Source organism: Oncorhynchus mykiss, chromosome 14, assembly GCF_013265735.2.
Source record: "Oncorhynchus mykiss isolate Arlee chromosome 14, USDA_OmykA_1.1, whole genome shotgun sequence".
Classification (NCBI taxonomy): Eukaryota; Metazoa; Chordata; class Actinopteri; order Salmoniformes; family Salmonidae; genus Oncorhynchus; species Oncorhynchus mykiss.
The window spans coordinates 40,750,339-40,856,918 of NC_048578.1; the positions used below are offsets into that span (position 1 = coordinate 40,750,339).

The 106,580-nt window shown below is 40.1% G+C and overlaps 3 protein-coding genes across 5 annotated transcripts; 1 reads left to right on the forward strand and 2 right to left on the reverse strand.

Moving 5' to 3' along the window:
* The first annotated feature begins 1,542 nt into the window (after positions 1-1,542).
* On the forward strand, positions 1,543-3,726 carry LOC110489244 (protein atonal homolog 1-like). The gene has a single exon (XM_021561883.2). The coding sequence runs from the start codon at positions 1,834-1,836 to the stop codon at positions 2,695-2,697; it is 864 nt and encodes a 287-aa protein (XP_021417558.1). The 5' UTR covers positions 1,543-1,833; the 3' UTR covers positions 2,698-3,726.
* On the reverse strand, positions 3,718-63,106 carry dok3 (docking protein 3). Its single transcript, XM_036943547.1, has 6 exons — positions 62,180-63,106; positions 61,789-61,993; positions 57,075-57,175; positions 53,764-53,860; positions 47,778-47,947; positions 3,718-6,572 (listed from the first exon to the last, which is right to left on the reverse strand). The coding sequence occupies exons 1-6, from the start codon at positions 62,234-62,236 to the stop codon at positions 5,538-5,540; spliced, it is 1,665 nt and encodes a 554-aa protein (XP_036799442.1). The 5' UTR covers positions 62,237-63,106; the 3' UTR covers positions 3,718-5,537.
* A 39-nt stretch (positions 63,107-63,145) lies between these two features.
* LOC110489243 (probable ATP-dependent RNA helicase DDX41) lies at positions 63,146-100,141 on the reverse strand. Of its 3 annotated transcripts, none has more exons than XR_005035998.1 (18): positions 99,109-100,136; positions 98,670-98,768; positions 98,301-98,451; positions 98,019-98,093; positions 97,373-97,433; positions 96,220-96,356; positions 95,792-95,864; positions 94,908-95,061; positions 92,890-93,026; positions 91,700-91,862; positions 85,306-85,437; positions 80,863-80,934; positions 69,888-69,984; positions 69,336-69,485; positions 66,607-66,678; positions 65,743-65,853; positions 63,473-63,773; positions 63,146-63,357 (listed from the first exon to the last, which is right to left on the reverse strand). XR_005035998.1 is itself a non-coding variant. In XM_036943546.1 (17 exons), exons 1-17 carry the CDS (start codon positions 99,133-99,135, stop codon positions 63,637-63,639), a joined length of 1,848 nt encoding a protein of 615 aa, XP_036799441.1. In that variant the 5' UTR covers positions 99,136-100,141; the 3' UTR covers positions 63,146-63,636. The 3 variants fall into 3 exon arrangements, 1 of the variants encoding a protein (XP_036799441.1); XR_005035999.1 differs by having other exon boundaries at positions 63,511-63,773; positions 99,109-100,135; XM_036943546.1 differs by having other exon boundaries at positions 63,146-63,773; positions 99,109-100,141.
* Positions 100,142-106,580: the final 6,439 nt, after the last annotated feature.

A 106,580-nucleotide genomic window follows, 5' to 3' on the forward strand; every position in this document is an offset into this window, starting at 1 on the left:
ATAGCTGTGGTTATACCTACCAGCCCTGTATTGACTCATATAACTACTAAATAATTCATAGCTGTGTTTATACCTACCAGCCCTGTAGTGACTCCTATAACTACTAAATGATACATAGCTGTGGTTATACCTACCAGCCCTGTATTGACTCCTATAACTACTAAATGATTCATAGCTGTGGTTATACCTACCAGCCCTGTAGTGACTCCTATAACTACTAAATGATACATAGCTGTGGTTATACCTACCAGCCCTGTATTGACTCCTATAACTACTAAATGATTCATAGCTGTGGTTATACCTACCAGCCCTGTAGTGACTCCTATAACTACTAAATGATACATAGCTGTGGTTATACCTACCAGCCCTGTATTGACTCCTATAACTACTAAATGATTCATAGCTGTGGTTATACCTACCAGCCCTGTAGTGACTCCTATAACTACTAAATGATACATAGCTGTGGTTATACCTACCAGCCCTGTATTGACTCCTATAACTACTAAATGATTCATAGCTGTGGTTATACCTACCAGCCCTGTATTGACTCCTATAACTACTAAATTATTCATAGCTGTGGTTATACCTACCAGCCCTGTATTGACTCCTATAACTACTAAATGATTCATAGCTGTGGTTATACCTACCAGCCCTGTATTGACTCCTATAACTACTGAATGATTTAGCCCTGTAGTCAGACATATCTGTTATCAGTTATCCGGTCCGTGACGGAGACAGGTGTGTCCATCTCTCTGCCTACCACCTGGCCACTTTTATTACGCAAATAATCCACAGAGATTGTCAGTTTTTACTGTTTATTTGAGAACAAAACTACAACATATATTATTACTCTGTTATGTATGCCAGTTTTCCGTCCCTCTATGAGTCTGCTTCTCCCGAGCCAATTCCGTTGCTTATCTGCGCTAAATTATATTGTTAAGGGATAAGGAAGTTTTTAACTGATGTTGGCAGCAACACAAACTAGAGGAAGATCAATATTCAGATGAAGTATGAGGAGATGACAAGACGAGTACTCCACCCTCACGGAGTTACGGAGTGTACTGGTTATACTGTTCATGTGAATAATTCATATGTTTATAGGTGAAACTGACAAGACTCCAAAAAGTAGCGCTTAGGAAAATGTGTATTCGATCAAAATAAATAATTTGTTTATTTTTCACGACACCTAAAAGTCCCCCAGTATTTTCTCGAATCGAATAAACACAAATACACTAGTCGTGAGAGTTAATTCGTTGAAAACAAACTATTTGAAAATGAAAAATGAAAAATAAAACGATTTCCTCCCAAGACATAAACGAAACGTCTTCAGCATAATAAATGACCTCGGATGCCAAGTGAAGACAAATATCAACAACATCGGGGTTGAGTTACAATGCACAACATTTGCAGGAAAAAAAAGTTGAGATTGACAGCAAATTGTTTTCTTTTGTTGGGAAGAGGCAACCCACGCCATTGGCTGTGCCATCCAAACCTGTGTGCCTCCTTGGGCGGGGTTGGGTGGACGGGGATATAGTAGTGAAGGATCCGCCAGGATCCAGAGGTGACAGACAGGAGATTGCGTCACAAGTGAGTCAACTGTTAGTGCGGTCCTTGGTCATTGAAGATAGACACATTTGCAGCGCTGTCCAAACCTGGTTTTGGTGGATTTTTTTATTTTTAAAGTTCACTTTTTTTTCCCCCCTCTGATACTCCTCCTAACTCTTCAACCGACTCTTACCGCTGAATATTCAAGACACGTTCCAGTGCTTTCCAAATATTGGTTATCTAAGAAGTAGCAAAATAACTCACCACACCTCTCCAACCAAGTCGTGGATGTCTGTAGCCGTCATGACAGCGAAAACAGAACTGTCCGGCTGGCCAGACTACACAGGCGAGGACTTCCCCCTGATGGAACAGTCTAAACTGGAGCCTCTCGCATCCAGAACCAGGGTACCATCTCCTAGAGGGCAGTCTCTATACTCAACCAGAGATACGGGCCATTACGCGCACAGCGGCTCCATGGATATCTCACTGGAGAAACTCATGTCGGTGAGTAAACTAACGGACAGTGGTGTCACGATGGAGATGGACATGGATACAGTACCTGGGGACCAGGGAGAGGGAGGAAACGGTACGCAGCAGGGCCACCACCCGGGCCCGCAGAAACACCGGCGAGTCGCGGCTAACGCCCGGGAGAGACGGAGGATGCACGGGCTGAACAAGGCGTTTGACACGTTGCGGAGTGTGATCCCGTCCGATAATAATAAATTGTCCAAGTATGACACTCTCCAGATGGCTCAGATCTACATCCAGGAGCTGTCGGAGCTGCTCATCGGGGTGGTGAAGCCAGAGAGCCGGGGAGGGTCGCGGAGTGGATGCGCCTCACCAGACATAGACCACCTCATCCCGGATAGGAGGAACCTTCTGGGGTCTCTCTCTCCAGAGCCCTTGCGGGGTGGCGGCGGGATGACTGGGATCAGCAACACCCTGCAGGACTCCCCCTCCCCGCAGCCTCAGAACAAGAGACTGGTCGGAGAACAGGAGAACAATGGCCCCGTCGGTCACCTCATCATTCTGTCTGCGCCTAAATCTGATCTAGGATCGGGGAATAAGAGGGTGTCTAACACTTCTAACGGGAGTGATGGAGAGTCGTCGCATTACAGTGACTTTGAGGACGGACAGGCCGGTAGACGGTGACCATTTAGAGTGACAACAGGAACTCTTTGAGGAGAGGTTTTCATACGGATCCTTTAATATTTTATATAAACTGTCTGTGTTTTAGAAGACAATAACGGACACCAAAATAGAACCACGTAGCCCACCTTGAAATGTTGAATGATATTCTGGTTCAGATTGAGACGGTAGTCTAGGCCTACTCTCAGCTACATTTAGACAAGAACACTTGTCTCATCATGCCATATTTATTTATTATAAATGGACACCAGGGTTGGGGTCAATTTAATTTTGAATTCAGGAAGTAATTCCAATTCGGTAAGCAGCAGGGCAACATTGGGAAACATTGGCATCAGAATTTGGTTTACTTTCCTTCCCGAATTGACTGTAATTGAAATGTTCCCCAAACTCTGTTTGGAGCTCATCTTGAAACGTTTAATAACGTTCTGGGTTAGATTAAAACGGTAGTCTAGCCGACATTTAGTCAAGACCACGAATATCCCCGTGAACACAAGACGTTGAAAATGTTGTATTTTCAACAAGGTTTTACTCATAGGGAGGGATGTTTCATCATACCATATGTATTTATTAGATATCAACACTGTAAAATAAAAAGAGCTAGCCTACTGTGTGATATTGAAGACTTCATTGTGTGTTTAAACAAGGCCTGATAATATGACTTCTCATCGGGACTTCACTTCCTTCTTCACTTCCTTCTTCACTTCCTTCCTTTTTAGCACTTTATTGACTAAATGCATCTGGAACACTTGGTTTCGCGGTTTGATGGCATGCATATCTAATAATAATTAAAAAATATATATATAAACAAAAATACTTTGATATTAATCTATTGTTATTTGTTTTCTTCCAAGAATAGTTTTTGATTGAGAAAAAAACAACGTTTTTTTATTTGGTAGATAAATATTTAGAACGGTTTTTTTTCCTACATTTTCCAGAGTAATTCACTCTGTCTGATTTAATTTCAACAGCTTCAACACTGTATATTCCAAGGACTTTATTGGCATGGGAAATAAATGTATCACCTTCTTTTAGTCAACTCAATATGTTGTTTCAATATATTTTAATTTAATGCAAGAGATACATCCATAATATGTAAATGTTGAAATAAAAATGCAATTTACAAATGCACACACAACACTTTTGATGGAATCCTATATTTTGAATAATGCTGGTTGGTTTCCTTCTCTCGTAGCATGTCTTGTGAACAGACTACATAACTTACATGATATTGTTCTGGGTAGATGAGATTAGGTAGGGATAGAGTCCTAGTAGTGATAATTACAGCCACTGTATTTTTGGCTTCACTGGGACCAGGGGGTGTAGAGAGGTTGGGGGGATTTCTAGGCTAAATGCTGAAATAAATGCAATTTACAAATGCACACAATTACACTTTTGATTAAATTGTGCACTTTTAATACTGGCAGTTCTTCAGGCACTCAAAGTCACCTCCCCATGTCTTCTAGTTCTGATAGAGCTGGTATAACAGTCACAAGTCACCTTCCCATGTCTTCTAGTTCTGATAGAGCTGGTATAACAGTCACAAGTCACCTTCCCATGTCTTCTAGTTCTGATAGAGCTGGTATAACAGTCACAAGTCACCTTCCCATGTCTTCTAGTTCTGATAGAGCTGGTATAACAGTCACAAGTCCCCTCCCCATGTCTTCTAGTTCTGATAGAGCTGGTATAACAGTCACAAGTCACCTCCCCATGTCTTCTAGTTCTGATAGAGCTGGTTTAACAGTCCCCTCCCCATGTCTTCGAGTTCTGATAGAGCTGATAGAGCTGGTATAACAGTCACAAGTCACCTCCCCATGTCTTCTAGTTCTGATAGAGCTGGTATAACAGTCCCCTCCCCGTGTCTTCTAGTTCTGATAGAGCTGGTATAACAGTCCCCTCCCCATGTCTTCTAGTTCTGATAGAGCTAGTATAACAGTCCCCTCCCCATGTCTTCTAGTTCTGATAGAGCTGGTTTAACAGTCACCTCCCCATGTCTTCTAGTTCTGATAGAGCTGGTATAACAGTCCCCTCCCCATGTCTTCTAGTTCTGATAGAGCTGGTATAACAGTCCCCTCCCCATGTCTTCTAGTTCTGATAGAGCTGGTATAACAGTCCCCTCCCCATGTCTTCTAGTTCTGATAGAGCTGATAGAGCTGATATAACAGTCACAAGTCACCTCCCCATGTCTTCTAGTTCTGATAGAGCTGGTATAACAGTCACCTCCCCATGTATTCTAGTTCTGATAGAGCTGATAGAGCTGGTATAACAGTCACAAGTCACCTCCCCATGTCTTCTAGTTCTGATAGAGCTGGTTTAACAGTCCCCTCCCCATGTCTTCTAGTTCTGATAGAGCTGATAGAGCTGGCATAACAGTCCCCTCCCCATGTCTTCTAGTTCTGATAGAGCTGGTATAACAGTCCCCTCCCCATGTCTTCTAGTTCTGATAGAGCTGATAGAGCTGGCATAACAGTCCCCTCCCCATGTCTTCTAGTTCTGATAGAGCTGGTATAACAGTCCCCTCCCCATGTCTTCTAGTTCTGATAGAGCTGATAGAGCTGATATAACAGTCACAAGTCACCTCCCCATGTCTTCTAGTTCTGATAGAGCTGGTATAACAGTCACCTCCCCATGTCTTCTAGTTCTGATAGAGCTGATAGAGCTGGTATAACAGTCACAAGTCACCTCCCCATGTCTTCTAGTTCTGATAGAGCTGGTTTAACAGTCCCCTCCCCATGTCTTCTAGTTCTGATAGAGCTGATAGAGCTGGCATAACAGTCCCCTCCCCATGTCTTCTAGTTCTGATAGAGCTGGTATAACAGTCACAAGTCTTTTAGTAACGGTAGACATTAGTATTCACTGCCTCTTGGTGTCACTGTGGCCAGGGGGGGTAGGGGCTGCTGGAACTTAGCCAGATCCTTACCCAGGATGTCAGAGAGCTTCTGTTTAAAGCTGATAGGGTCCTGGTTGGGGGTGATGGAGCCCCCCGAGCCCATCTCTTCTTCCCCCTGTAGCTGGGCCTGGGCCTGCAGGCGGGAGAGGTTTGGCATAGACCGGGACTGGGTTTGGGGTTGAGGCAGGGACCAGGCCATAGACAGTGGTTGGGTCTCAGAGGGCTTGTTCACTAAAGCATAGATACACTGTGAGCTACCCACCATACTCTCCCTCTCCTCCTCCTCCTCCTCCTCTGTCCTCCCAGTAATACCCCTTCTCAGGTTGTAATAAGGAGACCCCTCTCCCAGCCCCATCCCCAGCCTCAGTTTGTTCAGGTCGACGGTATCCAGGGAGTGACACCTCTCCTCCTCCTCTTCCTCCTCATAGAGATGCAGGCTGTGCTGCATCCTGAGTGGGGCTGGCGGGTGCTTCATTCTGGGGAGGAGGTGGTCCTCTATAGTGGCATACAGATCACAATCAGAGTCAGCCATTGGCTCAGACCCCGGAACCTGTTCAGTAACAGGAGATATGATTGGAGGGCTGTGTAAGAGGTTGTTTCTCATTGGTAGAGGAGGGGCAGTGGGTCTGTCTGATAGGTCGGTGCGGGTGTGGACTCTGTGTTTGATAGGAGGGTGAGTAGAGGTGGAAGAATGAGGAAGTTGAGGAGACGATGAGTTATGTGGAGGTTGAGTGGAGGTGGAAGAATGAGGAAGTTGAGGAGACGATGAGTTATGTGGAGGGTGAGTGGAGGTGGAAGAATGAGGAAGTTGAGGAGACGATGAGTTGCTAGGAGGCTGGATAGAGGTCTTGGTGTCTTCATTCTCCATCTCGCTGTGCAGAGTAAGAGCATCTTCCATTGCTTTGTAGATCTGAGGAGCGTGCTTAGACATGAAGGTGAATTGACCCTCTCCCGAGCTACAGCGACGACCCGCCTCGATGCTGAAGCCCCCCTGTCAATCACACACACACAACACAAGGTTACTCAGTCCCTCCAGGATGGACCAATCACAGTCAAATCATCACAATATTATTGGAGAAAATTGACCGATCACTGCACTAAAAAAAGAGGGAAAACAATTTCAACCAATCACCACACATTTACCACATAATATGGATCAGTAATGCCTAAAGGCAACAAGCTCTGTTCCTTCGGCAGCACATTTTTGTGACAAATTGGACTAAATCACTGATTATGATACAACACAACTCTGATGATTATGATAGATACAACACAACTCTGATGATTATGATAGATACAACACAACTCTGATGATTATAATAGATACAACACAACTCTGATGATTATGATAGATACAACACAACACTGATGATTATGATAGATACAACACAACTCTGATGATTATGATAGATACAACACAACTCTAATGATTATGATAGATACAACACAACACTGATGATTATGATAGATACAACACAACTCTGATGATTATGATAGATACAACACAACTCTGATGATTATGATAGACACAACACAACTCTGATGATTATAATAGATACAACACAACTCTGATGATTATGATAGATACAACACAACTCTGATGATTATGATAGATACAACACAACACTGATGATTATGATAGATACAACACAACTCTGATGATTATAATAGATACAACACAACTCTGATGATTATAATAGATACAACACAACACAACTCTGATGATTATGATAGATACAACACAACTCTGATGATTATGATAGATACAACACAACTCTGATGATTATGATAGATACAACACAACTCTGATGATTATAATAGATACAACACAGCACAACTCTGATGATTATGATAGATACAACACAACTCTGATGATTATAATAGATACAACACAACTCTGATGATTATAATAGATACAACACAGCACAACTCTGATGATTATGATAGATACAACACAACTCTGATGATTATAATAGATACAACACAACTCTGATGATTATAATAGATACAACACAACACAACTCTGATGATTATGATAGATACAACACAACTCTGATGATTATGATAGATACAACACAACTCTGATGATTATAATAGATACAAAACAACTCTGATGATTATGATAGATACAACACAACACTGATGATTATAATAGATACAACACAACTCTGATGATTATGATAGATACAACACAACACTGATGATTATAATAGATACAACACAACTCTGATGATTATGATAGATACAACACAACTCTGATGATTATGACAGATACAACACAACTCTGATGATTATGATAGATACAACACAACTCTGATGATTATAATAGATACAACACAACTCTGATGATTATGATAGATACAACACAACTCTGATGATTATAATAGATACAACACAGCACAACTCTGATGATTATGATAGATACAACACAACTCTGATGATTATAATAGATACAACACAACACTGATGATTATGATAGATACAACACAACTCTGATGATTATGATAGATACAACACAACTCTAATGATTATAATAGATACAACACAACTCTGATGATTATGATAGATACAACACAGCACAACTCTGATGATTATGATAGATACAACACAACTCTGATGATTATAATAGATACAACACAACACTGATGATTATGATAGATACAACACAACTCTGATGATTATAATAGATACAACACAACTCTGATGATTATGATAGATACAACACAACTCTGATGATTATAATAGATACAACACAACTCTGATGATTATAATAGATACAACACAGCACAACTCTGATGATTATGATAGATACAACACAACTCTGATGATTATAATAGATACAACACAACACTGATGATTATGATAGATACAACACAACTCTGATGATTATAATATATACAACACAGCACAACACTGATGATTATGATAGATACAACACAACTCTAATGATTATGATAGATACAACACAACTCTGATGATTATGATAGATACAACACAACTCTGATGATTATAATAGATACAACACAACTCTGATTATTATAATAGATACAACACAACTCTGATGATTATGATAGATACAGCACAACTCTGATGATTATGATAGATACAACACAACTCTGATGATTATGATAGATACAACACAACTCTGATGATTATGATAGATACAACACAACTCTGATGATTATGATAGATACAACACAACTCTGATGATTATGATAGATACAACACAACTCTGATGATTATGATAGATACAACACAACTCTGATTATTATAATAGATACAACACAACTCTGATTATTATAATAGATACAACACAACTCTGATTATTATGATAGATACAACACAACTCTGATGATTATAATAGATACAACACAGCACAACTCTGATGATTATGATAGATACAACACAACTCTGATTATTATGATAGATACAACACAACTCTGATGATTATAATAGATACAACACAGCACAACTCTGATGATTATGATAGATACAACACAACTCTGATGATTATAATAGATACAACACAACTCTGATTATTATGATAGATACAACACAACTCTGATGATTATGATAGATACAACACAACACAACTCTGATGATTATGATAGATACAACACAACTCTGATGATTATGATAGATACAACACAACTCTGATGATTATAATAGATACAACACAACTCTGATGATTATGATAGATACAACACAACTCTGATGATTATGATAGATACAACACAACTCTGATGATTATGATAGATACAACACAACTCTGATGATTATAATAGATACAACACAACTCTGATGATTATGATAGATACAACACAACTCTGATGATTATGATAGATACAACACAACACAACTCTGATGATTATGATAGATACAACACAACTCTGATGATTATGATAGATACAACACAACTCTGATGATTATGATAGATACAACACAACTCTGATGATTATGATAGATACAACACAACTCTGATGATTATGATAGATACAACACAACTCTGATGATTATGATAGATACAACACAACTCTGATGATTATAATAGATACAACACAACTCTGATGATTATGATAGATACAACACAACTCTGATGATTATGATAGATACAACACAACTCTGATGATTATAATAGATACAACACAACTCTGATGATTATGATAGATACAACACAACTCTGATGATTATAATAGATACAACACAGCACTACTCTGATGATTATAATAGATGCAACACAACACAACTCTGATGATTATGATAGATACAACTCTGATGATTATGATAGATACAACACAACTCTGATGATTATAATAGATACAACACAACTCTGATTATTACGATAGATACAGCACAACTCTGATGATTATGATAGATACAACACAACTCTGATGATTATGATAGATACAACACAACTCTGATGATTATGATAGATACAACACAACTCTGATGATTATAATAGATACAACACAGCACAACTCTGATGATTATGATAGATACAACACAACTCTGATTATTATGATAGATACAACACAACTCTGATGATTATAATAGATACAACACAGCACAACTCTGATGATTATGATAGATACAACACAACTCTGATTATTATGATAGATACAACACAACTCTGATGATTATAATAGATACAACACAGCACAACTCTGATGATTATGATAGATACAACACAACTCTGATGATTATAATAGATACAACACAACTCTGATGATTATGATAGATACAACACAACTCTGATGATTATAATAGATACAAAACAACTCTGATGATTATGATAGATACAACACAACACTGATGATTATAATAGATACAACACAACTCTGATGATTATGATAGATACAACACAACTCTGATGATTATGATAGATACAACACAACTCTGATGATTATAATAGATACAACACAACTCTGATGATTATGATAGATACAACACAACTCTGATGATTATAATAGATACAAAACAACTCTGATGATTATGATAGATACAACACAACACTGATGATTATAATAGATACAACACAACTCTGATGATTATGATAGATACAACACAACACTGATGATTATAATAGATACAACACAACTCTGATGATTATGATAGATACAACACAACTCTGATGATTATGACAGATACAACACAACTCTGATGATTATGATAGATACAACACAACTCTGATGATTATAATAGATACAACACAACTCTGATGATTATGATAGATACAACACAACTCTGATGATTATAATAGATACAACACAGCACAACTCTGATGATTATGATAGATACAACACAACTCTGATGATTATAATAGATACAACACAACACTGATGATTATGATAGATACAACACAACTCTGATGATTATGATAGATACAACACAACTCTAATGATTATAATAGATACAACACAACTCTGATGATTATGATAGATACAACACAGCACAACTCTGATGATTATGATAGATACAACACAACTCTGATGATTATAATAGATACAACACAACACTGATGATTATGATAGATACAACACAACTCTGATGATTATAATAGATACAACACAACTCTGATGATTATGATAGATACAACACAACTCTGATGATTATAATAGATACAACACAACTCTGATGATTATAATAGATACAACACAGCACAACTCTGATGATTATGATAGATACAACACAACTCTGATGATTATAATAGATACAACACAACACTGATGATTATGATAGATACAACACAACTCTGATGATTATAATATATACAACACAGCACAACACTGATGATTATGATAGATACAACACAACTCTAATGATTATGATAGATACAACACAACTCTGATGATTATGATAGATACAACACAACTCTGATGATTATAATAGATACAACACAACTCTGATTATTATAATAGATACAACACAACTCTGATGATTATAATAGATACAGCACAACTCTGATGATTATGATAGATACAACACAACTCTGATGATTATGATATATACAACACAACTCTGATGATTATGATAGATACAACACAACTCTGATTATTATAATAGATACAACACAACTCTGATTATTATAATAGATACAACACAACTCTGATTATTATGATAGATACAACACAACTCTGATGATTATAATAGATACAACACAGCACAACTCTGATGATTATGATAGATACAACACAACTCTGATTATTATGATAGATACAACACAACTCTGATGATTATAATAGATACAACACAGCACAACTCTGATGATTATGATAGATACAACACAACTCTGATGATTATAATAGATACAACACAACTCTGATTATTATGATAGATACAACACAACTCTGATGATTATGATAGATACAACACAACACAACTCTGATGATTATGATAGATACAACACAACTCTGATGATTATGATAGATACAACACAACTCTGATGATTATAATAGATACAACACAACTCTGATGATTATGATAGATACAACACAACTCTGATGATTATGATAGATACAACACAACTCTGATGATTATAATAGATACAACACAACTCTGATTATTATGATAGATACAACACAACTCTGATGATTATGATAGATACAACACAACACAACTCTGATGATTATGATAGATACAACACAACTCTGATGATTATGATAGATACAACACAACTCTGATGATTATAATAGATACAACACAACTCTGATGATTATGATAGATACAACACAACTCTGATGATTATGATAGATACAACACAACTCTGATGATTATGATAGATACAACACAACTCTGATGATTATAATAGATACAACACAACTCTGATGATTATGATAGATACAACACAACTCTGATGATTATGATAGATACAACACAACACAACTCTGATGATTATGATAGATACAACACAACTCTGATGATTATGATAGATACAACACAACTCTGATGATTATGATAGATACAACACAACTCTGATGATTATGATAGATACAACACAACTCTGATGATTATGATAGATACAACACAACTCTGATGATTATGATAGATACAACACAACTCTGATGATTATAATAGATACAACACAACTCTGATGATTATGATAGATACAACACAACTCTGATGATTATGATAGATACAACACAACTCTGATGATTATAATAGATACAACACAACTCTGATGATTATGATAGATACAACACAACTCTGATGATTATAATAGATACAACACAGCACTACTCTGATGATTATAATAGATGCAACACAACACAACTCTGATGATTATGATAGATACAACTCTGATGATTATGATAGATACAACACAACTCTGATGATTATGATAGATACAACACAACTCTGATGATTATGATAGATACAACACAACTCTGATGATTATGATAGATACAACACAACTCTGATGATTATGATAGATACAGCACAACTCTGATGATTATGATAGATACAACACAACTCTGATGATTATGATAGATACAACACAACTCTGATGATTATGATAGATACAACACAACTCTGATTATTATAATAGATACAACACAACTCTGATTATTATAATAGATACAACACAACTCTGATTATTATGATAGATACAACACAACTCTGATGATTATAATAGATACAACACAGCACAACTCTGATGATTATGATAGATACAACACAACTCTGATTATTATGATAGATACAACACAACTCTGATGATTATAATAGATACAACACAGCACAACTCTGATGATTATGATAGATACAACACAACTCTGATGATTATAATAGATACAACACAACTCTGATGATTATGATAGATACAACACAACTCTGATGATTATAATAGATACAAAACAACTCTGATGATTATGATAGATACAACACAACACTGATGATTATAATAGATACAACACAACTCTGATGATTATGATAGATACAACACAACTCTGATGATTATGATAGATACAACACAACTCTGATGATTATAATAGATACAACACAACTCTGATGATTATGATAGATACAACACAACTCTGATGATTATAATAGATACAAAACAACTCTGATGATTATGATAGATACAACACAACACTGATGATTATAATAGATACAACACAACTCTGATGATTATGATAGATACAACACAACACTGATGATTATAATAGATACAACACAACTCTGATGATTATGATAGATACAACACAACTCTGATGATTATGACAGATACAACACAACTCTGATGATTATGATAGATACAACACAACTCTGATGATTATAATAGATACAACACAACTCTGATGATTATGATAGATACAACACAACTCTGATGATTATAATAGATACAACACAGCACAACTCTGATGATTATGATAGATACAACACAACTCTGATGATTATAATAGATACAACACAACACTGATGATTATGATAGATACAACACAACTCTGATGATTATGATAGATACAACACAACTCTAATGATTATAATAGATACAACACAACTCTGATGATTATGATAGATACAACACAGCACAACTCTGATGATTATGATAGATACAACACAACTCTGATGATTATAATAGATACAACACAACACTGATGATTATGATAGATACAACACAACTCTGATGATTATAATAGATACAACACAACTCTGATGATTATGATAGATACAACACAACTCTGATGATTATAATAGATACAACACAACTCTGATGATTATAATAGATACAACACAGCACAACTCTGATGATTATGATAGATACAACACAACTCTGATGATTATAATAGATACAACACAACACTGATGATTATGATAGATACAACACAACTCTGATGATTATAATATATACAACACAGCACAACACTGATGATTATGATAGATACAACACAACTCTAATGATTATGATAGATACAACACAACTCTGATGATTATGATAGATACAACACAACTCTGATGATTATAATAGATACAACACAACTCTGATTATTATAATAGATACAACACAACTCTGATGATTATAATAGATACAGCACAACTCTGATGATTATGATAGATACAACACAACTCTGATGATTATGATAGATACAACACAACTCTGATGATTATGATAGATACAACACAACTCTGATTATTATAATAGATACAACACAACTCTGATTATTATAATAGATACAACACAACTCTGATTATTATGATAGATACAACACAACTCTGATGATTATAATAGATACAACACAGCACAACTCTGATGATTATGATAGATACAACACAACTCTGATTATTATGATAGATACAACACAACTCTGATGATTATAATAGATACAACACAGCACAACTCTGATGATTATGATAGATACAACACAACTCTGATGATTATAATAGATACAACACAACTCTGATTATTATGATAGATACAACACAACTCTGATGATTATGATAGATACAACACAACACAACTCTGATGATTATGATAGATACAACACAACTCTGATGATTATGATAGATACAACACAACTCTGATGATTATAATAGATACAACACAACTCTGATGATTATGATAGATACAACACAACTCTGATGATTATGATAGATACAACACAACTCTGATGATTATGATAGATACAACACAACTCTGATGATTATAATAGATACAACACAACTCTGATGATTATGATAGATACAACACAACTCTGATGATTATGATAGATACAACACAACACAACTCTGATGATTATGATAGATACAACACAACTCTGATGATTATGATAGATACAACACAACTCTGATGATTATGATAGATACAACACAACTCTGATGATTATGATAGATACAACACAACTCTGATGATTATGATAGATACAACACAACTCTAATGATTATGATAGATACAACACAACTCTGATGATTATAATAGATACAACACAACTCTGATGATTATGATAGATACAACACAACTCTGATGATTATGATAGATACAACACAACTCTGATGATTATAATAGATACAACACAACTCTGATGATTATGATAGATACAACACAACTCTGATGATTATAATAGATACAACACAGCACAACTCTGATGATTATAATAGATACAACACAACACAACTCTGATGATTATGATAGATACAACTCTGATGATTATGATAGATACAACACAACTCTGATGATTATAATAGATACAACACAACTCTGATTATTACGATAGATACAGCACAACTCTGATGATTATGATAGATACAACACAACTCTGATGATTATGATAGATACAACACAACTCTGATGATTATGATAGATACAACACAACTCTGATTATTATAATAGATACAACACAACTCTGATTATTATAATAGATACAACACAACTCTGATTATTATGATAGATACAACACAACTCTGATGATTATAATAGATACAACACAGCACAACTCTGATGATTATGATAGATACAACACAACTCTGATTATTATGATAGATACAACACAACTCTGATGATTATAATAGATACAACACAGCACAACTCTGATGATTATGATAGATACAACACAACTCTGATGATTATAATAGATACAACACAACTCTGATGATTATGATAGATACAACACAACACTGATGATTATAATAGATACAACACAACTCTGATGATTATGATAGATACAACACAACTCTGATGATTATGATAGATACAACACAACTCTGATGATTATGATAGATACAACACAACTCTGATGATTATAATAGATACAACACAACTCTGATGATTATGATAGATACAACACAACTCTGATGATTATGATAGATACAACACAACACAACTCTGATGATTATGATAGATACAACACAACTCTGATGATTATGATAGATACAACACAACTCTGATGATTATGATAGATACAACACAACTCTGATGATTATGATAGATACAACACAACTCTGATGATTATGATAGATACAACACAACTCTGATGATTATAATAGATACAACACAACTCTGATGATTATGATAGATACAACACAACTCTGATGATTATGATAGATACAACACAACTCTGATGATTATAATAGATACAACACAACTCTGATGATTATGATAGATACAACACAACTCTGATGATTATAATAGATACAACACAGCACAACTCTGATGATTATAATAGATACAACACAACACAACTCTGATGATTATGATAGATACAACTCTGATGATTATGATAGATACAACACAACTCTGATGATTATAATAGATACAACACAACTCTGATTATTACGATAGATACAGCACAACTCTGATGATTATGATAGATACAACACAACTCTGATGATTATGATAGATACAACACAACTCTGATGATTATGATAGATACAACACAACTCTGATTATTATAATAGATACAACACAACTCTGATTATTATAATAGATACAACACAACTCTGATTATTATGATAGATACAACACAACTCTGATGATTATAATAGATACAACACAGCACAACTCTGATGATTATGATAGATACAACACAACTCTGATTATTATGATAGATACAACACAACTCTGATGATTATAATAGATACAACACAGCACAACTCTGATGATTATGATAGATACAACACAACTCTGATGATTATAATAGATACAACACAACTCTGATTATTATGATAGATACAACACAACTCTGATGATTATGATAGATACAACACAACACAACTCTGATGATTATGATAGATACAACACAACTCTGATGATTATGATAGATACAACACAACTCTGATGATTTTAATAGATACAACACAACTCTGATGATTATGATAGATACAACACAACTCTGATGATTATGATAGATACAACACAACTCTGATGATTATGATAGATACAACACAACTCTGATGATTATAATAGATACAACACAACTCTGATGATTATGATAGATACAACACAACTCTGATGATTATGATAGATACAACACAACACAACTCTGATGATTATGATAGATACAACACAACTCTGATGATTATGATAGATACAACACAACTCTGATGATTATGATAGATACAACACAACTCTGATGATTATGATAGATACAACACAACTCTGATGATTATGATAGATACAACACAACTCTGATGATTATAATAGATACAACACAACTCTGATGATTATGATAGATACAACACAACTCTGATGATTATGATAGATACAACACAACTCTGATGATTATAATAGATACAACACAACTCTGATGATTATGATAGATACAACACAACTCTGATGATTATAATAGATACAACACAGCACAACTCTGATGATTATAATAGATACAACACAACACAACTCTGATGATTATGATAGATACAACTCTGATGATTATGATAGATACAACACAACTCTGATGATTATAATAGATACAACACAACTCTGATTATTACGATAGATACAACACAACTCTGATGATTATGATAGATACAACACAACTCTGATGATTATGATAGATACAACACAACACTGATGATTATGATAGATACAACACAACTCTGATGATCATAATAGATACAACACAACACAACTCTGATGATTATGATAGATACAACTCTGATGATTATGATAGATACAACACAACTCTGATGATTATAATAGATACAACACAACTCTGATTATTACGATAGATACAACACAACTCTGATGATTATGATAGATACAACACAACTCTGATGATTATGATAGATACAACACAACTCTGATGATTATGATAGATACAACACAACTCTGATGACTATGATAGATACAACACAACTCTGATGATTATGATAGATACAACACAACTCTGATGATTATAATAGATACAACACAACTCTGATTATTATAATAGATACAACACAACTCTGATGATTATAATAGATACAGCACAACTCTGATGATTATGATAGATACAACACAACTCTGATGATTATGATAGATACAACACAACTCTGATGATTATGATAGATACAACACAACTCTGATTATTATAATAGATACAACACAACTCTGATTATTATAATAGATACAACACAACTCTGATTATTATGATAGATACAACACAACTCTGATGATTATAATAGATACAACACAGCACAACTCTGATGATTATGATAGATACAACACAACTCTGATTATTATGATAGATACAACACAACTCTGATGATTATAATAGATACAACACAGCACAACTCTGATGATTATGATAGATACAACACAACTCTGATGATTATAATAGATACAACACAACTCTGATGATTATAATAGATACAACACAACTCTGATGATTATGATAGATACAACACAACACAACTCTGATGATTATGATAGATACAACACAACTCTGATGATTATGATAGATACAACACAACTCTGATGATTATAATAGATACAACACAACTCTGATGATTATGATAGATACAACACAACTCTGATGATTATGATAGATACAACACAACTCTGATGATTATGATAGATACAACACAACTCTGATGATTATAATAGATACAACACAACTCTGATGATTATGATAGATACAACACAACACAACTCTGATGATTATGATAGATACAACACAACTCTGATGATTATGATAGATACAACACAACTCTGATGATTATGATAGATACAACACAACTCTGATGATTATGATAGATACAACACAACTCTGATGATTATGATAGATACAACACAACTCTGATGATTATGATAGATACAACACAACTCTGATGATTATAATAGATACAACACAACTCTGATGATTATGATAGATACAACACAACTCTGATGATTATGATAGATACAACACAACTCTGATGATTATAATAGATACAACACAACTCTGATGATTATGATAGATACAACACAACTCTGATGATTATAATAGATACAACACAGCACAACTCTGATGATTATAATAGATACAACACAACACAACTCTGATGATTATGATAGATACAACTCTGATGATTATGATAGATACAACACAACTCTGATGATTATAATAGATACAACACAACTCTGATGATTATGATAGATACAACACAACTCTGATGATTATGATAGATACAACACAACTCTGATGATTATGATAGATACAACACAACACTGATGATTATGATAGATACAACACAACTCTGATGATTATAATAGATACAACACAACACAACTCTGATGATTATGATAGATACAACTCTGATGATTATGATAGATACAACACAACTCTGATGATTATAATAGATACAACACAACTCTGATTATTACGATAGATACAACACAACTCTGATGATTATGATAGATACAACACAACTCTGATGATTATGATAGATACAACACAACTCTGATGATTATGATAGATACAACACAACTCTGATGATTATGATAGATACAACACAACTCTGATGATTATGATAGATACAACACAACTCTGATGATTATAATAGATACAACACAACTCTGATGATTATGATAGATACAACACAACTCTGATGATTATGATAGATACAACACAACTCTGATGATTATGATAGATACAACACAACTCTGATGATTATGATAGATACAACACAACTCTGATGATTATGATAGATACAACACAACTCTGATGATTATGATAGATACAACACAACTCTGATGATTATGATAGATACAACACAACTCTGATGATTATAATAGATACAACACAACTCTGATGATTATGATAGATACAACACAACTCTGATGATTATGATAGATACAACACAGCACAACTCTGATGATTATAATAGATACAACACAACTCTGATGATTATAATAGATACAACACAACACAACTCTGATGATTATGATAGATACAACTCTGATGATTATGATAGATACAACACAACTCTGATGATTATGATAGATACAACACAACTCTGATGATTATGACAGATACAACACAACTCTGAGGATTATAATACATACAACACAACACAACTCTGATGATTATAATAGATACAACACAACTCTGATGATTATAATAGATACAACACAACTCTGATGATTATGATAGATACAACACAACTCTGATGATTATGATAGATACAACACAACTCTGATGATTATAATAGATACAACACAACTCTGATTATTATAATAGATACAACACAACTCTGATGATTATAATAGATACAGCACAACTCTGATGATTATGATAGATACAACACAACTCTGATGATTATAATAGATACAACACAACTCTGATTATTATAATAGATACAACACAACTCTGATTATTATGATAGATACAACACAACTCTGATGATTATAATAGATACAACACAGCACAACTCTGATGATTATGATAGATACAACACAACTCTGATTATTATGATAGATACAACACAACTCTGATGATTATAATAGATACAACACAGCACAACTCTGATGATTATGATAGATACAACACAACTCTGATGATTATAATAGATACAACACAACTCTGATTATTATGATAGATACAACACAACTCTGATGATTATGATAGATGCAACACAACTCTGATGATTATGATAGATACAACACAACTCTGATGATTATGATAGATACAACACAACTCTGATGATTATAATAGATACAACACAACTCTGATGATTATGATAGATACAACACAACTCTGATGATTATAATAGATACAACACAGCACAACTCTGATGATTATGATAGATACAACACAACTCTGATTATTATGATAGATACAACACAACTCTGATGATTATAATAGATACAACACAGCACAACTCTGATGATTATGATAGATACAACACAACTCTGATGATTATAATAGATACAACACAACTCTGATTATTATGATAGATACAACACAACTCTGATGATTATGATAGATACAACACAACACAACTCTGATGATTATGATAGATACAACACAACTCTGATGATTATGATAGATACAACACAACTCTGATGATTATAATAGATACAACACAACTCTGATGATTATGATAGATACAACACAACTCTGATGATTATGATAGATACAACACAACTCTGATGATTATGATAGATACAACACAACTCTGATGATTATAATAGATACAACACAACTCTGATGATTATGATAGATACAACACAACTCTGATGATTATGATAGATACAACACAACACAACTCTGATGATTATGATAGATACAACACAACTCTGATGATTATGATAGATACAACACAACTCTGATGATTATGATAGATACAACACAACTCTGATGATTATGATAGATACAACACAACTCTGATGATTATGATAGATACAACACAACTCTGATGATTATGATAGATACAACACAACTCTGATGATTATAATAGATACAACACAACTCTGATGATTATGATAGATACAACACAACTCTGATGATTATGATAGATACAACACAACTCTGATGATTATAATAGATACAACACAACTCTGATGATTATGATAGATACAACACAACTCTGATGATTATAATAGATACAACACAGCACAACTCTGATGATTATAATAGATACAACACAACACAACTCTGATGATTATGATAGATACAACTCTGATGATTATGATAGATACAACACAACTCTGATGATTATAATAGATACAACACAACTCTGATTATTACGATAGATACAGCACAACTCTGATGATTATGATAGATACAACACAACTCTGATGATTATGATAGATACAACACAACTCTGATGATTATGATAGATACAACACAACTCTGATTATTATAATAGATACAACACAACTCTGATTATTATAATAGATACAACACAACTCTGATTATTATGATAGATACAACACAACTCTGATGATTATAATAGATACAACACAGCACAACTCTGATGATTATGATAGATACAACACAACTCTGATTATTATGATAGATACAACACAACTCTGATGATTATAATAGATACAACACAGCACAACTCTGATGATTATGATAGATACAACACAACTCTGATGATTATAATAGATACAACACAACTCTGATGATTATGATAGATACAACACAACACTGATGATTATAATAGATACAACACAACTCTGATGATTATGATAGATACAACACAACTCTGATGATTATGATAGATACAACACAACTCTGATGATTATGATAGATACAACACAACTCTGATGATTATAATAGATACAACACAACTCTGATGATTATGATAGATACAACACAACTCTGATGATTATGATAGATACAACACAACACAACTCTGATGATTATGATAGATACAACACAACTCTGATGATTATGATAGATACAACACAACTCTGATGATTATGATAGATACAACACAACTCTGATGATTATGATAGATACAACACAACTCTGATGATTATGATAGATACAACACAACTCTGATGATTATGATAGATACAACACAACTCTGATGATTATAATAGATACAACACAACTCTGATGATTATGATAGATACAACACAACTCTGATGATTATGATAGATACAACACAACTCTGATGATTATAATAGATACAACACAACTCTGATGATTATGATAGATACAACACAACTCTGATGATTATAATAGATACAACACAGCACAACTCTGATGATTATAATAGATACAACACAACACAACTCTGATGATTATGATAGATACAACTCTGATGATTATGATAGATACAACACAACTCTGATGATTATAATAGATACAACACAACTCTGATTATTACGATAGATACAGCACAACTCTGATGATTATGATAGATACAACACAACTCTGATGATTATGATAGATACAACACAACTCTGATGATTATGATAGATACAACACAACTCTGATTATTATAATAGATACAACACAACTCTGATTATTATAATAGATACAACACAACTCTGATTATTATGATAGATACAACACAACTCTGATGATTATAATAGATACAACACAGCACAACTCTGATGATTATGATAGATACAACACAACTCTGATTATTATGATAGATACAACACAACTCTGATGATTATAATAGATACAACACAGCACAACTCTGATGATTATGATAGATACAACACAACTCTGATGATTATAATAGATACAACACAACTCTGATTATTATGATAGATACAACACAACTCTGATGATTATGATAGATACAACACAACACAACTCTGATGATTATGATAGATACAACACAACTCTGATGATTATGATAGATACAACACAACTCTGATGATTATAATAGATACAACACAACTCTGATGATTATGATAGATACAACACAACTCTGATGATTATGATAGATACAACACAACTCTGATGATTATGATAGATACAACACAACTCTGATGATTATAATAGATACAACACAACTCTGATGATTATGATAGATACAACACAACTCTGATGATTATGATAGATACAACACAACACAACTCTGATGATTATGATAGATACAACACAACTCTGATGATTATGATAGATACAACACAACTCTGATGATTATGATAGATACAACACAACTCTGATGATTATGATAGATACAACACAACTCTGATGATTATGATAGATACAACACAACTCTGATGATTATGATAGATACAACACAACTCTGATGATTATAATAGATACAACACAACTCTGATGATTATGATAGATACAACACAACTCTGATGATTATGATAGATACAACACAACTCTGATGATTATAATAGATACAACACAACTCTGATGATTATGATAGATACAACACAACTCTGATGATTATAATAGATACAACACAGCACAACTCTGATGATTATAATAGATACAACACAACACAACTCTGATGATTATGATAGATACAACTCTGATGATTATGATAGATACAACACAACTCTGATGATTATAATAGATACAACACAACTCTGATTATTACGATAGATACAACACAACTCTGATGATTATGATAGATACAACACAACTCTGATGATTATGATAGATACAACACAACACTGATGATTATGATAGATACAACACAACTCTGATGATCATAATAGATACAACACAACACAACTCTGATGATTATGATAGATACAACTCTGATGATTATGATAGATACAACACAACTCTGATGATTATAATAGATACAACACAACTCTGATTATTACGATAGATACAACACAACTCTGATGATTATGATAGATACAACACAACTCTGATGATTATGATAGATACAACACAACTCTGATGATTATGATAGATACAACACAACTCTGATGACTATGATAGATACAACACAACTCTGATGATTATGATAGATACAACACAACTCTGATGATTATAATAGATACAACACAACTCTGATTATTATAATAGATACAACACAACTCTGATGATTATAATAGATACAGCACAACTCTGATGATTATGATAGATACAACACAACTCTGATGATTATGATAGATACAACACAACTCTGATGATTATGATAGATACAACACAACTCTGATTATTATAATAGATACAACACAACTCTGATTATTATAATAGATACAACACAACTCTGATTATTATGATAGATACAACACAACTCTGATGATTATAATAGATACAACACAGCACAACTCTGATGATTATGATAGATACAACACAACTCTGATTATTATGATAGATACAACACAACTCTGATGATTATAATAGATACAACACAGCACAACTCTGATGATTATGATAGATACAACACAACTCTGATGATTATAATAGATACAACACAACTCTGATTATTATGATAGATACAACACAACTCTGATGATTATGATAGATACAACACAACACAACTCTGATGATTATGATAGATACAACACAACTCTGATGATTATGATAGATACAACACAACTCTGATGATTATAATAGATACAACACAACTCTGATGATTATGATAGATACAACACAACTCTGATGATTATGATAGATACAACACAACTCTGATGATTATGATAGATACAACACAACTCTGATGATTATAATAGATACAACACAACTCTGATGATTATGATAGATACAACACAACACAACTCTGATGATTATGATAGATACAACACAACTCTGATGATTATGATAGATACAACACAACTCTGATGATTATGATAGATACAACACAACTCTGATGATTATGATAGATACAACACAACTCTGATGATTATGATAGATACAACACAACTCTGATGATTATGATAGATACAACACAACTCTGATGATTATAATAGATACAACACAACTCTGATGATTATGATAGATACAACACAACTCTGATGATTATGATAGATACAACACAACTCTGATGATTATAATAGATACAACACAACTCTGATGATTATGATAGATACAACACAACTCTGATGATTATAATAGATACAACACAGCACAACTCTGATGATTATAATAGATACAACACAACACAACTCTGATGATTATGATAGATACAACTCTGATGATTATGATAGATACAACACAACTCTGATGATTATAATAGATACAACACAACTCTGATGATTATGATAGATACAACACAACTCTGATGATTATGATAGATACAACACAACTCTGATGATTATGATAGATACAACACAACACTGATGATTATGATAGATACAACACAACTCTGATGATTATAATAGATACAACACAACACAACTCTGATGATTATGATAGATACAACTCTGATGATTATGATAGATACAACACAACTCTGATGATTATAATAGATACAACACAACTCTGATTATTACGATAGATACAACACAACTCTGATGATTATGATAGATACAACACAACTCTGATGATTATGATAGATACAACACAACTCTGATGATTATGATAGATACAACACAACTCTGATGATTATGATAGATACAACACAACTCTGATGATTATGATAGATACAACACAACTCTGATGATTATAATAGATACAACACAACTCTGATGATTATGATAGATACAACACAACTCTGATGATTATGATAGATACAACACAACTCTGATGATTATGATAGATACAACACAACTCTGATGATTATGATAGATACAACACAACTCTGATGATTATGATAGATACAACACAACTCTGATGATTATGATAGATACAACACAACTCTGATGATTATGATAGATACAACACAACTCTGATGATTATAATAGATACAACACAACTCTGATGATTATGATAGATACAACACAACTCTGATGATTATGATAGATACAACACAGCACAACTCTGATGATTATAATAGATACAACACAACTCTGATGATTATAATAGATACAACACAACACAACTCTGATGATTATGATAGATACAACTCTGATGATTATGATAGATACAACACAACTCTGATGATTATGATAGATACAACACAACTCTGATGATTATGACAGATACAACACAACTCTGATGATTATAATAGATACAACACAACACAACTCTGATGATTATAATAGATACAACACAACTCTGATGATTATAATAGATACAACACAACTCTGATGATTATGATAGATACAACACAACTCTGATGATTATGATAGATACAACACAACTCTGATGATTATAATAGATACAACACAACTCTGATTATTATAATAGATACAACACAACTCTGATGATTATAATAGATACAGCACAACTCTGATGATTATGATAGATACAACACAACTCTGATGATTATAATAGATACAACACAACTCTGATTATTATAATAGATACAACACAACTCTGATTATTATGATAGATACAACACAACTCTGATGATTATAATAGATACAACACAGCACAACTCTGATGATTATGATAGATACAACACAACTCTGATTATTATGATAGATACAACACAACTCTGATGATTATAATAGATACAACACAGCACAACTCTGATGATTATGATAGATACAACACAACTCTGATGATTATAATAGATACAACACAACTCTGATTATTATGATAGATACAACACAACTCTGATGATTATGATAGATGCAACACAACTCTGATGATTATGATAGATACAACACAACTCTGATGATTATGATAGATACAACACAACTCTGATGATTATAATAGATACAACACAACTCTGATGATTATGATAGATACAACACAACTCTGATGATTATGATAGATACAACACAACTCTGATGATTATGATAGATACAACACAACTCTGATGATTATAATAGATACAACACAACTCTGATGATTATGATAGATACAACACAACTCTGATGATTATGATAGATACAACACAACACAACTCTGATGATTATGATAGATACAACACAACTCTGATTATTATGATAGATACAACACAACTCTGATGATTATGATAGATACAACACAACTCTGATGATTATGATAGATACAACACAACTCTGATGATTATGATAGATACAACACAACTCTGATGATTATGATAGATACAACACAACTCTGATGATTATAATAGATACAACACAACTCTGATGATTATGATAGATACAACACAACTCTGATGATTATGATAGATACAACACAACTCTGATGATTATAATAGATACAACACAACTCTGATGATTATGATAGATACAACACAACTCTGATGATTATAATAGATACAACACAGCACAACTCTGATGATTATAATAGATACAACACAACACAACTCTGATGATTATGATAGATACAACTCTGATGATTATGATAGATACAACACAACTCTGATGATTATAATAGATACAACACAACTCTGATTATTACGATAGATACAACACAACTCTGATGATTATGATAGATACAACACAACTCTGATGATTATGATAGATACAACACAACACTGATGATTATGATAGATACAACACAACTCTTATGATTATAATAGATACAACACAACACAACTCTGATGATTATGATAGATACAACTCTGATGATTATGATAGATACAACACAACTCTGATGATTATAATAGATACAACACAACTCTGATTATTACGATAGATACAACACAACTCTGATGATTATGATAGATACAACACAACTCTGATGATTATGATAGATACAACACAACTCTGATGATTATGATAGATACAACATAACTCTGATGATTATGATAGATACAACACAACTCTGATGATTATGATAGATACAACACAACTCTGATGATTATGATAGATACAACACAACTCTGATGATTATGATAGATACAACACAACTCTGATGATTATGATAGATACAACACAACTCTGATGATTATGATAGATACAACACAACTCTGATGATTATGATAGATACAACACAACTCTGATGATTATGATAGATACAACACAACTCTGATGATTATGATAGATACAACACAACTCTGATGATTATAATAGATACAACACAACTCTGATGATTATGATAGATACAACACAACTCTGATGATTATAATAGATACAACACAACTCTGATGATTATGATAGATACAACACAACTCTGATGATTATGATAGATACAACACAGCACAACTCTGATGATTATAATAGATACAACACAACTCTGATGATTATAATAGATACAACACAACACAACTCTGATGATTATGATAGATACAACTCTGATGATTATGATAGATACAACACAACTCTGATGATTATGATAGATACAACACAACTCTGATGATTATGATAGATACAACACAACTCTGATGATTATAATAGATACAACACAACTCTGATGATTATGATAGATACAACACAACTCTGATGATTATGATAGATACAACACAACTCTGATGATTATAATAGATACAACACAACTCTGATGATTATGATAGATACAACACAACTCTGATGATTATAATAGATACAACACAACTCTGATGATTATGATAGATACAACACAACTCTGATGATTATGATAGATACAACACAGCACAACTCTGATGATTATAATAGATACAACACAACTCTGATGATTATAATAGATACAACACAACACAACTCTGATGATTATGATAGATACAACTCTGATGATTATGATAGATACAACACAACTCTGATGATTATGATAGATACAACACAACTCTGATGATTATGACAGATACAACACAACTCTGATGATTATAATAGATACAACACAACTCTGATGATTATAATAGATACAACACAACTCTGATGATTATAATAGATACAACACAACTCTGATGATTATGATAGATACAACACAACTCTGATGATTATGATAGATACAACACAACTCTGATGATTATGACAGATACAACACAACTCTGATGATTATAATAGATACAACACAACTCTGATGATTATAATAGATACAACACAACTCTGATTATTATGATAGATACAACACAACTCTGATTATTATGATAGATACAACACAACTCTGATGATTATGATAGATACAACACAACTCTGATGATTATGATAGATACAACACAACACAACTCTGATGATTATAATAGATACAACACAACTCTGATGATTATAATAGATACAACACAACTCTGATGATTATGATAGATACAACACAACTCTGATGATTACGATAGATACAACACAACTCTGATGATTATAATAGATACAACACAACTCTGATAATTATGATAGATACAACACAACTCTGATGATTATAATAGATACAACACAACTCTGATGATTATAATAGATACAACACAACTCTGATGATTATAATAGATACAACACAACTCTGATGATTATAATAGATACAACACAACTCTGATGATTATAATAGATACAACACGACTCTGATGATTATGACAGATACAACACAACTCTGATGATTATGATAGATACAACACAACTCTAATGATTATGATAGATACAACACAACTCTGATGATTATAATAGATACAACACAACTCTGATTATTATAATAGATACAACACAACTCTGATGATTATGATAGATACAACACAACTCTGATGATTATAATAGATACAACACAACTCTGATGATTATGACAAATACAACACAACTCTAATGATTATGATAGATACAACACAACTCTGATGATTATGATAGATACAACACAACTCTGATGATTATGATAGATACAACACAACTCTGATGATTATAATAGATACAACACAACTCTGATTATTATAATAGATACAACACAACTCTGATGATTATGATAGATACAACACAACTCTAATGATTATGATAGATACAACACAACTCTGATGATTATGATAGATACAACACAACTCTGATGATTATGACAGATACAACACAACTCTAATGATTATGATAGATACAACACAACTCTGATGATTATGATAGATACAACACAACTCTGATGATTATGATAGATACAACACAACTCTGATGATTATAATAGATACAACACAACTCTGATTATTATAATAGACACAACACAACTCTGATGATTATGATAGATACAACACAACTCTGATGATTATAATAGATACAACACAACTCTGATGATTATGATAGATACAACACAACTCTGATGATTATGATAGACACAACACAACTCTGATGATTATGATAGATACAACACAACTCTGATGATTATGATAGATACAACACAACTCTGATGATTATGATAGATACAACACAACTCTGATGATTATGATAGATACAACACAGCACAACTCTGATAATTATAATAGATACAACACAACTCTGATGATTATAATAGATACAACACAACTCTGATGATTATGATAGATACAACACAACTCTGATGATTATGATAGATACAACACAACTCTGATGATTATGATAGATACAACACAACTCTGATGATTATGATAGATACAGCACAACTCTGATGATTATAATAGATACAACACAACTCTGATGATTATGATAGATACAACACAACTCTGATGATTATAATAGATACAACACAGCACAACTCCTCTGATGATTATAATAGATACAACACAGCACAACTCTGATGATTATAATAGATACAACTCTGATGATTATGATAGATACAACTCTGATGATTATGATAGATACAACTCTGATGATTATGATAGATACAACTCTGATGATTATGATAGATACAACTCTGATTATTATGATAGATACAACTCTGATGATTATGATAGATACAACACAACACAACTCTGATGATTATAATAGATACAACACAGCACAACTCTGATGATTATAATAGATACAACACAACACAACTCTGATGATTATAATAGATACAACACAGCACAACTCTGATGATTATAATAGATACAACACAGCACAACTCTGATGATTATGATAGATACAACTCTGATGATTATGATAGATACAACACAACTCTGATGATTATAATAGATACAACACAACTCTGATGATTATGATAGATACAACACAACTCTGATGATTATGATAGATACAACACAACTCTGATGATTATGATAGATACAACACAACTCTGATGATTATAATAGATACAACACAGCACAACTCTGATGATTATAATAGATACAACACAACACAACTCTGATGATTATGATAGATACAACTCTGATGATTATGATAGATACAACACAACTCTGATGATTATAATAGATACAACACAACTCTGATTATTACGATAGATACAACACAACTCTGATGATTATGATAGATACAACACAACTCTGATGATTATGATAGATACAACACAACACTGATGATTATGATAGATACAACACAACTCTGATGATTATAATAGATACAACACAACACAACTCTGATGATTATGATAGATACAACTCTGATGATTATGATAGATACAACACAACTCTGATGATTATAATAGATACAACACAACTCTGATTATTGCGATAGATACAACACAACTCTGATGATTATGATAGATACAACACAACTCTGATGATTATGATAGATACAACACAACTCTGATGATTATGATAGATACAACACAACTCTGATGATTATGATAGATACAACACAACTCTGATGATTATAATAGATACAACACAACTCTGATGATTATGATAGATACAACACAACTCTGATGATTATGATAGATACAACACAGCACAACTCTGATGATTATAATAGATACAACACAACTCTGATGATTATAATAGATACAACACAACACAACTCTGATGATTATGATAGATACAACTCTGATGATTATGATAGATACAACACAACTCTGATGATTATGATAGATACAACACAACTCTGATGATTATGACAGATACAACACAACTCTGATGATTATAATAGATACAACACAACTCTGATGATTATAATAGATACAACACAACTCTGATGATTATAATAGATACAACACAACTCTGATGATTATGATAGATACAACACAACTCTGATGATTATGATAGATACAACACAACTCTGATGATTATGACAGATACAACACAACTCTGATGATTATGATAGATACAACACAACTCTGATGATTATAATAGATACAACACAACTCTGATTATTATGATAGATACAACACAACTCTGATTATTATGATAGATACAACACAACTCTGATGATTATGATAGATACAACACAACTCTGATGATTATGATAGATACAACACAACACAACTCTGATGATTATAATAGATACAACACAACTCTGATGATTATAATAGATACAACACAACTCTGATGATTATGATAGATACAACACAACTCTGATGATTACGATAGATACAACACAACTCTGATGATTATAATAGATACAACACAACTCTGATAATTATGATAGATAAAACACAACTCTGATGATTATAATAGATACAACACAACTCTGATGATTATAATAGATACAACACAACTCTGATGATTATAATAGATACAACACAACTCTGATGATTATGACAGATACAACACAACTCTGATGATTATGATAGATACAACACAACTCTGATGATTATGATAGATACAACACAACTCTGATGATTATAATAGATACAACACAACTCTGATTATTATAATAGATACAACACAACTCTGATGATTATGATAGATACAACACAACTCTGATGATTATAATAGATACAACACAACTCTGATGATTATGACAAATACAACACAACTCTACTGATTATGATAGATACAACACAACTCTGATGATTATGATAGATACAACACAACTCTGATGATTATGATAGATACAACACAACTCTGATGATTATAATAGATACAACACAACTCTGATTATTATAATAGATACAACACAACTCTGATTATTACGATAGATACAACACAACTCTGATGATTATGATAGATACAACACAACTCTGATGATTATGATAGATACAACACAACACTGATGATTATGATAGATACAACACAACTCTGATGATTATAATAGATACAACACAACACAACTCTGATGATTATGATAGATACAACTCTGATGATTATGATAGATACAACACAACTCTGATGATTATAATAGATACAACACAACTCTGATTATTACGATAGATACAACACAACTCTGATGATTATGATAGATACAACACAACTCTGATGATTATGATAGATACAACACAACTCTGATGATTATGATAGATACAACACAACTCTGATGATTATGATAGATACAACACAACTCTGATGATTATAATAGATACAACACAACTCTGATGATTATGATAGATACAACACAACTCTGATGATTATGATAGATACAACACAGCACAACTCTGATGATTATAATAGATACAACACAACTCTGATGATTATAATAGATACAACACAACACAACTCTGATGATTATGATAGATACAACTCTGATGATTATGATAGATACAACACAACTCTGATGATTATGATAGATACAACACAACTCTGATGATTATAACAGATACAACACAACTCTGATAATTATGATAGATAAAACACAACTCTGATGATTATAATAGATACAACACAACTCTGATGATTATAATAGATACAACACAACTCTGATGATTATAATAGATACAACACAACTCTGATGATTATGACAGATACAACACAACTCTGATGATTATGATAGATACAACACAACTCTGATGATTATGATAGATACAACACAACTCTGATGATTATAATAGATACAACACAACTCTGATTATTATAATAGATACAACACAACTCTGATGATTATGATAGATACAACACAACTCTGATGATTATAATAGATACAACACAACTCTGATGATTATGACAAATACAACACAACTCTAATGATTATGATAGATACAACACAACTCTGATGATTATGATAGATACAACACAACTCTGATGATTATGATAGATACAACACAACTCTGATGATTATAATAGATACAACACAACTCTGATTATTATAATAGATACAACACAACTCTGATTATTACGATAGATACAACACAACTCTGATGATTATGATAGATACAACACAACTCTGATGATTATGATAGATACAACACAACACTGATGATTATGATAGATACAACACAACTCTGATGATTATAATAGATACAACACAACACAACTCTGATGATTATGATAGATACAACTCTGATGATTATGATAGATACAACACAACTCTGATGATTATAATAGATACAACACAACTCTGATTATTACGATAGATACAACACAACTCTGATGATTATGATAGATACAACACAACTCTGATGATTATGATAGATACAACACAACTCTGATGATTATGATAGATACAACACAACTCTGATGATTATGATAGATACAACACAACTCTGATGATTATAATAGATACAACACAACTCTGATGATTATGATAGATACAACACAACTCTGATGATTATGATAGATACAACACAGCACAACTCTGATGATTATAATAGATACAACACAACTCTGATGATTATAATAGATACAACACAACACAACTCTGATGATTATGATAGATACAACTCTGATGATTATGATAGATACAACACAACTCTGATGATTATGATAGATACAACACAACTCTGATGATTATGACAGATACAACACAACTCTGATGATTATAATAGATACAACACAACTCTGATGATTATAATAGATACAACACAACTCTGATGATTATAATAGATACAACACAACTCTGATGATTATGATAGATACAACACAACTCTGATGATTATGATAGATACAACACAACTCTGATGATTATGACAGATACAACACAACTCTGATGATTATGATAGATACAACACAACTCTGATGATTATAATAGATACAACACAACTCTGATTATTATGATAGATACAACACAACTCTGATTATTATGATAGATACAACACAACTCTGATGATTATGATAGATACAACACAACTCTGATGATTATGATAGATACAACACAACACAACTCTGATGATTATAATAGATACAACACAACTCTGATGATTATAATAGATACAACACAACTCTGATGATTATGATAGATACAACACAACTCTGATGATTACGATAGATACAACACAACTCTGATGATTATAATAGATACAACACAACTCTGATAATTATGATAGATAAAACACAACTCTGATGATTATAATAGATACAACACAACTCTGATGATTATAATAGATACAACACAACTCTGATGATTATAATAGATACAACACAACTCTGATGATTATGACAGATACAACACAACTCTGATGATTATGATAGATACAACACAACTCTGATGATTATGATAGATACAACACAACACTGATGATTATGATAGATACAACACAACTCTGATGATTATAATAGATACAACACAACACAACTCTGATGATTATGATAGATACAACTCTGATGATTATGATAGATACAACACAACTCTGATGATTATAATAGATACAACACAACTCTGATTATTACGATAGATACAACACAACTCTGATGATTATGATAGATACAACACAACTCTGATGATTATGATAGATACAACACAACTCTGATGATTATGATAGATACAACACAACTCTGATGATTATGATAGATACAACACAACTCTGATGATTATAATAGATACAACACAACTCTGATGATTATGATAGATACAACACAACTCTGATGATTATGATAGATACAACACAGCACAACTCTGATGATTATAATAGATACAACACAACTCTGATGATTATAATAGATACAACACAACACAACTCTGATGATTATGATAGATACAACTCTGATGATTATGATAGATACAACACAACTCTGATGATTATGATAGATACAACACAACTCTGATGATTATGACAGATACAACACAACTCTGATGATTATAATAGATACAACACAACTCTGATGATTATAATAGATACAACACAACTCTGATGATTATAATAGATACAACACAACTCTGATGATTATGATAGATACAACACAACTCTGATGATTATGATAGATACAACACAACTCTGATGATTATGACAGATACAACACAACTCTGATGATTATGATAGATACAACACAACTCTGATGATTATAATAGATACAACACAACTCTGATTATTATGATAGATACAACACAACTCTGATTATTATGATAGATACAACACAACTCTGATGATTATAATAGATACAACACAACTCTGATGATTATGACAAATACAACACAACTCTACTGATTATGATAGATACAACACAACTCTGATGATTATGATAGATACAACACAACTCTGATGATTATGATAGATACAACACAACTCTGATGATTATAATAGATACAACACAACTCTGATTATTATAATAGATACAACACAACTCTGATAATTATGATAGATAAAACACAACTCTGATGATTATAATAGATACAACACAACTCTGATGATTATAATAGATACAACACAACTCTGATGATTATAATAGATACAACACAACTCTGATGATTATGATAGATACAACACAACACAACTCTGATGATTATAATAGATACAACACAACTCTGATGATTATAATAGATACAACACAACTCTGATGATTATGATAGATACAACACAACTCTGATGATTACGATAGATACAACACAACTCTGATGATTATAATAGATACAACACAACTCTGATAATTATGATAGATAAAACACAACTCTGATGATTATAATAGATACAACACAACTCTGATGATTATAATAGATACAACACAACTCTGATGATTATAATAGATACAACACAACTCTGATGATTATGACAGATACAACACAACTCTGATGATTATGATAGATACAACACAACTCTGATGATTATGATAGATACAACACAACTCTGATGATTATAATAGATACAACACAACTCTGATTATTATAATAGATACAACACAACTCTGATGATTATGATAGATACAACACAACTCTGATGATTATAATAGATACAACACAACTCTGATGATTATGACAAATACAACACAACTCTACTGATTATGATAGATACAACACAACTCTGATGATTATGATAGATACAACACAACTCTGATGATTATGATAGATACAACACAACTCTGATGATTATAATAGATACAACACAACTCTGATTATTATAATAGATACAACACAACTCTGATTATTACGATAGATACAACACAACTCTGATGATTATGATAGATACAACACAACTCTGATGATTATGATAGATACAACACAACACTGATGATTATGATAGATACAACACAACTCTGATGATTATAATAGATACAACACAACACAACTCTGATGATTATGATAGATACAACTCTGATGATTATGATAGATACAACACAACTCTGATGATTATAATAGATACAACACAACTCTGATTATTACGATAGATACAACACAACTCTGATGATTATGATAGATACAACACAACTCTGATGATTATGATAGATACAACACAACTCTGATGATTATGATAGATACAACACAACTCTGATGATTATGATAGATACAACACAACTCTGATGATTATAATAGATACAACACAACTCTGATGATTATGATAGATACAACACAACTCTGATGATTATGATAGATACAACACAGCACAACTCTGATGATTATAATAGATACAACACAACTCTGATGATTATAATAGATACAACACAACACAACTCTGATGATTATGATAGATACAACTCTGATGATTATGATAGATACAACACAACTCTGATGATTATGATAGATACAACACAACTCTGATGATTATAATAGATACAACACAACTCTGATAATTATGATAGATAAAACACAACTCTGATGATTATAATAGATACAACACAACTCTGATGATTATAATAGATACAACACAACTCTGATGATTATAATAGATACAACACAACTCTGATGATTATGACAGATACAACACAACTCTGATGATTATGATAGATACAACACAACTCTGATGATTATGATAGATACAACACAACTCTGATGATTATAATAGATACAACACAACTCTGATTATTATAATAGATACAACACAACTCTGATGATTATGATAGATACAACACAACTCTGATGATTATAATAGATACAACACAACTCTGATGATTATGACAAATACAACACAACTCTAATGATTATGATAGATACAACACAACTCTGATGATTATGATAGATACAACACAACTCTGATGATTATGATAGATACAACACAACTCTGATGATTATAATAGATACAACACAACTCTGATTATTATAATAGATACAACACAACTCTGATTATTACGATAGATACAACACAACTCTGATGATTATGATAGATACAACACAACTCTGATGATTATGATAGATACAACACAACACTGATGATTATGATAGATACAACACAACTCTGATGATTATAATAGATACAACACAACACAACTCTGATGATTATGATAGATACAACTCTGATGATTATGATAGATACAACACAACTCTGATGATTATAATAGATACAACACAACTCTGATTATTACGATAGATACAACACAACTCTGATGATTATGATAGATACAACACAACTCTGATGATTATGATAGATACAACACAACTCTGATGATTATGATAGATACAACACAACTCTGATGATTATGATAGATACAACACAACTCTGATGATTATAATAGATACAACACAACTCTGATGATTATGATAGATACAACACAACTCTGATGATTATGATAGATACAACACAGCACAACTCTGATGATTATAATAGATACAACACAACTCTGATGATTATAATAGATACAACACAACACAACTCTGATGATTATGATAGATACAACTCTGATGATTATGATAGATACAACACAACTCTGATGATTATGATAGATACAACACAACTCTGATGATTATGACAGATACAACACAACTCTGATGATTATAATAGATACAACACAACTCTGATGATTATAATAGATACAACACAACTCTGATGATTATAATAGATACAACACAACTCTGATGATTATGATAGATACAACACAACTCTGATGATTATGATAGATACAACACAACTCTGATGATTATGACAGATACAACACAACTCTGATGATTATGATAGATACAACACAACTCTGATGATTATAATAGATACAACACAACTCTGATTATTATGATAGATACAACACAACTCTGATTATTATGATAGATACAACACAACTCTGATGATTATGATAGATACAACACAACTCTGATGATTATGATAGATACAACACAACACAACTCTGATGATTATAATAGATACAACACAACTCTGATGATTATAATAGATACAACACAACTCTGATGATTATGATAGATACAACACAACTCTGATGATTACGATAGATACAACACAACTCTGATGATTATAATAGATACAACACAACTCTGATAATTATGATAGATAAAACACAACTCTGATGATTATAATAGATACAACACAACTCTGATGATTATAATAGATACAACACAACTCTGATGATTATAATAGATACAACACAACTCTGATGATTATGACAGATACAACACAACTCTGATGATTATGATAGATACAACACAACTCTGATGATTATGATAGATACAACACAACACTGATGATTATGATAGATACAACACAACTCTGATGATTATAATAGATACAACACAACACAACTCTGATGATTATGATAGATACAACTCTGATGATTATGATAGATACAACACAACTCTGATGATTATAATAGATACAACACAACTCTGATTATTACGATAGATACAACACAACTCTGATGATTATGATAGATACAACACAACTCTGATGATTATGATAGATACAACACAACTCTGATGATTATGATAGATACAACACAACTCTGATGATTATGATAGATACAACACAACTCTGATGATTATAATAGATACAACACAACTCTGATGATTATGATAGATACAACACAACTCTGATGATTATGATAGATACAACACAGCACAACTCTGATGATTATAATAGATACAACACAACTCTGATGATTATAATAGATACAACACAACACAACTCTGATGATTATGATAGATACAACTCTGATGATTATGATAGATACAACACAACTCTGATGATTATGATAGATACAACACAACTCTGATGATTATGACAGATACAACACAACTCTGATGATTATAATAGATACAACACAACTCTGATGATTATAATAGATACAACACAACTCTGATGATTATAATAGATACAACACAACTCTGATGATTATGATAGATACAACACAACTCTGATGATTATGATAGATACAACACAACTCTGATGATTATGACAGATACAACACAACTCTGATGATTATGATAGATACAACACAACTCTGATGATTATAATAGATACAACACAACTCTGATTATTATGATAGATACAACACAACTCTGATTATTATGATAGATACAACACAACTCTGATGATTATGATAGATACAACACAACTCTGATGATTATGATAGATACAACACAACACAACTCTGATGATTATAATAGATACAACACAACTCTGATGATTATAATAGATACAACACAACTCTGATGATTATGATAGATACAACACAACTCTGATGATTACGATAGATACAACACAACTCTGATGATTATAATAGATACAACACAACTCTGATAATTATGATAGATAAAACACAACTCTGATGATTATAATAGATACAACACAACTCTGATGATTATAATAGATACAACACAACTCTGATGATTATAATAGATACAACACAACTCTGATGATTATGACAGATACAACACAACTCTGATGATTATGATAGATACAACACAACTCTGATGATTATGATAGATACAACACAACTCTGATGATTATAATAGATACAACACAACTCTGATTATTATAATAGATACAACACAACTCTGATGATTATGATAGATACAACACAACTCTGATGATTATAATAGATACAACACAACTCTGATGATTATGATAGATACAACACAACTCTGATGATTACGATAGATACAACACAACTCTGATGATTATAATAGATACAACACAACTCTGATAATTATGATAGATAAAACACAACTCTGATGATTATAATAGATACAACACAACTCTGATGATTATAATAGATACAACACAACTCTGATGATTATAATAGATACAACACAACTCTGATGATTATAATAGATACAACACAACTCTGATGATTATGATAGATACAACACAACTCTGATGATTACGATAGATACAACACAACTCTGATGATTATAATAGATACAACACAACTCTGATAATTATGATAGATAAAACACAACTCTGATGATTATAATAGATACAACACAACTCTGATGATTATAATAGATACAACACAACTCTGATGATTATAATAGATACAACACAACTCTGATGATTATGACAGATACAACACAACTCTGATGATTATGATAGATACAACACAACTCTGATGATTATGATAGATACAACACAACACTGATGATTATGATAGATACAACACAACTCTGATGATTATAATAGATACAACACAACACAACTCTGATGATTATGATAGATACAACTCTGATGATTATGATAGATACAACACAACTCTGATGATTATAATAGATACAACACAACTCTGATTATTACGATAGATACAACACAACTCTGATGATTATGATAGATACAACACAACTCTGATGATTATGATAGATACAACACAACTCTGATGATTATGATAGATACAACACAACTCTGATGATTATGATAGATACAACACAACTCTGATGATTATAATAGATACAACACAACTCTGATGATTATGATAGATACAACACAACTCTGATGATTATGATAGATACAACACAGCACAACTCTGAGGATTATAATAGATACAACACAACTCTGATGATTATAATAGATACAACACAACACAACTCTGATGATTATGATAGATACAACTCTGATGATTATGATAGATACAACACAACTCTGATGATTATGATAGATACAACACAACTCTGATGATTATGACAGATACAACACAACTCTGATGATTATAATAGATACAACACAACTCTGATGATTATAATAGATACAACACAACTCTGATGATTATAATAGATACAACACAACTCTGATGATTATGATAGATACAACACAACTCTGATGATTATGATAGATACAACACAACTCTGATGATTATGACAGATACAACACAACTCTGATGATTATGATAGATACAACACAACTCTGATGATTATAATAGATACAACACAACTCTGATTATTATGATAGATACAACACAACTCTGATTATTATGATAGATACAACACAACTCTGATGATTATGATAGATACAACACAACTCTGATGATTATGATAGATACAACACAACACAACTCTGATGATTATAATAGATACAACACAACTCTGATGATTATAATAGATACAACACAACTCTGATGATTATGATAGATACAACACAACTCTGATGATTACGATAGATACAACACAACTCTGATGATTATAATAGATACAACACAACTCTGATAATTATGATAGATAAAACACAACTCTGATGATTATAATAGATACAACACAACTCTGATGATTATAATAGATACAACACAACTCTGATGATTATAATAGATACAACACAACTCTGATGATTATGACAGATACAACACAACTCTGATGATTATGATAGATACAACACAACTCTGATGATTATGATAGATACAACACAACTCTGATGATTATAATAGATACAACACAACTCTGATTATTATAATAGATACAACACAACTCTGATGATTATGATAGATACAACACAACTCTGATGATTATAATAGATACAACACAACTCTGATGATTATGACAAATACAACACAACTCTAATGATTATGATAGATACAACACAACTCTGATGATTATGATAGATACAACACAACTCTGATGATTATGATAGATACAACACAACTCTGATGATTATAATAGATACAACACAACTCTGATTATTATAATAGATACAACACAACTCTCTGATGATTATGATAGATACAACACAACTCTAATGATTATGATAGATACAACACAACTCTGATGATTATGATAGATACAACACAACTCTGATGATTATGACAGATACAACACAACTCTAATGATTATGATAGATACAACACAACTCTGATGATTATGATAGATACAACACAACTCTGATGATTATGATAGATACAACACAACTCTGATGATTATAATAGATACAACACAACTCTGATTATTATAATAGATACAACACAACTCTGATGATTATGATAGATACAACACAACTCTGATGATTATAATAGATACAACACAACTCTGATGATTATGATAGATACAACACAACTCTGATGATTATGATAGACACAACACAACTCTGATGATTATGATAGATACAACACAACTCTGATGATTATGATAGATACAACACAACTCTGATGATTATGATAGATACAACACAACTCTGATGATTATGATAGATACAACACAACTCTGATGATTATGATAGATACAACACAACTCTGATGATTATGATAGATACAACACAACTCTGATGATTATAATAGATACAACACAGCACAACTCTGATGATTATAATAGATACAACACAACTCTGATGATTATAATAGATACAACACAACTCTGATGATTATGATAGATACAACACAACTCTGATGATTATGATAGATACAACACAACTCTGATGATTATGATAGATACAACACAACTCTGATGATTATGATAGATACAGCACAACTCTGATGATTATAATAGATACAACACAACTCTGATGATTATGATAGATACAACACAACTCTGATGATTATGACAGATACAACACAACTCTGATGATTATGATAGATACAACACAACTCTGATGATTATGATAGATACAACACAACTCTGATGATTATAATAGATACAACACAACTCTGATTATTATAATAGATACAACACAACTCTGATGATTATGATAGATACAACACAACTCTGATGATTATAATAGATACAACACAACTCTGATGATTATGACAAATACAACACAACTCTAATGATTATGATAGATACAACACAACTCTGATGATTATGATAGATACAACACAACTCTGATGATTATGATAGATACAACACAACTCTGATGATTATAATAGATACAACACAACTCTGATTATTATAATAGATACAACACAACTCTGATGATTATGATAGATACAACACAACTCTAATGATTATGATAGATACAACACAACTCTGATGATTATGATAGATACAACACAACTCTGATGATTATGACAGATACAACACAACTCTAATGATTATGATAGATACAACACAACTCTGATGATTATGATAGATACAACACAACTCTGATGATTATGATAGATACAACACAACTCTGATGATTATAATAGATACAACACAACTCTGATTATTATAATAGATACAACACAACTCTGATGATTATGATAGATACAACACAACTCTGATGATTATAATAGATACAACACAACTCTGATGATTATGATAGATACAACACAACTCTGATGATTATGATAGACACAACACAACTCTGATGATTATGATAGATACAACACAACTCTGATGATTATGATAGATACAACACAACTCTGATGATTATGATAGATACAACACAACTCTGATGATTATGATAGATACAACACAACTCTGATGATTATGATAGATACAACACAACTCTGATGATTATGATAGATACAACACAACTCTGATGATTATAATAGATACAACACAGCACAACTCTGATGATTATAATAGATACAACACAACTCTGATGATTATAATAGATACAACACAACTCTGATGATTATGATAGATACAACACAACTCTGATGATTATGATAGATACAACACAACTCTGATGATTATGATAGATACAACACAACTCTGATGATTATGATAGATACAGCACAACTCTGATGATTATAATAGATACAACACAACTCTGATGATTATGATAGATACAACACAACTCTGATGATTATAATAGATACAACACAGCACAACTACTCTGATGATTATAATAGATACAACACAGCACAACTCTGATGATTATAATAGATACAACTCTGATGATTATGATAGATACAACTCTGATGATTATGATAGATACAACTCTGATGATTATGATAGATACAACTCTGATGATTATGATAGATACAACTCTGATGATTATGATAGATACAACTCTGATTATTATGATAGATACAACTCTGATGATTATGATAGATACAACACAACACAACTCTGATGATTATAATAGATACAACACAGCACAACTCTGATGATTATAATAGATACAACACAACACAACTCTGATGATTATAATAGATACAACACAGCACAACTCTGATGATTATAATAGATACAACACAGCACAACTCTGATGATTATAATAGATACAACACAGCACAACTCTGATGATTATAATAGATACAACACACCTCTGATGATTATAATAGATACAACTCTGATGATTATGATAGATACAACTCTGATGATTATGATAGATACAACTCTGATGATTATGATAGATACAACTCTGATGATTATTATAGATACAACACAGCACAACTCTGATGATTATGATAGATACAACACAACTCTGATGATTATGATAGATACAACACAGAACAACTCTGATGATTATGATAGATACAACACAACTCTGATGATTATGACAGATACAACACAACTCTGATGATTATGATAGATACAACACAACTCTGATGATTATAATAGATACAACACAACTCTGATGATTATGATAGATACAACACAGCACAACTCTGATGATTATGATAGATACAACACAACTCTGATGATTATGATAGATACAACACAACTCTGATGATTATGATAGATACAACACAACTCTGATGATTATGACAGATACAACACAACTCTGATGATTATGATAGATACAACACAACTCTAATGATTATGATAGATACAACACAACTCTGATGATTATGATAGATACAACACAACTCTGATGATTATGATAGATACAACACAACTCTGATGATTATGATAGATACAACACAACTCTGATGATTATGATAGATACAACACAACTCTGATGATTATGATAGATACAACACAACTCTGATGATTATAATAGATACAACACAACTCTGATGATTATGATAGATACAACACAACACAACTCTGATGATTATGATAGATACAACACAACTCTGATGATTATAATAGATACAACACAACTCTGATGATTATGATAGATACAACACAACACAACTCTGATGATTATGATAGATACAACACAACACAACTCTGATGATTATGATAGATACAACACAACTCTGATGATTATGATAGATACAACACAACTCTGATGATTATGATAGATACAACACAACTCTGATGATTATAATAGATACAACACAACTCTAATGATTATGATAGATACAGCACAACTCTGATGATTATGATAGATACAACACAACTCTGATGATTATAATAGATACAACACAACTCTTATGATTATGATAGATACAACACAACTCAACACAATTGACCTGTCCGAACCGTTGTAGGGCCAGCAGTAGAGTATCTGACCTGTGACCTTTCACCCTGACCTCTAACCCTTTACATTGACCTGTCCGAACCGTCGTAGGGCCAGCAGTAGCGGATCTGACCTCTGACCTTTCACCCTGACCTCTAACCCTTTACCTTGACCTGTCCGAAGCGTCGTAGCAGGTGGTAGGGCCAGCAGTGGACGGTCACACCAGTCTGGAGGTCCTGGAGCAATATGGCGTCTCGTTCTGGCAAGAGGAGGTAACTTCCTGTCAGCTGACATCTCCTTGACGCCTCATTGGTCTTAACTGTCACCTGGTATTGGGCTGGGAGGAGCAGCAGAAGGCAGAGGTGGAGGGGGAGGAGGAAAGATATTTTAACATAACGCTCACAATGATTCGTTAAGGTTCATCATTCATACATGGAGATGTATGTATCTCAAGTAAGGATTAGTTCCACACAAAACTCTGACATGCTGACTAGTTTTATTTGAATAAAAAGCATATAAATAGATTAAACACGTAAGTCACAAGGATATTCAAATGATTTGCACAACAACTCTTTTTTTCTGCAGTCTCCAGCTTGTCAGAGGGGAAGTCAACAGAATGACACTCTGACACTTTGAAATTAAAGACATTTGGATAAGGCAGCGGTTCCCTGCTGCCTGCATAGGGCTGCTGTCAGAGGATGGGGGCGTCCCAAATCGCACCCTATTCAGGCCACAGAGCTCTAGTCAAAAGTAGAGCACTATGTAGGGAATAGGGTGCCATAGTAGTGCACTATGTAGGGAATAGGGTGCCATAGTAGTGCACTATGTAGGGAATAGGGTGCCATAGTAGTGCACTATGTAGGGAATAGGGTGCCATAGTAGTGCACTATGTAGGGAATAGGGTGCCATAGTAGTGCACTATGTAGGGAATAGGGCGCCATAGTAGTGCACTATGTAGGGAATAGGGTGCCATAGTAGTGCACTATGTAGGGAATAGGGCACCATAGTAGTGCACTATGTAGGGAATAGGGTGTTATTTGGGATACAAATGCAGTATTTTTGCTGTTTAATACTACAGTGATGATTAAAACCCTTACCCGGAAACCATGGCGGCATTCGCGCAAAATTGAAAGCGCGATCCACCGCATTTAACCATGGAAACAGGTCTGGGAATATGTCTGAACATAAACAGTGTAGTCATTCCCTCCGCAAGGCAATCAAACAAGCGAAATGCCGGTACAGGAACAAGGTGGAGTCGCAACTCAACGGCTCAGACACGAGACGTATGTGGCAGGGTTTACATGAAATCACGGACTACAAAAAGAAATCCAGCCACGTTACGGAAACCGACATCACGCTTCCAGACAAACTAAACAACTTCTTTTCCCGCTTTGAGGATAATACAGACGGCGTCCCTAGCCATGTCCTCAGAGTATGCACAGACCAGCTGGCTGGTGTGTTTACGGACATATTCAATCACTCCCTATCCCAGTCTGCTGTCCCCACATGCTTCAAGATGGCCACCATTGTTCCTGTACCCAAGAAGGCAAAGATAAATGAACTAAATGATTACCACATCGTAGCACTCACTTCTGTCAAGGACCATATCACCTCCACCTTACCAGCCACCCTACCAGCAACTGAACCGCCCTCACCCGCAAGGCTCTCCAGAGGGTAATGAGGTCTGCATAACGCATCATCAACGCAACTACCTGCCCTCCATGACACCTACAGCACCCGATGTCACAGGAAGGCCAAGAAAATCATCAAGGACAACAACCACCCGAGCCACTGCCTGTTCACCCCGCTATCATCCAGAAGGCGAGGTCAGTACAGGTGCATCAAAGCTGGGACCGAGAGACTGAAAAACAGCTTCTATCTCAAGGCCATCAGACTGTTAAACAGCCACCACTAACATTGAGTGGCTGCTGCCAACATACTGACTCAACTCCAGCCACTTTAATAATGGGAATTGATGTAAAATATATCACTAGCCACTTTAAACAATTCTACTTAATATAATGTTTACATACCCTACATTATTCATCTCATATGTATATACTGTACTCGATACCATCTACTGCATCTTGCCTATGCCGTTCTGTACCATCACTCATTCATATATCCTTATGTACATATTCTTTATTCCTTTACACTTGTGTGTATAAGATAGTTGTTTGGGAATTGTTAGACATTACTGCATTGTTAACTTGAAGCACAAGCATTTCGCTACACTCGCATTAACATATGCTAACCATGTGTATGTGACCAATCAAATTTGATTTGAAAGCTCCCTAGAAAACATTCATTTATTCATCATCCCCTTCTTTTTATTTAAGGCCTTTTCGTTCTGCGTTAGTTCTTCTAAAACAGCAGTGTCATCCTTCTCTGTTCCATTGGGCCATACTGTGTCCTGTTTCGAAACACTCAGCGCTTACAGGACAGATGACTGTGATAACAACACGTAGTGGGGCGGGTCTGGAACGCATTGCCAAGATGTACCGTATCTACACATCATGGCCAAAAGTATGTGGACACCTGCATGTCGAACATCTCATTCCAAAATCATGGGCATTAATATGGAGTTGGTCCCCCCCTTTGCTGCTATACCAGCCTCCACTCTTCTGGGAAGGCTTTCCACTAGATGTTGGAACATTGCTGCTATAACAGCCTCCACTCTTCTGGGAAGGCTTTCCACTAGATGTTGGAACATTGCTGCTATAACAGCCTCCACTCTTCTGGGAAGGCTTTCCACTAGATCCTGGAACATTGCTGCTATAACAGCCTCCACTCTTCTGGGAAGGCTTTCCACTAGATGTTGGAACATTGCTGCTATAACAGCCTCCACTCTTCTGGGAAGGCTTTCCACTAGATGTAGGAACATTGCTGCTATAACAGCCTCCACTCTTCTGGGAAGACTTTCCACTGGATGTTGGAACATTGCTGCAAGGACTTGCTTCCATTCAGCCATACGAGCATTAGTGAGGTTGGTCACTGATGTTGGGGGTGATTAGGCTCACAGTCAACATTCCAATTAGGGCTGTGGTTGTCACCGGTGATCTCCTGGCTTCCACACACAGCCAACAAGCCATTTTAAAAAGTCTAATAAATCCATGTAATATAGTCTACACCTTCACAATAAATCCATGTAATATAGTCTACACCATCACAATAAATCCATGTAATATAGTCTACACCATCACAATAAATCCATGTAATATAGTCTACCTACACCATCACAATAAATCCATGTAATATAGCCTACACCTTCACAATAAATCCATGTAATATAGTCTACCTACACCATCACAATAAATCCATGTAATATAGTCTACCTACACCATCACAATAAATCCATGTAATATAGTCTACCTACACCATCACAATAAATCCATGTAATATAGCCTACACCTTCACAATAAATCCATTATTTATTTTAGACAGGTCTAAAGAAACATGATATGAAGAAAATGTAGTCTATTTCAGAATAGCATACCGAGTTGTCCTTTAGGCCCTGACCTGGCTGTGCCAAATGGCTGTGGGCTACAATAGTTCATTTAGCAGACTCCATTTGCTTAGAATTCCGTGGCATTATTTTATATTATTTTATAGTATGAAGAATACAATTGAACAAAGCTGAATTTAAAATAAATATTTTCTTTACGATTCCAGGTAGTGCGCACATGCGGCTATTCTGTGTTGTTTGGTTAACAAAGAAACGGGTTCTCATATATAGATTTTAGAGTCATTAATGTAACTTTAGTTCTACATTTTTTTTTATTTTTAATACATAAGGCTGCAGGATGAGACTAATGATGATTTTTTTTTAAAGTAGCTTAAGTCATGACCTCTGCTTTGTGTTCTGCGCGGGCTGTACACACTCCAATAGTCTCTCATTCACAATTTGACAAGCACTTGATAATGCCTCGAATTTCACGGCGGCACCCCCCCTTAAAAAAAATCACTTCCTTTCGCGGACGGAGTGATGCACTGTGCCCTTTTCCCGGAGTGTGCTGCGAAGCGTCTCTCACTCGCATGGCTCTCCGTCACGTGATCGGGTCTTTCTCAACCGCTACAAGTTAACACAGACACATCCGGGATGCAACTGCGTGTGTCCTTATCCAATTCCTCATATTTAAGATATTAGAACTGTCCACGTTTACTTTTCGTCAGTCAACAAGATGAGTAGGCCTAATGAATAGCAAAAGCACTAGCCTATGTCAATCTACCATCCCCTATAGTACAAAAGTCAACCTATTCTATTCCTTTTATACGCAATGAGGCTGACGCAACAGATCAGAACTTTTAGCTTAAAATGTTGATAAACTATTAGGCTATTTCTTCACATAAGTGCAGCGATGTGCACACGGCAGTAGGCTATAAACGTCAATGTTCCATTAGCGAGAGAACGCCATTATCACCAACGACCTCTAAAGGGGTTATGTAAACACCATTATCACCAGCGACCTCTAAAGGGGTTATGTTAACACCATTATCAACAGTGACCACAAATGCAATTATACATGTAATGCTTTTATTTTAAAAGGTGCATTTTTATGGTGAAAATTATCTTCCCAAAACTCAAAACGTGCAGCATGCTTATACAGTGCCTTGCGAAAGTATTCGGCCCCCTTGAACTTTGCGACCTTTTGCCACATTTCAGGCTTCAAACATAAAGATATAAAACTGTATTTTTTTGTGAAGAATCAACAACAAGTGGGACACAATCATGAAGTGGAACGACATTTATTGGATATTTCAAACTTTTTGAACAAATCAAAAACTGAAAAATTGGGCGTGCAAAATTATTCAGCCCCCTTAAGTTAATACTTTGTAGCGCCACCTTTTGCTGCGATTACAGCTGTAAGTCGCTTGGGGTATGTCTCTATCAGTTTTGCACATCGAGAGACTGACATTTTTTCCCATTCCTCCTTGCAAAACAGCTCGAGCTAAGTGAGGTTGGATGGAGAGCATTTGAGAACAGCAGTTTTCAGTTCTTTCCACAGATTCTCGATTGGATTCAGGTCTGGACCACCAAACTTTACAGTTGGCACTATGCATTGGGGCAGTTAGCGTTCTCCTGGCATCCGCCAAACCCAGATTCATCTGTCATGATTCCTCACTCCAGAGAAGGCGTTTCCAATGCTCCAGAGTCCAATGACAGACATTGGAAACCAATTTCATGCAGCTCCTGACGAACAGTCCTGTTGTTGCTTCCAGAGGCAGTTTTAAACTCTTAATTTCAACTGAGGATAGGCGATTTTTACGCGCTTCAACACTCGGCGGTCTCGTTCTGTGAGCTTGTGTGGTCTACCACTTCACGGCTGAGCCGTTGTTGCTCCTAGACGTTTCCACTTCACAATAACAGCACTTATAGTTGACCGGGGGCAGCTCTAACAGGGAAGATATTTGACGAACTGACTTGTTGGAAAGGTTGCATCCTATGATGGTGCCACGTTGTCACTGAGCTTTTCAGTAGTCAAATCCGCATACTGTTGTATAAAGTGTATACAGTATATGTGTGTGTGTGCTGGTTGGTGGGTTTGCTGGTGTGTGGGTGTGTTGGTTTGCTGGTGTGTGGGTTTGCTGGTGTGTGGTTGGGTTGGTGTGTTGGTGTGTGGTTGGGTTGGTGTGTTGGTGTGTGGTTGGGTGGGTGTGTTGGTGTGTGGTTGAGTTGGTGTGTTGGTGTGTGGTTGGGTTGGTGTGTGGTTGGGTTGGTGTTTGGTTGGGTGGGTGTGTTGGTGTGTGGTTGGGTTGGTGTGTGGTTGGGTGGGTGTGTTGGTGTGTCAGTGTGGTTGGGTGGGTGTGTTGGTGTGTCAGTGTGGTTGGGTGGGTGTGTTGGTGTGGGTGTTAGTGGGTGTGTTGGTGTGTCAGTGTGGTTGGGTGGGTGTGTTGGTGTGTGTGTGTGGTTGGGTAGGTGTGTTGGTGTGGGTGTTAGTGGGTGTGTCAGTTTGGTTGGTTGGGTGGGTGTGGGTTTGTGTGTTGGTGTGGGTGTGTGTGGGTTTGTGTGTGGTTGTTGTGGGTGTGTTGGTGTGCGTGTGGTTGGGTTTGTGTGTTTGTGGATGTGTTGGTGTGTCAGTGTGGGTTTATGGGTGGGTGTGTTGGTGTGTGGTTGGGTGGGTGTGTTGGTGGGTGGGTGTGTATTCTATGTACCTGTCTTCCAGGTAGCATACAGCTCATTCTCCTCCATAGGTATCCCCATCCCACCTCCTCTCTCCTTCTCTCTGGCCTCTGTGTGTCCAGGCTCTTTCTGCAACAGAAGAAAAGGAGGGTGATATGATACTAGAGAATACCACTATTGATGCTAAAACATAATGCTCATATGTATGAATGAGAGGCCCAGACACACAGAGTATTGTTCTGATTTCACAGAAGTCTTTGTCAAGTGGCAGAGCATTGTAAACGTTAGATTACATGGAAAGGGGGAGATGACCCTAGATCAGAGATGACTTTAGATCAGAGATGACCCTAGATCAGAGATTACCCTAGATCAGAGATGACTCTAGATCAGAGATGACTCTAGATCAGAGATGACCCTAGATCAGAGATTACCCTAGATCAGAGATTACCCTAGATCAGAGATGACCCTAGATCAGAGATGACCTTGGATCAGAGATGACCCTAGATCAGAGATGACCCTAGATCAGAGATGACCCTAGATCAGAGATGACCCTAGATCAGAGATGACCCTGGATCAGAGATGATCCTGGATCAGAGATGACTCTGGATCAGAGATGACCCTAGATCAGAGATGACCCTGGATCAGAGATGACCCTGGATCAGAGATGACCCTAGATCAGAGATGACCCTAGATCAGAGATGACCCTAGATCAGAGATGACCCTAGATCAGAGATGACCCTGGATCAGAGATGACCCTAGATCAGAGATTACCCTAGATCAGAGATGACCCTGGATCAGAGATGACCCTAGATCAGAGATGACCCTGGATCAGAGATGACTCTGGATCAGAGATGACCCTAGATCAGAGATGACCCTGGATCAGAGGTGACCCTAGATCAGAGATGACCCTGGATCAGAGATGACCCTGGATCAGAGATGACCCTGGATCAGAGATGACCCTAGATCAGAGATGACCCTGGATCAGAGATGACCCTGGATCAGAGATGACCCTAGATCAGAGATGACCCTAGATCAGAGATGACCCTGGATCAGAGATGACCCTGGATCAGAGATGACCCTAGATCAGAGATGACCCTAGATCAGAGATGACCCTAGATCAGAGATGACCCTGGATCAGAGATGACCCTGGATCAGAGATGACCCTGGATCAGAGATGACCCTAGATCAGAGATGACCCTGGATCAGAGATGACCCTGGATCAGAGATGACCCTGGATCAGAGATGACCCTAGATCAGAGATGACCCTAGATCAGAGATGACCCTGGATCAGAGATGACCCTGGATCAGAGATGACCCTGGATCAGAGATGACTCTAGATCAGAGATGACCCTAGATCAGAGATGACCCTGGATCAGAGATGACCCTGGATCAGAGATGACCCTGGATCAGAGATGACCCTAGATCAGAGATGACCCTAGATCAGAGATGACCCTGGATCAGAGATGACCCTGGATCAGAGATGACCCTAGATCAGAGATGACCCTAGATCAGAGATGACCCTAGATCAGAGATGACCCTAGATCAGAGATGACCCTGGATGTATACAAGCCCAGTTAGTCTCAGTTAGTTTTATGATTGTAAAACAGTTTAAGAAGCGGCTAGGGGGAGGGGAGACAGGCTAGGGGGAGGAGAGACAGGCTAGGGGGAGGGAGATGGGGTTTGAGAGGAGGCTAGGGGGAGGAGAGACAGGCTAGGGGGAGGGAGATGGGGTTTGAGAGGAGGCGAGGGGGAGGAGAGACAGGCTAGGGGGAGGAGAGACAGGCTAGGGGGAGGGAGATGGGGTTTGAGAGGAGGCGAGGGGGAGGGGAGACAGGCTAGGGGGAGGAGAGACAGGCTAGGGGGAGGGAGATGGGGTTTGAGAGGAGGCTAGGGGGAGGAGAGACAGGCTAGGGGGAGGAGAGACAGGCTAGGGGGAGGGAGATGGGGTTTGAGAGGAGGCTAGGGGGAGGAGAGACAGGCTAGGGGAGGAGAGACAGGCTGGGGGGAGGGAGATGTGGTTTGAGAGGAGGCTAGGGGGAGGAGAGATGGGGTTTGAGAGGAGACTAGGGGGAGGAGAGACAGGCTAGGTGGAGGGAGAGCTGGGGTTTGAGAGGTGGCTAGGGGAGGGAGACAGGCTAGGGGGAGGGGTGACAGGCTAGGGGAGGGGAGACAGGCTAGGGGGAGGGAGATTGGGTTCGAGAGGAGGCTAGGGGGAGGGGAGACAGGCTAGGGGGAGGGAGATGGGGTTCGAGAGGAGGCTAGGGCGAGGGGAGACAGGCTAGGGGGAGGGTAGACAGGCTAGGGGAGGGGAGAAAGGCTAGGGGGAGGGAGACAGGCTAGGGGGGAGGGGAGACAGGCTAGGGGGGGGAGACAGGCTAGGGGGGAGGGGAGACATGCTAGGGGGGAGGGGAGACAGGCTAGGGGGAGGGGAGACAGGCTAGGGGGAGGGGAGACAGGCTAGGGGGAGGGGAGACAGGCTAGGGGGGAGGGGAGACAGGCTAGGGGGGAGGGGAGACAGGCTAGGCTAGGGGGAGGGGAGACAGGCTAGGCTAGGGGGAGGGGAGACAGGTTAGGCTAGGGGGAGGGGAGACAGGCTAGGGGGAGGGGAGACAGGCTAGGGGGAGGGGAGACAGGCTAGGGGGAGGGGAGACAGGCTAGGGGGGAGGGGAGACAGGCTAGGGGGAGGGGAGACAGGCTAGGGGAGGGGAGACAAGCTAGGGGGAGGGGAGACAGGCTAGGGGGAGGGGAGACAGGCTAGGGGGAGGGGAGACAGGCTAGGGGGAGGGGAGACGGGCTAGGGAGGAGGGGAGACAGGCTAGGGGGGAGGGGAGACAGGCTAGGGGGGAGGGGAGACAGGCTAGGGGGAGGGGAGACAGGCTAGGGGGGAGGGGAGACATGCTAGGGGGAGGGGAGACAGGCTAGGGGGAGGGGAGACAGGCTAGGGGAGACAGGCTAGGGGAGACAGGCTAGGGGGAGGGGAGACAGGCTAGGGGGAGGGGAGACAGGCTAGGGGGAGGGGAGACAGGCTAGGGGGAGGGGAGACAGGGTTTGTGTAAGCAGCAGTAAAGAGAAGGAGAAGTAAGGAGGTGACCAACTGTTACCACCAGGACTACTTCCTCATTGTTGCCAGTGGGTTTGCTTGAAAATGGCTCCCTATTGGCTCCTGGTCAAAATGAGTGAAGTACAAGGAATAAGGTGCCCTATAGGGAATAGGGCACATTTGCTATAGGCTGAGCTACCAGAGACACAAACACTACTAGCCCCTTCTAATGTTGTCTTATGAATACTAGCCCCTTATAGTCCCCTCCTCCCTGTGTACCTGGGAGTTTAAAAAAACACATACCTGGAAGGCTAGTTGGCAGAGAGCCCCCACCCAGTCATGGTAGTTCTCTGAGGCCAGGGTGTATCTTCTTTGTGTGGTGTTCAGGTCGAACGCTCTACAGTCTGGAGGCAGGTCAAAGGTCAACAAGTTTATTTTAGGAAAAAAAGAGAACTAAAGCGGGCAAATAAATGTAATAAACCAACATTTAAACAGATAAACTGCCTTAATAAATCAGGGTTCAACTGTTTCTCAGATTGCAGAGAGTTTACACTCTCTGAAACACTGAGATTAACAGATTAAGGACCGGTTTCATAGACAGATTAAGGACTGGTTTCATAGACAGATTAAGGACTGGTTTCATAGACAGATTAAGGACTGGTTTCATAGACAGATTAAGGACTGGTTTCATAGACAGATTAAGGACTGGTTTCATAGACAGATTAAGGACTGGTTTCATAGACAGATTAAGGACTGGTTTCATAGACAGATTAAGGACTGGTTTCATAGACAGATTAAGGACTGGTTTCATAGACAGATTAAGGACTGGTTTCATAGACAGATTAAGGACTGGTTTCATAGTCAGATTAAGGACTGGTTTCATAGACAGATTAAGGACTGGTTTCATAGACAGATTAAGGACTGGTTTCATAGACAGATTAAGGACTGGTTTTATGGACAGATTAAGGACTGGTTTCATGGACAGATTAAGGACTGGTTTCATAGACAGATTAAGGACTGGTTTCATGGTCAGATTAAGGACTGGTTTCATAGACAGATTAAGGACTGGTTTCATAGACAGATAAAGGACTGGTTTCATAGACAGATTAAGGACTGTTTTCATAGACAGATTAAGGACTGGTTTCATGGACAGATTAAGGACTGGTTTCATGGACAGATTAAGGACTGGTTTCATGGACAGATTAAGGACTGTTTTCATAGACAGATTAAGGACTAGTTTCATAGACAGATTAAGGACTGGTTTCATGGACAGATTAAGGACTGGTTTCATAGACAGATTAAGGACTGGTTTCATAGACAGATTAAGGACTGGTTTCATAGACAGATTAAGGACTGGTTTCATAGACAGATTAAGGACTGGTTTCATAGACAGATTAAGGACTGGTTTCATAGACAGATTAAGGACTGGTTTCATGGACAGATTAAGGACTGGTTTCATAGACAGATTAAGGACTGGTTTCATAGACAGATTAAGGACTGGTTTCATAGACAGATTAAGGAATGGTTTCATAGACAGATTAAGGACTGGTTTCATAGACAGATTAAGGACTGGTTTCATAGACAGATTAAGGACTGGTTTCATAGTCAGATTAAGGACTGGTTTCATAGACAGATTAAGGACTGGTTTCATAGACAGATTAAGGACTGGTTTCATAGACAGATTAAGTACTGGTTTCATAGACAGATAAAGGACTGGTTTCATAGACAGATTAAGGACTGGTTTCATAGTCAGATTAAGGACATGTTTCATAGACAGATTAAGGACTGGTTTCATAGACAGATTAAGGACTGGTTTCATAGACAGATTAAGGACTGGTTTCATAGACAGATTAAGGACTGGTTTCATAGACAGATTAAGGACTGGTTTCATAGACAGATTAAGGACTGGTTTCATACACAGATTAAGGACTGGTTTCATAGTCAGATTAAGGACTGGTTTCATAGACAGATTAAGGACTGGTTTCATAGACAGATTAAGGACTGGTTTCATAGACAGATTAAGGACTGGTTTCATAGACAGATTAAGGACTGGTTTCATAGACAGATTAAGGACTGGTTTCATAGACAGATTAAGGACTGGTTTCATGGACAGATTAAGGACTGTTTTCATAGACAGATTAAGGACTGGTTTCATAGACAGATTAAGGACTGGTTTCATAGACAGTTTAAGGACTGGTTTCATGGACAGATTAAGGACTGGTTTCATAGACAGATTAAGTACTGGTTTCATAGACAGATAAAGGACTGGTTTCATAGACAGATTAAGGACTGGTTTCATAGTCAGATTAAGGACTGGTTTCATAGACAGATTAAGGACTGGTTTCATAGACAGATTAAGGACTGGTTTCATAGACAGATTAAGGACTGGTTTCATAGACAGATTAAGGACTGGTTTCATAGACAGATTAAGGACTGGTTTCATAGACAGATTAAGGACTGGTTTCATAGACAGATTAAGGACTGGTTTCATAGTCAGATTAAGGACTGGTTTCATAGACAGATTAAGGACTGGTTTCATAGACAGATTAAGGACTGGTTTCATAGACAGATTAAGGACTGGTTTCATAGACAGATTAAGGACTGGTTTCATAGACAGATTAAGGACTGGTTTCATGGACAGATTAAGGACTGTTTTCATAGACAGATTAAGGACTGGTTTCATAGACAGATTAAGGACTGGTTTCATAGACAGTTTAAGGACTGGTTTCATGGACAGATTAAGGACTGGTTTCATAGACAGATTAAGGACTGGTTTCATAGACAGATTAAGGACTGGTTTCATAGACAGATTAAGGACTGGTTTCATAGACAGATTAAGGACTGGTTTCATAGACAGATTAAGGACTGGTTTCATAGACAGATTAAGGACTGGTTTCATAGACAGATTAAGGACTGGTTTCATGGACAGATTAAGGACTGTTTTCATAGACAGATTAAGGACTGGTTTCATAGACAGATTAAGGACTGGTTTCATAGACAGATTAAGGACTGGTTTCATAGACAGTTTAAGGACTGGTTTCATGGACAGATTAAGGACTGGTTTCATAGACAGATTAAGGACTGGTTTCATAGACAGATTAAGGACTGGTTTCACAGACAGATTAAGGAATGGTTTCATAGACAGATTAAGGACTGGTTTCATAGACAGATTAAGGACTGGTTTCATAGACAGATTAAGGACTGGTTTCATAGTCAGATTAAGGACTGGTTTCATAGACAGATTAAGGACTGGTTTCATAGACAGATTAAGGACTGGTTTCATAGACAGATTAAGTACTGGTTTCATAGACAGATAAAGGACTGGTTTCATAGACAGATTAAGGACTGGTTTCATAGTCAGATTAAGGACTGGTTTCATAGACAGATTAAGGACTGGTTTCATAGACAGATTAAGGACTGGTTTCATAGACAGATTAAGGACTGGTTTCATAGACAGATTAAGGACTGGTTTCATAGACAGATTAAGGACTGGTTTCATAGACAGATTAAGGACTGGTTTCATAGTCAGATTAAGGACTGGTTTCATAGACAGATTAAGGACTGGTTTCATAGACAGATTAAGGACTGGTTTCATAGACAGATTAAGGACTGGTTTCATAGACAGATTAAGGACTGGTTTCATAGACAGATTAAGGACTGGTTTCATAGACAGATTAAGGACTGGTTTCATGGACAGATTAAGGACTGTTTTCATAGACAGATTAAGGACTGGTTTCATAGACAGATTAAGGACTGGTTTCATAGACAGATTAAGGACTGGTTTCATGGACAGATTAAGGACTGGTTTCATAGTCAGATTAAGGACTGGTTTCATAGACAGATTAAGGACTGGTTTCATAGACAGATTAAGGACTGGTTTCATAGACAGATTAAGGACTGGTTTCATAGACAGATTAAGGACTGGTTTCATAGACAGATTAAGGACTGGTTTCATAGACAGATTAAGGACTGGTTTCATAGACAGATTAAGGACTGGTTTCATAGACAGATTAAGGACTGGTTTCATAGACAGATTAAGGACTGGTTTCATGGACAGATTAAGGACTGGTTTCATAGACAGATTAAGGACTGGTTTCATAGACAGATTAAGGACTGGTTTCATAGACAGTTTAAGGACTGGTTTCATGGACAGATTAAGGACTGGTTTCATAGACAGATTAAGGACTGGTTTCATAGACAGATTAAGGACTGGTTTCATAGACAGATTAAGGAATGGTTTCATAGACAGATTAAGGACTGGTTTCATAGACAGATTAAGGACTGGTTTCATAGACAGATTAAGGACTGGTTTCATAGTCAGATTAAGGACTGGTTTCATAGACAGATTAAGGACTGGTTTCATAGACAGATTAAGGACTGGTTTCATAGACAGATTAAGTACTGGTTTCATAGACAGATAAAGGACTGGTTTCATGGACAGATTAAGGACTGGTTTCATAGACAGATTAAGGACTGGTTTCATAGTCAGATTAAGGACTGGTTTCATAGACAGATTAAGGACTGTTTTCATAGACAGATTAAGGACTGGTTTCATAGACAGATTAAGGACTGGTTTCATAGACAGATTAAGGACTGGTTTCATAGACAGATTAAGGACTGGTTTCATAGACAGATTAAGGACTGGTTTCATAGACAGATAAAGGACTGGTTTCATAGACAGATTAAGGACTGGTTTCATAGACAGATTAAGGACTGGTTTCATAGACAGATTAAGGACCGGTTTCATAGACAGATTAAGGACTGGTTTCATAGTCAGATTAAGGACCGGTTTCATAGACAGATTAAGGACTGGTTTCATGGACAGATTAAGGACTGGTTTCATAGACAGATTAAGGACTGGTTTCATGGACAGATTAAGGTTTCACAGATTAAGGACTGGTTTCATGGACAGATTAAGGACCGGTTTCATAGACAGATTAAGGACTGGTTTCATGGACAGATTAAGGACTAGTGTCATGGACAGATTAAGCCTAGTACTGGACTAAAAACACTATACCATCATTAGGTAGTGCTGGAAGGAAGCTCTCCTCTGGGGCCAGGGTAACACTGAGGCAGTCACACAGCTGAACAATCCTCCTACACTGGGTGGACTTGGACTTGGTGGTTGTGTGGCCTCCGTCAAGGATGTCGTGGAATTCGACTCGACCGATGCCGAAAATGCTAGTGGGGTAGAGAACGATCCACGTCTTCCTCCACGTTTTCTGTGGTGGACGGATACAGCAGTCAATCACGATGAATTCTTCTTTAAGCGTTGAAAGAACTTTCAGAATTTGTAATCTGACGAGAATAGCCTTCCAACATTTCTTCCAACATTAGTAAAGACTATCATCTATTAGCTCAGTTGAGTAAAGTCCTGCAGATAATACATCATCTTTGTAAACACTCACCTTTCCAAACTTGTTTCCCCTAACGTAGAGCATCCCCTCCTTGAAAACAACCTCCATCCTCTCCCTCGGTGTGAGGTAATCAAACAGTTCTTGACCTTCACCTGAGTGTAGCCTACGTCCTCTCTCAAGTCTGTTAGGTTATCCTCTAGTAAAACGCTGTAGTCTTTTGTTCTAATTTCTGTTAGTTAGGTTATCCTCCCCTAAAACTCTGTAGTCTTTGTTTTAAATTCTGTTAGGTTATCCTCCCCTAAAACTCAGTAGTCTTTGTTTTAATTTCTGTTAGTTAGGTTATCCTCCCCTAAAACTCTGTAGTCTTTGTTCTAATTTCTGTTAGTTAGGTTATCCTCCCCTAAAACTCTGTAGTCTTTTGTTTTAAATTCTGTTAGGTTATCCTCTAGTAAAACTCTGTAGTCTTCGTTCTAATTTCTGTTAGTTAGGTTAACCACCAGCACCTCAGAGTTCAGCACCCTCCCCAAGTCTGTGTTAATAAGGTTACATCCACCACTACCAACTGACAGTCAAGTCCCTTCCTCCCCTGTCTCTCCGCTGTGTTCCAGAGTAGTCAACACTCAGAGCAGTCTGAGGTGATAGTGAACCTGCAGATCAGCAGTAGTGGTCTAAGCTTCCCTTCCTTCCCCTCTACAACACGTCATTTACCAGAGAAAGATACTATTTTTCTCTCCATCTGACTTTTTTATATATTTTTTTTATACATGCATCACCAGAAAGACATGAAAAATAAACGAGTAACATATTTGATAAATTAAAACAGATCGTACTGAGACGATTAAACTCATTCTTAGTAATTATCTAAAAGTTCTTTATCGTGTTCACCATGGTTACGGAAGACACTCACACTTCCCTTTCTGAGAGTAATTCTATCGAATGGTATTTCAACACATATTTCTACAGTCAGAAGTTACTAAATCGTTCCATAAAAACTGAGCACCCGTGGAAAGTCTGATGTGGATCGTAAAATTGATTTATTAACGTTGCAGAGAAATGTAATTACATGTATAATACAAAACAGATAAGAGAAATAAGAGAGTTGCACAAAAAAAAATTGTTCAACCTTTTATACATACAGAGCGATTCTGTCTTTATCTTATCGGTCCCGGAGACAAACCAAATACATGTTACTTCCTCAATTCTCTGAGAAACAAGGCCATCACAGCCATGTCAGTCACACGGGAACGATGTCAGTCTCACACAGCCATGTCAGTCTCACACAGCCATGTCAGTCTCACACAGCCATGTCAGTCTCACACAGCCATGTCAGTCTCACACAGCCATGTCAGTCTCACACAGCCATGTCAGTCTCACACAGCCATGTCAGTCTCACACAGCCATGTCAGTCTCACACAGCCATGTCATACTATCCCAATTGGTCCCCATTGTACCTGGCAAAACAAACCAGGCACAGCATTGAGTAGGTGACAGTATTTCGTGAGGTACATTCAGAAGTCCATGGAGCTGTGTGCCAGGTAGTCTTTCCGTCCGATATTGGTGACCTGTTTGGTCTGCATGGCTTCCAGTTTGGGACAGTCTGTGATACGATGACCAAGACCACCGCAGAATGTACAGCCTCTCTCTCCTGGGGAACAGTAGTAAGAAAAACAACAGGTAGGTTAGAATGGGGGGAGGAACCAAGAGATGGCAGACATCTTGGGCTACTAAAATCATAGTTACAGCAATACGCTTTTCATTTTAAATAGTAACTTCTGTGAATAGAAAAGGAGAAATGAGTGACAGAGAAGCAGCAGAAGCGATAGAAATATATCAACAGAAAGAGAGAGAAACACACACACACACACACACACACACACACACGCGCACACATATTCACACAGTTGAAGTCAGAAGTTTACATACACTTAGGTTGGAGTCATTAAAACTTGTTTCTCAACCACTCCACACATTTCTTGTTAACAAACTATAGTTTTGGCAAGTCGGTTAGGACATCTACTTTGTGCATGACACAAGTCATTTCGCCATCAATTGTTTACAGAAAGATTATTTCACTTATAATTCACTGTATCACAATTCCAGTGGGTCAGAAGTTTACAGAAACTAAGTTTTCTGTCTTTAAACAGCTTGGAAAATTCCAGAAAATGATGTCATGGCTTTAGAAGCTTCTGATAGGCTAAATGACATCATTTGAGTCAATTGGAGGTGTACCTGTGGATGTATTTCAAACTCAGTGCCTCTTTGCTTGACATCATGGGAGAATCAAAAGAAATCAGCCAGGACCCTCAGAAAAAAATGGTAAACCTCTACAAGTCTGGTTCATCCTTGGGAGCAATTTCCAAACACCTGAAGGTACCCCGTTCATCTGTACAAACAATAGTACGCAAGTATAAACACCATGGGACCACGCAGTCGTCATACAGCTCAGGAAGGAGACGGGTTCTGTCTCCTAGAGATGAACGTACTTTGGTGCGAAAAGTGCAAATCAATCCCAGAAGAACAGCAAAGGACCTTGTGAAGATGCTGGAGGAAACAGGTACAAAAGTATCTATATCCACAGTAAAACAAGTCCTATATCGACATAACCTGAAAGGCCGCTCAGCAAGGAAGAAGCCACTGCTCCAAAACCGCCATAAAAAGACACTATGTCTTGCAACTGCACATGGGGACAAAGATCGTACTTCTCGGAGAAATGTCCTCTGGTCTGATGAAACAAAAATAGAACTGTTTGGCCATAATGACCATCGTTATGTTTGAAGGAAAAAGGGGGAGGCTTGCAAGCCAAAGAACACCATCCCAACCGTGAAGCACGGGGGTGGCAGCATCATGTTGTGGGGGTGCTTTGCTGCAGGAGGGACTTGTGCACTTCACAAAAGAGATGGCTTCATGAGGCAGGAAAATTATGTGGATATATTGAAGCTACATCTCAAGACATGAGTCAGGAAGTTAAAAGCTTGGTCGCAAATGGGTCTTCCAAATGGACAATGACCCCAAGCATACTTCCAGAATTGTGACAAAATGGCTTAAGGATATCAAAGTCAAGGTATTGGAGTGGCCATCACAAAGCCCTAACCTAAATCCGATATAAAGTTTGTTGGCAGAACTGAAAAAGCGTGTGTGATCAAGGAGGCCTACAAACCTGACTCAGTTACACCAGCTCTGTCAGGAGAAATGGGCCAAAATTCACCCGACTTATTGTGGGAAGCTTGTGGAAGGCTACCCGAAACGTTTGACCCAAGTTAATCAATTTTAAGGCAATGCTACCAAATACTAATTGAGTGTATGTAAACTTCTGACCCACTGGGAATGTGATGAAAGAAATAAAAGCTGAAATAAATCATTCTCTCTACTATTATTCTGACATTTCACATTCTTAAAATAAAGTGGTGATCCTAACTGACCCAAGACAGGGGATTATTACTAGGATTAAATGTCAGGAATTGTGAAAAACTGAGTTTAAATGTATTTGGCTGAGGTGTATGTAAACTTCTGACTTCAACTGTATATATACGTATCTATATATATATATAGAGAGAGAGAGAGAAAGGAAGGAGGGAGAGTAAGTAGCAGAAAGAGACCAGGATAGTGCGCGTTACCTCCGATATCCAGCATGGTCTCGTCTCCTGTCTGTAGGACCTGTAGAACAGGAGGAACCTTCTGCTTGGCTTCTATCAGCAGGGCCTTCAGATCCATCAGCACCGACTCATCTACAGGAGGGACGATTTCAGGGTTGTGAACAATAAGAAACACAAGAAAAGGACTGCAATAGCGAGGAACTACCTGGACTGATCCAAGCATCATTTTTATTTTCTGTTGCAAATTATTGTGTTTACATTTTTTTTTTTTTATTCTGTTAATTAAGTATCTTAATGGAATTACAACCCAGGGCATTAGACAGGTGTTTTCTCTACAAATCTGTTTTAAGGGGCATCTGATTCAACAGCCATGGATACAGACCCTACAACATGATTCAACAGCCATGGATACAGACCCCACAACATGATTCAACAGCCACGGATACAGACCCCACAACATGATTCAACAGCCATGGATACAGACCCCACAACATGATTCATGGATACAGACCCCACAACATGATTCATGGATACAGACCCCACAACATGATTCATGGATACAGACCCCACAACATGATTCATGGATACAGACCCCACAACATGATTCATGGATACAGACCCCACAACATGATTCATGGATACAGACCCCACAACATGATTCATGGATACAGACCCCACAACATGATTCAACAGCCATGGATACAGACCCCACAACATGATTCAACAGCCACGGATACAGACCCCACAACATGATTCATGGATACAGACCCCACAACATGATTCATGGATACAGACCCCAGAACATGATACATGGATACAGACCCCACAACATGCAACGGAAGCCAACATGATGGCTAAATGTTGAGGAATCAGGTGGTTTCTTACCACAGCCTTTGTTGATGAAAGTGGTGGCGATCCCAGTCTTCCCTGATCGACCGGTTCGACCAATCCTGTGGACTGGAACACACAACAACACAGTTTTTTTTAGTCCGTCAGTGGATGAGTCTGATTATAGAGAGGGAATAGATGAGATTTAGGGGTACCAATAACGTGCACTTGAGGGGAGATATGAGCAGATTAACATGAGAAGAAACGGGGTAACATGTACTCTCCCTCTAGGCCAGGTTACTCTCTCTCTCTAGGCCAGGTTACTCTCCCTCTAGGCCAGGTTACTCTCTCTCTCTAGGCCAGGTTACTCTCCCTCTAGGCCAGGTTACTCTCCATCTAGGCCAGGCCAGGTTACTCTCCCTCTAGGCCAGGTTACTCTCCCTCTAGGCCAGGTTACTCTCCCTCTAGGCCAGGTTACTCTCTCTCTAGACCAGGTTACTCTCCCTCTAGGCCAGGTTACTCTCCCTCTAGGCCAGGTTACTCTCCCTCTAGGCCAGGTTACTCTCCCTCTAGGCCAGGTTACTCTCCCTCTAGGCCAGGTTACTCTCCCTCTAGGCCAGGTTACTCTCCCTCTAGGCCAGGTTACTCTCCCTCTAGGCCAGGTTACTCTCCCTCTAGGCCAGGTTACTCTCCCTCTAGACCAGGTTACTCTCCCTCTAGGCCAGGTTACTCTCTCTCTAGACCAGGTTACTCTCTCTCTAGACCAGGTTACTCTCTCTCTAGACCAGGTTACTCTCTCTCTAGGCCAGGTTACTCTCCCTCTAGGCCAGGTTACTCTCCCTCTAGACCAGGTTACTCTCTCTCTAGACCAGGTTACTCTCCCTCTAGGCCAGGTTACTCTCCCTCTAGGCCAGGTTACTCTCCCTCTAGACCAGGTTACTCTCCCTCTAGACCAGGTTACTCTCCTCTAGGCCAGGTTACTCTCTCTCTAGGCCAGGTTACTCTCTCTCTAGGCCAGGTTACTCTCTCTCTAGGCCAGGTTACTCTCTCTCTAGGCCAGGTTACTCTCTCTCTAGGCCAGGTTACTCTCCCTCTAGGCCAGGTTACTCTCCCTCTAGGCCAGGTTACTCTCCCTCTAGGCCAGGTTACTCTCCCTCTAGGCCAGGTTACTCTCCCTCTAGGCCAGGTTACTCTCCCTCTAGGCCAGGTTACTCTCCCTCTAGGCCAGGTTACTCTCCCTCTAGGCCAGGTTACTCTCCCTCTAGGCCAGGTTACTCTCCCTCTAGGCCAGGTTACTCTCCCTCTAGGCCAGGTTACTCTCCCTCTAGGCCAGGTTACTCTCCCTCTAGGCCAGGTTACTCTCCCTCTAGGCCAGGTTACTCTCCCTCTAGGCCAGGTTACTCTCCCTCTAGGCCAGGTTACTCTCCCTCTAGGCCAGGTTACTCTCCCTCTAGGCCAGGTTACTCTCCCTCTAGGCCAGGTTACTCTCCCTCTAGGCCAGGTTACTCTCCCTCTAGGCCAGGTTACTCTCCCTCTAGGCCAGGTTACTCTCCCTCTAGGCCAGGTTACTCTCCCTCTAGGCCAGGTTACTCTCCCTCTAGGCCAGGTTACTCTCCCTCTAGGCCAGGTTACTCTCCCTCTAGGCCAGGTTACTCTCCCTCTAGGCCAGGTTACTCTCCCTCTAGGCCAGGTTACTCTCTCTCTAGACCAGGTTACTCTCTCTCTAGGCCAGGTTACTCTCCCTCTAGGCCAGGTTACTCTCTCTCTAGACCAGGTTACTCTCTCTCTAGACCAGGTTACTCTCTCTCTAGACCAGGTTACTCTCTCTCTAGACCAGGTTACTCTCTCTCTAGACCAGGTTACTCTCTCTCTAGACCAGGTTACTCTCTCTCTAGACCAGGTTACTCTCTCTAGACCAGGTTACTCTCTCTAGACCAGGTTACTCTCTCTAGACCAGGTTACTCTCTCTCTAGGCCAGGTTACTCTCTCTCTAGGCCAGGTTACTCTCTCTCTAGGCCAGGTTACTCTCTCTCTAGACCAGGTTACTCTCTCTCTAGACCAGGTTACTCTCTCTAGACCAGGTTACTCTCTCTCTAGACCAGGTTACGCTCTCTCTAGACCAGGTTACTCTCTCTCTAGACCAGGTTACTCTCTCTCTAGACCAGGTTACTCTCTCTCTAGACCAGGTTACTCTCTCTCTAGACCAGGTTACTCTCTCTCTAGACCAGGTTACTCTCTCTCTAGACCAGGTTACTCTCTCTCTAGACCAGGTTACTCTCTCTCTAGACCAGGTTACTCTCTCTCTAGACCAGGTTACTCTCTCTCTAGACCAGGTTACTCTCTCTCTAGACCAGGTTACTCTCTCTCTAGACCAGGTTACTCTCTCTCTAGACCAGGTTACTCTCTCTCTAGACCAGGTTACTCTCTCTCTAGACCAGGTTACTCTCTCTCTAGACCAGGTTACTCTCTCTCTAGACCAGGTTACTCTCTCTCTAGACCAGGTTACTCTCTCTCTAGACCAGGTTACTCTCTCTCTAGGCCAGGTTACTCTCTCTCTAGGCCAGGTTACTCTCTCTCTAGGCCAGGTTACTCTCTCTCTAGGCCAGGTTAGTCTCTCTCTAGACCAGGTTACTCTGAATCACATTGTGGCAACTGCTGAAGAAAAAGAGCCTTGATCAAATCATATTGATTGATTGATTTCTGACTGTAAATTGCTCTGGATAAGATTGTTCTGCTAAATGACCAAAATGTCATGTAAAAAAAACAGTTGATTAATTGAGTCTTACCATAGTTCTCTATCTCCTCTGGCATATCATAGTTGACCACGTGCTGTATAGCAGGGAAGTCCAGACCTTTAGACGCAACATCAGTAGCCACCAACACATCCTTCTTCCCTTCCTTAAAGGCCTCGATGGCCTTGGTACGCTCCTCCTGGTCTGGAAACACATAGCAGAGTGGGAATGAAGTAGCACCCCTATTTAGGTAGTCCCAGCAGGAAGAGAAGGGGTTTTAATCTTACCATTTCCTCCACTCCCTTTAGCACTAGGGCACATAAGGGCAAGGTGGTTGAGGTATGAAAACTAAGGGGGGGGGGGTTAGTGATCTTACCTTCTCCTCCGTGGATAGCCACAGCCTCCACTCCTTTCAGCACTAGGGCACATGTTAAGGGCAGGGGACTAGTGGTTGAGGTATGAAAACTAAGGGGGGGGGGGGGGGTTGGTGATCTTACCTTTTCCTCCGTGGATAGCCACAGCCTCACCTCCTTTCAGCACTAAGGCACATGTTAAGGGCAGGGTGGTTGAGGTATGAAAACTAAGGGGGGGGGTTGGTGATCTTACCTTTTCCTCCGTGGATAGCCACAGCCTCCACTCCTTTCAGCAGGAGATATTCATGAATGGCGTCCACGTCTGCTTTCTTCTCAGCAAACATCAACACCTGGGTGACAGAGAACAACACTACCATCTTACCATCTGATTAAACACACAACAACACTACCATCTGATTAAACAACAACACTACCATCTGATTAAACAACAACACTACCATCTGATTAAACAACAACACCTGGGTGACAGAGAACAACACTACCATCTTACCTTCTGATTAAACACACAACAACACTACCATCTTACCTTTGATTAAACACACAACAACACTACCATCTAACCATCTGATTAAACACACAACAACACTACCATCTTACCATCTGATTAAACACACAACAACACTACCATCTTACCATCTGATTAAACACACAACAACACTACCATCTTACCATCTGATTAAACACACAACAACACTACCATCTAACCATCTGATTAAACACACAACAACACTACCATCTTACCTTCTGAATAAACACACAACAACACTACCATCTTACCATCTGATTAAACAACAACACCTGGGTGACAGAACAACACTACCATCTTACCTTTGATTAAACACACAACAACACTACCATCTTACCATCTGATTAAACACACAACAACACTACCATCTTACCATCTGATTAAACACACAACAACACTACCATCTTACCATCTGATTAAACACACAACAACACTACCATCTTACCATCTGATTAAACACACAACAACACTACCATCTTACCATCTGATTAAACACACAACAACACTACCATCTTACCTTCTGAATAAACACACAACAACACTACCATCTTACCATCTGATTAAACACACAACAACACTACCATCTTACCTTCTGAATAAACAACACACACATTTAGTATATTAACATGGCCTTGTCCTGGGCTAGAGAGGAAACAGAACTAAAGGTCAAACAGGCAGTACTAACTAAAGGTCAAACGGGCAGTACTAACTAAAGGTCAAACGGGCAGTACTAACTAAAGGTCAAACGGGCAGTACTAACTAAAGGTCAAACGGGCAGTACTAACTAAAGGTCAAACGGGCAGTACTAACTAAAGGTCAAACAGGCAGTACAGACCTCTTTACCTTTAGTTAATACTGTGGTTGACCTCTACCTTTAGAGAGTACTGTGGTTGACCTCTACCTTTAGATAGTACTGTGGTTGACCTCTACCTTTAGATAGTACTGTGGTTGACCTCTACCTTTAGAGAGAACTGTGGTTGACACCTACCTTTAGATAGTACTGTGGTTGACCTCTACCTTTAGTTAGTACTGTGGTTGACCTATACCTTTAGATAGTACTGTGGTTGACCTATACCTTTAGTTAGTACTGTGGTTGACCTCTACCTTTAGATAGTACTGTGGTTGACCTCTACCTTTAGTTAGTACTGTGGTTGACCTATACCTTTAGATAGTACTGTGGTTGACCTATACCTTTAGTTAGTACTGTGGTTGACCTATACCTTTAGTTAATACTGTGGTTGACCTCTACCTTTAGTTAGTACTGTGGTTCACCTCTACCTTTAGATGGTACTGTGGTTGACCTCTACCTTTAGTTAATACTGTGGTTGACCTCTACCTTTAGATGGTACTGTGGTTGACCTCTACCTTTAGTTAATACTGTGGTTGACCTCTACCTTTAGAGAGTACTGTGGTTGACCTCTACCTTTAGTTAATACTGTGGTTGACCTATACCTTCAGAGAGTACTGTGGTTGACCTATACCTTTAGTTAATACTGTGGTTGACCTCTACCTTTAGAGGGTACTGTGGTTGACCTCTACCTTTAGAGGGTACTGTGGTTGACCTCTACCTTCAGAGAGTACTGTGGTTGACCTATACCTTTAGTTAGTACTGTGGTTGACCTCTACCTTTAGAGGGTACTGTGGTTGACCTCTACCTTTAGAGGGTACTGTGGTTGACCTCTACCTTTAGAGGGTACTGTGGTTGACCTCTACCTTTAGAGGGTACTGTGGTTGACCTCTACCTTTAGAGGGTACTGTGGTTGACCTCTACCTTTAGAGGGTACTGTGGTTGACCTCTACCTTTAGAGGGTACTGTGGTTGACCTCTACCTTTAGAGGGTACTGTGGTTGACCTCTACCTTTAGAGGGTACTGTGGTTGACCTCTACCTTTAGAGGGTACTGTGGTTGACCTCTACCTTTAGAGGGTACTGTGGTTGACCTCTACCTTTAGAGGGTACTGTGGTTGACCTCTACCTTTAGAGGGTACTGTGGTTGACCTCTACCTTTAGAGGGTACTGTGGTTGACCTCTACCTTCAGAGATTACTGTGGTTGACCTATACCTTTAGTTAGTACTGTGGTTGACCTATACCTTTAGAGGGTACTGTGGTTGACCTCTACCTTTAGTTAATACTGTGGTTGACCTCTACCTTTAGATGGTACTGTGGTTGACCTCTACCTTTAGTTAATACTGTGGTTGACCTCTACCTTTAGAGGGTACTGTGGTTGACCTCTACCTTTAGAGGGTACTGTGGTTGACCTCTACCTTTAGAGGGTACTGTGGTTGACCTCTACCTTTAGAGGGTACTGTGGTTGACCTCTACCTTTAGAGGGTACTGTGGTTGACCTCTACCTTTAGAGGGTACTGTGGTTGACCTCTACCTTTAGAGGGTACTGTGGTTGACCTCTACCTTCAGAGATTACTGTGGTTGACCTATACCTTTAGAGGGTACTGTGGTTGACCTCTACCTTTAGAGGGTACTGTGGTTGACCTCTACCTTTAGTTAATACTGTGGTTGACCTCTACCTTTAGATGGTACTGTGGTTGACCTCTACCTTTAGTTAATACTGTGGTTGACCTCTACCTTTAGATGGTACTGTGGTTGACCTCTACCTTTAGTTAATACTGTGGTTGACCTCTACCTTTAGAGGGTACTGTGGTTGACCTCTACCTTTAGAGGGTACTGTGGTTGACCTCTACCTTTAGAGGGTACTGTGGTTGACCTCTACCTTTAGAGGGTACTGTGGTTGACCTCTACCTTTAGAGGGTACTGTGGTTGACCTCTACCTTTAGAGGGTACTGTGGTTGACCTCTACCTCTAGAGGGTACTGTGGTTGACCTCTACCTCTAGAGGGTACTGTGGTTGACCTCTACCTTTAGAGGGTACTGTGGTTGACCTCTACCTCTAGAGGGTACTGTGGTTGACCTCTACCTCTAGAGGGTACTGTGGTTGACCTCTACCTCTAGAGGGTACTGTGGTTGACCTCTACCTTTAGAGGGCACTGTGGTTGACCTCTACCTTTAGAGGGTACTGTGTTTCACCTATCTACTGACTAACAAGCGTGGAAACTGAAAGTTAACTAGTATAAGTCATTACCATGTCATGTGGTAGAGTGAAAACACAGTACTAACCAGAAGTAAATGAGTAAAAGTCAATTATGTAACTAGACACACAGGCTGGATGCTGTGTGAGAATGAAGGCTACCTGACAGGCACAGCATCACCTCAGCTAGGCTAGATGCTGTGTGAGAATGAAGGCTACCTGACAGGCACAGCATCACCTCAGCTAGGCTGGATGCTGTGTGAGAATGGAGGCTACCTGACAGGCACAGCATCACCTCAGCTAGGCTAGATGCTGTGTGAGAATGGAGGCTACCTGACAGGCACAGCATCACCTCAGCTAGGCTGGATGCTGTGTGAGAATGAAGGCTACCTGACAGGCACAGCATCACCTCAGCTAGGCTAGATGCTGTGTGAGAATGAAGGCTACCTGACAGGCACAGCATCACCTCAGCTAGGCTGGATGCTGTGTGAGAATGGAGGCTACCTGACAGGCACAGCATCACCTCAGCTAGGCTAGATGCTGTGTGAGAATGGAGGCTACCTGACAGGCACAGCATCACCTCAGCTAGGCTAGATGCTGTGTGAGAATGGAGGCTACCTGACAGGCTTACTTTCCCGTAAGCTTTCTTCTCGATCCGCATGAAGCAATAATGATGTAAGATAGATCTAGTTTTTGAGACATGACATGTAGCACTTTAGAATATGCATTTATTTTTAGTAGTTTTCTCCAAAAACAAGGTTATCACCGTGACAACGGAGCACTGAGCATACTGCAAGCTTTGTATTTTCAAAGCCTTTTATATTTCATTCAGTGTTATGGTCACTTGGCTTTTTTGATTCGCGGAAACAATTTTGAAGACAACCGCCACAACAAAGACAACCGCCACAACACAGACAACCGCCACAACACAGACAACCGCCACAACACAGACAACCGCCACAACACAGACAACCGCCACAACACAGACAACCGCCACAACACAGACAACCGCCACAACACAGACAACCGCCACAACACAGACAACCGCCACAACACAGACAACCGCCACAACACAGACAACCGCCACAACACAGACAACCGCCACAACACAGACAACCGCCACAACACAGACAACCGCCACAACACAGACAACCGCCACAACACAGACAACCGCCACAACACAGACAACCGCCACAACACAGACAACCGCCACAACACAGACAACCGCCACAACATAGACAACCGCCACAACATAGACAACCGCCACAACATAGACAACCGCCAAAACATAGACAACCGCCACAACATAGACAACCGCCACAACATAGACAACCGCCACAACATAGACAACCGCCACAACATAGACAACCGCCACAACATAGACAACCGCCACAACATAGACAACCGCCACAACAAAGACAACCGCCACAACACAGACAACCGCCACAACACAGACAACCGTCACAACATAGACAACCGCCACAACATAGACAACCGCCACAACACAGACAACCGCCACAACACAGACAACCGCCACAACACAGACAACCGCCACAACATAGACAACCGTCACAACAAAGACAACCGTCACAATGTCAGAACAAAGACAAACGCCACAACAAAGACAACCATCACAACAAAGACAACCGTCACAACAAAGACAGCCATCACAACAAAGACAACCGCCACACCCGTCACAACAAAGACAACCGTCACAACAAAGACAACCATCACAACAAAGACAACCGCCACAACAAAGACAACCGCCACAACAAAGACAACCGTCACAACAAAGACAACAGTCACAAAGTTTGTGTGAGAAAGCTGCACCATTTGGTCAACAGATCTCAGTGCTAATTATCATCGGATGTATTAGGTTACGAAATCAGACTTTCTGTATATAATGTTAAATGATATGTTAGGGGGAACGACCCCACTGAACTACTCAGAACATGAATAATCATATTTGTCTCGGTAAAAGTTATTTTATAACATAAGGATGAGAAATTTCAACACCAAAGCGCGTTTTCACCCACTCGGAGAGGGACACCCTACAAAACACAAAGATGTAACTAGAGGTCAGGTTGTTATTAGCCAGTTTGTTACTAACCGGAGGAGGGGTTGTTACTAACCAGAGGAGGGGTTGTTACTAACCGGAGGAGGAGGGGTTGTTACTAACCAGAGGAGGGGTTGTTACTAACCAGAGGAGGGGTTGTTACTAACCAGAGGAGGGGTTGTTACTAACCGGAGGAGGAGGGGTTGTTACTAACCGGAGGAGGAGGGGTTGTTACTAACCGGAGGAGGAGGGGTTGTTACTAACCGGAGGAGGAGGGGTTGTTACTAACCGGAGGAGGAGGGGTTGTTACTAACCGGAGGAGGAGGGGTTGTTACTAACCGGAGGAGGAGGGGTTGTTACTAACCGGAGGAGGAGGGGTTGTTACTAACCGGAGGAGGAGGGGTTGTTACTAACCGGAGGAGGGGTTGTTACTAACCGGAGGAGGAGGGGTTGTTACTAACCGGAGGAGGGGTTGTTCCTAACCAGAGGAGGGGTTGTTACTAACCGGAGGAGGAGGGGTTGTTACTAACCGGAGGAGGAGGGGTTGTTACTAACCGGAGGAGGAGGGGTTGTTACTAACCAGAGGAGGGGTTGTTCCTAACCGGAGGAGGAGGGGTTGTTACTAACCAGAGGAGGGGTTGTTACTAACCGGAGGAGGAGGGGTTGTTACTAACCGGAGGAGGAGGGGTTGTTACTAACCGGAGGAGGAGGGGTTGTTACTAACCGGAGGAGGAGGAGGGGTTGTTACTAACCGGAGGAGGAGGAGGGGTTGTTACTAACCGGAGGAGGAGGAGGGGTTGTTACTAACCGGAGGAGGAGGAGGGGTTGTTACTAACCGGAGGAGGAGGAGGGGTTGTTACTAACCGGAGGAGGAGGAGGGGTTGTTACTAACCGGAGGAGGAGGAGGGGTTGTTACTAACCGGAGGAGGAGGGGTTGTTACTAACCGGAGGAGGAGGAGGGGTTGTTACTAACCGGAGGAGGAGGAGGGGTGGTTACTAACCGGAGGAGGAGGGGTTGTTACTAACCGGAGGAGGAGGGGTTGTTACTAACCGGAGGAGGAGGGGTTGTTACTAACCAGAGGAGGAGGGGTTGTTACTAACCAGAGGAGGGGTTGTTACTAACCGGAGGAGGAGGGGTTGTTACTAACCAGAGGAGGGGTTGTTACTGAGGAGGGGTTGTTACTAACCGGAGGAGGGGTTGTTACTAACCGGAGGAGGGGTTGTTACTAACCGGAGGAGGGGTTGTTACTAACCAGAGGAGGGGTTGTTACTAACCAGAGGAGGGGTTGTTACTAACCAGAGGAGGGGTTGTTACTAACCAGAGGAGGAGGGGTTGTTACTAACCAGAGGAGGGGTTGTTACTAACCAGAGGAGGGGTTGTTACTAACCAGAGGAGGGGTTGTTACTAACCAGAGGAGGGGTTGTTCCTAACCAGAGGAGGGGTTGTTACTAACCAGAGGAGGAGGGGTTGTTACTAACCAGAGGAGGGGTTGTTCCTAACCAGAGGAGGGGTTGTTACTAACCAGAGGAGGGGTTGTTACTAACCAGAGGAGGGGTTGTTACTAACCAGAGGAGGAGGGGTTGTTACTAACCAGAGGAGGGGTTGTTCCTAACCAGAGGAGGGGTTGTTACTAACCAGAGGAGGGGTTGTTACTAACCAGAGGAGGGGTTGTTACTAACCCGAGGAGGGGTTGTTCCTAACCAGAGGAGGGGTTGTTACTAACCAGAGGAGGGGTTGTTACTAACCAGAGGAGGGGTTGTTACTAACCAGAGGAGGGGTTGTTCCTAACCAGAGGAGGGGTTGTTACTAACCAGAGGAGGGGTTGTTCCTAACCAGAGGAGGGGTTGTTACTAACCAGAGGAGGGGTTGTTCCTAACCAGAGGAGGGGTTGTTACTAACCGGAGGAGGAGGGGTTGTTACTAACCGGAGGAGGGGTTGTTACTAACCAGAGGAGGGGTTGTTACTAACCGGAGGAGGAGGGGTTGTTACTAACCGGAGGAGGAGGGGTTGTTACTAACCGGAGGAGGAGGGGTTGTTACTAACCGGAGGAGGAGGGGTTGTTACTAACCGGAGGAGGAGGGGTTGTTACTAACCGGAGGAGGAGGGGTTGTTACTAACCGGAGGAGGAGGGGTTGTTACTAACCGGAGGAGGAGGGGTTGTTACTAACCGGAGGAGGAGGGGTTGTTACTAACCGGAGGAGGAGGGGTTGTTACTAACCGGAGGAGGAGGAGGGGTTGTTACTAACCGGAGGAGGAGGAGGGGTTGTTACTAACCGGAGGAGGAGGAGGGGTTGTTACTAACCAGAGGAGGGGTTGTTACTAACCAGAGGAGGGGTTGTTCCTAACCAGAGGAGGGGTTGTTACTAACCGGAGGAGGAGGGGTTGTTACTAACCGGAGGAGGAGGAGGGGTTGTTACTAACCGGAGGAGGAGGAGGGGTTGTTACTAACCGGAGGAGGAGGAGGGGTTGTTACTAACCGGAGGAGGAGGAGGGGTTGTTACTAACCGGAGGAGGAGGAGGGGTTGTTACTAACCGGAGGAGGAGGAGGGGTTGTTACTAACCGGAGGAGGAGGAGGGGTTGTTACTAACCGGAGGAGGAGGAGGGGTTGTTACTAACCGGAGGAGGAGGAGGGGTTGTTACTAACCGGAGGAGGAGGAGGGGTTGTTACTAACCGGAGGAGGAGGAGGGGTTGTTACTAACCGGAGGAGGAGGAGGGGTTGTTACTAACCGGAGGAGGAGGAGGGGTTGTTACTAACCGGAGGAGGAGGAGGGGTTGTTACTAACCGGAGGAGGAGGAGGGGTTGTTACTAACCGGAGGAGGAGGAGGGGTTGTTACTAACCGGAGGAGGAGGAGGGGTTGTTACTAACCGGAGGAGGAGGAGGGGTTGTTACTAACCGGAGGAGGAGGAGGGGTTGTTACTAACCGGAGGAGGAGGAGGGGTTGTTACTAACCGGAGGAGGAGGAGGGGTTGTTACTAACCGGAGGAGGAGGAGGGGTTGTTACTAACCGGAGGAGGAGGAGGGGTTGTTACTAACCGGAGGAGGAGGAGGGGTTGTTACTAACCGGAGGAGGAGGAGGGGTTGTTACTAACCGGAGGAGGAGGAGGGGTTGTTACTAACCGGAGGAGGAGGAGGGGTTGTTACTAACCGGAGGAGGAGGAGGGGTTGTTACTAACCGGAGGAGGAGGAGGGGTTGTTACTAACCGGAGGAGGAGGAGGGGTTGTTACTAACCGGAGGAGGAGGAGGGGTTGTTACTAACCGGAGGAGGAGGGGTTGTTACTAACCGGAGGAGGAGGGGTTGTTACTAACCGGAGGAGGAGGGGTTGTTACTAACCGGAGGAGGAGGGGTTGTTACTAACCGGAGGAGGAGGGGTTGTTACTAACCGGAGGAGGAGGGGTTGTTACTAACCGGAGGAGGAGGGGTTGTTACTAACCGGAGGAGGAGGGGTTGTTACTAACCGGAGGAGGAGGAGGGGTTGTTACTAACCGGAGGAGGAGGAGGGGTTGTTACTAACCGGAGGAGGAGGAGGGGTTGTTACTAACCGGAGGAGGAGGAGGGGTTGTTACTAACCGGAGGAGGAGGAGGGGTTGTTACTAACCGGAGGAGGAGGAGGGGTTGTTACTAACCGGAGGAGGAGGAGGGGTTGTTACTAACCGGAGGAGGAGGAGGGGTTGTTACTAACCGGAGGAGGAGGAGGGGTTGTTACTAACCGGAGGAGGAGGAGGGGTTGTTACTAACCGGAGGAGGAGGAGGGGTTGTTACTAACCGGAGGAGGAGGAGGGGTTGTTACTAACCGGAGGAGGAGGAGGGGTTGTTACTAACCGGAGGAGGAGGAGGGGTTGTTACTAACCAGAGGAGGGGTTGTTACTAACCAGAGGAGGGGTTGTTACTAAGGGGTTGTTACTAACCGGAGGAGGAGGAGGGGTTGTTACTAACCGGAGGAGGAGGAGGGGTTGTTACTAACCGGAGGAGGAGGAGGGGTTGTTACTAACCGGAGGAGGAGGAGGGGTTGTTACTAACCGGAGGAGGAGGAGGGGTTGTTACTAACCGGAGGAGGAGGAGGGGTTGTTACTAACCGGAGGAGGAGGAGGGGTTGTTACTAACCGGAGGAGGAGGAGGGGTTGTTACTAACCGGAGGAGGAGGAGGGGTTGTTACTAACCGGAGGAGGAGGAGGGGTTGTTACTAACCGGAGGAGGAGGAGGGGTTGTTACTAACCGGAGGAGGAGGAGGGGTTGTTACTAACCGGAGGAGGAGGAGGGGTTGTTACTAACCGGAGGAGGAGGAGGGGTTGTTACTAACCGGAGGAGGAGGAGGGGTTGTTACTAACCGGAGGAGGAGGAGGGGTTGTTACTAACCGGAGGAGGAGGAGGGGTTGTTACTAACCGGAGGAGGAGGAGGGGTTGTTACTAACCGGAGGAGGAGGAGGGGTTGTTACTAACCGGAGGAGGAGGAGGGGTTGTTACTAACCGGAGGAGGAGGAGGGGTTGTTACTAACCGGAGGAGGAGGAGGGGTTGTTACTAACCGGAGGAGGAGGAGGGGTTGTTACTAACCGGAGGAGGAGGAGGGGTTGTTACTAACCGGAGGAGGAGGAGGGGTTGTTACTAACCGGAGGAGGAGGAGGGGTTGTTACTAACCGGAGGAGGAGGGGTTGTTACTAACCGGAGGAGGAGGGGTTGTTACTAACCAGAGGAGGAGGGGTTGTTACTAACCAGAGGAGGAGGGGTTGTTACTAACCAGAGGAGGAGGGGTTGTTACTAACCAGAGGAGGAGGGGTTGTTACTAACCAGAGGAGGAGGGGTTGTTACTAACCAGAGGAGGAGGGGTTGTTACTAACCAGAGGAGGAGGGGTTGTTACTAACCAGAGGAGGAGGGGTTGTTACTAACCAGAGGAGGAGGGGTTGTTACTAACCAGAGGAGGAGGGGTTGTTACTAACCAGAGGAGGAGGGGTTGTTACTAACCAGAGGAGGAGGGGTTGTTACTAACCAGAGGAGGAGGGGTTGTTACTAACCAGAGGAGGAGGGGTTGTTACTAACCAGAGGAGGAGGGGTTGTTACTAACCAGAGGAGGAGGGGTTGTTACTAACCAGAGGAGGAGGGGTTGTTACTAACCAGAGGAGGGGTTGTTACTAACCAGAGGAGGGGTTGTTACTAACCAGAGGAGGAGGGGTTGTTACTAACCGGAGGAGGGGTTGTTACTAACCAGAGGAGGGGTTGTTACTAACCAGAGGAGGGGTTGTTACTAACCAGAGGAGGAGGGGTTGTTACTAACCGGAGGAGGGGTTGTTACTAACCAGAGGAGGGGTTGTTACTAACCAGAGGAGGGGTTGTTACTAACCAGAGGAGGGGTTGTTACTAACCGGAGGAGGGGTTGTTACTAACCGGAGGAGGGGTTGTTACTAACCGGAGGAGGGGTTGTTACTAACCAGAGGAGGGGTTGTTACTAACCAGAGGAGGGGTTGTTACTAACCAGAGGAGGGGTTGTTACTAACCAGAGGAGGGGTTGTTACTAACCAGAGGAGGGGTTGTTACTAACCAGAGGAGGGGTTGTTACTAACCGGAGGAGGGGTTGTTACTAACCGGAGGAGGGGTCTTCTGTAGACACTCCAGCAGGTAAACCATCTTAGCCTCTTCCTTCACATACTCCACTTCCTGAAATTCAATCATGTAAAAACAATCAATGTAAGCATTTTAATAGTCATATTAATATATATTAATATCAAAAAGTCAATTTTCAGTCAGTGGCAAAAGTACACAAAACCTATTTAATTTACGATATTCCTGTGAAAACCTGTTAGGGCACTACTTTAGACCAGGCAGGGCACTACTTTAGACCAGGCAGGGCACTACTTTAGACTAGGCAGGGCACTACTTTAGACTAGGCAGGGCACTACTTTAGACCAGGCAGGGCACTACTTTAGACCAGGCAGGGCACTACTTTAGACCAGGCAGGGCACTACTTTAGACCAGGCAGGGCACTACTTTAGACCAGGCAGGGCACTACTTTAGACCAGGCAGGGCACTACTTTAGACCAGGCAGGGCACTACTTTAGACCAGGCAGGGCACTACTTTAGACCAGGCAGGGCATTACTTTAGACCAGGCAGGGCACTACTTTAGACCAGGCAGGGCACTACTTTAGACCAGGCAGGGCACTACTTTAGACCAGGCAGGGCACTACTTTAGACCAGGCAGGGCACTACTTTAGACTAGGCAGGGCACTACTTTAGACCAGGCAGGGCACTACTTTAGGCCAGGCAGGGCACTACTTTAGACCAGGCAGGGCACTACTTTAGACCAGGCAGGGCACTACTTTAGACCAGGCAGGGCACTACTTTAGACTAGGCAGGGCACTACTTTAGGCCAGGCAGGGCACTACTTTAGACCAGGCAGGGCACTACTTTAGACTAGGCAGTGCACTACTTTAGACCAGGCAGGGCACTACTTTAGACCAGGCAGGGCACTACTTTAGACCAGGCAGGGCATTACTTTAGACCAGGCAGGGCACTACTTTAGACCAGGCAGGGCACTACTTTAGACCAGGCAGGGCACTACTTTAGACCAGGCAGGGCACTACTTTAGACCAGGCAGGGCACTACTTTAGACCAGGCAGGGCACTACTTTAGACCAGGCAGGGCACTACTTTAGACCAGGCAGGGCACTACTTTAGACCAGGCAGGGCACTACTTTAGACCAGGCAGGGCACTACTTTAGACCAAGTAGTGCACTACTTTAGACCAAGTAGTGCACTACTTTAGACCAAGTAGTGCACTACTTTAGACTAGGCAGTGCACTACTTTAGACCAAGTAGTGCACTACTTTAGACTAGGCAGGGCACTACTTTAGACCAAGTAGTGCACTACTTTAGACTAGGCAGGGCACTACTTTAGACCAGGCAGGGCACTACTTTAGACCAAGTAGTGCACTACTTTAGACTAGGCAGGGCACTACTTTAGACCAGGCAGGGCACTACTTTAGACCAAGTAGTGCACTACTTTAGACTAGGCAGGGCACTACTTTAGACTAGGCAGGGCACTACTTTAGACCAGGCAGGGCACTACTTTAGACCAGGCAGGGCACTACTTTAGACCAGGCAGGGCACTACTTTAGACCAGGCAGGGCACTACTTTAGACCAGGCAGGGCACTACTTTAGACCAGGCAGGGCACTACTTTAGACCAAGTAGTGCACTACTTTAGACCAGGCAGGGCACTACTTTAGACCAGGCAGGGTACTACTTTAGACCAGGCAGGGCACTACTTTAGACCAAGTAGTGCACTACTTTAGACCAGGCAGGGCACTACTTTAGACCAGGCAGGGTACTACTTTAGACCAGGCAGGGCACTACTTTAGACCAAGTAGTGCACTACTTTAGACCAGGCAGGGCACTACTTTAGACCAGGCAGGGCACTACCTAGACCAGGCAGGGCACTACCTAGACCAGGCAGGGCACTACTTTAGACCAGGCAGGGCACTACTTTAGACCAGGCAGGGCACTACCTAGACCAGGCAGGGCACTACTTTAGACCAGGCAGGGCACTACTTTAGACCAGGCAGGGCACTACCTAGACCAGGCAGGGCACTACCTAGACCAGGCAGGGCACTACCTAGACCAGGCAGGGCACTACCTAGACCAGGCAGGGCACTACTTTAGACCAGGCAGGACACTACTTTAGACCAGGCAGGGCACTACCTAGACCAGGCAGGGCACTACCTAGACCAGGCAGGGCACTACCTAGACCAGGCAGGGCACTACCTAGACCAGGCAGGGCACTACCTAGACCAGGCAGGGCACTACCTAGACCAGGCAGGACACTACTTTAGACCAGGCAGGGCACTACCTAGACCAGGCAGGGCACTACCTAGACCAGGCAGGGCACTACTTTAGACTAGGCAGTGCACTACTTTAGACTAGGCAGTGCACTACTTTAGACCAGGCAGGGCACTCACTACCTAGACCAGGCAGGGCACTACTTAGACTAGGCAGTGCACTACCTAGACCAGGCAGGGCACTACTTTAGACTAGGCAGTGCACTACTTTAGACTAGGCAGTGCACTACTTTAGACTAGGCAGTGCACTACTTTAGACTAGGCAGTGCACTACTTTAGACTAGGCAGTGCACTACTTTAGACTAGGCAGTGCACTACTTTAGACTAGGCAGTGCACTACTTTAGACCAGGCAGGGTACTACTTTAGACCAGGCAGGCTACTACCTAGACCAGGCAGGGCACTACCTAGACCAGGCAGGGCACTACCTAGACCAGGCAGGGCACTACTTTAGACCAGGCAGGGCACTACCTAGACCAGGCAGGGTACTACCTAGACCAGGCAGGGCACTACTTTAGACTAGGCAGTGCACTACTTTAGACCAGGCAGGGCACTACTTTAGGCCAGGCAGGGCACTACTTAGGCCAGGCAGGGTACTACCTAGACCAGGCAGGGCACTACCTAGACCAGGCAGGGCACTACTTTAGACCAGGCAGGGCACTACTTTAGACCAGGCAGGACACTACTTTAGACCAGGCAGGGCACTACTTTAGACCAGGCAGGGCACTACTTTAGACCAGGCAGGGCACTACTTTAGACTAGGCAGGGCACTACTTTAGACCAGGCAGGGCACTACCTAGACCAGGCAGGGCACTACTTTAGACTAGGCAGTGCACTACTTTAGACTAGGCAGTGCACTACTTTAGACCAGGCAGGGCACTACCTAGACCAGGCAGGGCACTACTTAGACTAGGCAGGGCACTACCTAGACCAGGCAGGGCACTACCTAGACCAGGCAGGACACTACTTTAGACCAGGCAGGGCACTACCTAGACCAGGCAGGGCACTACCTAGACCAGGCAGGGCACTACTTTAGACTAGGCAGTGCACTACTTTAGACTAGGCAGTGCACTACTTTAGACCAGGCAGGGCACTACCTAGACCAGGCAGGGCACTACTTAGACTAGGCAGTGCACTACCTAGACCAGGCAGGGCACTACTTTAGACTAGGCAGTGCACTACTTTAGACTAGGCAGTGCACTACTTTAGACTAGGCAGTGCACTACTTTAGACTAGGCAGTGCACTACTTTAGACTAGGCAGTGCACTACTTTAGACTAGGCAGTGCACTACTTTAGACTAGGCAGTGCACTACTTTAGACCAGGCAGGGTACTACTTTAGACCAGGCAGGCTACTACCTAGACCAGGCAGGGCACTACCTAGACCAGGCAGGGCACTACCTAGACCAGGCAGGGCACTACTTTAGACCAGGCAGGGCACTACCTAGACCAGGCAGGGCACTACTTTAGACCAGGCAGGGCACTACCTAGACCAGGCAGGGCACTACCTAGACCAGGCAGGGCACTACTTTAGACTAGGCAGTGCACTACTTTAGACCAGGCAGGGCACTACTTTAGGCCAGGCAGGGCACTACTTAGGCCAGGCAGGGTACTACCTAGACCAGGCAGGGCACTACCTAGACCAGGCAGGGCACTACTTTAGACCAGGCAGGGCACTACTTTAGACCAGGCAGGACACTACTTTAGACCAGGCAGGGCACTACTTTAGACCAGGCAGGGCACTACTTTAGACCAGGCAGGGCACTACTTTAGACCAGGCAGGGCACTACTTTAGACCAGGCAGGGCACTACTTTAGACTAGGCAGGGCACTACTTTAGACCAGGCAGGGCACTACTTTAGACCAGGCAGGGCATTACTTTAGACCAGGCAGGGCACTACTTTAGACCAGGCAGGGCACTACTTTAGACCAGGCAGGGCACTACTTTAGACCAGGCAGGGCACTACTTTAGGTCAGGCAGGGCACTACTTTAGACCAGGCAGGGCACTACTTTAGACCAGGCAGGGCACTACTTTAGACCAGGCAGGGTACTACTTTAGGCCAGGCAGGGTACTACTTTAGACCAGGCAGGGCACTACTTTAGACCAGGCAGGGTACTACCTAGACCAGGGAGTGCACATTATAGGGAAGAGGGTGCTACAGTATTTGGGACGGATATTTTCTGCTGGTGTGTTGTACCTGAATGACGTCCAGGCTGGCAGCGCCGGCCCGGCCCACGTTGATGGTGATGGGTTTGACCAGGGCACTCTTGGCAAAGTTCTGGATCTTCTTGGGCATGGTGGCACTAAACAGAAGAGTTTGTCTCTGGCCCTGCAAATCAAATCAAATTTGATTCACACGCAGATAGAACTTACAGTGTAAAAAATATATAAGTAAATAGAAAATAAAAGTAACAAATCATTTTAAGAGCAGCAGTAAAATAACAATAGCGAGGCTATATATACAGGGGGTACCGGTACAGAGTCAATGTGGAGGCTATATACAGGGGGTACCGGTACAGAGTCAATGTGGAGGCTATATACAGGGGGTACCGGTACAGAGTCAATGTGGAGGCTATATACAGGGGGTACCGGTACAGAGTCAATGTGGAGGCTATATACAGGGGGTACCGGTACAGAGTCAATGTGGAGGCTATATACAGAGGGTACCGGTACAGAGTCAATGTGGAGGCTATATACAGGGTGTTACGGTACAGAGTCAATGTGGAGGCTATATACAGGGGGTACCGGTACAGAGTCAATGTGGAGACTATATACAGGGGGTACCGGTACAGAGTCAATGTGGAGGCTATATACAGGGGGTACCGGTACAGAGTCAATGTGGAGGCTATATACAGAGGGTACCGGTACAGAGTCAATGTAGAGGCTATATACAGAGGGTACCGGTACAGAGTCAATGTGGAGGCTATATACAGGGGGTACCGGTACAGAGTCAATGTGGAGGCTATATACAGGGGGTACAGGTACAGAGTCAATGTGGAGGCTATAGACAGGGTATTACGGTACAGAGTCAATGTGGAGGCTATATACAGGGTATTACGGTACAGAGTCAATGTGGAGGCTATATACAGGGTATTACGGTACAGAGTCAATGTGGAGGCTATATACAAGGAGTTACGGTACAGAGTCAATGTGGAGGCTATATACAGGGGGTACCGGTACAGAGTCAATGTGGAGGCTATATACAGGGGGTACAGGTACAGAGTCAATGTGGAGGCTATAGACAGGGTATTACGGTACAGAGTCAATGTGGAGGCTATATACAGGGTATTACGGTACAGAGTCAATGTGGAGGCTATATACAAGGAGTTACGGTACAGAGTCAATGTGGAGGCTATATACAGGGGGTACAGGTACAGAGTCAATGTGGAGGCTATAGACAGGGTATTACGGTACAGAGTCAATGTGGAGGCTATATACAGGGTATTACGGTACAGAGTCAATGTGGAGGCTATATACAGGGTATTACGGTACAGAGTCAATGTGGAGGCTATATACAGGGGGTACCGGTACAGAGTCAATGTGGAGGCTATATACAGGGGGTACGGTACAGAGTCAATGTGGAGGCTATATACAGGGTATTACGGTACAGAGTCAATGTGGAGGCTATATACAGGGGGTACCGGTACAGAGTCAATGTGGAGGCTATATACAGAGGGTACCGGTACAGAGTCAATGTGGAGGCTATAGACAGGGGGTACCGGTACAGAGTCAATGTGGAGACTATATACAGGGGGTACCAGTACAGAGTCAATGTGGAGGCTATATACAGGTGGTACCGGTACAGAGTCAATGTGGAGGCTATATACAGGTTATTACGGTACAGAGTCAATGTGGAGGCTATATACAGGGGGTACCGGTACAGAGTCAATGTAGAGGCTATATACAGAGGGTACCGGTACAGAGTCAATGTGGAGACTATATACAGGGTGTTACGGTACAGAGTCAATGTGGAGGCTATATACAGAGGGTACCAGTACAGAGTCAATGTGGAGGCTATATACTGGGGGTACCGGTACAGAGTCAATGTGGAGGCTATACACAGGGGGTATCAGTACAGAGTCAATGTGGAGGCTATATACAGGGGGTACCAGTACAGAGTCAATGTGGAGGCTATATACTGGGGGTACCGGTACAGAGTCAATGTGGAGGCTATATACAGGGGGTACCGGTACAGAGTCAATGTAGAGGCTATATACAGAGGGTACCGGTAGAGAGTCACTGTGGAGACTATATACAGGGGGTACCAGTACAGAGTCAATGTGGAGGCTATACACAGGTGGTACCGGTACTGAGTCAATGTGGAGGCCATATACAGGTGGTACCGGTACAGAGTCAATGTGGAGGCTATATACAGGGGGTACCGGTACAGAGTCAATGTGGAGGCTATATACAGGGGGTACCAGTACAGAGTCAATGTGGAGGCTATAGACAGGGGGTACCGGTACAGAGTCAATGTGGAGGCTAAATACAGGGGGTACCAGTACAGAGTCAATGTGGAGGCTATATACAGAGGGTACCGGTACAGAGTCAATGTGGAGGCTATAGACAGGGGGTACCGGTACAGAGTCAATGTGGAGGCTATATACAGAGGGTACCGGTACAGAGTCAATGTGGAGGCTATATACAGAGGGTACCGGTACAGAGTCAATGTGGAGGCTATATACAGGGAGTACCGGTACAGAGTCAATGTGGAGGCTATATACAGGGAGTACCGGTACAGAGTCAATGTGGAGGCTATATACAGAGGGTACCGGTACAGAGTCAATGTAGAGGCTATAGACAGGGGGTACCGGTACAGAGTCAATGTGGAGGCTATATACAGAGGGTACCGGTACAGAGTCAATGTGGAGGCTATATACAGGGGGTACCGGTACAGAGTCAATGTGGAGGCTATATACAGAGGGTACCGGTACAGAGTCAATGTGGAGGCTATAGACAGGGGGTACCGGTACAGAGTCAATGTGGAGGCTATATACAGAGGGTACCGGTACAGAGTCAATGTGGAGGCTATATACAGAGGGTACCGGTACAGAGTCAATGTGGAGGCTATATACAGGGGGTACCGGTACAGAGTCAATGTGGAGGCTATATACAGAGGGTACAGGTACAGAGTCAATGTGGAGGCTATAGACAGGGTATTACGGTACAGAGTCAATGTGGAGGCTATATACAGGGTATTACGGTACAGAGTCAATGTGGAGGCTATATACAGGGTATTACGGTACAGAGTCAATGTGGAGGCTATATACAGGGGGTACCGGTACAGAGTCAATGTGGAGGCTATATACAGGGGGTACGGTACAGAGTCAATGTGGAGGCTATATACAGGGTATTAAGGTACAGAGTCAATGTGGAGGCTATATACAGGAGGTACCGGTACAGAGTCAATGTGGAGGCTATATACAGGGGGTACCGGTACAGAGTCAATGTGGAGGCTATATACAGGGTATTACGGTACAGAGTCAATGTGGAGGCTATATACAGGGTATTACGGTACAGAGTCAATGTAGAGGCTATATACAGGGGGTACCGGTACAGAGTCAATGTGGAGGCTATATACAGGGGGTACCGGTACAGAGTCAATGTGGAGGCTATATACAGGGTATTACGGTACAGAGTCAATGTGGAGGCTATATACAGGGTATTACGGTACAGAGTCAATGTGGAGGCTATATACAGGGGGTACCGGTACAGAGTCAATGTGGAGGCTATATACAGAGGGTACCGGTACAGAGTCAATGTAGAGGCTATATACAGAGGGTACCGGTACAGAGTCAATGTAGAGGCTATATACAGAGGGTACCGGTACAGAGTCAATGTGGAGGCTATATACAGGGGGTACCGGTACAGAGTCAATGTGGAGGCTATATACAGGGGGTACCAGTCCAGAGTCAATGTGGAGGCTATATACAGGGGGTACCGGTACAGAGTCAATGTAGAGGCTATATACAGGGGGTATCAGTACAGAGTCAATGTGGAGGCTGCATACAGGGGGTACCGGTACAGAGTCAATGTGCAGGCTATATACAGGGGGTACCGGTACAGAGTCAATGTAGAGGCTATATACAGGGGGTACCGGTACAGAGTCAATGTGGAGGCTATATACAGGGGGTACCGGTACAGAGTCAATGTAGAGGCTATATACAGGGGGTACCGGTACAGAGTCAATGTGGAGGCTATATACAGGGGGTACCGGTACAGAGTCAATGTGGAGGCTATATACAGGGTATATCAGTACAGAGTCAATGTGGAGGCTATATACAGGGGTACTGGTACAGAGTCAATGTGGAGACTATATACAGAGGGTACCGGTACAGAGTCACTGTGGAGAATATATACAGGGGGTACCAGTACAGCGTCAATGTGGAGGCTATATACAGGGGTACTGGTACAGAGTCAATGTGGAGACTATATACAGGGGTACTGGTACAGAGTCAATGTGGAGACTATATACAGGGGGTACCGGTACAGAGTCAATGTGGAGGCTATATACAGGGGGTACCGGTACAGAGTCAATGTGGAGGCTATATACAGGGGGTACCGGTACAGAGTCAATGTGGAGGCTATATACAGGTGGTACCGGTACAGAGTCAATGTGGAGGCTATATACAGGTGGTACCGGTACAGAGTCAATGTGGAGGCTATATACAGGGGTACCGGTACAGAGTCAATGTGGAGGCTATATACAGGGTATTACGGTACAGAGTCAATGTGGAGACTATATACAGGGTATTACGGTACAGAGTCAATATGGAGGCTATATACAGGGGGTACCGGTACAGAGTCAATATGGAGGCTATATACAGGGGGTACGGTACAGAGTCAATGTGGAGGCTATATACAGGGGGTACCGTTACAGAGTCAATGTGGGGGCTATATACAGGGGGTACCGGTACAGAGTCAATATGGAGGCTATATACAGGGGGTACGGTACAGAGTCAATGTGGAGGCTATATACAGGGGGTACGGTACAGAGTCAATGTGGAGACTATATACAGGGGGTACCGGTACAGAGTCAATGTGGAGGCTATATACAGGGGCTACCGGTACAGAGTCAATGTGGAGGCTATATACAGGGTATTACGGTACAGAGTCAATGTGGAGGCTATATACAGGGTATTACGGTACAGAGTCAATGTGGAGGCTATATACAGGGTATTACGGTACAGAGTCAATGTGGAGGCTATATACAGGGTATTACGGTACAGAGTCAATGTGGAGGCTATATACAGGGGGTACCGGTACAGAGTCAATGTGGAGGCTATATACAGGGTATTACGGTACAGAGTCAATATGGAGGCTATATACAGGGGGTACGGTACAGAGTCAATGTGGAGGCTATATACAGGGGGTACCAGTACAGAGTCAATGTGGAGGCTATATACAGGGGGTACCGGTACAGAGTCAATGTGGAGACTATATACAGGGGGTACCGGTACAGAGTCAATGTGGAGGCTATATACAGGGGGTACCAGTACAGAGTCAATGTGGAGGCTATATACAGGGGGTACCAGTACAGAGTCAATGTGGAGGCTATATACAGGGGTACTGGTACAGAGTCAATGTAGAGGCTATAGACAGGGGGTACCGGTACAGAGTCAATGTGGAGGCTATATACAGGGGTACCGTTACAGAGTCAATGTGGAGGCTATATACAGGGGGTACCAGTACAGAGTCAATGTGGAGGCTATATACAGAGGGTACCGGTCCAGAGTCAATGTGGAGGCTATATACAGGGGGTACCAGTACAGAGTCAATGTGGAGGCTATATACAGAGGGTACCGGTCCAGAGTCAATGTGGAGGCTATATACAGGGGGTACCAGTACAGAGTCAATGTGGAGGCTATATACAGGGGGTACCAGTACAGAGTCAATGTGGAGGCTATATACAGGGGGTACCAGTACAGAGTCAATGTGGAGGCTATATACAGAGGGTACCGGTCCAGAGTCAATGTGGAGGCTATATACAGGGGGTACCGGTCCAGAGTCAATGTGGAGGCTATAGACAGGGGGTACCGGTACAGAGTCAATGTGGAGGCTATATACAGGGGGTACCAGTACAGAGTCAATGTGGAGGCTATATACAGGGGGTACCGGTATAGAGTCAATGTGGAGGCTATATACAGGGGGTACCGGTACAGAGTCAATGTGGAGACTATATACAGGGGGTACCGGTACAGAGTCAATGTGGAGGCTATATACAGGGGGTACCGGTACAGAGTCAATATGGAGACTATATACAGGGGGTACCGGTACAGAGTCAATGTGGAGGCTATATACAGGGGGTACCGGTACAGAGTCAATGTGGAGGCTATATACAGGGGGTACCGGTCCAGAGTCAATGTGGAGGCTATATACAGGGGGTACCGGTTAGTTGAGGTATAAAGGGTGATGTTAAAAGCATTGCTGTTTGGTTCAGTTAGAAAACATACCACTAGTCGTCACTACACAGAAACAGTGATATGTTGTAATGTGTTCAGGAGCGATCTGGGGTTAAAATGCCCCATCGTGTCCAGAACTGGTTTAAACCAGTTTATATCCAACTGGTTTAAACCAGTTTATATCCATACCTTAAAGTAGGAGAAGATAGTTCTGATGTCTTCTTCGAAGCCCATGTCTATCATTCGGTCAGCCTCGTCTAGAGCCAGATAACGACATATATCCAGACTGATCATCTTCTTCTGCAACAGGTCCATCAGACGGCCGGGGGTCGCCACCATCATGTGGACACCACTACAAAACACAGAGTTCAACAGGGTCAGGGGTCAAACTGGCCCTAACACAGCTGACTGACTGCTGACTGACTGACTAGTTGACGGCTGACTAGCAGCTGACTGACTAGTTGACTGACTAGTTGACTGACTGGCTAGCTTACTGACTAGTTGACTGACTGGCTAGCTGACTGACTAGTTGACTGACTGGCTAGCTGACTGACTAGTTGACTGGCTGACTAGTTGACTGACTAGTTGACTGGCTGACTAGTTGACTGGCTGACTAGATAACTGGCTGACTGGCTAGCTGACTGACTAGTTGACTGGCGGACTAGCTGACTGACTAGTTGACTGACTGGCTAGCTTACCGACTAGTTGACTGGCTGGCTAGTTGACTGGCTGACTAGTTGACTAGGTGACTGGCTGGCTGACTAGTTGACTAGCTGACTGGCTGGCTGACTAGCTGGCTGACTAGTTGACTGGCTGGCTAGTTGACTAGCTGGCTGACTAGTTGACTAGCTGGCTGGCTGACTAGTTGACTGGCTGGCTGACTAGTTGACTGGCTGGCTGACTGGCTAGTTGACTGGCTGGTTGACTGGCTGGCTGACTGGCTGGTTGACTGGCTGGCTGACTGGCTAGTTGACTGGCTGGCTGACTGGCTAGTTGACAGGCTGGATGACTAGTTGACAGGCTGGCTGACTAGTTGACTAGCTGGCTGACTAGTTGACTGGCTGGCTGACTGGCTAGCTGACTGGCTGACTGACTAGTTGACTGGCTGACTGACTAGTTGACTAGCTGGCTGACTAGTTGACTGGCTGGCTGACTGGCTAGCTGACTGGCTGACTGACTAGTTGACTGGCTGGCTGACTAGTTGACTGGCTGGCTGACTAGTTGACTGGCTGGCTGACTAGCTGACTGGCTGGCTGACTGGCTAGCTGACTGGCTGACTGGCTAGTTGACTGGCTGGCTGACTAGTTGACTGGCTGGCTGACTAGTTGACTGGCTGACTGACTAGTTGACTGGCTGGCTGACTGGTTCAGAGTACTTACTGTTTGACCACCTCCATCTGGTCTTTGACAGACATGCCTCCTATACAGAGGACTGATCTCATATGTGGAGCCCCTTCTTCCTCCAGCAGCTTACAGTAGTATTCTATGATGGTGTGGGTCTGTTTAGCCAACTCTCTCTGTAGGGAGAGGAGAGGAACATCATAAACATTACAGTAGTATTATATAATGTCTGTTTAGCCAACTCTCTCTGTCGGGAGAGGAGAGGGACATCAGAAACATTACAGTAGTATTATATGATGTCTGTTTAGCCAACTCTCTCTGTAGGGAGAGGAGAGGGACATCATAAACATTAGAGTAGTATTATATAATGTCTGTTTAGCCAACTCTCTCTGTCGGGAGAGGAGAGGGACATCAGAAACATTACAGTAGTATTATATAATGTCTGTTTAGCCAACTCTCTCTGTAGGGAGAGGAACATCAGAAACATTACAGTAGTATTATATGATGTCTGTTTAGCCAACTCTCTCTGTAGGGAGAGGAGCATCAGAAACATTACAGTAGTATTATATAATGTCTGTTTAGCCAACTCTCTCTGTAGGGAGAGGAACATCAGAAACATTACAGTAGTATTATATGATGTCTGTTTAGCCAACTCTCTCTGTAGGGAGAGGAGAGGAACATCAGAAACATTACAGTAGTATTATATGATGTCTGTTTAGCCAACTCTCTCTGTAGGGAGAGGAGAGGAACATCAGAAACATTACAGTAGTATTATATGATGTCTGTTTAGCCAACTCTCTCTGTAGGGAGAGGAGAGGAACATCAGAAACATTACAGTAGTATTATATGATGGTGTGGGTCTGTTTAGCCAACTCTCTCTGTAGGGAGAGGAGAGGAACATCAGAAACATTACAGTAGTATTATATGATGTCTGTTTAGCCAACTCTCTCTGTAGGGAGAGGAGAGGGACATCAGAAACATTACAGTAGTATTATATGAGGGTGTGGGTCTGTTTAGCCAACTCTCTCTGTAGGGAGAGGAGAGGAACATCAGAAACATTACAGTAGTATTATATAATGTCTGTTTAGCCAACTCTCTCTGTAGGGAGAGGAGAGGAACATCAGAAACATTACAGTAGTATTATATAATGTCTGTTTAGCCAACTCTCTCTGTCGGGAGAGGAGAGGAGCATCAGAAACATTACAGTAGTATTATATAATGTCTGTTTAGCCAACTCTCTCTGTAGGGAGAGGAGAGGGACATCAGAAACATTACAGTAGTATTATATAATGTCTGTTTAGCCAACTCTCTCTGTCGGGAGAGGAGAGGAGCATCAGAAACATTACAGTAGTATTATATGATGTCTGTTTAGCCAACTCTCTCTGTAGGGAGAGGAGAGGAACATCAGAAACATTACAGTAGTATTATATGAGGGTGTGGGTCTGTTTAGCCAACTCTCTCTGTAGGGAGAGGAGAGGAACATCAGAAACATTACAGTAGTATTATATAATGTCTGTTTAGCCAACTCTCTCTGTAGGGAGAGGAACATCAGAAACATTACAGTAGTATTATATAATGTCTGTTTAGCCAACTCTCTCTGTAGGGAGAGGAGCATCAGAAACATTACAGTAGTATTATATGAGGGTGTGGGTCTGTTTAGCCAACTCTCTCTGTAGGGAGAGGAGAGGGACATCAGAAACATTACAGTAGTATTATATAATGTCTGTTTAGCCAACTCTCTCTGTAGGGAGAGGAACAACAGAAACATTACAGTAGTATTATATGAGGGTGTGGGTCTGTTTAGCCAACTCTCTCTGTAAGGAGAGGAACAACAGAAACATTACAGTAGTATTATATAATGTCTGTTTAGCCAACTCTCTCTGTAGGGAGAGGAGCATCAGAATCCAACACAGGTTTGAAACCTCATCTGTCACCAGTCAAATGTATCTTCTATGGAAGAGAAAGCAGTCAGGAGCTGATCAGGGTACAGGGTCCTTCACTCTTACAGAAGGTTTGTCTCTAACCTCTATCATAACATTACAGTGTGAAGGACTTACTGAGGGACAGATGATGAGACCGTAGGGCCCTTCACTCTTACAGAAGGGCAGTTTCTTCTCTTGCTCCAGAGAGAACATGATGATGGGGAGGGTGAACACCAGAGTCTTCCCTGAACCTGTGAAGGCGATACCGATCATATCCCGGCCTGAGAGACTGAACACACACAGAGATAGAGAGGAAACCAATGAATCACATCGTGTTGATATAGCCAACCAACCAATCACATCGTGTTGATATAGCCAACCAACCAATCACATCGTATTGATATAGCCAACCAACCAATGACATCGTATTGATATAGCCAACCAACCAATCACATCGTATTGATATAACCAACCAACCAATCACATCATATTGATATAACCAACCAACCAATCACATCATATTGATATAACCAACCAATCACATCATATTGATATAACCAACCAACCAATCACATCGTATTGATATAGCCAACCAACCAATCACATCATATTGATATAGCCAACCAACCAATCACATCATATTGATATAACCAACCAACCAATCACATCATATTGATATAACCAACCAACCAATCACATCATATTGATATAACCAACCAACCAATCACATCGTATTGATATAACCAACCAACCAATCACATCGTATTGATATAACCAACCACATCGTATTGATATAACCAACCAACCAATCACATCGTATTGATATAACCAACCAACCAATCACATCACATCATATTGATATTGCCCTTTTTACTAGAATTGTTTTAGAGCTTTACAGTAACGGAGAGAGAAGCGAAGACAACCAATGAGAATCCAGTTAAACATCGTATATCTTTGTTTGGCCAGAAACCATGTTGACATCGTAAGGAACTTCATCAGTGGTTAACTACTGTACTTACATGGTTGGAATTCCCTGGATTTGAATGGGTGTAGGGTGAACAATTCCCTTCTTTTTCAGACCTTTCAAGATGGCTGCAAACACATGGTGAAAGAGGGTTGGGGACTGAGTGACTAGTCAATCATTTTTAACCACTACAAAAACATATCACCACTTTATTAACAAACAGGTGCAAAACAAAATGGAAAATAATCATGTTTTTAATGAAAGTTGAACGTGTCTGTGTGTGTCTGGTGTGGAAAGTAGTGTGTGTGTCTGGTGTGGAACATAGTGTGTGTGTGTCTGTGTGTGTCTGGTGTCTCTCACCCTGTGGGAACGTAGTGTCTGTCTGTGTGTGTCTGGTGTGGAACATAGTGTGTGTGTCTGGTGTGGAACGTAGTGTGTGTGTCTGGTGTGGAACGTAGTGTGTGTGTGTCTGGTGTCTCTCACCCTGTGGGAACTTCATCTCCCTGAAGCTCTTGATCGGCGGAGGGATACCGTCACCGTCGACCAGGATGTGGTACTTCTTCCTGACGCGGTCGTGTCTCGCAGGGGGCATGTTCAGGATGTACCGTGGAGCCAACCAACTATATAAAACAACAACATTAACCTTCTCTTTACTGTAGATTTTACACTTAACAGAAATATAAACACAACATGTAAAGTGTTGGTCCCATGTTTCATGAGCTGAAATAAAAGGTTCTGGAAATGTTCCACATGCAGATGAAGCTTAATTTTCTGCACAAATTTGTTAACATCCACCTGACAGGTGTGGCATATCAAAGAAGCTGATTGAACATCATGATCGTCACACAGGTGCACCTTGTGCTGGGGACAGTAAAAGGCCACTTTAAAATGTGCAGTTTTGTCACACAGCAGAATGCTGCTGATGGCTCAAGTTTTGAGGGAGCGTGCAATTGGCATGATGACTGCAGGAATGTCCAACAGAGCTGCTCCCAGATAATTGAATGTTTATTTCTCTACCACAAGCCGTCTTAAGCCGCCTCCAACATCGTTTTAGAGAATTTGGCAGTACATCCAACCGGCCTCACAACCACAGACCACATGTAACCACACCAGCCCAGGACCTTCACATCCGGGTTCTTCACATATGGGATCGTCAGAGGGGGGAGGGAGGGGTGCTAAAGACTATTTCTGTCAGTAAAAAAAACTCCTTTTGTGTAGAAAAACAAATTCTGATTGGCTGGGCCTGGCTCCCCAGTGGGTGGACCTGTGACTGAGGCCCTACTCTGTCATGTGAAATCCATAGATTAGGGCCTAATTAAACATATTTCAATTGACTTGAGTTCCTCATTGGAACTGTAACTCAGTAAAAAATCTTAGAAATTGATCCATGTTGCGTTTCTATTTTAGTTCAGTATAGAATGCATTGCTACTGGATGTACCGCAGAGCCAACCAACTGAACTACACATGTTAGGTAATGCTATATTAACTCAGCATGGCATGAAACCTATTAAATAACAAGCACAGAAACACATCAGATTTAGCTTATTCTGGTGTGTGGTAGGAACTGTCAAAACGCTGTCATTTACCACAAAGTAAACCCCCTTATCAGTCACCCTCTAGAATCTGGACTCACACCTTGTTTTGATGGGATCGTCATAGATGATGCCTTTGGCCATTTCCTTCACCGACATGAGAGCTGAAAGAGAAACGAACGATTAGAGCTGGACTGGAATAAAAGCCTGCAACACAGCCCGTGTTGTCCACTCTTGACGTGAATCTGAACTAGAACAACAGTGGCCCATTGACAGTGATAGGGTCAGTATGTACAGTAATATCTCTTACCTCTGCAGGGTCAGTGTGTACAGTAACATCTCTTACCTCTATGGGGTCAGTGTGTACAGTAACATCTCTTACCTCTATGGGGTCAGTGTGTACAGTAATATCTCTCACCTCTGCAGGGTCAGTGTGTACAGTAACACCTCTTACCTCTGCAGGGTCAGTGTGTACAGTAACATCTCTTACCTCTATGGGGTCAGTGTGTACAGTAACATCTCTTACCTCTATGGGGTCAGTGTGTACAGTAACATCTCTCACCTCTATGGGGTCAGTGTGTACAGTAACCTCTATGGGGTCAGTGTGTACAGTAACCTCTATGGGGTCAGTGTGTACAGTAACCTCTATGGGGTCAGTGTGTACAGTAACCTCTATGGGGTCAGTGTGTACAGTAACATCTCTCACCTCTTCCCTCTGCAGGGTCAGTGTGTACAGTAACATCTCTCACCTCTTCCCTCTGCCACACTCTGCAGAATCTTCTGTTCTTCTTTCAGCTGCTTCTCCTTGGCTGACTCTTTACGAGCTGTGGACATAAACAGACACATTTTAGCATTTAAGCAAAAAAGACAACTCAAGATCATTATACATTTTAGAATCTATAACTGGTTTGACCTTCTGTTTTCTACTACCCATGGACAAAAAAAAACCAGAATTCACCACACTGAACAATGATCATTCCAATTCTAACTGTGAAATTATTAAACTTTCAAACGACCACTGTACCACTCACCTTCGGCCTTTTCCTTGAGAACCTGGTGTTGATCCAGCAGGGAGACGTTAGAGCGTGGTCCCAGACCCTCGTCCTCATCTCTCTGCTCTCCTCCACTATCCTTCTGCTCCTCCTCTACCACCTTCCCTCGCAGACGCAGCATCTTCAGTTGCTGGGGGGGCACAGAGTGACAGGGTTGATTGGGAAGGAGAGATGGAGGGAGGAAAGTTATGGGTCATTGTGTTTGGTGGATCTACAGCACAAATCATTCTGACGCTGCCCAGTAGTCAAAGCTAATCCATGTCTGTCAGCTGCAGGCTCATATACACACACACAATATGACACTTCCAGGGGATGAATAAGAAAGGGAGAGGGAGACTGTGTGCTTACCATTTGATGCTTTCTGATTTTGACAGGTACGTATGGGACATAGTCATCCTCTTCAGATGGATGATCTGATCCGGACTTCTCCTCCTCCCCATAGGATCTCTGTGGAAACAAAGTACACCCCAAAAAATGTTTTACAAAAAGGAAAAGTGAAATTGTTTATTCAACTGCCTAACAAAACGATTTTCTAATTTGCGAACAAAATACAAAGCTACATCACAGATGAATAGGGTAAGTTATTGGTATATTTGGCTACTAAAACATTTCGCTAGTCGCATTAACATCTGCTAACCATGTGTAAGTGACAAATAAAATGTGATTTAAAGGAGCCTATCGTCTATGAATGAGTCGGTTACAACGGGATCTTTGCTAGCTAGCTAGCAAGCTAGTGTGCTAACAATGATAGCTAGGTTTGTTTTCCATAAAATTGAACACCACCTACCTTTTTAGTCCGGTGTTCTGTCTCCATTTTATTGTGTTATGTTATGGGTTACTACTGTAGCCTGTTAAATGCTGTTTTTGGACAACTTTATTTCCCCAAAATACATTAAAAATACACCCCACGTTTGGCGCTGTAAGAAAACACTAAAGACGCAGTTCGATTGTTTCTGTACGGCGAGCAGGAAATGACATATCGAACCAGCGTGAAAGACGTTTTAGAAAATCTTCGCTTTGGGCAGTTTGACCGCAGAGTTTCTAAATCCAGAGGCGCAATATCGCGAGACTTCCGGGAACAGACCAAACCCCAGGGGGTTTGAGAAGTCAATGAGAGAAGTGAAGAAAAAAAAAATCCTTAGTTGTTCATTTTCTCGAAACATAAAGACACAACCTAGATTTGAGCAAATGTCTTAAATAGGTGAACAATGGTATTACTCCAACGTCGTGAAACTGACACATTTTCAACAACTTTATATTGAAGGAGTACCTTCGTTATGACGGACTGCACGTCCGACAGAGGAAGAAAAACTCGGCGGACAATCTGTTTCCCTCCATCCAGCATGTCGTTTTTTCGCCCAAACAAACATGGAGTTTTTGTCTGGAGGTCAATGAGAGTGTCGAATTTGGTCAACAAAAAAATGTAATGGCTTATTTGCTACGTGAGGTGTATTTGATCGAATAGACGTTTCGTACTGCTTAAGTTGTTACGAGTGTACTTGTAAAAAAGTATGATGACATTCTGCCAACTTTGAGAGAATAAAAAGCGTTATATCTCCAGACTATGCATGTCATGAGGATAGTAAACGTAGCTTCTCTACATTGAATACAGGCGGTGGACATCACAACCGTCATCGAATATTCAAAATAAGTTTACAAGAATGAGCCGTATCCACCACTAGACTGCCCGCCGTGCCGCTTCGTGGACAACGACTCATATTGTTAGGGCGAAGAGACATGTATCTATAATCTTTGGACCCTGACTTTTATTTAAACAATTTATTTAACCATTAACTATGAAGGTCGCCATGACATCACCTACAAGTGTGATTGGGGATTTCTATTGGAGAACAAGTGTTAACCTAAATTCATACTGTACTGTCTTTGGTCTGGCCTTGCCTGACAACTCAAAACGGAGTTCTTCCGGCTGCTCTTATGTTAATGTCCATGCGATTGAAGTGCGCGTGTGCAATAACTATATTCTCCCTGCCACGCCTAAACAACGCACATTTGTTGAAACTTTGGCAAAGGGTAAAGTATACAAAACTTAGTCCACTGTGTTCGTAACATAATTCTAGTTTTGGGAACAGAAAACTGCATCGAGATCAAATGTTTTATAAATGAGCAGAATGTCGGCCAAAATCCATCTTCTCCCACTGCTGGCCACTGGGCTTCCTCTCATCACCATATTTGGGGGTGAGTGGAGACGCCATCCGGATGCTTCAGATTTATCCCATCTGGCTCATTGTTCTATCTGTGGCGTCCCTATAGACCGTAGTTCCTATTAGGGTAGCTATTAACTCCGCCATGTTTCGTTGGACAAAGGCTATGAGGAAAATGAATGGCGTTTTTGGATAAACACTGAAAATAAGAATTGATGTAATAATAAAAAAACACAAATGAATCATTATTTCATAAAGGTCATGTTAACTGACTGCTGTGGTAACTCATTTCATAAAGGTCATGTTAACTGACTGCTGAGGTAACTCATTTCATAAAGGTCATGGGATCAACCAAAAAAGTTGGAAGTCCCACTCAGTGGACTACTTTAAAATGGTAGAAGCCCTCAAAAAACAGCCTTATGGTCTCCAGAGGCCTCAATCATTCTATATGGCTGGAGTAGGAAGTCTGGGTAGCAACCCTCGTGACTACACACTGTCGGGAAGAATTGGAGAGCTCGTGTCAGCCAGACCAAGTTTGGCCCGTCCCTGTCTGCCATCCTCTGCTAGTCTGGACTTTAACATGATTACTTTGGTTGGAAATAACCTTTATTGATATTAGGCAATTCTGAAATGAATAAATCTTTTACATGATGCATCTGTAACAGTGTAACTTTAGACGTCCCCTCGCCCATACCCGGGCGCGAACCAGGGACCCTCTGCACACATCAACAACAGTCACCCCTCGAAGCATCGTTACCCATCGCTCTACAAAAGCCGCGGCCCTTGCAGAGCAAAGGGGAACAACTACTCCAAGGTCTCAGAGCAAGTGACGTCACCGATTGAAACGCAATTTAGCGCGCAGCACCGCTAACTAAGCTAGCCGTTTCACATCCGTTACACTAGCAGCACCGCTAACTAAGCTAGCCGTTTCACATCCGTTACACATCATATCATGAGACCTTAGCCTTTGGGCTAAAACCACTCAGAAAGCAAAACACCACACTTTATTTTGTCAAAACTGCGATGTTGTAATCTTTCTGAATGAAAAGGTTTTCACAGTATCAAAAGTGAATAATAATTTAAAAAAAATATAGATGACAGAAAAGAAGCCAACTTGGCTTAGGCCGACATTAATGGTAGTAAACTTCTACATTCCACACATTTCAGATAATGTCTTCTAGTTGAATATAACCTGGATACAAAATTTCAGTTACAAGATTTTCGGGAAGAAAAAGAAAAAAAAAAAAAAATAGAACATATGACAGAAACCCTTTAAACATCGAAGCACCACTTCCTTCATAACGTCGCATCAACTAGCGATTGTTTTGTGATCAGAAAGGGAACTCCTCTAAGTTCAGGACTGCAGAATCAGATACGGAGTGACAGCAGAGGTTCTTGCTGAGGTGTATGACCTCAGAAGGTCAAGAGTATTGTGCATTTTTTTTTACCATGGTTGAAATCCTCACCTGTCCTCAGACGGGTCGGTCATCATGGTTGAAATCCTCACCCATCCTCAGAGACGGGTCATCATTATGGTTGAAATCCTCACCCATCCTCAGAGAGAAGGGTCATCATTATGGTTGAAATCCTCACCCATCCTCAGAGACGGGTCATCATTATGGTTGAAATCCTCACCCATCCTCAGAGAGAAGGGTCATCATTATGGTTGAGAGAAGGGTCATCATTATGGTTGAAATCCTCACCCATCCTCAGAGACGGGTCATCATTATGGTTGAAATCCTCACCCATCCTCAGAGAGAAGGGTCATCATTATGGTTGAAATCCTCACCCATCCTCAGAGACGGGTCATCATTATGGTTGAAATCCTCAGAGAGACGGGTCATCCTTATGGTTGAAATCCTCACCCATCCTCAGAGAGACGGGTCATCCTTATGGTTGAAATCCTCATCCATCCTCAGAGAGACGGGTCATCATTATGGTTGAAATCCTCAGAGAGACGGGTCATCCTTATGGTTGAAATCCTCACCCATCCTCAGAGAGACGGGTCATCATTATGGTTGAAATCCTCACCCATCCTCAGAGACGGGTCATCATTATGGTTGAAATCCTCACCCATCCTCAGAGAGACGGGTCATCATTATGGTTGAAATCCCCAGAGAGACGGGTCATCATTATGGTTGAAATCCTCACCCATCCTCAGAGAGAGACAGGCCATCATTGTAGATGTGTTTAAAAGGCCCTACAATCACTTATTTTATGTACAAACATTGAGATCAGGCGATGATTGAGGACATTTTTCAACTGAAAACAAAACCAGTCGGTTATTATTGGACAAGTCCAAGTCGTCTGTTCCTGTTGTCTTCCGTTTGATACCTAATGAATACAATCCTGTATCAGCAGGAGGTGAGTGATCAAAACAACAGTATGAGGCAGCCATGGGCAACATCCCAAATGGCACCCCCATATAGTGCCCTACCCAATGGACCTGGTCAAAAGTAGTGCACTATAACATTGGGAATAGGGTAACATTTGAGACGCCTGAAATGTTGAGAACATGGCCACAGACCACCATGGGTGGTCTGGTAGCAGCTAGGTCACCAACAACCAATGGGTCATCTCTGATAGCAGCTAGATCACCAACAACCAATGGGAGATCATCTCTGACAGCAGATAGATCGCCAACACCCAATGGGAGATCATCTCTGACAGCAGCTAGATCGCCAACACCCAATGGGAGATCATCTCTGACAGCAGCTAGATCACCAACAACCAATGGGAGATCATCTCTGATAGCAACTAGATCACCAACAACCAATGGGAGATCATCTCTGATAGCAGCTAGATCACCAACAACCAATGGGAGATCATCTCTGATAGCAGAATCATCACTAACAACTGTAAGTGCTGTTATTGTGAAGTGAAAAAGTATAGGGGAAACAACGGCTTAGCCGCAAAGTGGTAGGCCACACAAGTTTACAGAACGGGATTGTCGAGTGCTGTAGTTCGTAGCTCGTAACAGTCATCTGTCCTCGGTCGCAACACTCAGTACGAGTTCCAAATTGCTTCTGGAAGCAACGTCAGCACAGTAACTGTTAGTCGGGACCTTCATGAAATAGGTTTTCATGGCAGAGCAGCCGCATACAAGCCTAAGATCACCATGCGCAGTGCCAAGCGTCGGCTGGAGTGGTGTAAAGCTTGCCGCCATTGGATTCTGGAGCAGTGGAAACGCGTTCTCTGGAGTGATGAATCACGCTCCACCATCTGGCAGTCCGATGGATAAATCTGGGTTCGGCGGACGCCAGGAGAACACTACCTGCCCTATGCATAGTGCCAACTGTAAAGTTTGGTGGAGGAGGAATAATGTTCTGGGGCTGTTTTTCATGGTTCGGGCCCCTTAGTTCCAGTGAAAATAAATCTTAATGCTACAGCACACAATGACATTCTAGACGATTCTGTGCCCCCAACTTTGTGGCAACAGTTTGAGGAAGGCCATTTCCTGTTTCAGCATGACAATGCCCCCGTGCATAAAGTGAGGTCCATACAGAAATGGTTAGTCAAGATCGGTGTGGAATAACTTGACTGGCCTGCACAGAGCCCTGACCTCAACCCCCATCAAACACCTTTGGGATGAATTGGAACGCCGACTGCGAGCCAGGCCTAATCGCCCCCAACATCAGTGACCGACCTCACTAATACTCTCGTGGCTGAATAGAAGAAAGTCCCCGCAGCAATGTTCCAACATCTAGTGGAAAGCCTTCCCAGAAGAGCGGAGGCTGTTATAGCAGCTATGTTCCAACATCTAGTGGAAAGCCTTCCCAGAAGAGTGGAGGCTGTTATAGCAGCAATGTTCCAACATCTAGTGGAAAGCCTTCCCAGAAGAGTGGAGGCTGTTATAGCAGCAAAGGGCAGGACCAACTCCATATGATTTTGGAATGAGATGTTCGATGAGCAAGTGTCCACATACACTACATTCATTTAAACACATCTTGTAAAGACATGATTCAAAGTGTTAAACACAATAGTCAGATAAATATTGTTTTCATGTCATCAATATCTTTGTACAATGGGGGTAATGAATCTATTGATCCATGAGGTTCCATGTCATCCACTGCTGTTGATTCCTACATAGTTTGAGGAACATTGATAAACTACACCATAATGACTTACTCAATGGGACTCTTGGGATGCAACTCAAGAATAGGGCGCCATCTTGAACTACAAACCATTAATGAATGACCAGCGTTGGTTCAGCCTATGATGTCATAATGCGGGGACAGGTTGGCACAATCAGAGCAGTACGATTGAGGCCATGAGACCACAATACCAGGGTGGATAACCAGCCCACACATGGTGGTGTCTTTGACAGTATAGATAACCAGCCCACACATGGTGTCTATGACAGTATAGATAACCAGCCCACACATGGTGTCTATGACAGTATAGATAACCAGCCCACACATGGTGTCTGTGACAGTATAGATAACCAGCCCACACATGGTGGTGGTGTCTATGACAGTATAGATAACCAGCCCACACATGGTGGTGGTGTCTATGACAGTACAGATAACCAGCCCACACATGGTGTCTATGACAGTATAGATAACCAGCCCACACATGGTGGTGGTGTCTATGACAGTATGGATAACCAGCCCACACATGGTGGTGTCTATGACAGTATAGATAACCAGCCCACACATGGTGGTGGTGTCTATGACAGTATAGATAACCAGCCCACATATGGTGTCTATGACAGTATAGATAACCAGCCCACACACGGTGGTGGTGTCTATGACAGTATGGATAACCAGCCCACACATGGTGGTGTCTATGACAGTATAGATAACCAGCCCACACATGGTGGTGGTGTCTATGACAGTACAGATAACCAGCCCACACATGGTGGTGGTGTCTATGACAGTATAGATAACCAGCCCACACATGGTGTCTATGACAGTATAGATAACATGGTGTCTGTGACAGTATAGATAACCAGCCCACACATGGTGGTGGTGTCTATGACAGTACAGATAACCAGCCCACACATGGTGTCTATGACAGTATAGATAACCAGCCCACACATGGTGGTGGTGTCTATGACAGTATAGATAACCAGCCCACATATGGTGTCTATGACAGTATAGATAACCAGCCCACACATGGTGGTGGTGTCTATGACAGTATGGATAACCAGCCCACACATGGTGGTGTCTATGACAGTATAGATAACCAGCCCACGCATGGTGGTGGTGTCTATGACAGTATAGATAACCAGCCCACATATGGTGTCTATGACAGTATAGATAACCAGCCCACACATGGTGGTGGTGTCTATGACAGTATGGATAACCAGCCCACACATGGTGGTGTCTATGACAGTATAGATAACCAGCCCACACATGGTGGTGGTGTCTATGACAGTACAGATAACCAGCCCACACATGGTGGTGGTGTCTATGACAGTATAGATAACCAGCCCACACATGGTGGTGGTGTCTATGACAGTATGGATAACCAGCCCACACATGGTGGTGTCTATGACAGTATAGATAACCAGCCCACGCATGGTGGTGGTGTCTATGACAGTATGGATAACCAGCCCACACATGGTGGTGTCTATGACAGTATAAATAACCAGCCCACACATGGTGGTGTCTATGACAGTATAGATAACCAGCGCACACATGGTGGTGGTGTCTATGACAGTATAGATAACCAACCCACACATGGTGTCTATGACAGTACAGATAACCAGCCCACACATGGTGGTGTCTATGACAGTATAGATAACCAGCCCACACATGGTGTCTATGACAGTATAGATAACCAGCCCACACATGGTGTCTATGACAGTATAGATAACCAGCGCACACATGGTGGTGGTGTCTATGACAGTATAGATAACCAACCCACACATGGTGTCTATGACAGTACAGATAACCAGCCCACACATGGTGGTGTCTATGACAGTATAGATAACCATCCCACACATGGTGTTGGTGTCTATTATAGTACAGATAACCAGCCCACACATGGTGGTGTCTATGACAGTATAGATAACCAACCCACACATTGTGTCTATGACAGTATATAACCAGCCCGCACATGGTGGTGGTGTCAATGACTGAAAAGATAACCA

Coding starts and splice junctions, on each gene's coding strand:
- LOC110489244 (XM_021561883.2), top strand. CDS start 1,834: ATGTCTGTAGCCGTCATGACAGCGAAAACAGAACTGTCCGGCTGGCCA.
- dok3 (XM_036943547.1), bottom strand. CDS start 62,236: ATGGAGGTTGTTTTCAAGGAGGGGATGCTCTACGTTAGGGGAAACAAG. Junction 57,176..61,788: donor TCCAGCACTACCTAATGATG/GTATAGTGTTTT, acceptor ACCTGCCTCCAG/ACTGTAGAGCGTTCGACCTG. Junction 47,948..53,763: donor GTATGCTACCTGGAAGACAG/GTACATAGAATA, acceptor TGCTCCTCCCAG/CCCAATACCAGGTGACAGTT.
- LOC110489243 (XM_036943546.1), bottom strand. CDS start 99,135: ATGGAGACAGAACACCGGACTAAAAAG. Junction 95,865..96,219: donor GGAGATGAAGTTCCCACAGG/GTGAGAGACACC, acceptor ATGTGTTTGCAG/CCATCTTGAAAGGTCTGAAA. Junction 85,438..91,699: donor CTATCTTCTCCTACTTTAAG/GTATGGATATAA, acceptor TTTGATTTGCAG/GGCCAGAGACAAACTCTTCT.